Source organism: Diceros bicornis, chromosome 6 (genome assembly GCF_020826845.1).
Source record: "Diceros bicornis minor isolate mBicDic1 chromosome 6, mDicBic1.mat.cur, whole genome shotgun sequence".
Classification (NCBI taxonomy): domain Eukaryota; kingdom Metazoa; phylum Chordata; class Mammalia; order Perissodactyla; family Rhinocerotidae; genus Diceros; species Diceros bicornis.
The window spans coordinates 81604286-81748464 of record NC_080745.1 but is presented as its reverse complement, the minus strand read 5'-3'; the positions used below and the strand labels follow the sequence as shown (position 1 = coordinate 81748464).

Here is a 144179-nt window from a genome sequence, read left to right as displayed (position 1 = left end):
CTTGCTATTCACATAAATTGCCCCCAGGAGGAAGGTGGCACCCGAAGGTCCAAAGAGCTGGGAGAGGCTTAACAGAGTTCTAGACTAGCCTTCTCTTCCCCAGCAAGCATGCTCTTTCTATAAAGAGAGAGCTCCAGGCGCAAGTAGAATTTTTCTCCTAACCAGGAGACTCTGCAACCCCTCTCTAGGCATGGGGTTCCTAGACTCCTCTAACCAATACCCACATCTGCACAATATTTATGAACCGTACCAAAGCCAGGTGCCAAGGAAGAATGAGCCTGCACAGATGTGAAGTCAGAGAGACGTGGCTTCAGATCTGGAATGGCACCGTGTATTAGCTGTGCAGCTTTTGGCAAGTTTGGAAGCTTTGAGCCTCAAATTCTTCATCTAGACAATGGGGTGATGATAAGAGCCACCTGAAAGAGTGTCAGTAAAGTGAGTTAATGTATGGACCAAGTGTGACGGATAATTTTCTGTGTCAACTTGAGTGAGTCACAGGGTGCCCAGATATTGGGCTAAACATTATTTCTGGGTGTGTCTGTGAGGGTGTTTCTGGATGACATTAGCATTTAAACTGGTGGACTCGGAAAGCAGATTGCTCTCCCCAGTGTGGGTGGGCCTCATGCAATCCGTTGAGGGCCTGAATAGAACAAAAGGCAGAAGAAGAGAGAACTCGCTCTTTCTTCTGCCTGACTGTTGGGCTGGGACACGAGTCTTCTCTGGCCTTGGGACTGGAATTTACACCATCAGCTCCCCGAGCTCTCAGGCCTTCAGTCTCAGACTGAATGACACCATTGACTTTCCCGGGTCTACAGCTTGCAGATGGCAGATCACGGGACTTCTCAGTTTCCATAATCACGTGAGCCAATTCCTGATAATTCCTCCATATGTGTATATGATACATATATATCCTATTGGTTCTGTTTGTCTGGAGAACCCTGATTAATATACTAGGTATACAACGAATACCCAATAAATGGCAATGTTTATTATTGCAGGATTAGAGAAAGATGAAGGACACAGCCATGACAGACAAAGTTAGGCATCTTTCCCACTGTCCTCTTACCATTATTATTAGTTCAATGGCTCTCTCACTTGACACTGCAGCAGTGTCACCTGGAGGGCTTGTTAAAACACACATTCCTGGGCTCCACCCGCAGAGTTTCTGATTCAGTGGGTCTGGGAGGGGCCTGGAGAGTTCTAGCAAGTTCCCAGGTGATGGTGGTCTGGCGACTTCACGTTGAGAACCACTGGCTTAGTCTAACCTTGTTTCTCCCCAGGAATGAAGAGAAGGCAAGCTGGCTGTACATTGGAATCACGTGGGGACCTCTTCAAGCCACGTGGTTGCCTGGGCCTCACCCCAGACCCATTAGCTCAGGATCTTTGCAGAGCGCAGCTCAGGCAGTGGTTCCAAAGCTCCCCAGGGGATTGTAATGTGCATCCAGCATGGAGAACCAACTGGAATGCTTGAGTCAAAGTTCCTGCTCCACTGGATGCTTGACCCTGGCTTGTTGTTTGGACCTTTAGGACACCATGCCTTTGTACATGACTTCCTCTGACTTTTTATTAAAAACAAACACAAACCTTCAGGTGAAGGCCCAATTCAGTGAGTACATCCTCCATAAGGCTAGCCACATCGCCTCTCCTCCTTGCAGAATTACTTCTTCCTCTGTGTACGCATCCTGTACCGAGTCTCCCTCTCTCAGCTCTTATTTCATTCTACTTTTTCTTAAGACTTAGTTGTTTGTGTATCTGTGTCCCCCTTCCCACCAGGCTGTGAGCTACGTGAGAGCAGGAACTGGCTCTTAATACAACTTTATGATTTCCCTGCAGAGCCAGCTCAGTTCCCGGCTCAGGATAGCCTCATCATCGCTTTTGTTGAAAAGAAATAAAATTCAGTGGAATGGTGGTCCTTTCGAATCTTCACTCATAGATGTACACTGACATAAAGCAGAGAATTGTGGACAAATAGCTGAATAATCCAGGCTAGGGCGCTACCTAATTGAAATATGAATACATGTCTAATTTATCTGGAGTTTTGCTTCAAACCCCTGCTTTTGTTGTCTAGATGAACCTCACTGTAGACTCAGCCCTGCATCTTATTACAGTAACTGAAGCCACTTAGAAATAACTCCACTGTGATGTTTAGCAAATTATTTTTAATCTGACGGGTAAACTCGCATTAGTGCAGCTGTTCATGTCGTAGAGAAAGGAAGAGAGTGAGGGGTGCTTCAGGTGCCCGCTGGGCTTGCTTCATAAAAGACGCTTGTTATCTTGCATTCTGTTTCCGGTCGCGCTATTTCTGCTGGGGTAAGCTGTCACTGACTGGTCGCTGGTGGCAACAATAAAACTTGAAGAATGGGGAAGTATCCTAATTCAGTTAGAAGGCTCTGGCTAAACAAGTGAGGCGGTTTTCCGGATGAAGAAGGATCCTGGCCCCAATCTCATTTTCCCAAGCCGTGTGCTAGGCAGGCTGCCCGCACACCCACCTCGATTGGATTTTCTTTTTCTTCTGCAGAACCCACCCCCAAGGCAGAGAGCATCAGCCGCCTTGTCCACCGGCCAGTTTGGTTCACCTGCCCATGGGACTTAGATCTGCCAGCAGAGGTCCTTCTGGAATCATAGCCTTCAAAATTGCTGTTCCCTTAGCTGGAGACAGGCTTCCCCCAGGCGTTTGCATGGCTGTCTCCTCACCATTCAGGCCCCAGCTAAAATGTCACCTCCTCTGAGGAGCCCTCCCTGACCACCTTTCTAAAGCAGCCCCTACCCTCGCCAGCAGCCCCATCCACAGTCAGCTATGTGAGTGAGCCATTTCGGACACGAGCCAAGCCTTCAGATGACCACCGCTCTAGCTGATATCTGAGTGTAGGGACATGAGACCCCAAGTGACAACCTCCCAGCTGAGCCTAGTCAACTCACTGAGCCATGAGAGATGTTGTAAGCTGTTGTTGCAAGCCTGGAGTGTTAGCTAATTTCATCCTCACAAAACCCTATGAGGATAGACATTCTTATTCCCTTTAGAAAGGAGGAAATAGAGCCACAGAGAGGCAATTTAATCTCCACAACTGTGCTACAAGGCATTAATATCCTCATTTTACAGCAGGTAAAATGAGGTTCTGAGGGATTAGAAAATCTGCCTGGGAGTCCCCGCTGGTGGCTGTGGGTTGGTAAGAGGCCTGAGCTCCCAGGCTCCGCCCCAGCTGCTGCTCTGCCCTCCCTGTCGAGTGTGGCTACTTTCTAGCTGTGCTTCTGCATTTCTTGCCCAACAGGCCCTTTCCAGGGAGCTCTTCCTCCCCAGGCAAGCATGGGGGGTAACATTTTGTAAGCTGTGCTAAGAGCAGTGCTGGGCAAAAATAAATTCCAGATGGAGCAAAGAGCTAAACAAACAAAAAACGAGAATAGAATATTTGCAGAAAATATAGGAGAATATTTTTTTAATTTTGGAGAGTGTCAGCCATCCTGCCCAAGTCGTAAAACCCAGATGCTCCCAAGGAAAAGACTGACAACGAAAAGAGTCAGGTTGACAAAAAGCGTAATAAGTAGAGTGAAACACAAGCACAGACCAGAGGAAACCTTTCCTTCACATCTGGCAAAGAATTAACCTTCCAAATATTCAATGAGAAAAGTCAAAGTACCCATTTTAAAAAATGGGCAAAGGATCTGGCTAAGACAATTCACAGAAGAGAAACCTACGGAAAGGTACTCGGCTGTTTCCCTCGTGGTCCAGGAAGGACAAACTAAGACTAAGACACTTTGTTAAAAACTCAGATGGACAGTTTTTAAAAAATTGATGGTATTAAGTGGTGTTGAGGGTGCAGGAGGAAAGGCATTCTCAGACCTGTCTGGTGTTTGTAATTGCATGTCTATGTCCACAAAGTGCTTAGGATTTTTAAGGACGTGAAGCTTTCCCACTAACCTTCTAGACCCTGCTATTCCATATGGTAACCACTCATCACGTGTGGCTATTGAGCCCTTGAAACGTGGCTAGTCTGAACTGAGGTGTGCTGTAAGGCTAAGCACACACCAGACTTTAAAGACAATATGAAAAAGATAATGTAACATATCTCATTAGTAATTTTTAATATTGATAGGTCTAAGTGAGAATATTTTGGATATATTGAATCAAATAAATATATTAAAATTAATTTCACCCGTTTCCTTTTACTTTTTTAATGTGCCTACTAGAAAATTTAAAATTATGTACGTGAAGTGTTTATTTCTAGCGGATAGTGCTGTTGTAGAATATGGCTGGGTTAACACTTTTTGTAGGTTGTACAGAGGTGTGGTTCGGCTTAGCCTGGGCTTAATTCTCTCCAATCCTTAACTAACGGGCCACGTGACTGAAGTTCCCATCTCCCCAGCCTGGGATGAGAGGATTAGGAGGGATGGAGGAGCTGGAGGCGGCCTCTGTCTCTGTAAGTCTGGATATTGGGCACATCCCTGCCACTCCTGGCCTCAGTTTTCCTCTTGTACATGACATGGAGGAGTGAGGTCGCCTCCAAGGCCTCTCCTTTCCCGAGAGAGGGAGACTAGATGCTTTGCCAGGCCTCCATTACTGTGGTGGATACAGGGTGCTCCTGACAGCAGCTGTTCCTGGCCTGACTCTCTAAGAGGCAGACAGACTTCTGAGACTTAGAAGGAGGCCGCCTCACTGCTCAGTGGTTTCAGAGAGAGAGCTGCCAAGCAGAGCTGGATGAGGACGAGGTACAGGAAGCGAGGGCCCTGGGAGTCCAGCTCCCACCCAAGCCCCCACGGCTCCGGGGGTCCCGTTTACCTGAGCACGTAGGTAAAATGGGCTTGAACTTCAGAGGGGCAAGAATGTTCGGAGCCAGTGAGAAGAGGGAAAACAGGGTCAGTGTGTTGGCGGGGAGTCGCCATGGCCAGATTTCTGCTCCCCGCTTTCACGGAGGGGGGTCCCCCTCATAAATAGCTGTTTCTTCTTCCAGCCTGATAAACTTTGAGGGAATCCAATCTTCTGGGCTACCCACTGCCAATACCAAGACAGCCATATTCCTCATTGCATGAGTTTGTAGTATTCAAAGCGGAGCAAAGAGGCAGCCTTCCCACCCCCTGATAAAAACTGTGGCGCAAACACATCACATCAGGTGTTTTGCTTTTCCTCTCATGCAGAAACCCTGGGGTAGGCGGTCCACGGCTGGTGTGGGGCTCCTCAGTGATCAGGGACCCAGGCTCCTTCCGTCTTTCTGTTCCACCATTGTTAGTGAGTGGCTTTCATCCTCAAGTTTGCCTCTGCTCCAAAATAAGTGTTGAAGCTCCAGCCATCTCAGCTGCATTCCAGGCAGGGAAAAGAGGAAGAAGGAGGAGCAAAAACATGCTCTCCAGCTTTTTCTTCTCAGAAATCATACCCAGCAATCTCTGCTCACAATTCATTGGCCAGAATTGAGTCACTCAAGTGCAAGGGAGGCTGGAAAATGTAGTTTTCTAGTTGGGCGCATTGCCACTTTGAATTACACAAAAGTTCTGTCTCTAAGGAAAAACAGGAGAATGAATGTTGGTAGGCGACTAGCAACTTCTGCCTCACTTAGCACGGCAGTCAACGCCTTTAATGAACTTTCATCCCAGTGAGCTCATTCTGTTCCTTCTTCCTGCACTGCAGACATGGCTCCAGGAGGGGAGGACACGGCAAGTCGGTCGTTCAGCTGTGAGGATCGTGTGTCTTGACTTTGATAACCAATCCCTGACCAAGCCTGAGCATTCTGCCTTCCAGCTCGGAAACCCACGTAAAGGGCAGAGCTGCTAACGGCTCCTGTTCTGTTCCCCGGCCAGCAGGCAGTCAACTGGAGTCACCCACCGAGAAGGCACGGCTGACTTAGGGCCACGGGCTGGAGCCTACAGTCTGCTTGCACTTGCTCACCGCCCCCCCACATCCCCCGACTATCTCACACGCACACCTACATATATCGCCCCACTATCTCTCTAACGCACGCACCTACATCCCCCCAACAATTCTTCTCTTTCCCTCTCCCTTTTTCTTCTCTCTCTCTCTCTCACACACACACACACACACACACACACACGCACACGCAAATCACCTCCCCCCCGCCCCCGCCCCCGCCCCCGCCAAGAAACCTCCTCTAGTGTTAATATCTTTTCACTTGGAGCAGGTTCCCCGGGTAAGCAGGCTCCCACAATATGGGCAGATCTTGGTAAGACCGAGCACAGTGGAGGGGTGTGGGTGACGGCAGCCTGTGAGCCAAAGTCCCTCGGGCCCGACGGGACGCTGTGGGCGCCTTTGTTATTCATCCTTTCAAAGCCGAGCAACCTCAGAAATCAACCATCAGGTCTAATTTTTAAAGCTGTTTTCACGACAGTGGTTTTTCACTTAATCCCCCAGAGCTAACAATATGTAATCAGTTTTCCTTAACAAGTGACCTCCTTTAACTTCATTAGTTCGTAATTAATTTGCTACCATGTAACCAAGACAATTAACCGTCCTGATGAGAGATAGGCAAGAGAAGGAAGCTCTTTTTTCATGGCCAAGGCAAATATTGATTAAAATTTGAACTGTTTCATAATTTTCCTTACAATTTAATTCATGAAATGTGGTGATTGGTGATTTGTGTTTTTGTTTAAAAAATTAAAATGGAGGTGAGACAAATGGGTCTTGCTACAGAGCACTTTATGACTGACTCATATTTGGGGTAATTTTGCTTTCTTTTCCTCAAATACAAAGCAAGAGAATCAGGCGGCAACCGAATATGTTTAATGGAGACTTTAAATACCTGGAGAGACTTCCAGCTTGTTAGGAGGGGGTGGGGAGAGTGGAGAAAGATGCACAGGACTGAAAATAATGATCCTAATCGTGAGCATCATCTTTTGAGCGGTCCTGTCCACTGTCATTTACAAAGCTCTTTCACTCCAGTGTCTCATTTGGTCCCCACACAGCTCTGTGATGAGCATCGGGGTGGGGGGGGAAGGACCGACCCACTGAGTGTGCCTCAGCACTTCAGACGGGAAGTGAGAATGAGCTGAGGTAGCGGAAGTTGAGGACGTGGAGCCAAAGCCAGGAAGTGTGCCCTCTGCAGACTGCACCTTGCATCTGTCTTTCGTGAATGCTGATGCAAATACTCGGTGATTTAGGGCTTTTTTATATCTCGGCTTCACCTGCACGTATTATCAGTGAGGTAAGCAAGGTGCTCAGGCCACAGATTTGAAGGAGCCCTCACTCTCGGGCCCCTGCATTTTGTGCCCTCGCTACCTCGCTTGTTCACTGCCCTGCACCAGCGCTCACTCACCTCTGTTTCGAGCTTACTCCCTGCCAGGCCCTGTGCCACTCATTTTTTATGCATCCTCATTTAATCCTCACAACCACCCCTGGTGACCAGAGTATTATTGTGTCTCCATTTTTACTGACGAGGACGACGGGGCTCGGAGAGGGAGTAACTTGTCCAAAGTCACAGGCTGGAAAGGCAGAGGTTGGTTGGAGTCCTGGCCGTCTGGCTCCAGGGCTCTGCTTTTCCAGGTTTCCCAGGTAAAGAAACACTTGGACCTGGGTGTCACCTACCCACGCATTGCTTGCTCAGCCTGCCCCAACTTGGAGGTTCCTTGGAGGAGGCTGAGGAAGGGAAAGAAAGCCCAGTGCCACGTGTGGCCTGGGAACGTGGGCAGGATGTGTGTGAATGATGGTGAGGAGGGCAGCGGCCACAGGAAGGAAGGGATCTCACTGGGTCCCCTCAGGCTGGCAGACCCTGCTGAGGAAAACAGGGCTGCATTCACCTGGGCCTCTTGCCGTCTCCCAGTCTTAAACACAGAATTTCCCCGGGACATTCTGTTCCTCTCCTGGGTCTCCTGAGATAAAGTCTCTCCTGGGGATGGATGATGGATCTGGCATGCCCAGTGGGGCTGGGTTTTGGGGCTCAGGTGATGGCCAGCTCCAAGCCTTGGAGGCCGATGGGAGGGCAGCTTTCTGGGAGTCCCCTCACCCCTGGCCCAAGGAGCATTTGTCTTTGGGGGAAGGGAAGCTGGGGGCCAGAGGTAGGCACTGCAGGGGTAGCAGAGAGCCCCTGGGCCGTGGGGGGGCGCTTCAAGAGAGCGGACCCAGATCCCTGCCCACAGGGAGGTGAGGACCAGAATAGCAGCTGATCTGATAGGCCGTGATCTATAATTTACACTCAGCTCCTTCCAGAAAGGACTGGCGGCTGACTGCCAGGAGATGTGTAGCTGTGAGTTTTGCTTTGATGAAACTAAGGGGATTTCAGGTGGTCCCTCCGGTTAGGTGTTCCTGAATTGACACCATCTGTGAAGCTGTTTCCCACCTGTGAACTTCTTGATCCTCACAGCACTGCTGCAGAGCTGGAATGATGATCTTTACATGACAGATGGGGAAACTGAGGCTCTGAGGGTGAAGTGACTTGCCCAAGGTCCCACACCTTGGAAGGCAAGATTTAAATCCGGCTCTGTTTGATCTGGGCAGCATTCAAGACTGTTCCCTGGGAAGCAGATGGTGATACCATTTAAAACCTCTGATTGAAATCTCTGGTGCCTACAGCCGTTTTAGGCATGACCCAGCTCTGCAAGTTACCCAGATGGTTCTAGACACCCACTGAACTCTGGCTCACATTTCCCTGGGACCATTTCCACCCAAAACATGGGTCTTGGCTATTCCTGAATGGACTGTCTTTTGCTATGTAGAGTAAGGAGGGAGGAGGTGGGATCTGACAATCCGTACACTCTGTACACACAGACCCAGCCATGAGGATATCTACTACCTGCCTTTCCAATTAAAGGATTGAATTGTTGGTGATGAGGTCTTTAAGAAAGTGGCTCTGAAGTCAGATTGCCTGGTTCCAATGTTGGCTCTGCCATTGGGTGATGTGTTTGTCCTTGGGCTGCTGTAACAAAATACCACAAACTGGGTGACTTAAACACCAGAAACTTATTCTCTCACAGTTCTGGAGCCTGGAAGTCCAAGATCAAGGTGTGTGCAGGTTTGGTTTCTCCTGAGACCTCTCTCTTTGCCTTGTGGATGGCCATCTTCTCACTGTGTCCTCACATGGCCTTTCCTCTTTGTGTGCGCATCCCTGGTGTCTCATCCTCTTCTTCTAAGGACACCAGTCAAATTGAATTAGGACCTCACCATTATGACCCTGTTTAACTTTAGTTACCTCTTTAAAGGTCTTATCTCCAAATGCATTCACATTGGGGGTTAGGGATTCAACAGATGAATTTTGGAGAAATACAATCAGTCCATGAAAGGTGAACATAGGCAGGAGCCTCCCTAAGCCTCAGTTTCCTCATCTGTTACATAGGGATAATAAAAGTAACCATTCCATAGAATTTTTGAGGGAATTAAGTGAGATAATACACGCAGAACAGTGCATGGCATTTAGCAAGTGCTCAGTGTGCTGGGTACCATCACCATCATCATTGCAGCGTCTCCATCAGTCTAGAGGGAATTACCAGGACCCAGGGCACTACTGGTTTCAGGCTTCTGGGTCCTGCTTGTCACTTGTGGTTCAAAGTTGCAGTCACAGAGGATCAGAGCAGCAGGGATCTCGACCCTTGATACCAAATGCTGATTTTACAAATGAGGAAACTGAGGTCAAGCTAGTGGCACATCTAGGGTCAGAATGCCAGTAACTTGTCCCCTGGTCTGTGTTCTTAAGGCTTTTTGAACCATTTCAGTGACAAGCAGGGGCCAGGAGATGGCTTCTCTCTCTGTTGGGGCTGCCCATGTAGTATTTGCACAATTCAATTCATTTTTTACCTTAATGTTTTATGGACTGTTTCTCTCATGTATTAGCAGAGTGCCTGTCACATAATGAATGAATAAAAGCCATTAATTACCAAATTCCTACACATGGGGCCCCAGCCCAGCCCCTCTCCATAAACCCAGCGTCCCAGCTCCTGGTGTGATGACATCAAACCCTTCCAAGGACAGCCTAACATTTCCTTGCCTTATCCCATCCATGCATCTGCGTCTCCATGGGAATTTGGATGGAAGTCCTAATAATCCACCAGGCTTCACTCAGAAGGGCACGGTGACTCACTTGTTTTGAGAGTATAATATCTCTAGTTAAAAATAATGCAGAAGCTAAAAACCAAAAATCCCAACAAGGCCTGGCAGCTCAGCTGGTTTCCAACTGAACGTCCACTCCCACCATCTTCCTTCCAACAGAACCCCAACTGTGCTCAGGTATGGGGTGCAGTGTCCTCAGTAGGGGTCAGCCTCGTGCTCTCTCCTCTTTGCCAATGATTGTTTTAGGACTGGGCATGTGACCCAGTTCTTGCCACTGGGACTTGAGGGAAGTCTCTAGGGGACTTGATTTAGATGAGAAGCCCCTCTCCCAACTTTGGGTCTTGGGATGCAGTTGTTTGGGGAAGTGATGCCTGCAGCAGCCATCTTACAACCAGGAAGGCAAGGCCAACACAATGGGCTCTTGGAGGAGTGACCTGGAGGCTTGTGAACCCACCCTGGAACCCCCGACCTCTGGAACCCCCGACCTCCAGACTTCTCATTAGCCTCTATGGTTTAAGCCAGGTATACTCAGGCGTTACCTGCAGCCAAAGCCGTCCCAACTGAAGCTAGGTTGGTGGTGAAGCCCTCAGCCAGATGCAGCTCAGGGAAAGTATCTGTTCCCACTCAGGGATGGAGAAGGTTGTAAGGATGCTGGGTACAGTTCTCAGTCTTGATGTCTCACTTTGTGATTGGTGGTCAGATGGTCCTCCTCCCCACTTCGTGTGATGGACCAGTGGCACTGCCCTGAGAAACAGGATGAAGTGCCCAGATCCCACCCTCATTTGTGCTCCCGCCCCATCAGCTTCAGATCGGTTGCTCTCTGCCTTCTCGTGGCTGTTCCTTCACCACTATCTCCACAGCTCATCCTGTTTCTGGAATTCAGTTTCACGTTCTGATCCAATAAGCAGCTACCGAGGACCACACATGTGCCAGGCCATATATGTCCCACGCTGGACTGTTTTATATACTGTGTCTGATTTACAGGCTCCCGAGCTGGGCGCGGTGATCACTGCATTGCGCAGATGGGAAGGTGGGACTGAGCGTGGCTGAGTGACTGGCTTCAAGGTCGGGTGTCTAACCTGCAGTCAGGTGTCACACCCAGGCCTCCTTCTGCTGGTTTTTCCCTATAAGATGAGGTCGGGTTGGTAATATAACATAGTAGGTGAGGGTCCCTACAGCATGAGTCTAAGAGGATTCAGATGTGGCTGCGCTTGGGCACCTGGCCCACCAGCAGTAGATTTGCCTGATGGACTGAGGAGTTTGCTGCAAGAGAAGTCACCTAAGCTAGAGGGAGTCAGGAGGAAAACTCAACCCAGCACTGACCATGGCCCAGTGGAGGGGGCCACAGTGAGCCTGAGCACAGCTTGGGCTCCCAGATATCTATTGGGGGAGCAGCACTTCGAGTGAGGCTAGGAGATGTCAGGATGGCCATACTGCAGCTTGGGGGCCCGTGGGACCAAGTGAGGTCCCGAGAGAGGCGAGAGACCTCAACACGGCACGGGGTGGCAGGCCGGTGCTGGGGAGAGACCGACACACGTGGGCAGGTCCAGTCCTCAAGGTGAGGTGTCCTGACAGAGGTGGGTGTGCACAGGGGCTGTGTGGGCTCGGTAACCCTGAGGCCTTTGTGGCACCCACATTTGAGGGCTCTGCCTTGGAGGAGAGGGCTCTGCCTTGGCTCCTCCTGCTGGCTTCCTTGTCCAGGGGATTGTGGTCCAGGGGTCGGCCAATCTGGCCCACCACCTGGTTTTGTATGGCCTGTGACCTGTGAATGGTTTTTACATATTTAAATGGTTAAATTTTAAATATTTATGCAAGTACTTATACAATAGCCTCAATTTTGCCTCTTGGCCTGCAAAACCTAAACAATTTACTATCCACGCCTTTACAAAGCTTGTGGGCCCTGATGTGATCTGTTTTCAGAGTCCAGCCGTGGGGGCAGCTGGCTGCCAATGGAGAGACTTGGCCTTGCCCCTGTCTTGGCCCTGGGGAGAGCGGGATGCCCAGCTTCCTTGGCCTTGGTTCAGTGCACCAACGCCCTCCAGGTTTTCTCTGAGGCCCCCCAACCATAGATGGGGCCTCTGAGGTCTGGGAGAGGGTGCCAAGCTCCGAGAGCAAGCCCACGGCTCCAGCCTTCCCACCGAAGTCTTCCCAAGGCCATCGGCACTTCTGGCGGCGGCTCCTGCTGGGGGCAGGTGTGTTCCTGCCAACCAAGTAGCATCTTGCTGATAAAACCTAATGAGCTGCGTTTAACAACAACACGGCCCTGCCATGCGGCTTCCTCCTGGGGTTGCCCATCTGTTGGCCCTGGGAGGCCGCTCGGTGCAGCTGGACCCCTCCCCATCATCGAATCAGGAGCCAGCCGAGGTCCCCGGAGCCAGGCCCAGCACACAGGCCAGCAAATCTCTGTGCTTAGCTTGTGCCAGCTCCTGGCCACCCTCCAGGCTCTCAACGACACTGCCAGATGGTGGCTAACGGAGAGTGAAAAGCTCCTGGGAAGGTCTGGGCACAGAGCAGTGGGGGGAGGCCAGCCAAACAGAAGGCAGCATGACCGTGGCCATGGGGAGGGCTCCAGGTGTGGCCTGCCTCTGCTTGGGCCAACCAGCTTTCATTCCTGGCCCCTTGTCAGCCGCCCTTCCTTTCCTCTCCTTGTCACTGCCCCCAGGGACCTGCCAGCTGGACGCTTATCCATTGCAAAGGACGAGCAAAGGCAAGGTGTTGGTAGATGGGCGCAGTCCACAGGCCCCAGCCAGGGCGTCCTGGGAGGACAGCTGCTCTGTGGCCCTCTTACCTGCACATGTCCCAGCAGACCTAGCCCTTCCTTTTTCCTGGAGTGAAGGACTGGGGACATCCCACATCTGGAAACCCTGTGGTTCATCCTGTGCCCCCTGAACCACAGGCTGGGCTGTTCAGGTGAAACAGTTTGACCTAAATGGTTTGTCAGGGCTGTGATTGATGTTTGCTTAAATGGTTTGTCAGGGCTGTGATTGATGTTTGCTTTGTCCCCTGATGGTTTCAAGCATCCTGCTAGAGAGGCCAGTTCACAAACAAGTCCAGTCACCACCTGGGCCAACGTCTTCTCCATCCAGACCCACCCCCAGCCCGCTTTGTCCAGAGCAGGTGGGCGAGGCCAGATGAGAGAACTGGGCTGGTCAGGGTAGATCCAGCTCCACATAATGGAAAATATATCTTTATAAAAAAATCCAAGCCGACTCTATGGTGCCTGCTGTCTTAGGGGGAACATGTGGTATCTTTCCCATCAGGGAGAGGAAGTAAATGCGTGTTTGTAGCACTGTGGGGCAGAAGAGAGGAAGAGACCACAGGAGACCGTGTGCTGTTAGGAGAACAAAGCGGTTCTGGGCTGGTTGGTTGTCGCAGCTGGAGAAAGCTGAGGTCTTCTGCATAACAAAGTGGAGGGATCTTTTTGAAGTTGCAGGGGAGCCAGTAACGAAAGAGAAGCCTGTGCAGCCTGGGAGGTGCTGGCACCCAGGCTAGTGAAATGGCTGAGGTTCTTGTTGAGAGCAGATACATCCAAGATTTAATTTTAATCTTGTTTTGTGGGTCCATCTGCCCTTCGTGTTTCCCAATCACCAGTGCAAACAGCTGCCCTCTCAAGACCTGACGTGGGGGTGGGGTCTGTGCCCCGGCGTGGGGCGGGGCCAAGTGAGCACAAAGAACCAGCCACAAAACGTAGAGAAGAAAATAGGAATTCAGGAGAGGCAGGGATCAGATCCAGACGACCACACGAATGTAATGCTTTGGGGAGGCCTGGGGCTCGGATGTGGGAGGGGGTCTAGTCTAGATCTTAAGGGGTGGAGAGACCCTAGGTGACAGCTGGGTTATGGTCACTCTGGAAAAGTGACTTGAGCCCCTTGAGCTCACAGTGGGTGGGCAACAGCTTTGCTCTGCTGGATGCTTCCTGGCAGGTTTCCAGCTAATCCCCTGTCTACACCTCCCTGGCTTTTAAAGTGAAGAGTCTGCAGCCTGGGTCTCTGTCCGGTGAGGCAGAGCTTTCAGTGGGCACCAGCCATCCCTTCTGGGTGTGGAGAAGGAATGGGGGCATTTGAATGCTTCTTTTATTCTGCTTATTCTATCTCAACTGATGGCAAGCATTAAAACCCAAAGAATCTTATGGCTTTAAGACAACTGGGACACGAATCCAGCTCCCGTGGGCTCCAGCCCCTCCTTGACCCAGGACCCCTGCAGAGGTGGAAATGGTTCTGGAGGCGGCCTTCCCCAGGGGGCCTGGAGGCTCTGCCAGCCTAGCCCTGTGGAGGCTCCAGTGGAGGTGGGGTGGGGGCAAGGGAGGCTGGCCTCAGGGGTTCTGAGCTGCCGCAGGCTTAGTGCTTTCTCACTGGTGAAGGTCCTGCTTGACCAGGGCCTCAAGAGCTAAAGAAGGGAGGGCATAAAACCCGGATGTGCCCCTTCCATTTCAGCAGGGGAGGGAGCCAGTCCTCCGGGGAGCCCAGGCTGCAGCAGCGTGAGTTGCTCGGCTCCCACCTGGGCCTCCTGGGAGGCAGGGTTTGTGTGAACCACACCGAACAGGGCTTGGGGCAGATTGTGTCTTCCAAAGATGGCCACACCAACATACACCCCACCCCACGTTCTCCTCACAGTGACGCTGACACTCCTCCATCATGCAGTGCGGTCTGTGTTCCCTTCCCCTGAACCTGGGTGGACACTGGTAACTGCCTCTGCTTATCAGGTAATGAAGTGACTTCTGAGGTGAGGTCATGAAGGGTGACCCAGCTTCTGCCTGGTTCTCTCTCTTGGGACATGCACCTGTGGAGCCCTGAGCCTCCAGGTGAGAGATTTGAGTTACACTTGATAAATAAAGGGCAAGGGGCCAGCCCGGTGGTGTAGTGGTTAAGTTTGCGTGCTCTGCTGCGGTGGCCTGGGGTTTGCGGGTTCCGATCTCGGGCGCAGACTCACACACTGCTTGTCAAGCCATGCTGTGGCAGTGTCCCATATAAAGTAGAGGAAGATGGGCAAGGATATTAGCCCAGAGCCAATCTTCCTCAGCAAAAAGAGGAGGATTGGCAACAGATGTTAGCTCAGGGCTGATCTTCCTCACAAAAAAATAAATAAACAAACAAATAAATAAATAAACGGCAAGCACTAGGATATATTGGAGCATATGAGGAAGCCATTTGGTGTAAAACTAATTCTGCCCGACCTTGTTTTTCCAAAAAGGCCTGTGGCCTTTGCACATGCATTTTATATCTGCTTTAAGCAATTAACATGTCCCAAAGACAAGAACAAATGCCCTTAAGATAAGGATGCAACTTCCCCCACATTGGCATTTCCTTAAGGATAAGCATTTCTCCCTGGGCTAGGATTTGATTGCTGCGCTCATCCTGTGACCACCCAACTTGAGACAACAGACCTGCTACCTGCCACTCCCATCAAGACAGCAGACCTGATACCTGCTGTGTCCATCAATTGCTGTGCCGACAGGGCAATCTTGTGACTATTGTAAAAGGGACATTGTAATCATACATTATGCATGCTCTTTGATGGTATATAACCACTCTGTACACCCCACTTCTTTGGAGTGCTCTATTCCTTCATGAAAGGACTCTCCTGGGTTATATGGTCCTCAAATTTGGCTCATAGTAAGCTCACTCCAATTTTTTTTTTTTTGTGAGGAAGATCAGCCCTGAGCTAACATCCATGCTAATCCTCCTCTTTTTGCTGAGGAAGACCACTCTGAGCTAACATCTATTGCCAATCCTCCTTGTTTTTTTTTCCCCAAAGCCCCAGTAGATAGTTGTATGTCATAGTTGCACATCCTTCTAGTTGCTGCATGTGGGACGTGGCCTCAGCATGGCCGGACAAGCGGTGCGTTGGTGCACGCCCAGGATCCGAACCCGGGCTGCCAGTAACGGAGCGTGCGCACTTAACCACTAAGCCATGGGGCCGGCCCACCCCAATTTTGATTTATAGATTGGTTACGGATTATTTGCGTGGACACCCTGAAGCTGCCATGTGGAGAGACCACAGAGAGAGAGAGAAGCCCGAGGAGCCTGAGCTGCTGCAGCAGTCCTAGCCTGGTGCCTGAGGTGAGAGAGTCTTCAGACGACTCCAGCCCCCAGCATTTATGTTGCCCCCACTGATGCCGAATGAGCAGAATGAGGTGTCCCTCCTGAGCCCTGCCGAGACTGCAGCTTTATGTGCAAAAGAAATGCATCGCTGTTTTAAGCTGTGATGTTTTGGGGTCTTTGTTATGCAGCCATAACCGACTGATACAGGGGTGAGGGGAGGATATTACCACTTATTAAACAGCCATTTTGCCAGATATTTCACAGACGTGAACTCATTCAATTCTTGCAACAGAAAGGTAGGCACCACTGCTGGCCCTGCTTTAGAGGTGTACACACTAGGAGACATAGGAACTAAGTAACTTGACTAAGGACACACACCTGTGGGTGACAGCATCCAGACTGGAAGCCAGGGCTGACCCAGAGCCTAAGCTTTTTCCCATGGTGGTGCCTCCCTGTTCTGGAATTCTCACCCCAACTCTGTGGTGAGCTGACTGACCAGCCTGGGCCAAGCGCTGCCTGCTCATCTGTGGAACAACAGACTCCCAGCCCTGACTTGTATCTGCGGCCTTGCCCAAGCCCCGTTTTTTGGCCACGTGAAGCTGGCCTCTACGGACCTACAAATTTAGGCCTTTTGAGGCCGTTGGAGCTGGATACATGAGCATGCATGCGGGGTGGCTCCCCCAGCAACAGCGGCAACGGGGGGAATGTCTGTGCTCTGGAGCACAGAGCTTTTGGGGGGTAGCTAAGAAATAATAATATCTTTTTCTATTTTTAGCATTTATCACGTGCCAAGCACTGCTCCAAGGGCTTTATAAGCATTAACTCATTTAATTGTCATATCAGCCCTATGAAGTAGATACTATCATCACCCCATTGTACAGATGGGCAAACTGAGGCTCTGCGAGGTTACTGAATTTGCCCAAAGTTACATGGCTAGTGAAGCTGGAACTGGTGTTTGAACCCCATTGGTTTGGTGGAAGAATCCCACATGGAGGGACGTTAAAACCACTCCACTAGCCCTGATGCTGCCGTCTGTCCTGTGGGGTGATTGCTCCACACCTGCAGGAGGCGGGAGGGGAAGGAAGCAGGATGGGGCGGCGGGAGGAGCTGAGCTGTGGTGCAGTCTCAGGGGAAACATCGGCGGATCCTGCAGGGAGTGGTGAGAAGTGATGACCCTTGAGGGCTGTTCCAGTTGGGGGTGAGAGGGTCAGGCCTTCATGCCCCCCCATTCTCTGTCATTGGATGCGAGCTGTCCAGGGAGGAGTATGACTGGGTGACACGCTCGCTTCAGCGGAGCCCTCCCAGGAGCTGAGGGCTGTCCTTCATTCTGGTAGGAGGGGCAGCACAGCCGCTACCACAGGGGGTGGGGCAGACCTCTCCGAGGGGGGACGTTTGAGGAGGGACAAGGTCAGCATGACTAGAGCAGGTGGGTGAGGGGCCGGTGGTGGCGGAGTCTGAGACGTAGCAGGGACCAGATCACGCAGGGCCTTGAAAGGCAAGGATGTGGCTTTCCCTGCGAGTGACAGGGAGGCTCTGGTGAGTCTGGAGGAGGACACAATTTAATTTCAAATGAAGGGCGTGCTCTCGCTGCTCCAGGGAGAGCCAGCAGTGAGGGGGAACAGGGAGACCAGCCAAGAGGCTGCGATAGCAGCAGAGACGGTAAGAAGAGGTAGGATGTGAATATGTTTTGAAGGTTGGAGTACAGAGGGATCACTGACAGGTCAGATACGATGTGTAAGAGAAAGAGAGGCATCTAGGTCCAAGGCTTGGCCTGAAGTATTGGCAGAATGGACATGGCAATTATGAGATGGGGAGAACCATCGAGGAGTGAGTTTGGGGTGCTGATGGAATCTTTGGTAGATTCCATCCCCTTAACCGCCCAGGCCTCCATCTCTCCCTGTGGGTGCTCTTTGGGGCCTTACTCAGCCGAGCTCCCACCGCCCTGGTTTCCCCCTGGCTCTGGTTGCGCCTGGTGGGTGGGACTTTTATCTTTGTGGTAACAGCTGGTGGGAATGGGTTGGGGAAAGACCCTTTGTGGCAGGCAGATTGTCAGGCTATGCTGCATTTTCTTTCCTCTTCGCATCCATTGACTCTGGATCTGAATCTCCTGGAAAAAGAAAACAGGGAGATGTGGGATCCCCCTCAGAAGGAGAATTGGGGAGCTCTGGCTTCTCTGCTCCCAGAGGCCTTCTGTGAGTAGCCTACTCCCGCACGAGGGGAAAGAGGTCTGAAATGTCCCCGGAAAGCAGATTCCCATCTGATCAGGCTCAATCTCTGCAGTGCCCGTTGCCATGGCAAACAGCCATTTACGGAGAGCCAAGCAGATCATTCCAGAACCCCACCCCACTGGTTACCCCGTAACCCAGCACAGTGAGTGGGTTATGTTTTGAAAATGGAAATGCTGAGTCTCTCACCCAAATCTGAGCTCAATGTTTGGCCTCACCCTTGGCAGGCACTGGTCTGTGCTCCTGCCTCACTCCTGGAAACAGCTTTCCCTTCCCATCTCTGTTCCGGAGGAAGAAAGTGCAATGTTCAGATGCTCCCAACCTCTTGGCCTTAGAAAAGAGCAGTTACTCTCTGTGCTGATGAACCTGAATGCTTGTGTTTGAGCCACAAGGCTCAACACAAGGATTGAATGCCAATCCTGAGCTAGTTTTCCTTCTGAGACTTGCGTGTCCCTACCTTTAGCACTCAGGAGCAACTCACGGGCCAGTGACTGAGGTTGGGGTATTGTTTTATTGGGTCAACCAGAATGTCTCCCTTTTTTGGGCTGCTGGGTTGACAGAATGAGGTAGAGTATATCAAGGGCTTAGCACAGAGCCTGACCCCAGGGAGGGGCAAAATGCACGCTTGTTCCTGTTCCTTATCTTTATTACCCACCCTGGTACCTGCTCCTCTGTCCTCTCTTTCCCCAAAAAGTACTCCAGAAACTTGAAAGAATGCCTAGAGGGCTTCCTGGAGATGGTGTTCCTATACCCAAAGCAGGTTGTATATATTTTCCAATAAAATAATGGCCCCTATTTCTAGAGTATCTACAGTGTGCCATGCATTGTTTCACTTGATTCCTATTGCCACCCTTCAAGGTTTCATAATCCCTGATTTTCAGATGAGGAAATTCAGATGAGACTCAGCGAAGTTGAGTAACTTAGCCAAGATCACACAGGTTGTTTGAACCTTGGAAGTCTGACTCCAGAGCTTGGGTGTTTAACTCACATGCAACACTTGTTTGTATTGTATTTGTGTTTGTATTTGCATTGGGCCTCTTCCCGGCTCCCCTCCATACCCCCCTACCCGCTCTGGCTCCCCTGAGCAGCAGTGCCTGCCTCCCTGAGGGACGCGGGGCACTTCTTGCCTCTGTTCCTTTTTGGCTCCTCTCTGCCCAATAAGGCAGTGGCCACTTGTCCAGCCACTGGACCAGACTGTCCAGCCCACTGAATGCATATGGAAAGAGAAGGGAAAGAAAAGAGACAAGCTCGAGGGTGAGACCGGCTAGGGCTGTAGCCATACTGGTTGACAAGCTCATGGGGAGGGAGAAGACCCCAGGACCAAGGGGAGTAGGGGAGGCGTGGTCCTGGCAAGGCCAACTGGACAGTCACTGTCCAGGTTCCAATGGCAAGCTTCAGCCTCTAGGGAAGGGGCTAGTAAAACTCAGAGTGTTGAGTGCCCCACTAAGCAGAAAGGGGAATCATGGCTGGGCTCGAGGTCCATGGGGCAACGGAGTGCTGGGCAGGCAAACTGAGGCAGGAACCTTGTCCTCCATAATGGGCCAACCCAGGGGTCCACATGTAGGCGTCTGACTCCCAAGGTGACCTAGCCACACAGCCTGAGGCCTGTGGACAATAGGACTTCATCCCAGCCCCAGGGGCTGGCATTACTATGGCTGTTGAGACTCTTGCTACCTATTAGGATGGTCTCAGACCTGGGTAGTGCTGGGTCTGCGGGTGGGCATGGCATTCCAGCTTGGGGAGCAGAGAGGGAAGATCAGGTGAGAAGAGGTAATGATGGCACCTCTCAGCACCACGTCTTTCCCACCACAGGATCCTGGCTGCACAGAGCTCACCCTCCCCAACCCACCAGCCAGAGTCCCCAGACCCCCAAGGCCTGCTCCCCAAGGACGCTTAGGGTTGGTATCACTTAGACCTCAGGAGGGAAGGACCTGATAACCTGATTGCAGGACTTTATACTAAAGTGTCAGTGACTACTTGCTTTTAAAAAAAGGGGCTGAGGACCTCAAAGAAGCCCCTCCTTGGTGTGATGTGGGGATGGTGGTGTTGACTAAGCTGGGGGATGCCATACACACCAACCCTAATTCAAGCCAACCTGCCTTCCTCCACAGACCCCTCCTCTGCCCCTCACAGATCTCCTGGGTCCTTGACTCTCCCCTTCTCACTCCTATTTTGACCCCCCACATTCACATTCTTCCCTGTCCCTCACTTGATCACAGTGAGAACCAGTCCCTCATCTTGTCTCTGGCACCCTTCCTGGGACATGATGTCTGGCATTTGCTCCCCATCCAAACCCCCCATTGGGAGCACCAGTAAGAGAGGGCCCGTCTCGGGCCCACGGCACCAACCAGCTGCACCCAACATGTCCAGCCTCCCCCGCTGGACCATTGCAGGGTAGGAGGGACGGAGGAGGAAGTGACGAAGGCTGTGAGGCCCTTTGGGAGCCAGGAAGGCTCCCTTTCCTCGCTCCTGACCCCTCCTTCTGAGGGAGGCCAAGGCCCCAGCTGGTAGTACAAAGAGACCCACAGAGGCAGCCACCCTCCTCCGTGGAGTTGGAAACCCTGATGGTCTTGTGGGTGTTTGTCCTGTAGTTCTGGCCCGTCATGAATTCACACAGTCATCTGGCTCTCCCAGAGGGATAGGCTGGCCACAGAAAAAGCCACGGGGAGAGACGAGGGAGGCTGCTCCTCAGTGGCTCTTTGCCACGTGGCTCCTGTGGCGCTGTTCGTTATTCCCAAACCCACAGCGCTGGGCGTCAGCGCGCTGGCCACACTGGCCTCTGCCCGCAGCTGTGGCCGCCTATCCCCGTTCCGCCAGCTTCATTCCACCAAATGACCAGTGGCTGACTGCACGGGGAGGGAGATGACTGCTGTCACCCAGGCAGGCGTGCGTCACGGAGGCACAGACTGCGGGCGACAAGGGCACAGGTGGCAGCTGCAGATAGGCGGGGAGCTGGTTTGGGGTCTCTGTTTGGGAGGATGGATGCCCCAGCCCAGGCCCTCTCGTGGGATGCAGTTGCCTCTCCAGCCTCCTTGCCTCTTCCTCTTCACCACATTCCTGGAGGCCAGCCAGCTCTCCCCCCTCAGGCCCACTGGGCTGGTGGTGCATGGGCACCGTGGACTGTCCTGCAGCTCCTCTGCTCCCCCAACCCCTGCCCCCCATGGATGCGAGGGGAGGCTCCCCAGTCTGGCCTTCTGTCTGTAGCCTGATGCTATCGTTACTGTTTCCTCCCTGGCTGTTACTAGGGGAGGAGGGAGCAGAGGAGGAAGAGGGGGAAAAGGAAGGGGGGGGTAGAAGGGAGGGAGGGGGAGGAGGAAGAGGTGAAGGAGAGGGAAGGGGAGGAGGGGAAGGGGAGGAGAAGGGGGAGGGAGAGGGGGGAGAGGGAGGAGTCACTGACTCCTGTGGAACACTGTGGTGGGAAAACTCCTCACTCACTGAGCTGTGACACTAGAGTGACTGTTTCAGTTTGCCTGGGACCAAGGGGATTCCAACAGGCAAGACCGTGAGTTCTAAAGCTGAGAAAGTCCCTGGCAGGCTGGGGTTAGTGGGTCAACCTACGTGGCAAGCTGGGTTCAATGGGGCTGCAGACAGCACCTTCCTGTCCTGGAAGAACAGTGCTTGCCTCCCTGCTCCCCTGAGCTTCCCCGGAAGGCAGCTTTGCGGTCACCTGGCTGTGTGAGCCTGGGTGTGGCCCTTGGGGGATGAGCTCTCCTCTTCATTTGCCTCCACTCAGAGTCCCTCTGGTGAATTTCAAGTTCCAAGAACTGGCGCACTTGGAACCTTGGCAGTGCCCTGAGAACGAGATGGCCCCACTGCACTGGCACCTGCCCATCCCCGGGCTGGGGGCCCAGATCCTGTCCCTGAGAGCTGATGGCCTAAACTGGAGAAGCAGACGCACCGTCAAATCCAAGGGTGGGGGTGGGAAGGGAGGGCGTCAAGGACGTCTGGAGCGTGAGACAAAGCCAGGTCAGGAGGTGAGAAAATCCAGAAGCAAAACGGGTGAGTGGACCCTGTGGGCCATGAGAGGAGCAAGAGTGGACAGGCAGACGGCCCTGGCCAGACTTCACAAGTCACACTTTCATATATGGCTGGACTCGAGAGGACGCACGCAGGCTAGCAGACGGTGGTGAAGATCAGCTGTGTGCCAGCGCTGTGCTAGACAATGTGTAGGATGCAGAGGAGGACTCCACGGATGCAGGCTTCACGAAGCAGAGAATCTGCCCATCTTTTTCATTCCTGTTTTCCTAGCACCAAATAATACTAGCTAACACTTACTGAGGGCTTAATATGTGCCAGGCATTATTCGAAGCCATTTTAAAAACAGCTTTATTGAGATATAATTGACATACCATACAATTCACTGATTTAAAGCATACAATTCAACGGCTTTTAGTATATTCACAGAGTTGTGCAATCAACATCTCAATAAATTTTAGAACATTTTCATTACTTCAGAAGAAAACCTTGTACCCATTAGCAGTCACTCCCATTTCCCCCTCCCCCAGCTCCAGGCAACTACTAATCTTTCTGTCTTTATAGATTTCCCTGCTCTGGACATTTCATATCAATGGAATCACACAATATGTGGTCCTTCATGACTGGCTTAGCATAATGTTCTCAAGGCGCATCCTTATTGTAGCGTGTGTCGGTACTTCATTCCTTTTCGTTGCTGAATAGTCTTCTATTGTATGGATGTACCACATTTTATTTTTCCATCAGTTGATGGACATTTGGATTGTTTCTACTTTTTTGCTGTTATGAACCTTTCTGTACAAGTTTTGTGTGGATACATGTTCTCATAAATTTATATATATCATTTAATCCTCAAAACCCGATGAAGTAGGTAATATTATTATCCCCAAGGCTCAGAGATGCTAATTAACTTGCCCAAGGTCACACAACATGTAAGTGGCGGGCTGGGCGGAGAGAGGAATCCAGGCCGTCTTGCTCCAGAGCCGGTGCCCGTAACACCCCGCTACATTACCTAGAAGAATGCCTGGCATATTAAAAAGTATTTGTGGAGTGAGTGGCTGAATTAGATGGGCCCTGCTCTCAGGAGACTTATAATGTGGTTGCCTTCTTGCAGACAGCTTCTCGCTAATTAATCTCTGCAGTACTCTTGGGGCTGGAAACAGGGAGAGAAGGTTGGCTGGAATCAGCTATTAAAAACTTGGATGTGGTGGGTGCTGATTGCTTAAAGGGACACTTTCAGCCGGGGGTGAGGCTGCAGGTTCCTAAGGGAGAGAAGAGCCAGCACTGGGGCCTGAAAGATTCGAGAAGTTACAGAAAACTTCCTCTTCAGAGAGGCAAACAGGAAATCTGCTTTTTTGGTTTTTTTTCAAGTGAGTAACGTTGAAGCTCTTTTGCGTGCCTGGTAACATCTCCGCCTGAGGTCCTGGACTGCCTTTTCCATGTTACCTGTCACAGGATGAGCAGAGGGCTGATTCCGGGGTGGGGTCTGGGGGCAGCTGAGCTGAGTCATCTAGGACAGCTACCCGTGGGCAAGTGCGGTGGTTCACGGCCAGAGAGATGGAAATCCTCCTCCTGGCTCCAGGTGAGGGGGGAGCTGATTCTGAGAGGCAAAGGCCACGTCAGACCCCAGCAGACCACGTTCCCCGAGTCCAGCCCTGCCGCCCTGCTGCACCCTCTGCACTCCCACTGTCGACTTGGCTCCCCAGGCTCATCCCAGCACCTCCTCCACGGGCACTTCGATGTTTTTGGGAGGTGACGTTCACTTTTACAAACCAGACTGTCATCAACATGAGTCTCAAACACGGCTCTGACCCTTTTCTCCCAGACTCAAAAACTTTCAGGTTCGCAGAATTAAGTGCAAACCTCTCTGCCTGGCTCTCAGCACTCTCAGGCCCAGCTCGTCTCCGCTGTCAGCTCTAACCTCTCAGCTCTCTTGCCCACCTCTCCCTCCACCCACCCACCCCTTCACCTAGCCTTCTGGGTCTCAGACTCTCCACCCTCCTTGCACAAGCCTGTTTTTCTTCTGCTCCCCAATCTTTGCTCAAGCTGTTCTCCCGGTCTGGAAGAGCCCCTCTGGACTGCCCCAGATCATTCCCACCTCCTCCAGGAAGCCTTCCGTCCCTCTGGCCATAGAGAATCTCTCCCTTCCTCCCTAACCATGTTACTCCCACCTTTCTTAGCACTTCCCTCTCGCCTGCAGTTGTGAGAGTTATTTATGTGTGTCCTGTTCCAGGGAGGCAGGGACAAAAGTGCATTTGTATCTGCTCTTTCCCCAGGCCTGTCACATGTAGGTCTTCTTAGGAAGTGTTCCGTCGATGGGTTGTTGGACTGAATTGACGATCTCTAGTGTCGTGTAATCTTTGAAGTCTTTTACTCTTAGTCTGTATAGATCTACCTCCTTGTTTTTAATCACTGCAGAGTGGTCTATTGTATGGAGGGACCAAAATCCACTTGCCAGACTCCGCTGACTGAAAGTCATTTAGGTTGTTTCCAACTTTTGGGGGTTATAAAGGCCTGTGCTGTCTCAATGTACCTTGGTGAGTATACCCATAGCAGGGCGGCTAGCGGAACTCCTAAGTCAAAGGGATGTGCATAAAAGATGTCCACAGAGATCACTAGAAAGGTGGCACCTGTAACTCTCCCCCCAGCAGAGTAGGAAGGCATGGCTGGTTTCCCAGCACAGGTGGGACTTGAAACACCGTAGCCCTTTTTCCTGGGCTGTCGGGGAGCTGTTCGCCTCAGCCCCCACTCATTCCTCCTGCCCTGCCTCGGGCTCCATCTCTGGTCAGGTCTCAGGGCTGCCAAGCCACCAAATGACAGGCGGCATATTCAGGCGAGCTCATTGTGTGGCATCAAAGATGCTCAAAATCTAATCAATTAAAAAGTTGCCTGAATTCATGTGTTCCTTTTAAGCTGATCTAATCAAGTCGATCTGGTGGGATTTATTCAAATTTCAATACCTTCTTAATCTCTGTGTAGAAAGGAGGAAGAGATATTCATTTGGAGAAATTTCTAGACTTTTAGGGGAAGATGTGACTCAGGGCCACTTATGCAAACATGGCAAGACTGCAATATGTAACTGAAGGTGGATGGGGCCAGGGTCAGAGGGCCATGAGAACACAGGGGCTTCTGTGGCCCTGCAGGGATAAGGCGACACCATGACACAAGGCTGTCCTGTGTGAGTGGCCCCTGTCCCCCTCGCCCACCACTGCCTCTCTTGGGCTCTCCCCCTCCCCTACATGCCCCAGACGAGGACATTCTCCCAGTCTTTGGTTAGACCTCCACCCACGCTGTGTCTCTCTCTGGACCTCTCTTGTCTGCTCTCCACTTGGCTGACTCCTTCTCACCCTTCGGGGCTGGGCCTAGGGGTCATCTGCCCAGAGAGGCTGTCCCTGACTCTATGTAAGTATGCCCCTGCCCCCATCTTCTGAAGAACTCTCTGTTTAATCTCTTCACACCACCAGTTGGTCATTATTCGTATATGTTTGTTTGTTGTCTACCTCCCCCACCTCTAGGGTGTCAGCTCCACGAATGTCAGTGCATTGCCCAGTGCCGAGCATGGGGTCCCAGTTGCTCAGCAAATGGTCGTGGAATAAGTGGATGCATCTACGAATGAATGACCAAATTAGGAAAAGTGGGAGGGAACAGGTTGTGGAGACCTGCAGGGAAAGTAAATGAGTCCCTTCACCAGGCAGCAACAGAGGGGGCTCTGCTCCTGCTGGGAACAGGCGACGTCAGCAACCGCCACTCCTAACCTAGGAGTTCCTCGTCCCTCTGGGAGGCGGAGCTGGCAGGAAGGCAGCTCCCATGGAGTCGGAGCTGAGAGGTGATTCCTGGCTGCTTCTAGATGATGCCAAGCAGGCATAGAGAAGTAGTAAGCATAGGAGATGGACACAGGAGTTCACAGGCGCCCAAGGCCTCCAGAACGGCCAGAGAAGTGAGCAAAGCATTACAGGTTGTGCCTGGGAGGAGGTTGCCAGGAATTCTCAGCATCAAGCAGGAGTCTACCCACCTAATGTTTGGTACAAGTGTTAGAGGGTGTCCTCAGCCAGACGACCAGAGAAGCGTTGTGTACACTGACACCCTAATCTGCCTTTCCTGGAACAAATTTAGACTGTCATGCACCAGCTACTGAAAAAACAATGTGAGCTCCCCCGAGATGGTGCTGCCCGCCAGGCAAGAGTTCACTGTTAACGGTCACCATTTTTGTTCAACAGTACAGGTGCGACTCTTTCAAAATTTCATTGCATTTTGGCTGTGTTGTTTTAAAAGACAAGTGAAAGTAGAAAAAAGGAGAAAGTGCTAATATCAGAGATAGGCACCTATCGCTTGATTCGAAGATGGAAATCATCGCCCAAAGTGGCCAGTCTATGGCTGCATTTACATGCTCATCCAATTTAAGTGGATCTACTATAGACTCAATAGTAAAGGAAAAGAACAACATGAAAGAAAATGCTATCAACATTTGATTGGAATTTTAAAACGGTTTTTAACCTCTCAGGATCAGGGCCACTACTAGCCGATATGGTGTCTTGTGCAAATCAGAAAAAGAGACTCCTTTTTTCCCTGGATAAATACAGCTCTGCACCAGGGTACACAGCTGGATTTCAGTCCCCACTTACCCCCTAGGCGAGGTGCCCTTGTACAGTGCATAATCTGCCCAACTGTACAGTGCTGTTTGGGATGGATCAACCACTTGTAATGTGTAAGTCTTTTGCTTCACTTCTATACAGTTACTTTTATATACATTTTCACATTTGTAAAAGCAGAGGACTGCCTATATATAGTATTTCCTGTTCATTTACTCTTTAAGTTACGCAACTTATTTCATATTCTAGACTTTCCCTAGGAAAGTCGAGAATGCAGGACCATGAAACTAACTATGAAAACTGCCTGAAGGGGGCTGCTCTACTGGGGTTCACGCTCCCCTCCTTTAGCAATACTACTGCCCTTTTTAATGCAGGAGCCACTCTTCACCTTGTTTCTTAGTTATTTGTATCATTTTTTCTTCCTTCTACGGATTGTCAACTCTCTGAGGACAAGAGCTATTTGTCTTGTCTCTTTATGTTCAGCAAACAGCACAGAGACCTGTGAGAGTTTGCTGGTTGTGCCTTGACGGAAAATAAAAAGAATTGCTGGAATAATTATTGTTGTCATGCGGAAGAACTGGTATATTTTCTCTAGGTACTTGCACCTCTGGGCTCTTGGAGCCTTTTGGGAACACGTGACACTCGACAGATTGATTTGCTTCCATTTCTTCTTCCTTCCAGTGGCTGATGGGAAAACCTCTGCTGACACCAACAGGGCTTGTGGATCATGAAGATTGTTAAGTATCAGATCTTATTTAGGATTGAGTCATGCCTTCTCTAAAGGATTGCCTTCAGGGGCTGGTTGATTCTAGCACTTTCCTTGAAGAGGGGCACTGTATATTTTCTTTAGTTGGTTCCTTTCTAGTTGCACCAACGAGTGTGGGCTGAGCTTTGGGATGAGCCGAATGAGGGAAAAGGTCAGGTGTGGGGAAAAAGTAGAAGCCACAGTGGCAGTAAATGTGATAGGCATGTGGGCAGCGCCACAGACAGTGGGATGCAATGGACGCGCCCAATTAATTAAGGAATAACTCTGCGATACACTTGAGAAAGCTGCAGGACCCTCTCAGTTTGCCACACAGTGGAGCCGTACCAGCCCGGATGCCGCCCCAAAGAGGAGTGAGTTGTGTTGATTTCCTTCATGTTGGAAAAACAATGACTATTTCTGCACACTCTCCCAATTTCCTGAAAACTTTGATTTTTTTAGGATATTATGAGAAGTGTAAAAACCCATGGCTGCTCCTTCCAAGCCTGTTTTATGCCACAGGCCCTGAGGTAATGTTTCCATTTCTCCCCCATAGAACACCACTCATTTTAGTTTAATGCCTTTGTTGTTGACATTGTCCATCTCTTCCTCCTGTCTCAGAGTCGGGGAAAAAAACTTACCTCATTCAGGAAATGGGGCGCTGGCTCTTGGGGTGGGGGAAACAAATTTGCAATGCATCGGTAAACTTCACGTGGTTGTTTCGGATGAGGATTTCTTTGAAAAGTGAATCTCTCATTGAACTCCACCGGGAGGACTGTGTTCTGTGTCGCCTTTCTCAGCAGCTGTCTGGATCTCTGTGGGCTAGGAGCAGCCCCTCCAGGACTCATCTTCCTCTTCTGTAAAGCAGGCAGGAGCTCCAAGTCTCCTATAGCCTTGCTATTCAGAGTGCGGTTCTGGGACCAGCTGCATCTGTAACACCATGGAACTTGTGAGAAACGCACAAAAATCTCAGGCTCCTTCCCAGAACTACTGAATCAGAGCCTGCATTTTGACACGATCCCAGGTGATCCATTTGTACAGTGAAGGTTGAGAAGATCTACTCTGAAGCCCTGTCTGGCTATAAAGCTTTATGTCTCCAGTAACAACAGCCCAAATATATTGAGCCTTTACTTGGTGCCAGGGCCTCTCACACGATCTCGCCTCATTCTCGGCACAAGCCCGAGGCAAGGGCGATCATGAGGAGGATTTTACAGGAGAGGAGGCTGAGACTTGGCTCAGAAAAGCTGGGTACCTCAGCTGAGCTCACCTGGCTGACTAGGGACAGAGCTGGATCCCAAATCAGGTGGGCCTGGCTTCAACTACCCCTCGTGCAGTGTGGCCTTGCGGTCCAGGCAAGGCCTCAGAGAGGAATTGACATTGGAATTTTGCATTGCCAGAAGATGAGGAGTCTGCCAGGCAGTAAGTGGGAGAGAGAGATTCCAGGGGAAAAAAAAGAACAAGGGCAGTGGCCCAGGGATGGGAGAAAGTTCGGCAAGTCCAGAGAGTGGCCTGAAGTTTTGTTTTAACCAAACGAACGATAATTTGGCGTGAGCTGGTTTCTGCTGAGTACAGTGTGGGAAGAGGAGGAGATAGTCAAGGTACCTAAGTTATCAGCAAGTTTAGATAAACCTAATGACATTTTAATGTGTTTCTGAAGGTACTGTCTACTGAGGTGAAATGTATCACACTAAGCAAATGTATTATACGCTCGTTGTGCCGGAGAAGGATCATTCTTGTGGATTGAATTTGCTTTGTATAATTTAGCTGCCACTACTTAAAAAGGGTCAATTTCACCCTGGCCACATAAGGGTGATAGACCCTGGGAGTCCCTCTTTGGAAGGAGGGACTGTCACCAAGGAAACATGCTTGTTGAAATTCTTCCTACATTTACCTATCAGCCTAAGGTTCTGAAGTTGTCCTCCAAGGGGTCCTCACATCACTGGGCAAAGCATCAGAGAGTCGCATGGTGAGGTCAGAGTCATTTCATGACATACTGTAGCCACGGTGAAAACCCTCCAAATCAAACTTCGGAAGCATCCACTGGAGCATTTTTTAAGCCCATCTTTAAAGATTTTGTTTGAGGCCTTGCCCCAATGATGAATCACTTGATAAAAACATAAGAAAGAAAAGAAAATCAACACACCCTTCTCTTTAACTTGGATTTTCCTCTTCTGAGGAAGGATCTGAATCAGTCAGGAAGAACTGCGCTGCAAGGAACAGAACCTGTGAGGAGACACGGCCTAAACAACAAGGACACGCCACAAGAAGCCCCGAGTTAGGGCAGCTCCAAGGCTCGCCGTGGGCCGGCTCCTCAGTGACATCTGGGACGCAGGCTCTTCCCAGGCTCTGTCCTCCTCAGAATGTTGAATTTGTCCTGTTGTCAGCTCCCTTCGTGGTCCTGAAATGGCGGCAGCACTTCTAAAATCCTAGCGGCATGAAAAAAGGAGGCACCATCTCGTGAGTTTCTTTTCAGGAGGAGAGAAGCCTTTCCAGAAAGTGCGTAGCAGACTTCTCACATTTCCTTGGCCATAACTGTTATATGCTCTCTCCTAAAGCAATCACCAGCAAACTGCAGTTGGCTTAGGTGAATCAAGACTTGCTCCCTGTGGCTGAAGAGGACACCTTCCCTGAGCACTTGTCTGGGCTGGGCAGAGGGTGAACTCCTGAGAAAGTCAGGGCTCTCCAAGCAGGAAAGAATGGCAGGAGGTGTGGATTCAGGGAGGTAACTAATAGGTTATTGCTATTAATAATCACATGTTCGTGGTAATGAAAACATTCTTGAAATGCTGAAAACAGGGGTTGTGATAGTCAAGTACTGGCACAAGAGTGCTGCTTAACAACCAACCACAACATTTCAGAGGCATCAAAAAATAACCATTTATTGAACTCATGCGTCTGTGGGTCAGCTGGTGGTTGTCTGATCTAGACTGTGTGTGGCTCAGCTCCACCTGACTCTCATCCTTCTCCCATGCCCAGCAGACTCTCTTGAGCATCTTCTTCTCGGCAGAGGTGCAGGAGCCCAAGCCCAGTGAATGAGCCTGTTTCAAGCCTCTGCTTGCATTGTATCTGTTCATCTCCCATTGGCCAAAACAGGTCACGTGGCCACATTCAACATCAAGGGGCTCCACCCATTTAGTGGGAGGTGCTGCAGAGTCCAATAGCTGAGAGCATGGGTACAGGGAAGGGTGACAAATTGGAGTCAATAATGCAATCTACCACAAGGGGAAACAAAATAATAAGTCAAAAAGAAAATTAAGGTAACTTTAAAAGTACTCCTGTTTTTAAACAGCACTTTAAATATTCAAAGCCTATCTTTAGAGAATAAAAGAATTTGGGGATGGTCAGGTGAATATAAACATTAAAAAATTGTGTGTGTGTGTGCATGAATTGCAAAGGGCCTCAAAAAGCGGGTTTTTCTAGCTCTGAATGCCACCACCATCTGTGGTTGTGTTAACACCATGTATCAAGATATCAGTATCCACAGAGCGAACTACTCACATTGCCCCCTCTCCCTCTCTTAAAAAGCAATACTATAGTCTGTACTAAGGCCATAAATGAAGCCCACTTCATTTATGAGAACACCAGCTATTTATTTAGAGCAGAAATTCAAAGGCAGGCAGGGGAGTGGGAAAGCTTTACAGTGAAGAAAAAGGCAGACTGAAGTCTGTGCCCTGCCTGGAGGCTGTTGGCCTGGGGCAGCTAGAGGCGAGTAACTGGAAATGGGGAATTTTATGTGCTTGGTCCTGATTTGGAAGCAGGGTGAAAAATAGAGAAGCTACAGGCATTGACGGAGTCCTGACCTCTCTGGGCAGGCTGCTTCAGAGGCTGTGGTCAGAGTTCTACCGTCATCTCTGGCCTGGCCATTGTCCATTTGTATATTCAGTCTCTCAAGACCCATCGGAGAAAACCCCAACTTGACTCCAAACAACCTTTCTGCCCCCCCGGACATCAGCGCCACCAGCACCCCCCACAGACACACACAGCTCCTCCCTCACCAACCCAGCCACAGCGGGACCCCCACGGTCCCAGGACAGAGAGTGTCTTCCTCATGCCATGCCTCCCATTGCTTCACACCTGTCCATCGGGGTCAGGCTCATGTGCCCCCTCCCCAAGCCTTTTCCCAAGCTCTTTTCCTCTTTTCCACCTCATCTGGCTCTGCCCCATGTGGAATTAATTGTTCCTTCCTCTCCATCCCCCAAACGATTCATCTGAGCATTTGTTAGGATGGGGATGGATCACGCTGCATGAAAGGTGTTGGTTACCAGTTTGTCTCCTGCCCTGTGCTGTGAATACCTTGAAGGAAAGCATTATGCTTGATTTGTTCCTAGTAAAGTACTCTGCAGAGAGTGGGCTCAAAACAAAGGCTTTTTGGAAGGAAGGAAGTAAATGAGGGAGGGAGGAAGGATGGAAGGAGAGGAAGAGAGGTAGGGAAGGTCATAGGTAGGGTTGACAGATAAAATGCAACACATTCAGTTAAATTTGAATTTCAGATAAATGAATAATTTTTAAAATATAAGTATGTTCCAAATATGGCATTTTAAGTAGATTTTAAAATATCGCATGGGACATACTTATACTAAAAAACTACTCATTGTCTATCTGAAATCCAAATTCAACTGGGCTTCCTGAATTCTTATTTGCTAAATACAGCAACCCTGAGCATAGGGCCAACACCTGGTTAAACTTGAATGTGGTTTGACTCTGGGGCCAAGAGGAAATCTCCCCAGTCCACTCTTCCCTTCCCTGTCAGCCCGGATCTCTGCCCCTGGGGCTGGCCAGGCTTTGCTGCTGTTGTGCCCACTAATAAAACCCCAGATGTGTGGCTCCTTCCCTGGAGAGCAGAAACCAGGCTGCTAGTGTCCTAGAGAATGCTTTGAAGAGTCCTAGAGGAGAAGAAATACATGGAAATAGCAGTGGAAAGACTGGAGGAAGGAGCCTTGATGGTCCTTAAAGGGCAAGAAATTGCTTTTCTAAATTGCAGTCATTTCCTTCACTTTGGAAAACATGAGTGAATTGTCAACAACAACTAGGATGTGCTTCGTTGCAGGGGGAAGCCTTCTGTGATGAAGTGTGGTGTTCAGAGAAGCCCTGCCTGGCCACGAGAGAGGAAAAGACAGAAGCTGGTCCATGCTGTGCCCCGACTCTCCTGGGCCCCACCTCATCTATTAAAATCATGGGGAGGATGTGCGCAGTGGGTTGCCTGGGGACCCTCAAAACCTGCACACGTGACCTTATTTGGAGATAGAGTCTTTTCAGATGTAACTAAGTTAAGGGTTTTGAGATGAGGAGATCATCCTGCACTATCTGGGTAGGCTCTAAATCCAATGACAAATGTCCAGGTAAAGGACACACAGAGGAGAGGACAGGCACATGGAGGAAATGGCAATGTGAAGACAGAGCAGAATGACACAAGCCGAGGATGCTGACAACACCAGAAGCTGGAAGAGTTGAGGAAGGATTCTCCCCCGGGGCATCCAGAGGGCCACACACTGATGCAAATACGAAGTAGCCTTTCTGTGGTTTTAAGCTGCCGAGTTTGTGGCGATTCGTTATGACAGCTGCAGGAAACCAATATCACACAGGACTGGAGTCCTAAAGCCCAGGGCATGGTCTCCGGGAGGGAGTTGAGAATGTCCCCCTGGAGGGCCAGACACTGATGCAAATATGAAATAGCCTTTCCAGTTTTTTGTGAACAAATGGCCCACAATCCCATAGACTTTCAATTTTATGTGAGACCAAGCCCTACTCGCCAGATACTTTAAATTAGCTATTCAGTTGTTACTAACATTGGGCATAAGGCATTATTTTAAATTTGAATATCACATGCAAAACCTCATATTTGTCTTTGACAAAGCAAATCAGTGGTCTCTAAATAAGAGCGCTCAACACAATCCACTGGGTTTTGGGAAAAATAGTGGAACTTTGGGGGAAAAAATAAGAATGTAATTATACTTTCCTGATCTTTTAAGATTGGCACCAGTAGCTTCCTTCAGGGGTATGTCAGAGGGTCCTATGTCACCCACAGCACAGGTGGGCCCTTGAGGGCTCCACAATGTGGGGGCCACTGGTGGTTACCTCACCTATGCATGAACTCTCAGGGGAATTTGAGGTATTATGGTTTACATGCGCTTGGGTAGGTGGATTTATAAACTACACGATCTAGTTTTACCTAAACTAATCCCCACAAAATGGAAAAATGGTTTTAATAGATTATTGTAGACAGACTGAGGATTAAAGACAATGCTAATAGTAGAAGTCCAGGTGATAAACAAGAAATTAGCAGAACTGATGTAGCTGGTATGAACTCTGTATTAGCACATTATGAGGTAAAAATGAGATCTGTCAAGAAGTCAGTCCCCTTGCCCCCCAAAAGTAAAATTATCAAGAAGGTTTCTTGAAAGATGGATTTACATTCACCGTCATTAATGATAAAACTCACCCTTACTGTATGTTGTATCTTGGAATATTAGTTATTAATAGTAAAGAGTCATCAAAATTAACACAAAGTATTACTTTTCACATTTAATTTATCTACTTAAATTTTCTATTTAATGGAATGTATAGGTAATGTATACATAAATATGCATATATTGCAGATTCAAAAGAAAAAAAAATTAGGGATTGCTATGGACTGAATTATGTCCCCCCCACCATGTGTTGAAGCTCTAATGCCCAGTGTGACTGTATCTGGGGTTAGGGCTTTTAGGAAGTGATTAAGCTTAAATGAGGTCATGAGGATGGGGTCCTAATCCAACTCCATTGGTGGCATTATAAGCAGAGGAAGAGAGAGAGAGAGAGCTCTCCATGCCCACACACCGAGGAAAGGCCATGTGAGCCCACATCAAGAAGGCAGCCGTCTGCAAGCCAGTAAGAGAGCTCTCACCAGAACCCGATCATGCCGGCAGCCTGATCTTGGACTTCCAGCCTCCAGCACTATGAGAATAAATTCCTGTTGTTTAAGCCCCCCGGTCTGTGGTGTTCTGTTATGGCAGCCTGAGTCAACTAATACAGGGATATGTGATCAAAAACATTTGGGGACCACTGAAGTACATACTATGTACTTATTGTCAAATTCTTTTTCGTCTGGAAAGTGGGAATAGCTCAGCGTGGTTGACTGTGGCAGTGATGGCCCCATTTGTTTTTGCTTGTTCCATGCCCTTGGGTCCCCTCCCGTGCAGACTTTGGGCTTGGCCTTGTGACTGGCTTTGGCCAATGGAACCATAGCAAATGTGTCACAGGCAGAGGCTTGGAAAGTGCTTGTGAGTTGGAGGTTGCCTTCTCTCTTACCCTGGGACCTTCTGGCACCTAGTGAATAAGCCCGCCATGGCCTCCTGGAGACTGAGAGGCCACAGGGAGAGTGGCTGCAGACATCCCAGCTGAGGCCTGGGACCTGTGCGTGGGGCTGTCCTGGACCACCCAGGCTGGCCCAGACCAGAAGTGCCCAGATAACCCACAGGTCATGAGAAAGTAGAAACGTTCATCGCTGGAAGTTTTGGGGTGGTTTGTTACACGGCAAAAGCAAAGTGATACATTAAATCATGGGGTCCTTCACCCAGTTTAGAAGCACTGCACTCTAGAAACTGGATGGTCACCAGATGAGATGACTTTCAACAATCCTTCCACCTTCGTTATTTGTTTTTGCATTTCCAGATCCTAGAACAGGGCCTCCCTCATATTAGATGCTCCAAAACATTGGTTGAGTGAAGAAGATGGGTCATAGTGAACACACATGAACATTTCCTACATGTGTTTACACAGATGATTTTACTTATTCCTTCCCCCAGATATGAGGTAGGTACAATGATTGCCATGCCCATTTCAGGTGAAGCAACCAAGGCTTAGGGAGGTGACATAACTTACCCAAGACCAGACAATTGGAAACAGCTGATCTCTCCCATGACTGCCTTCAGAGTAGCTGCTTAAGTACCATGCAACACCACCGATTCTAGACTGCCTGCCTTTCTATACTGAATGAAATTCTAAGGATGAAAGCTAGGAATTTTCCGAGTCCCTCTGTTGCTTACATTGCCCTCAGTGCTTACATCCAGCCCCTTCAGGCACAATGGTGGATGGGGTTTGATCTCTTAGCTCTGAGCACCAGGTTTCTCATGATGGTGGCAGCTGTGGGCCTGGGGGGCCCTGCCTGATTGGGAAGAGGTCACCAATGGAGATCGTTAGGAGTAAAAGACACACAGCCCAGGAGCTGGCGGCTTCCAATGCCATTACCTGGGAGGGAGCCAGGTGCCACTCCAGCTTGGGCTCAGTGAGAACTAATTGATGCCAGTTGCCTTCCCTGGGACCCAGGTGGTGCCCATTATGCAAAGGGACAAAGCCAGCTCCATGGAGGTTCTGTGCCAGGCAAGGTCTGCAGCCAATAGCTCTCCCTGCTGGCAGTCTGTATGAGGCCTGCTGTCTGTCCATCTCCCCTCCCTCCGTCCTCAGATGGATAGAAAAAGCACAGATTGAATTACCCTGGTAGACGCTATGCACAAGTGGCATAGCTAGGGGAGGGGGGACACCTGGGCTTTGTTAATGGCAGGCTTCCCTTTGAGGAGAGCATGTCTGGCAGCTTCCAGGCGAGGACTATGATGGTAACCGGTGAATGTGCTCAGAGCTTTATATCAGGTTATTCTTTTAGTCGTTAGAGGGCTGATTTCCTAGTTCCCAGTGCTCCCACACTCTGTTATTCTCTGTTACAGTAAACTGTTTACTGTGATTATCTTGTTTGCTCATTTGTTTGCTTTCTTTATCATCTCTCCATCACTGGACTTCAAGCCCCCCGAAGGTCGAGGTCTTGTGTGTCTTTTTCTCCATGTTTTCTCTAGCATAGTGTCATGCAGATAGGTATACAATAAAAATTTGTTAGGTGAACTCTTCAAGACAGACATTATTTTTCTTATTTATAAAACAGGAAATGAAAGTTCAGAAATGTTGGGTAATTTGCTCAAGGTTACACAGCTAGTGAATTTTAGAAACCAAATTCTAATCTAGGTTCAACTGATTTTTGAAACTTGTGAGGTTTCTGTAAAGCATGAGGCAGGTACCACCTGTGGTAGGAGAGAGAATTTAAGTAGTGCACAAACACATTTAAATAATATTGAATCATAATGTATAATTGGCTGTGAGAGGCAGAAAGCTTGAAAATATTGGTTGAATGAGATAAGGTATCTTCCTTTCTCATGTAAATGAACCAGAGACAGACCAGCCAGGGTTAGAAAGGCAGTTCCATGATTGTCAGGAACCCAGGCTCCCACTCTGTTGCTCTGGCACCTTTATCATGTAAAGTCTACTTTATAGCCCAAGATAGTTGCTGCAGCTCCAGCCATCATATCCACCTTCTAGCCATCAGGAAGAAGGGAAGATCCTGTCCCTTTCTTTAAGGGCAACTTCCTGGAAGTCATGCACAGCAATTCAGTTTATATTCCCTCGGCCACTGGAGAACTGAAGAAGAAAGGAGGGGAGAAAGGAACCAATAATTTTATTCCTATTGTTCTGTTGGGAGCCTGACTTTCAAAATGTCCCTGAGCTCATTGCACTTGGCAGAGCCTCCAAGCCTGGAAGCTTTGATCAGAAGATCAAGCAGTGCTTGGTTGTTGGACAGGCTGTGGAGTGGGCCTTGCCCTATGGCTCTGGGCCCCAGGCTGACGAGGACGGGGAGTCACTCTGGTACTAGGCTGTGTGATGAGGGCCACTAGGGCAACTTCCTTTCCTCCTCAAGGTGTGTGGGGGGAGAGGGAGGGGGCTGCTCCTTTGTGCTGCTTCCCTCATTGTGCCACCAAGCCCAGTGAAGGGGAAAGTTTGCAAAAGAATACCTTGTAGGGATTGGGGTGCCCACAGGAGGGGAAGCCTGTTACTCGGTCCCATCAGATAGAGCTCAGGCCCTGGACGTGCTGATCTCCAGACGAGCCTCACTGAGTGGGAGAGGAGAGGGCTGGAGAGAAAAGGCAGGGCGAGGGCAGGCACCTGTCTATCCACATGTGCCCTGAACAACCACCTGTGTGAGTTTCTCAGGTGTCCAGGGGATGTGGTGGGAGGTGGCTGCCTCTGGGCAAAAGGACCTCAGCAGCAAGAGGCTGTGGGTGTAGCTGCCAGTGGGGGCAGCTTAGGTGTGTGGTTGAGGGATCGCTCAGTCAGGGAACTGGCACGTGGAGGCCCCCTTGGATCCAGGGGACCTCATGCCTGCCCCCACAAGGCACCAGCATACAAGCCCCCCATCTCTTCCCCTCAGTGAGGATTAGCCAGGCAAATAGCACCTATGAACTGAGAGAGAACTGCAATGCCCCAGCCACACCAGGAGACCTCTGTCCTCTCCCGGAATTGCTGACGGCTGGCCCCCATCCCCTGAGAAGCTGGAGAAGGCAGGGTTTTCTCAAAGACAGACCAAGCTCCCCTTCACTGCCAGGTGCAGGTGTGCGGAGGAGGGGGAAAGCAGACTGCCTATCCCCACTCAAGTCCCCAGAGCCCCAAGCCCAGTCATAGTGGGGAAGGAGTGACCTTGGAATCAGATAAGACATTAGCATTCTAAACCAGACTGGGCTGAGTTTTAGTAAGGAAAGGGATCCGAAAGCTCTGAAATATGCCCAAGATCTTGTTAAGGGATGGGAAAGGGAGATTTGGCAGAGGCTGGTTCATTCTTGTATTCACCGTATGGACCTTCCACCTACTGTGTGCTGCCGCTGCCGGTGCATAGGTCCCTGTGCTCATCAGGGAGTGCGGGAGACAGATGATGGAAAATAAACACACCCTCCCAGGTTGGGAGTGAAAAGTGAAAAGGGTTGTGAAGGACTAGGAAGGAGACGGAGGGAGCAGCACCTGTGAGGAGGGGCTCATGAGCAAGGGCTTGAAGGAGCGAGGGTGGAGCTCTTGTGACTGCAGGGGATGACAGCTTTAGGCCAAGATCGGCATTTTCTCCCTATTTTCTATTGGAGGTGGCCTAGCCAGCCTGGTGGGGTCTCCCCAAAGGTGTCAAAGCTGGCCGATTACTAGAATCTGATTCCCAAGCCCAACCCTGGGATTCTGATCAGTTGCATGGGGGAGGGGCCAGGGACCTTTCTGAAAGCTCCTCATCTGATTCTGAGCATCTGAAGGTCTGAGAACAGACTGACTCAACGATCTCATCTGCTACTCACCAAGCACCTGCTGGGCCGAGGAGGGGGTTAGAACCACAAGAAGTGAGAGCTTGCACTGTGTATCAGGAAACCTACTAAGCACTTAGCTTGCATTGTCTTTTTAAAAAATGTATAATATTTGCAAGAACTCTGAGGTAGGTACTATTATTCTACCTATTTTGTAGATGAGAAGACTGAGGCTCAGAGATATTAAATCGCCTGCTTGAGATCACAAGATGACACGTGGGAGTGCTGGATTCTGACCCAGGTGTGAAACTGTGGCCCTGCCTTCTGCCTGCAGGGATAAGATAACAGTCACTGAAAAGGGAACCGGCCACACAGGCAATAATTCCAGGTGACAGATGGACGTGGACCATGCGCAATTTAAGATTTCAGAGGTAACAAAGAAGCCAGTGAGGTCGGGATATTCTGGAATAAGGGCTGGACCACCTCCAGTGGGGAGTCAAGCCTGGGTGAAAAGAAGCAAGCAGAGGACGACAGTCTGCAGGACGGAGCATGGCACAGTCACACGGAGAGAAGCAGAGACCAGAGACCACATGGGCCCTGGATGAGGAAGTGGAGACAGCACTTGCCTTGGCTCCTTATGGCAATCTGGACCCTCATCCTAGCAGAGGGAGATAAATGGAGCCTGCGGGCCAGAGTTTGTCTGGAAACAAATGTCAAACACAGCGAAACTAGAGGTTTCATGTTCAACATACCTAAAAATAGTAACTCAGTGCAAAACTGAAATAGGAAAGGTCCTCTACCTGCATCTTTGTGACACCCCCATTGACTGGCACTCGGGGACCTGTGTCCCCTCTGCCCTTCCCTCTTGCTATGTCTCTGATCATTTGCATGAGGCTTGGCTGTACTTTGTTTTCTGTCTCCAAAGTTCATGAGATCTCAGTAGCCTTGTAATAAATCCTTCTTTTGCTTCAGCTAGTTTGAGTGGTCTCTGACCCTTGTAATCAACGTATCCCTGTCTAGACAGAAATGATGAATCTGGTTTCTAATACAGGCCAGTTGAGAGGGGGGGTGGATCATACAGGTTAAACTCTAACAGGAAGCTGGAAATTGAAAGATGGAACTTGAGTGATGTATTAGTTAAGATAATGCCAGCTGCTATGACAGATAAACCCTGAAACCTGAGTGGCTTAACACAATAGAAGTTTATTTCTTGTTTATACCATGGTGTGTTGGGGTTCCTGTTCAAGCAGCCTCCATCCAGGGACCCAGATCCCTCCACCTCGTGGCTCCTCCCTCCCGTACAACCTTGGAGTCCCCTGTGCTCAGCCACAAGTGGTCCAAGACCGTGGGGAAGCACTCCCGAACAGATATGACAAAGATCCTTCCACTCACTTGTCATTGGTGAGAATGAGTCATCAGTCACATGATCCCAACAAAATGCAAGGGGGATGACGCTATGGAAAATAGTATGGCGGTTCCTCGAAAGTTAAACATAGAATTACCATATGACCCAGCAATTCCACTGTTAGGTATATATCCAAGAGAAATGAAAACAAATGTTCAAACAAATACGTGTACAGGAATGTTCATAGCGGCATTATTCACAATAGCCAAAAGGTGGAAACCGCCCAAATGTCCACCACAGGTGAATGGATAAATGAATTGTGGTATATCCATACAATAGAATATTATTCAGCTCTAAAAAGGAATGAAGTACTGCTAGATGCTACAACATGGATGAACCTGAAAACATTATGCTAGGTGAGAGAAGCCAAACACAAAACATTACATATTAAATTATTTCTTTTATAAGAAATACCCAGAATACTAAATCTATAGAGATAGAAAGCAGATTGGTGGTGGGCAGGGGAGAGGGAGGAATGAGGAGTAATTGCTTAATAGGTACAGAGTTTTCTCTTGGGTGATAAAAATGTTTTGGAACTTGATATAGGGAGTGGCTGCACAACATTGTGAATGTATTAAGTGCCACTGAATGGTACACTTTAAAATGATAATTTTGTGTTATGTGAATTTCACCTCAATTCAAAAAATACAAGAGGGCTGGGAAACTCATCCCTGGCAGGGCAGCTGCTGCTCCCTAGTGACAGCTCCACACTCCAGAAGGAGTCACGTATCCTTGGTGACCAGCTAAATATCTGTGTGCACCTTTCTTTCTCCTTCCCCAGAACGCACTCAGCTCCTCCCCCGGGAGGTAATCCCAAGACCTCTCGGATCATTGTCTCCAGCTCAAAGCCAAGATGTACAGTCCTCTCTTGAGTGTAGATGTGACTCTCTTGCTTTGGTGACATGTAAACTAAAACGACAAGTAATCTGAATCACCCCACCTCCACACCTAGCACATAGAGTGGAGCAGAAACAGCATGACAGCAATACAAACTTGTATTCAGAAAGGGGAAGACTGGCAGATAGAGTGACCACTGGCCCCTGGCAGTTGTGAGCTCCTGCAGGGCAGGCACTGAGGAGCTGGGACCATGAGTGGAGAAGTTCCTTTGCTAGATCCCATTCTGATTTCTGGGAGGAACTCCCTGGTGCATTATTCTTTATGGCCCTGAATCCACCCTCTGGGAGATTTCTCCTTGAACATTATCTCCTGGGCCACACCTAAAGCGAATGTTGGGGAGTTTGCCCTAGTTAGAGGTTGCCCAGCTTGTACAAGCCGACTTCCTGCCTGTGCAATCTCAGGGCCCCAAGGGTTGTTTAATGCTTGAAAGGTCAAAATCTTTGCCAGTCTGGGCTGGTCATTTCTTTGGCAATAAAATGGCCTAAAAATTGTAGTAGCCTTCTTACTAGACACAAAAAAAGTGCATTGTGTATGATTTTAGTTATACGATGTTCAAGAACGGGCAAAATGAATCAATGATGACACTTGGTGTTTGATTGGAATCCTACAGACAAGAAGACTCAGAGGGGCTAAGTGCCTCACCTAAAGTCACACAGCCACTTTGAGCAGAGGCAGTACTAGAACCCAGGTCTCCAAATGTAAGGCCCAGGGGGCTCCCTTTCACATTTGGCTCTCATAAATAGTGAACAGACACAGCAGTTTCCAAATGCAGCTTTTTCTCTTGGTGCTTTTAATTAGCATATATGAAATACACTGCCAATCTAATTTAATTATAATTAGGTAACCAGAAGTCTGATTACGTTGTAAATTTAGATTAAAGAGCTGTTGTTTTCAATTAGGTTTGATTGTAAAGTGCTTTGACACTTTACCCGGCCTCAAGGAGAGTTCATGATATAACTTCCCACTTACTCACTTGCATTTTGCCCACAGGTCTTGGGGGGGTAATAACTGGACTAAAGTTCCCAGGGCACCCCCAGTCTGGTGCAGGTTTGACCTGATTCCTATCCCATTGGTGGCAACGGCCACCAGATGCTACTGGTCTGTCGTATCAGGGTGCTTTCAGCTGGGTGTAATAGAGGATCTGACTGAAAAAGGCTCAAACCTCAAGGGTCTTAAAGCCTCACACAACAAGAAGTACGGAGGTACGGCAGCTCCAGGGTTGGTCAATTTGCTTTCAAAACATCCTTGAGGATCCAGGCTCATTCCATCTTCCTGCTCCACCAACTTCAGCATGTTGGCTTCTGTCCTCAGACTTGTTGCTCAGTGGTTGTGTGATGGTTCCTGCAGCTCCAAGCTTTCCCATGTCCCCAGAAGAAGACATTCCTTGAGCCTCCAGTAGATTTCTCATAACTCCTTGGCCAATTCCTAAGTCAACCACTGGAATCATCTAAGGAATCACCATGATTGGCTTGGGCAAATCACGATTCCTCCTGTAGAGTCTTTCCCAGAGCCTGTGGTTGCCTGATGCCCGCCAGCACATTAGTAGAGGCTAAAGGGACAGGGAGTGGCTGTTGCCTAGGCTACCAATGGTCCATATCTGGAGCCAGTGTGCCCACACCCTAGGCAGATCTGGCTGAACCCAGTTTGGGTCTGCAATATCATGACCCGAGGAATCCAGCTGCAAATAATTGCATTTTGACTCTCCATCAGATAGCTGCCATCCCTATGTTCCTGTCGTAAGCACAGAAAAAGGATGGAAAAGAGAGGACCTTTTAGAAGATGATGAAGGAGGCAAGCTGACTGGAAGATGAGAGAGAAGGGCATGTGGCTGTGGGAGTGGCCAAGCCCGCCCAATTGTCCCTGGGGAATATTGAGACATATGCCTTGGAAAGAGGGTGTCAGAGAGAATGGGCCTGGCCCTCTGCACCTCAGGTAATGCTCTCAGCAGTCTTCTGAGGTGGGTATTACTTGACTCAAACTCTACTGTTCTGTTGTACTAGGCTGCCTCCAGAAGTGACCATCTGCTTGCTGGCCAGCCACCTGAAGCTCCTGCTTCCCTCTGCTGCCTTGTGTGGCACTTCTGGACAATGGAGTTGGTGGATGGGTCCTGGAGTCAGACTTCCTGTGCTCACATTCCAGCTCCTCTCACCCCTGACCTTGGGAATTTCTTTACACTCTCTTAGCCTCAGTTTCCTCATCAGAAAAACTCTACCTCATAGGGTTCTTGTGAGGATTAAATGAGATAATCCATAGAAAATGCTTAGCACAGTATCTAGCAATTAGTTAACAGCCAATGAGTATTCACTATTATTATCACTTAATAATATTAATATTATTATTATTGATGGTATTCACGGGCCACATGGAAAAGCTGGCTAATGCTCTGGCCGTCACGACCCCCAGATTCCTTTTCAGCATTGGTTTTAAGGGTAGTTCTGAGGCCAGAGGAAAGGCAGCACGTGCAGGATGGAAGAAGCCCCTAGCATGGGCCTGGCACACAGGAGGTGCACAATGACTCTTAGTTGCCTCTCTGCCTTAGAATTATACTACCAGCTCAATGCCCTCCCGTTTTTCCTCCTGTCAAGCCTCCAGAGTGATGCTTAAACTGTCACCTTGGAGATACTGTGCTCCAGAGAGAGGTTTCCATTTTGGATCTCTGATGACTGCACAGGCAGCCTCCGCTTCCTTACAAAACGTGTTCATCAAAATGTTGGGAAAACTGAATGCATGAAAGTTGAACAACAGATCTATGTAGTTATAAGAGGCTGTTCCATTCTCAGAAAGCTAAAAATATTATAAAATCCTCTATCATTGGGCCGGCCCTGTGGCTTAGCGGTTAAGTGCACGCGCTCCGCTGCTGGCAGCCCGGGTTCGGATTCTGGGCGCGCACCAACGCACCGCTTCTCCCGCCATGCTGAGGCCGTATCCCACATACAGCAACTAGAAGGATGTGCAGCTATGACATACAACTATCTACTGGAGCTTTGGGGGAAAAAAAACGAGGAGGATTGGCAATAGATGTTAGCTCAGAGCCAGTCTTCCTCAGCAAAAAGAGGAGGATCAGCATGGATGTTAGCTCAGGGCTGATCTTCCTCACCAAAAAAAAAAAAATCCTCTATCACAATTGTTCTTTTCGACCGTCCTTGACAGTATTTTGTTGCCTATTGAACTCAATTTTGTTCATTTATTTTGCAATTAAATACATGAGTACCTGGCTGAAGTCCAGTGAACGGCCGACAGAGAGTAGACTGTTTGCAGCATGCCTAATGGTTTCCATCTGCGTCTAAATGGGATTAACTTGACAGCTTTTTTTAAAATCACTGGTATCAGTTCACCCGATTTTCCATTTTCTACTCATTTTTACAAAAAAAGTAGGCAAAAACACGCAATTTTCATATAACAGATACTGTTGACCAGATGATGACAAGAAGCTGCCAAAACTGACCAATTGGCTGGCAGGAGGCACCGCTGTGCCAAGGCTGGAAGTGTTTGGGTGTAGCATATGACAGGCAATCTAGGGTTTAATGTATGAAAGTGCTGATTGTGTGTGAAGCAATGGGAGTTGTGACCCATTTGTATCTGCCCCTTTTTAAATATGATAAGATAGATACCAACTCCTACTAGATGATCAGTATGGCCTTTAAAAGGCTCTGGCCTCTGCCCAGGGCTAATCCACTGAGAGTGTTGCCCCAAGATCATGAAGCATCTTGGTCCAACCACCTGGAATGCCAATGAGAATTGCCTGGATTGACTGGCCATGAAAAACCAGGTGTTCTGTGCTCACTGCTGCCAACCACGGATATGCCCACGGCACCTGCCAATGCTGGCTGATGGCAGAAGGCCAGTCCTGAATTTCAACCCCAGGAAGGGCCTCACTTCCAGGCCACAGCTGAACTGTGTTAGGCCCAGGTGTTCCCTCCTCTAAGACTCCATTGGGATTGGTTGCTCTGGATCTTTCAATGCTGTTTGATCACTCAAAGTACAAATAATGACTTTTAATAAACTTCTGAATTCTCATCTCCAAACTTCTCTGTAACATTCTCCTCCGACACAATCCTTTACCCCTTTCCTCCTTCACAATCCCTTTCACCGCTCCGTGATTGGCACATTCTTTTATGCATGTTTTCTTCAAATATTCCCTGCAAGTCTTTGCCTTCACACAAATGTAGCTGTCCCCTGAGCACAGCTTCCTGTGACCTCTCAAGGGGACGTTATTTCTTATACTCTGTATTCCTCCGATAGGGAGGAGGTGGTCCTTGTTCCATTCCATTCCTTCCCTTCTCCCTTGTGAGCTCCATTGAGGCTCACACCGTCAGAGGTGTCCACCTCACCTCCTCATAGTGACCATCTCCTTGTCATTACTACCCCCTCGCTTTCATCTCTGGATTACCTTTATCTCCACATCAACTGCTGCCATCATTCGCACGAGGGAAACTTCAACATCCACGTGGATGGCCCTTCCAGTCCTCTGAACTCTTGTGTCTCTGGCCTCCTCACCAGGTCCAATTCTAACATTTGCAGCAAGAGTGCAAATGGAGGCTAATTGTATGTCCAAATATCTAAATGTTATACGTCTAGCTAACAAACTGTTAATAACACATATCCTCTCCCCCTTTCTTGATAAACATACCTCCATATGATGACAAAAGAAATATATGTAAAGTTATGGTAAAATATCAGAGATGACTGAATTTAACTATTTTTGTGTATATCTGGGTGCTCTTTCCATGAACTTATTTTAGATATGTAATAAAATAAAGCCATACATAATTCATAAATTATATTTATTCCATAAAAGTTAATTTTCTTGCCTTCACTTAAGTCAATTACTAATTTTGTTGTTATAATCAAGACTTTCACATAATTTGTGTGCTATTGAGAGTAATGACTAACTAGACAACCTTCTGGGGACCTTGTGGTTCTTAGGGTGTTTTTCATTAATCTCAAAATGGAGAAACTATGTTTGGCTGAAGTGGAGCAACTAGGACTGTCAATTACATTCCTAAAGCAATACTTAGATTGGAAATGAACCAGGAGTTTAATATATCATGTTCATACGATCATGACATATCATGAGTTTAATATATCGTCTTTATTATGTAGCATTTTGATGGGGTTAGGTTGTATATGATCAATTATTGTCACAGAAAATAGTACAAAATATTTTAATTTCATTACATAAATTGCTTTCACCAATATCATGAGTTTTACCTTAAAAGCAATTTCCTTTCCATTTCTTCAATGCTGAGATGTAATAAGAAAATTAACAACAGCAGCATGTTATCTAATTTCTTAAAATCTTCCTCCAGATTATATTTTGATCTATAATGGCCAAAAATAGTCTCTATAGAAATTAGTTTTGGGAAACTTTGTATGAGTCTTCTTCATAGTTATGCAAACATTTTTGTTTCCTCTAAAATTTTCTTTAAAAATTAAAAAATTAATGCTTTAAGAAGTGAAATAGACAAACAACTCTGTATGGTTTTCTTTTGTAAGCAACAGTTCATACCAAATACCTATGGATAGTGCAAATACGGAAGTAATTTCATTTTCCAGTAAAGACTACAATTCACTCATATTTGAAGATCTTTTATTGTTTTACTTAACTCTTCAAGTGCATCTCATCTATCTTGTCTAAATTAAGTCAAATTGCTTTAACACAGCAAGTAGATCCAAGACCACAAATTAGAACATGAAAATGGACACTTGGCACAACTGGACAATGATACTTGGTTATGCAAGACTCTATTGCATTCATGCCAAGTGGAAAGGATTTTAGAAGTTAATTAATTTGTCTTCTCTTTCAGTTAAGTGCTTCTGTTGCTCAAATCCTTCCCGTACTCTGATATATTGCTGTCTCGTATGTCAGTGGTGGACACCACCCAGAAACCTTCATGGCATCCAGAAGCAGTCACTTGTTGTTTTGAGGAAGTGCGGTGTAGAGAAGCAATATTGAACTGCTAATTCCAACATTCTACCTTTTAGTTATCACCTATCCTGCTGGTTTCTTGATTAAGGACAGACATCTTTGCAATAGCTCTTCAACCTTATGAAGACCTCTCATCCGTAAACAACTTTACCTTCTCTCTAGCTGTCTGCCCCGTCTGTCTTTATTTTCTTGTCCAGCTTGGAGGTCCATGGCTGATCCATCATTTCCACCGCTCACCCAACTCTCCTCCCATTGCATGCATCTGATAAAACGCCAGCTTTGGATGAATATGATCATCTATCCAGGTCTATATCAGAGCAGCTAAGTCATCCTTGAAAGCTTTCTTTCCCTCACCTTCAATATTGAATGCATCGTCTTGTCTATCCCAACTCCAAAATAAATCTGTCGTCTACCACTTCTTTCTACGCCCACTACCATCCCCCTAGTCCAAGCCACCATCATCTCCTGCTTGAAGTGTTGCCAGAACTCTCTATTGGTCTGTCTCCTTTCCTTTCCTACAGGCCACTCTCCTCAGGGCAGTTAGACGCCCTTATACAATGTAAGTCACATCTGACAGCACTTCCTTACCTCTTTTCCATTCAAACAGAAACACAAAATCCTCAAAGGACTTGCAAGGACCTGCATAACCTGGCTATTTCCTACCTTTCCTCCATATGCCATATCCCTTTCCCTCTCCTTCACTCCATTTGAGTCTCATTACTTTTTTCAGTTCCTAGATGATGTCAAATGCCTTCTGTCTGCTTCTTCTGCCTGGAATGTTCTTTCTCTAACTTGTTGACTGACTACCTTCTACCCATCCTTTCATCTTAGCAGAAATATGCTTTTTCAGAAAGATTCTCCTTGATCACTCAAAGTAAAATTATTTTCTCTGTTATGTCTTCTCATGGTATCTAGTATTTTCCTTCATACTGCTTGTCATGCTTGGCTCATGCGGTTAAGTGTTTAATACTTGGCACCTCAGGGGAATGGAAACTTCATGAGAGGCAGAAACTCTTTTTGTCTGTTTACTCCTGTAGCCCCAGCACAGTGCCTGAACACAGAAATATCAGTGAATGACTGAGTGACAGGGACAGGCCTGCAACAGGGTGCTGGTAGGAAAACCTTTTTTTCTACAGCCTCCTTCAATCTAAAGTCATTTCATTCAGCTCCTAAATTCACCAGGTTTACAGAGAGAATCTGCATCATTATCTCTGTTCCCTTCATAAGATGGAATTTAGGATTCAGATGCTAAGATGTGAAAGGAAAGAACAAAATCCAACATGGAAAGAAATACCGAATAGAGAACACTCCCCCGAGTGGCTACACATCTTCACTGTAAGCAGTAATCTCAATGTGCAAGTATTGAGGCTTGAGTTATTTACATGTCTCTAACCCTCTTACCTTCTAATCAAGATCATTCTAAGAGCTTTGCATTTAGACTTCCAATTGCGTTAAGCAGCCACAAGTCATTCCTTTGTCAACTGCTGTATTGGTACCATTATAATCTCCTAGGGATTAAAAATGCATTCATTCTTTTTTGTCCTAATGTAGTTTATCTCTATCAAAGTTGTGTTTTTGTTTTCCATGCTAATGTCTTCACAAAATTAATAGTAAATTCACAATAAAATAGAAATTAAAATAAATCATCTACGTCTCTATGTTGTCTACCACAGTCTGCTTTTATTCAATTAGTTTTTGATTGACTACTTAGAGGAGGCATGTACAGTTTGTGGATTTTTTTTCATATAATTTTTCTTCTCTTCTTGCTCACCTCTGAGCAATTTTATCCTTTATTAACAATGCAAGAATTAGGAGGGTGGGATAGATGAAAAGATATAAAAATGGCAAGAATAAACTTTGCTTTCTCTTAGGGAAAAATGTATCTCACTGTACAGGTTATGTTTTAAGAGTTGACTAAAGAAACAAGGACTGTTGATGTGAAATAAAATTTCAAGTAGATTTAAGCTAGTCATGCATTTGTTCATTCAAAAATATTGAATAATTGCAATGAAGTATTCTGTGGGAAAGGTGACATTAAGGCATTTAAAGCCATTCAAAGAGTAATTCTTAGTGACAAAGTCTCTGTGCCCCCACCCTCTCCAAGTTTTAACTATTTTAGACAATTAGCTACATATTTATTTTGTAATCAAATAAACACAAGTTATGTCTTTCTTGATTCTAATCAGTATATACACAATTTTGCATAAATACACTGATCAGGGAGGTATTTATGAAGTGGGGGAGTGGAGAGGTTGGGATGAGGTTATTTAAGGGATGGGTTTCAGAAGATTAGGTACTTGGGCCTATAATCGCCATTGTTGCCTATCCAGTACCCATTTAAACCTCCCAACTTGACCCCAATTTTGTTTTTGTATCCACCCTTCACTTCTCAGCCAGTGTACTTATGGAGAAACTGATCCCACTCTGAGTTCCAGGGGTGGGCCTTATTTTCCAGGAATAAATCTATACCTTTTCCAGTAAATGGCTCTGGAATGCATGCACATCAGTTCAGGAATGGGCCAATGAGACACTGAGAGGAAGTTTGCTGAGGGCTTCTGGGAAAGAACTTGCTTGCTCATAATAGCTACCTGAAGTCCTGGGCCTCTTCTTCTTGGCGTTGTCTGTGTATATGAGGCATGGGGCTGGGGCAGCCATTTTGCTAGCAGCCTGAGGATGAAGCTTGCAAAAAGGATCAGGTCAAAGAACATGGCAGAGAACAGAGCTGGAGCCCTGACTGAAGCACGCCTCACCTTTGCCCTTCCTAGACCCTATCAGTCTGTTAGTCAATGAATAGCCTTGATTTTTCAGCAATTTTTACTTGAGATTTCTGTTTCTGGAAGCCAAAACAAACATTTTAAAGTGTAGAATCCCAATTTGTACTTCCTTTATCTTGTTTTTGTTTATTTTTTTAACCTTTAAGGTTTGGGTTTTTTTGGATTATGAAAATAATACATGCTCATTGTAGAGAATATAAAAAACATTGAAAGATACAAAGAAGATTAAAACCATCCACAAGCCCATTCTCCTTAGATAACTGCTACTAATGTTTTGAATTAGTCTTCACTTTACATATACAAACTTACATATATATATTTATCCTGCTTTAATGAAACTCATAGGCTGGTGGGAAATAGAAACAAAAAACCAGAGCCAGCCCTGATGGTCTAGTGGTTAAAGTTCAGCGTGCACTGAACGTACTTTGGCGGCCCGGGTTTGGTTCCCGGCCACAGACCCACACCACTCATCTGTCAGTAGCCACGCTGTGGTGGCGGCTCACATATAATAACTAGAAGGACTTACAGCTACAATATACAACTATGTACTGGGGCTTTGGGGAGGAAAAAAAAAAAAAAGAGGAAGATTGGCGACAGATGTTATCTCAGAGCAAATCTTTCCTAGCAAAAAAAAAAAAAAAGGGAAAAAAAAAGAAACAAACCAAAAAGTCAAACAAACAGATTAGCATCTGAGACTACTGAAAGTTGTAGTAAATATTAACTTACACTATAACCGGCCAGTGTTGGGTCAATGGTTGCTAGTAATGTTATTCCCCATTTCCATATCCCAGAACAAATCATTAAAGATTTTAAGTTAATAACTATTACAATACGCTTTTAAGTGTAATATAATAATGTCTCATAATGTCCATAAAATCAACCAGTTATCAACATGTTCATTTGGTTTCCCTTCAGTGGGTGGTGTTTCTTCTTATTTATGGCAAGTTGCACGCTGTCAGTGACTGCTTTGGCCCAATCATCATTAGGTTTTTCCATAACGGTGTGTCTAACCAATTACAGCTAAAATGAATGTCTTATATTGATCATTTTGTCAGTACACATGTGAAGGGTTGTGTTCACCAGGGTGTTGGGTAAAACTCCCTGGAGTAGGCCCTTACTAGGATGGATGTTATATTGCTATGATAGTACCAATCCCTTCAGTTCTAAATGTTTTCTAATTTCCTTTATGATTTTCTGACCCATGAGTTGATTGGAAGAGTAGAAATGTGGGGTTTACTAGACTTCTGTTGGTTATTGATTTCTAACTTAACTACATAATGGTCAGAGAATGTGGTTGCTATGATACCAATCTTTAGACATGTAGACAGACCTGCTTTATGACCTAGTATGTTCAATTTTTGTAAACGTTTCACATATTCTTGAAAGGGATGTATATCCTGCAATTGTTGAGTGCAATGTTCTACATGTATTCATTAAATCAAGTTTAGTAATTGTGTTATTCTAATCTCCTAGTCCCTTAAAGATTTTTTGGTCCCTTTGATCTATGTATTACCTTCCTGTGGCTGCTGTAACAACATATCACAAACTTGGTGGCTTTAAACAACAGAAATGTATTCTCTCACAGTTCTGGAAGCTAGAAGTTTGAATGAAATCAAGGCATTGGCGGGATTGCATTCTCTCTGGAGGCTCTAGAGGAGAATCTATTCTTTGTCTCGACCAATTTTGGGTTGCTGGTGGCACTGGGGTAGGCGTGTGGCTGCATCACTCCAATCTCCGCTTCTGTGGTCACATTGCCTCCTTCTCTTCTCTGCGTCTCCTCTTTTGTCTGTTTTCTCTTCTGTCTCAGCTCTTTCTCTGCCTTTCTTTTATGAGGACACTTGTCACCAATTTTATGGCCCACCTGGATAATCCAGGAAGATCTCATCTCAAGATCTTTAGCTTAATTACATCTGCAAAGACCCTGTTTCCAAATATAGTAACATTCACAGGTTCCAGGGATTGGGCATGGACATATCTTTTTGGGCGCTACCCTTCAACCCACTGCAATCTATTAGAGAGAGGTGTGAAAATTACCAACTCTGATGGTAGATTTCTCTTCTTGTACTTCTGTCAACTTTCGCTTCATTTATTTTGTGACCATGTTATTAAAAACACATTTATGACTCTTGTATCTTCCCTGTGTATTGAATCTTTTATGTAGAGATCTCTCTTTATGCCCAGTCACACTCACTCACCCACCTACCTAAAAAGTCTATTGATGACAAACTACCAGTTGTTGTTTGTATAAAAAAGACTATAATTTGTCTTCCTTCTTCCATCCTTTCTTTTGCTGGGCATAGAATTCTAAGGTTACATTTTTTCCCCTTAGCATTTCACTCAATTGTCTTTTACTTAAAAAATTTTTCTTTTTTTATATTTCCAAAACATCCCAGGCCCAGAGAATTAAAAACGGGTGCTGAGTCAAAACATATATGCCATTAATTAACATGAGGGAGCATTTTCCAAAATGAAATCATTGTAAGTGACTGATAAAAACGTTTCATTAAGTACAGTGCAGAATATTTTGGGAAAACACACGTAGAGAAGCTGAAACAAATGTGGACGCTGAAGTACATCAGAGAACAATTTCTCAGAAGCTGAAGTGATTCTCCACTCCACACTAATTACATATCTGTGGAAATAAAGATTCATTATCTGCTAGCTTAAATGTAATAAAGGGTTTTTCTACAAAGCTTTATCACTAGTAGCCAGAATGAGCTCCACAATAAACAATTATAACATATATTCTCATATAAAATACCACTGATACAATTTGAGAATGCAGAGGAATAAAACAAATTATAATAGGCTTATATAGTCTTTCTTCTTTGCCCCTCAAGACTCTCACACATCATCTCCAGTTTGTAGTCAGTTTTGTGAAACAGTGCACAAAGCTTGGTATTTTTAAGTTTAAAATTTCTGCCCTCAGTGTATGGAGGAGCTAAGAAACTTAAAAAATCTATGAATAGCTCAAATGCATTTATTTTTTTAGCCACCGTGCTATATTTCGGTTTTCATACTCGGTTTTCAGGGTTTGGGTCCTGTGGGCTGAGGCCCGCGAGCAGTCCCATCAAGGGCCGCCCAGAGCGGTCCCATCCGTTCACAACGTGCGACCCGGGCCTTTTGTGGTTCCCTAGTTCCATCCTCAAGCAGATGCCAGGGATGCGAGGCGCTCTGTGGTGCGAAAGCCCGGCAAACCCCGCGAGCGCAAGAAGACCACCACCAAAACGGGTGGCTTGCGACACAGCCACCGCCAGCCCAGCTTTCAGCGCATCTTCAAGAGCCTGCCCCGTTCCCCGTCGCCCTGGTAACCTGACTGAAAACGCGCCTGCGCAGGTAACTCCCTTATCACGTGAGGCCGCCAGGGGGCGGGGCCGATGAATGCTAGTCCGGACCTGTCGCCCCTCCCCTCTCAGCGCGAGGCCAGCCGAGGCGGGGCGCACCTGCCCAATTGCGCAAGGGTGACTCAAGCTCCCGCCCCTTTTCGCTTTGCTTTCTCGCGGCTGGTTCCTCGCACCACGTGCCCTCCTGGCCGCTCCCCCTGCTGCCCTTTCCAACTGCCTGTTGGAAGCTGCTGTAAAATGTCGTGAGGGGAGCTTCCGCTTTACGGCTGCCTCTCCCAGACTTGAGCCCGGGAGCGCCCACCGCCGTCAGCCCTGTCTCTGAGAGTCGGCCCCACGGAGAGTGACAGACCCGGCGCGCTGCTGCCTTCCCCGCCGCGTCCGAGCTGGCCTCCGGCAATGTGAGCTCGAGGAGACTGCGGTGCCCCCTGGCCCGGGGTTGAGACGGGCGGCAGGTGCCTGTGAGGCGGGCGGGTCCTGGGGGCCTGCAGGATGGAGGAAAGCATGGAAGAGGAGGAGGGGGGCAGCTACGAGGCGATGATGGACGACCAGAACCACAACAACTGGGAGGCCGCGGTGGACGGCTTCCGGCAGCCCCCGCCACCCCCGCCGCCCCCCTCGTCGATCCCAGCCCCGGCCCGAGAGCCTCCGGGGGGGCAGCTGCTGGCGGTGCCCGCGGTCTCTGTGGACAGGAAAGGCCCCAAGGAGGGGCTCCCGATGGGGCCGCCGCCACCGCCCGAGGCCAATGGGGTGATCATGATGTTGAAGAGCTGCGACGCGGCCGCCGCCGTTGCCAAGGCGGCCCCCGCCCCCACCCCCAGCTCCACCATCAACATCAACACTTCCACCTCCAAGTTCTGTGAGTCCAGCCTTTCCCCAGCAGCCTGGGCTTTTCTTCTCCCCACCCGGACGCCGAATCCACCCGCTCGGCCAGCCCCGCTTCCTTTGTTTCAGGCCTGGGTCTCTCCTCCCCTCCCCGTCTCCCTCCTCCCTCGTTTGGCGTCTGCGGCCAGCTCCGGGGCGGCCCTGGCTTCTAGTGTTACCTGGCCTAGAGAAGCAGCCAGGGACGCACACAGCCCCAAGTTCTGCAAACGCGATTGTTATCACAACTGTCTCTCTCTCAACAGTAGGAAGCTCTTTTCTTCTCCGTTCCCGGTTAAAGTTTCACCCTCGAACGTGAGGGGAAAAGAAAGCTGCCTGAGTTTCGTTAGGGAGAGGCCTTCAGTCTTTGTTTTGCAGCCAGAGAGAAAATAAATCTGCCAACTTGTGTTCTTGTGCTTTTAGCCAGGCTGCGTTAAACAAGTCAGGAATTAGAAAGTTGACCTGTGTCTACACCTCGGTTTTTCCCTTCTCCACTGTACATCTTCTGCGTCCTGATAGCGGAGTGTATGAGTGGCTTCTTGAGTAACACCAATGCAGTGGGAGCTGCGACATCCGTTTTGAAGCTAATAATGTATAAAATTGCTTTTCAAAGCCTACACTCATAAGAGTAAGCCATTCAGCATGTGTCCAAATCCAAGATTCTGTTGAATGTTGAACTTTATGTTAGTGATCATCCTTAACGCTCAATTGCAGGCAGAAAGATTTAAGACCATAGCCTGTTTTGGAATCTGAAACTGTTCCCAACCAGGATGTATGCTTCCATAGCTAGGAAGAAAAGTGCTTTTGCTCTGAGTGGGTTTTTTGGGAAGTGGTGGTGGTGAAAATTGACCATCACAGCCAGATTTTTCTCCCCTATTAATAACTGGCAAGTTTTGAATGGCATGTGCTAAACCAACTGCAGATGTCATTTGTAGTTACTAATTTTATCAAGCTGTACCAGTAATTGTCCAATTAGCTGTGCAGAGAAAATATCTTCCTTGATTCAGATATATAGTCACAGCCTTACACTTCTTTTTGTGTGGGAACAAGCACATAACCTTATTTGCCTTTGAGATAACTGCTTTAGTCAAAGACATTCATATGTAGGTATGGTTGGTAAGATTTGTATATGATTTTTTCCATATTATGCATACATGAGAATAATGTTTATATTGTATAGTTTGTGTGTTGAAGTCTATGTAGTGAAACCAGACTTTGGACAGAGTGGCAGGGTGACTTACCTAATGCTGAAGGAAACTTGCTTTAGTGCTTAGACAAAATTCATTTGAAGAGTTCAGAAAAGATTGTAAATTTAAGAGCAGAAATCAGTGAAATTAGGAACAAAAGGAAGATTTGCCCAACCAAAAGATTATTCTTTGAAGATTAGTAAGCTAGACGGACCTCTAAGATTGATCAAGAAAAAAAGATGCAAATAAGTGAGAATGGGAAATAACTGCAAACATGAGATTTTTAAAAAAGAATTTTGTGAATTGCTATAGGTTAATAAATTTGAAAGCCTAGATGAAATGTATGATTTCTTAGAAGACTACAAACTGAAAGTTGGTATCAGAAGAAATAGATAACTTGAATTGACTAATAAATATTTAATAAACTAAAATGGTAAAGACCTCCCATTGCAAAAACTGGACTGAGATAATCTAATAAGTGAGCTGCATCGAACTTTTAAATAACACTTAATTCCTTTTTACAAGTTGTTCTGGGAAATAGGGGAGAAAAAAAAGATGCCAAGCTCATTTTATGAGGTTAGTTAAATCTTGATTCTAAAACTAGATAAGGACAATATGAGAAAATTATAGATCTGTTTCAGTTACTAATATAGATATGAAAATCCTACACAAAATACTCATCAAATCCAACAAAGTGTTAAAAGAATCGTGATCCAGAGAGTTTGTTTTAGGAATGTAAGTATGGTTGAACATCTATTTATCTATTAATGTAATTTATCTCATTAATAGACTAAAGGAGAAAAATCATGATTATCTCGATACCGTAAAATCGCTCAATAAGATCCCGCACCTATATATGGTAGACTCTTAGCAAACTTGGAATACAAGATAACTAGATAAAGGTCATTACCAAAAACCTATAGCAAATAATAATACTTAATGGAGAAATTTTAGATACATTTGCTTTAAGATTGGTAAACAAGATAAGGATGCCCTCTATCACTATTACTGTTTAACATGATAAGAAAAGTCCTGTTAACACTACAAAGGGAAAAAATAAGAAGTATTAGAATACGAAGGGAAGCAATAAAACTCATTATTTGCAGATAATACCCCTTACCTAGAAGAACTATTAGAATCTAAAGAGAAGCTATTAGAACTAGTCAGAGTTTAGCAAGGTTACTGGATTTAAGATCAACCTACAAAAATTAATAGCATTTACTACACTAGCAATAACCAAGTAGTAAAGGTAATCAAAAGGAAATACTATGTACAATGATAGTAACAAAACTATAAAAACTCTAGGAATTAACACAAGAATACACAAGACCTTTAAGGAGAAAACTTTAATAAGGAACTAGAAGACGATCTAAATAAATGGAAAAACTTTGCACGCTCTTGGGATAAGACTACTTATAAGAATGTCAGTTTTCTCCATTTTAATCTATAAATTTGATTCAACTGCCGTTACAATTCCTGTTGGTTTGTCTGACGAACTCAATAATCTAAATCTAAAATTTATATGGCAGATAGGATAAAGTTTGTGAATAGCTAAATCAATGTTAAAGATTTGTTTTCGTGGGGGCTTGCCTTAGCAGAAGTTAAGATACTGTTTCAGGGCTGTAGTAATAAAAACTGTAGTATAAGTGCAGGAACAGAAACATAAACCGGGGGAACAAATTAGAGAGCAGAGACTTACCTGTATATGTTCAGGAACTTAAGATAAAGGTGGCATCATAAGTCAGTGGAGAAAGGAGGCATGTTTTTAGGAAGAGTGGCTCACTATATGGAGAAAAAACAAACCTAACAGGGTGGACAATCGATAAAGACCTAAATGTGAAAGGGAAAATGATAAAAATTAATGGAAGATAACGTTGAAGAAGCTTTTTCCCTAGGGGCAGAGAAGGACTTCTTGAAGCTTCAAAAACTTATAACGGTGAAAAAGTAATGACTTTGATTATATAAAAATTAAAGATTTTCATTCAGTGAAAGAATGAGAGAAAATATTTGCAGTGCCTAAAATTGACCAGGGCTTAATATCTAGAGTAGAGAAGGAACTACACATCAATAAAAAGAAGGCAGCAACCCCTGTAGAAAAATAGGCAAAGAATATTAATAAGTAATTTACACAGTAGAAAATCCTAACAAGCCTAGAAAGAGATGTTTGAAATTACTAAATAATCAGAGACATGCAAATTAAGAGAGTAATGCAATGTGTTTTTCCACCTATTAGGTTGGCAAAAAGTAGAAAGCTGGATGGTACCAAGTGTGGGTGGGGATATGGGGATACAGGATTCGCTGGTAGGACTCACAGTGTAGTGGACCTGTGAGGTGTTGAGATGCCAGTCTCTCTGGACCAGATAATGAAAGATAGCTGTAGTGTTGATGAAGCCCTGAGCTGTGACGGGGGAGGTGTACTTCTGGACTGTTAAGATGAAAACAGCTTTTGGTGGTCTGTTTTTGGAAGAGATTAAAAAAAAAACATTTGTTATCTTAAGGGATGCATACTAGGTGCCAGGGACTGTTAATTTGTCCCAGTGAAGAGACCGTATCTGGAACAGCAGCTACAGTTGTAGTCGCCACTTGATTTGATTTACTATGTACTCTACGCTTCTTCTCCAAGACCCATCTCCTCTGCACTGGCCACAGAGGCTAGTGAGATGGGAATGTCCTAACAGTCACTGTCCCTGTATCTTTTAAGTCTTTGCAGTTGGTGCCATCCCCGGCTGTTTCCACAGGGCTGTGCTATTGTTTTGGGTTTATTGTTTTGGTAGGAAGGGGCACATCTAGGGGATCTTACTTGACCCTTCCTACACTGATAACCCTTACTGAGTAGTTTAGGGAGGCTTTAACTGCATTCAGCAACTAGGGAAGTTACAGGATGGGTCCATGGATCCACTGGGCCCACTATGAGACGGATTGAGGCCGAAACACGATTGATCAATGTGACATCTATAGCTCCTGATCTGACTAGTTTATCACAGTGACATTCTGGTCCCTAAGAGTTAGTATTGGCTTAGAGTCAGTGTTGATTAACCCCTAAAAAGCCTGAGTGATTCTCTTTCTCAAATGCACCGTCTCCTTGTTTAATAGCTGCACGCTCTATTGGAAAAGGCTAGGAGGAAGCTTTAAGTATGCTCTTGATGCAATTTTATAGGATCCTTCCTCAGTGGAACCCATTTTCTCCTTTATTCCAGGAATTTTGTATCTGTGAACAGGCTCAGTCTGGGTATTAGGTGAGGTGCCATAACTCTCCATTGTGGCCACTTAAGTCAGGCCTCTGTTTGATATACCTAGAGTTTTTTGTTTTTTTTCTTTTTTCTTCTCATTATACAGATCAAGTAATACCTTAGTATACTGCCCATCTGTTTTTCCTAAAGACACCGTGGTGAGCCACCACCAGAGATCCAAGTCATTCTGATAACTGGTTTGGCCCTGCTGCCTATTATAATAACCATTCCCACTTTATATCTGAGGAGTTAGTGTTTCTGCTTACCCTTTGCCACTCTGTGAATCCCATTATCCCATTGAAATCAGGGAGCCCCTTTTAATGGCAGTATTGCCTGTCTTTAACCCAGAACTACAAAGGACAGCCATCACAGCATTTTGTTTTTATTTTATTTTTTTGGTGAGGAAGATTCGCCATGAGCTAACATCAGTTGCCAGCCTTCCTTTTTTTTTTTTTTTTTTTTTTGCTTGAGGAAGATTAGCCCTGAGCTAACATCTGTGCTAGTCTTCCTCTATTTTGTATGTGAGTCATCACCTCAGCATGGCTGAGGAGTGGTGTAGGTCTGTGCCTGGGATCTGAACCTGCAAACCCGGGGGCACCAAACTTAACAACCACTATACCATGGGGTCAGTGCCAGCCACAGCATTTTATAAGGATATTAATGCATCCTTCACCAATATATTTCTCAATTCCTTGGTGAAGGGTCTTCTCAGAGGGCAGTTTTAAGAGTGTGTGTGTGTGAGTGGGCTGGATATGATAAAAATACTCTAATATTTGTGTATTCATAAGTCTGGATTCATTCCTCTGCATATTAAGGAATTTCTGCTGTCTTGACCTCCTCCTCCCTCCTTCCTCTTCTTCCTTACTCTCCTTCCCTTCCTCCTCTTTTTCCTCCTTGTCCGTTTCCTTCTTTCTTTTACATTTTTTCTCTTCTCCTTCCTCCTCCATTTATAGTCAATGAAGTTTACCCATTTTAGGTATGTAGTTTGATGGGTTTTGACCCATGTAACGGTTTGATCTGGGATTTGAGCAAGCTAAAAGCTAGCCAATTACTGTTATTACTGGATGCTGGCAGAAGCCAGGAGACTTCTGGGTCAGAGAAAGAAATATGTTGTTCATGGCACAGCAAATAGCATGAGAATCAGCAAATTTGCATAGGTTCCCTCTCCCCTTAAGTCCTCCAGGGGCGACATAGTATGGCCAAGATGGATGCTCCCTCAGTGGGTTTGTGTTGCAGCTGAAGAATATTGAACTTGGGGAATCCACTGTTGTTATAGAAAGCAGTAAGCAAGCCTGCTGCTCTTTGTCCAGGGGAAGATACCACCTCATCTTTCAAGGTTACCAGCTGTAGAATGGCCCAGGTTCAAGGGTGATTGGTCTGGCCTTGCAGTCTTTGCTCACTCAGCAAGACATGTAGGAGTGTAAGAGGCCCAAGGAGAAGGACTGTTTCTCTAACAGTAACCACTACAACAATCAAGTGATAGAGCATTTCTGTTACTGAAATACTTATGCTTCTTTGCAGTCAGTATCGCTGCCACTAGCCCCAGGCATCCAATGATCTGCTTTTTGTCGCTAGGTTTTCATATAAATGGTATCATACAATCTGTATTATTTCATGCTTGGCTTTTTACCTTCACCCTGTTTTTCAGATTTATCCATATTCTTGCATGTATCAGTTGTTACTTTTTATGGCTGAGTACTATTCTCTTTTGGGATATATCACAAATTGTATATCTGTTCATCTGTTCATGATCATTTGGGATGTCTCCAGTTTGAGTTATTATGAATAAAGCTGCTATGAACAATCATGTGGAAGGTTATCCTTTCCTCACTGAGTTACTCTGGCAACTTTGTTGAAAATACTGACCATATATATATATGGGTCTAAGTTCTGTTTCATTAATCTGTTGTTTGGTGTATCATATTTAGGATTGGTATATCTTCTTCTTTTTTTTTTTTGTGAGGAAGATCAGCCCTGGGCTAACAACTATGCCAATCCTCCTCTTTTTGCTGAGGAAGACTGGCTCTGGGCTAACATCTGTGCCTGTTTTCCTCCACTTTATTTGGGACGCCGCCACAGCATGGCCTGACAAGTGGTGCATTGTTGCGCACCTGGGATCCGAACCTGGGCCGCCAGTAGTGGAGCGCGAACTGCTACGCCACGGGGCTGGCCCCATATCTTCTTGATGAATGGGCTGTTTTATCATTATGGAATGTCTATCTTTATCCTTGGTAATATTCCTTACTCTGAAGACTGCCTTTTCTGATGGCCGTTCCAGTTTTTTCAGAGTTATTGTTGCACAGGATATCTTTTCCTGTCATTTTATTTTTTACCTATTTGTAGTGCATTTTATTTTTAACCTGTTTTAAAGTGCATTTCTTGTATACAGCATATGGTTATGTCTTGCTTTTTTTAATCTAGTCTGACAACCTCTCCCTTTTAATTGGTGTATTTAGACTATTTACATTTAATGTAATTAGTAATATGGTAGGGTTTCAGGCTATCGTTTTCCTATTTGTTTTCTCTTTGTCCCCTGTTCTTTTTTAATTTCCTCTTTTCCTGTCTTCTTTTTGATTGTTTTTTATGATTCAGTTTTGTATCCAGTTTGGCTTATTAGCTTGCTTTTTTTTTTTTTTTTAGCACTTACTCTAGGGTTTACAATGTGAAAATTTAACTTATCACAATCTGTCTTCAAATAATAGACCACATATAGTGTAACAATCAGTATACTTCCATTTCTTCCCTCCTATCCTGTATGCTATTGTTGCCATACATTGTCATAATTTTACTTCAATGTGTCATAACCCCCCAAATATACAGTTGTTAATTTTGCTTAAGATAGTCATTTATCTTTTAAAAAAAAATTTGAGGTGAAAATTCATGTAACATCAAATTCACCATTTTAAAGTGAATCCTTCAGTGGCATTTAATACATTCAGTATTGTGCAACCACCTCTCTATCTAGTTCCAAAACATTTTTTATCACCCCAAGATAACATCTGTTACCCATTAAGCAGTTACTCCCCATTCCTCCCTCCCCCAGTCTCTGGCATCCACCAATCTGTTTTCTGTCTCTGTGGGTCTTCTTATTATGGATATTTCATGTCTGGCTTTGAATTATTTTTATATGGTAATTCTATAAGTTGCAGGATCATTCTCTTTCAGATTTTGGGCTATATCAACCCTGTACCTGTAAAAATTAAGAGATTCTTTTATGGCAGTCATGGATGCTCTTTGGCCCTCTGTTCATTGAGTTAATAATTTTTTAAAGCTTTTAGCTGTTATCAGAATCAGACAGCCTGCTCAGTCTTTGTATTTCTCGTTTCATCATAACTGCCAAAGCAGTCTGCCATGTTGTTTTCTCCAAAAAGAGCTTTATTCCAGGTTTCTACAAGTGATATTTTAAGTGACTTTGTGCTGCTACATGCCATGCATTATTAGTATTATACTATCTAATGGTGGTAATGTCATCATTGCCTTTAAATCCAACGAGATTGTAAGACCGAAGCCAGCTTCCTAGCTTTTGAGAGTCTGTATCCTATAACTACTGTGGTACCAAATACTTTATCAGTCACAGTTCAGTGCAAGAAACCACTCTAAGTATCCAAAGGGAGAAGAGATTTAATACTGGAAATTAGGTCCTTTTTAAATTGTTGGAAAGGTTGGAAGTAGTGGGAGTCAGTGAGGCTGCTCCACTACAGCTGCATTCCTGAGGGCAGGCAGCTGCTGCTGCTGCTGCTGTCACTGCCATTCTTACATCATCACAGCTGCCTCCCTCATCCCTGAAGTTGGTGACCAGACACTGGAACTTGGAGTTTGGTTGCCACAAACTCAACGTCTCTAACCTTACTTGCCAGAACCACCAGCGGCAATAATATGTCCTTTGCCTCACCTTGGCCTTCCAAATCGCAGTCATATGTATCTCATTGGTAGAATCTAATTTGGAAAATGTGGTTATTTAGTTCAACTTTCCATTCTACATTAGTCAACTTTCTATGATAATAATCCCCAAATCTCAGGAGCTTAAGGCACAACAAAGGTTTATATCTTGCTCGTGTTATCTTAGTGGCTGACAGTTGGCTGTGGCTCTTAAAATGTCATCTCATTCTGAAGACAGAGGATGAGACAGAAGCTCTTTTCTGGGTCCTGTCACTCTTGGCAGAGGCAAAGAGAAGAGAGTGGACAGAAACAGAAAATGGCTTTTAAAGCTTCTGCTCAGATGTGGCATATGTCACATCTGCTCATATTGCAAATTTATTAAAATAGAGTGGTTGCCTGTCTGAATGTGTTGGGGATGGGGACAGGTGGGACTGGGGTATGAGGATAAAAGGCAATGATAGATGGGTGGAGAGAGGGAGGGATCTTGCATTGACTGATAATACTGTGCCATGATCGCAGGAGAATTATTAACCCAGTGCACCAAAAGGTTCTCTCCTCCAGATGAACAAAAGCTTCACAATATTTTATTTTATTTTATTTTTTTAATTTTTTGTTTATTGCAGTAACATTGGTTTATAACATTGTATAAATTTCAGGTGTACATCATTAGACTTCTATTTCTGCATAGATTACAATCATGGTCACCACCCAAATACTAATTACAACCCATCACCACACACATGTGCCGAATTATCCTTTTCGCCCTCCTCCCTCCCCCCTTCCCCTCTGGTAACCACCAATCCAATCTCTGTCTCTATGTGTTTTGTTTATTATTATTATTATCTACTACTTAATGAAGGAAATCATACGGTATGTGACCTTCTCCCTCTGACTTATTTCACTTTGCATAATACTCTCAATGTCCGTCCATGTTGTCACAAATGGCTGGATTTCATCGTTTTTTATGGCTGAGTAGTATTCCATTGTGTATGTATACCACATCATCTTTATCCATTCATCCCTTGATGGGCACTTAGGTTGCTTCCAAGTCTTGGCTATTGTGAATAACGCTGCAATGAACACAGGGGTACATGTATCTTTACGCATTGGTGTTTTCAAGTTCTTTGGATAAATACCCAGCAGTGGAATAGCTGGATCATATGGTAGTTCTATCCTTGATTTTTTGAGGAATCTCCATACTGTTTTCCATAGTGGCTGCACCAGTTTGCACTCCCACCAGCAGTGTAGGAGAGTTCCCATCTCTCCACATCCTCTCCAACACGTTTCATCTTGTTAATTATAGCCATTCTGAGGGGTGTGAAGTGATATCTCATTGTAGTTTTGATTTGCATTTCCCTGATAGTTAATGATTTTGAACATCTTTTCATGTGTCTGTTGGTTATCTGTACATCTTCTTTGGAGAAATGTCTGTTCAGGTCTTTTGCCCATTTTTAATTGGGTTGGTGGTTTTTTTGTTTTTGAGATGCATGAGTTCTTTATATATTTTGGAGATTAAGCCCTTATCAGATGTATGGTTTGCAAATATCTTCTCCCAATTGTTAGGTTGTCTTTTCATTTTGTTGATGGTTTCCTTGGCTGTGCAGAAGCTTTTTATTGATGTAGTCCCATTTGTTTATTTTTTCTATTGTTTCTCTTGCCCGGTCAGACATGGTGCTTGAAAATATGTTGCTAAGACCGATGTCAAAGAGCGTACTGCCTATGTTTTCTTCTAGAAGTTTCATAGTTTCAGGTCTTACATTCAAGTCTTTAATCCATTTGGAGTTAATTTTTGTGTATGGTGTAAGGTAAGGGTCTACTTTCATTTTTTTGCATGTGGCTATCCAGTTTTCCCAACACCATTTGTTGAAGAGACTTTCTTTTCTCCATTGTATGTTCTGGCTCCTTTGTCACAGATTAGCTGTCCATAGATGTGTGGGTTTATTTCTGGACTTTCGATTCTATTCCGTTGATCTGTGTGTCTGTTTTTGTGCCAGTACCATGCTGTTTTGGTTACTATAGCTTTGTAGTATATTTTGAAATCAGGGAGTGTGATACCTCCAGCTTTGTTCTTTTTTCTCAGGATTCCTTTACCTATTCAGGGTCTTTTATTGTTCCATATAAATTTTAGGATTCTTTGTTCTATTTCTGTGAAAAATGTTGTTGGAACTTTGACAGGGATTGCATTGAATCTATAGATGGCTTTAGGAAGTATGAACATCTTAACTATGTTAATTCTTCCAATCCAAGAGCACGGAATATCTTTCCACTTCTTTGTGTCTTCTTCAATTTCTTTCAGCAATGTTTTATAGTTTTCCGTGTACAGCTCTTTCACCTCTTTGGTTAAGTTTATTCCTAGGTATTTTATTCTTTTTGTTGCAATTGTAAATGGGATGGTATTCTTAATTTCTCTTTCTGCTACTTCGTTGTTAGTGTATAGAAATGCAACTGATTTTTGTATGTTGATTTTGTATCCTGCAACTTTACCATATTCGTTTATTACTTCTAAAAGTTTTCTGGTGGATTCTTTAGGGTTTTCTATATATAAAATCATGTCATCTGCAAATAGTGACAGTTTCACTTCTTCCTTTCCAATTTGGATCCCTTTTATTTCTTTCTCCTGCCTGATTGCTCTGGCTAGGACTTTCAGTACTATGTTAAATAGGAGTGGTGACAGTGGGCATCCTTGTCTGGTTCCTGTTCTTAGAGGGATAGCTTTCAGTTTTTCACCATTGAGGATGATATTAGCTGTGAGTTTCTCATATATGGTCTTTATTATGTTGAGGTACTTTCCTTCTATACCCATTTTATTCAGAGATTTTTTTATCATAAATGGATGCTGTATCTTGTCACATGTTGTCTCTGCATCTATTGAGATAATCATGTGATTTTTATTCTTCATTTTATTAATGTGGTGTATCACGTTAATTGATTTGCGAATGTTAAACCATCCCTGCATACCTGAAATAAATCCCACTTGATCATGGTGTATAATCTTTTTAACGTATTGTTGTATGCGATTTGCTAGTATTTTGTTGAGGATTTTTGCATTGATGTTCATCAGTGATATTGGCCTGTAATTTTCTTTTTTTTGTGTTGTCCTTGTCTGGTTTTGGTATCAGGGTAGTGTCGGCTTTGTAGAATGAGTTAGGGAGCTTCCCCCCCCTCCTCAATTTTTTCGAAGAGTTTGAGAAGGATAGGTATTAAGTCTTCTTTGAATGTTTGGTAGAATTCTCCAGGGAAGCCGTCTGGTCCTGGACTTTTATTTTTGGGGAGGTTTTTGATTACTGTTTAGATCTCCTTACTGGTGATTGGTCTATTCAAATTCTCTACTTCTTCTTGATCCAGTTTTGGAAGGTTGTATGATTCTAAGAATTTATCCATTTCTTCCAGATTGTCGAATTGGTTGGCATATAGCTTTTCATAGTATTCTCTTATAATCTTTTGTATTTCTGAGGTGTCTGTTGTAACCTCTCCTCTTTCATTTCTGATTTTACTTATTTGTGCCTTCTCTCTTTTTTTCTTGGTGAGTCTAGCTAAAGGTTTGTCAATTTTGTTTATCTTTTCAAAGACCAGCTCTTGGTTTTATTAATTTTTTCTATTGTTTTTTTGGTCTCTATCTCATTTATTTCTGCTCTGATTTTTATTATTTCCCGTCTTCTACTGATTTCGGGCTTTGTTCTTCTTTTTCCAGTTCCTTTAGGTGCATTGTTAGATTGTTTATTTGAGATTTTTCTTGTTTGTTGAGATAGGCCTGTATTGCTATAAACTTCCCTCTTAGAACCACTTTTGCTGTATCCCATAAATTTTGGCATGTCGTATTTTCATTTTCATTTGTCTCCAGGTATTTTTTGATTTCTTCTTTGATTTCTTCGTTGACCCAGTCGTTGTTCAGTAGCATTTTGTTTAATCTCCACGTATTTGTGGCTTTTCTGATTTTCTTCCTATAGTTGATTTCTAGTTTCATACCATTGTGGTCAGAAAAGATGCTTGGTATTATTTCAATCTTCTTAAATTTATGGAGACTTGTTTTGTGTCCTAATATGTGATCAATCCTGGAGAATGTTCCATGTGCATTTGAAAAGAATGTGTATTCTTCGGTTTTTGGATGGAATGCTATGTATATATCTACTAGGTCCATCTGTTCTAGTGTATCATTTAAGGCCAATGTTTCCTTATTGATCTTCTGTTTGGATGATTTATCCATTGGTGTAAGTGGAGTGTTAAAGTCCCCTACTATTATTGTGTCACTGTCTATTTCTGTTTTTATGTCTGTTATAATTGCTTTATATATTTAGGTGCACCTACATTGGGTGCGTAGATATTTATAAGTGTTATATCCTCTTGTTGGATTGTTCCCTTGACATTATGTAATGTCCTTCTTTGTCTCTTTTTACAGTTTTTGTTTTAAAGTCTATTTTGTCTGATATGAGTACTGCTACCCCAGCTTTCTTTTCATTGCCATTTGCATGGAGTATCTTTTTCCATCCCTTCACTTGGAGTTTGTGAGTGTCTTTAGGTCTGAAGTGTGTCTCTTGTATGCAGCATATATATGGGTCTTGTTTTTTTGTCCAATCAGCCACCCTATGCCTTTTACTTGGAGCATTTAGTCCATTGACGTTTAAAGTAGCTATTGATAAGTATGTACTTACTGCCATTTTTTAACTTTTTTTTTCTGTGTTTTAGTAGTCCTTCTCTGTTCCTTTCTTCTTCTATACAGAATTGATGGTCTCTTTAGTTTGACCTCTGTCTGAAAGCTCTACTCTTTAACTCCCCTCCTCCTTCCTTTATGTTTTTGATATCATATCTAACCTTTTTTTTTCTGCATTTGTATCCATTACCCTCTTATCATGGAAACAGATAATTTTTCCTATTTGTGGTCTTCTCTTTTCCCCTTAAATCAGTCCCTTTAACATTTCTTGTAGCACTGGTTTCTTGGTGACAAACTCCTTTAATTTTTGCTTGTCTGGGAAATTTTTGATTTCTCCTTCCATTTTGAATGATAACCTTGCTGGGTAGAGTATTCTTGGCTGTAAGTTTTTCCCTTTTAGCACTTTAAATATATCATGCCATAGCCTGTAAGGTTTCTGCTGAAAAGTCAGCTGATAGCCTTATGGGGTTTCCTTTGTATGTAACTTGACTTTCTCTTGTGGCTTTTAGGATTCTGTCTTTATCTTTAATTCTGGACATTTTGATTATGATGTGTCTTGGTGTGGGCCTCTTTGGGTTTATCTTGTTTGGGGCTCTCTGTGCTTCCTGTACCTGGATGTCTGTTTCCTTCCTTAGGTTAGGGAAGTTTTCATCTATTATTTCTTGAAATAGATTCTCTGCCCCTTTGTCTCGCTCTTCTCCTTCCAGGACACCTATAACACGGATGTTAGTGTGCTTGATGTTGTCCCAGAGGTCCCTTAGACTGTCCTCACTCTTTTTAATTCTTGTCTCTTTTAGCTGTTCAGCTTGGGTAATTTCTTCTAGTCTTTGGTCCAGCTGACAGATCCGTTCTTCTGTATCCTCTCCTCTGCTTTTGAGTCCCTCTAGTGAATTTTTCATTTCCAGTATTGTATTCTTCATTTCTGATTGGTTCTTTTTTATATCTTCCATTTCTTTTTTGACATTCTCACTGTGTTCATCTATTCTTCTCCCCAGATCAGTGAGCATCCTTAACACTCTTTGTTTGAACTCTCTGTCAGGTAGGTTGCTCATTTCTGTTTCACTTAGTTCCTTTTCTGGGGTTTTGTCCTGTTCCCTTACTTGGAATGTATTCCTTTGCCTCCTCATTTTGCCTCTTTCTCTGTGCTTGTGTCTATGTATTAGGTAGGTCAGCTACGTCTCCTGCTCTTGGATAGGTGGCCTTATGTAACTGATGGCTTAGGAGGCTTCCAGTGTGCTTCCCTCAGTTCTCAGGGGTGACCCCTATGTGCGCTACTTGGGTCCTTCTGTTGTGGCCTATTTGCTCTCCCTGTAGGCGCCCAGGGAGGCCGAATTATGCTCCCAGCCAGCTGTTGTAATGCTCAGCTGCTTGTAGTTGTTGTGGCCCTTCAGTCTCTTTATCAGGTGTGGGGAGCCCCAGCACAGTTGGCTGCAAGTTCTAATACCACATTTGTGTTGCAATATTTCTTTTAAGTGAGTAGGCCCCCAGCGTGGCAGGTTGTTAGGCTCAGGGCCTTACAATTGCTATAAGCCTCCAGCCTTTAGGTCTCTTGTCAGCTCTCTCAGGATTGCAGCTGGGTGGGGCTGGCCTCAGGCACAGGAGCACCCAATTGTTTCAGGCTTTGGAAGGTGGGGGAAACTCCCTATGTGGGTCTTTGAGAAGCACAAGTCTTCTGCAGCTGACAAGCCCTGCCGCCCAGAGGTCCACACACACAGTCAACACAGTCCTGCCCTGTGTGCGCGCCCCGACCTCCCGAAGCAGACCCAGTCTTCTCCATGGCGGGAGCCCCACACTCTCCACCTGCTCCTTGTGTACGCCCTGCCCCACTGAAGTCGGCTCAGTTGCCAGGCTGCAGAGAATCCAGTCACCAATCTATGCAGGCCCACAAGTTGCCTGAGGGCTTGTTGTTGGGTGGGGCCAGTCTCTAGGGTGGTCTGCCTGTCCTGGCTGAGCTGGATTAAATCGGTGCTCTAGCGGGTGGGGCAGACCCTGGGCTAGCAGGCCTCAGGGGGAACTCCAATGGCATCTGTGTCAGCACCCCCACACCAGGCCACAACAATGGCCGCCGCCAATGTCCCAGTCCCTGGAGAGGTCTTACCTCTCACCGAGATGCACACAGGGCCTATTAGGTGAGTCTCTTTTCACCAAAGCACTGTGCACCTTTCTCTCGGGTGATTTTAGGATGCTTTCTGAAACAGGTGAGTTTGTGCGTGGGCCCTTTAAGAGCCGGTTTTAATTTCTTTGTGAACCAGGTTTTCTCGGGGTACTCCCCACTGTTTTAGTAGCAGGCAAAGTCAGATATGCTCGATTGCGCTGGGTCCACAAACTGCCCACAGCAGGGGCGCTCCCGGCTCAGGGCCCCGCTCCTCCAGGGAGGCTGCGTACCTTTGGGCTGCTCCTGGGCGGCCGTGAGGCGCTGCGGCTTGTGAAGGCGGTGCTTTTCCTCTCCAGAAGGAAGTTTCTGCCTCTTCTACCTCAGTTAGGATTGTCCCTTGTTGCAGGAGTTCCTCTTATCCAGTTTTCAGTTCTGTCTCAGGGGTAATTTTTCCATGAGTAGTTGTAAATTGGCTGTGTCCACGGGAAGAGGTGAGTTCAGAGTCTGCCTACGCCACCATCTTGACTTCCTCTCGCTTCACAGTATTTTAAATTGAACTCAGTGAAATTATTCTGTTTTTTAAATTAATGATTCAAAAGTGTGTTAAAATTGACTTGAAGTGAATGAGAGTGTTAACTGTTTTTAGTAAATCTTAATAAAGTTGCCCTTTACTTGATCAGATCCTATCTGCCAGTTTCCAGATTGATTGATTGTTTTACAAGTGGATCAGTTAATGTATTCAGGTCTTAAAATATGCACTTTTTGCAGAATCTGTGGTGGTGATTTGGTATCTTTTTGCCTTCCAGCTTAGTGGAGTCGTGTTGCAGCCAGCATCACTGTGATATTGATTGGCCAAATTCTCTCACTGGGGATCTTATCTTGCTGTCTTTTGACATGTATTGCTCAAAGTGACATTGACGAAACTGTAAGAGACAACCATTGTAACGTTTATGTAAGGCTCAGTCCCAAATTCCTAAAGAAGATGAATGCTGTTTACTTCCTCTTTAAACTGTAACTCTATAAGCTGTAGACCATATGTAATCACTTTGTAAACTGTTAAATAGTATATAAGAAATTAATGATATCCTTTTGTAATGTCTTGGCAGCACAAACTGGGCTTCCATTTTTCTTCCTACTTTTTTAGTCATTTGGCTCTTAGCTGCTGTAGATAGAGTTATAGATCTGTAATTTGTAGTTGCAGGTGTGCTGACTAGACATCGGAATGGCATTTTATTCAACAAATATTTATTGAGTGTCTTCTGTTTACCAAGGTAATATTTTAGCCTCTGGTAGTGAGTGAGACAGAGTTTAGTGTGGGAGATGATGGACAGATCATTATGATACATTATGATTAAATGCTGTAATAAAGTTATGTGTATACATGGTAGCATAGAGGAAAAAGAGAATCTTTATGAAAATGAATAAAACTTTGTCCGGAGGATTGAGGAGGCAGGGTTGGGCTCAAAGAGACCTCGTTTACAGAGGGGGCAGCCTGTTCTAAAGACCCAGAGTTGAAATTATTATTGGAACACAGGGTGTGAGGAGGGTGTGGCACACATTAAACCTAGATAGATAGAAAGGTCTAGATATGAGGGGCATGCCATGTTAGAGGTAGGATTTTCTTCTGTAGCAGTAGGAGCCGCTGAAGTGTGTTAAGGGTCTCAACTTAGTAAAATTGGTCTTAGTGTGTTCAGATTAGAAGAGAGAGAGAATGGAGGCTTAGAGACTAGTTAGGGGGTTGTAATTATTGTAGTCTAGACAAGAGATGATGACCTGAACAAATAAAGCATTGAAAGAGAGGTTCAGGTTTTGGAAATATTTGGGGAATAGATACAAAATTTGGGAGTGAAGGAGGAAGGATATGGATATGGGAGGAGTATAGGTGTGTGTGTATGCACATGTGGTGTCTGTCTTTTTTGAGGTGTCTGTGGAACATTGAGGTAGAGAGGTTCAATAGGCGTTGGTAAACTCTGAGCTTTCTTATTCCCTGTGCTTTAGAGTATTGGAAATACTGAAACAAAAATTGAATTTCACTAGATTTGTTTTTCCCTTTCTGAGGATTTGAGATTCACCAAACTCTTTGGCCTTAAAACAAAACAACACAAAACTTTACTCTTATTAAAATACAGGTTTATAATTTAAAAACTCAAAGTATGAAAAGACACATAATGAAAATCAGTGATCCCCTCCCTTGCCCCTTCTCATTCCTAGACATGTGACCCAGAGTCAGTCACTTTTAATTTACTTAGCTGTTTCTGCTGGTATTACCTGCACATTTTAATGTTAACATTGTTATTCCTTAATTTATCACTTTTATATTGTCTGTTGACTTCCTGTTATTAACATAAGGTTTTAGTTCTCTTATACTTCTAAACACCTTACCTCTTCAATTCTTGTAATACTATAATTTTTGGTTCAATTAATAAGCCATATTTACCTTATGTTACTATGTAATATTCACTGAAGGACCAGGAGTGTCTCAGATTACATTTTCTTTCACATAGAACTTTGTTATTAGTTGCCCTGTTTATACTTGTATAATTTTTGTTAAAGTTATTTTTAAAACTTTTCAACAGCTTCATCATATCCACCATATACCTGTCACTGGTATATTTGAAATGCTCAGTTAATTAGTATTTTCTTTTTGTCTGCTTGTAAAGCTGTTAGACTTCTTGTTCCTATTTATTCTTTAGGGCCACTGCATAGTTGCCACTCAGGGACTTCCCAGATTGTTGGAATGATTGTTACTTGATGTCTTCCTTTTTATTGGTGTAGTCCCATGCGCACGTGCGTGCGTGTGTGTGTAGAACATATCTTCTTGTAGCCTCCTGAGAAAATGTGTGTGGATAGTACTGTCAGCTGTTGCATATTTAAGAATGGTGCTTTCACACTTGATTGACAGTTTGACTGGATATAGAATTCTTAACGGAAAATTTTTCTTCCTTGAAATTTTTCAAGTATTGCTTCATTGACTTTAAGCTTGCAGTGGAGAATTCAGCTGGATTTTAATTCTTGTTCTTTTGTGTGTGGCCTTTTTTCCCCTGGAGAAAATTTCTGGGATATTTTCTTATATTATTGTGTCAATATTTTTCTCCCTTTACATTTTCTCTATTCTCCCTTTTCTCTGGAATTATTGGTAATCAAATGTTGAATTTCCTCTTTTGATCTAAGTCTGCTAACTATTTTTTGCTATTTTCTTTTTCTCTTGATGTTCTGGGAAAGTTCCTTGATGTTTTCTTCTTTCTTCTATTGGATTTTAAACAATGGCTCTATTTTTAATTTTAAGAGCATTTGGATTGCTTTTTCTTCATGACTGTTTTTAATTTTTATCTTATGTCTCTGAGGATGGTAATTATAGGGTTTTTTGTTTTGTTTTCTTCTTTTAATTATCTTTGTTTTTATCTTTTCAATTTTTGTTTTGATCTCATGTCTGAGACTTTGCAAATCTTGGTGATTCTTAGCTGTCTATTCATATTTAAAAGTGAAAAAGGCTAATGTTAGCTCTATGTTTACAAGGGGCCTTGCCAAGCGTAAGTGTTGGGTTTCACTTCAGGCTAATTGGATGCAGAGCTGCTATTTTGTTGGGGAACTGCCAAATATTAGTATGTGGATGGCTTTTCTCTGGGACTTTTCAGTTTCTCTGGGGAAGGATCTTCCATTCTAGGTGGAGCAGGAAGTAAAGTGCATTTCTGCTGGCTGATGGCATTCCGGAATTCAAGAGAAGGAACCAGGTTAGATGTTTGAGCATTCCTTATGTTGATTTTTGACTGTTACTTAATCCACCAGCACTGTGCTTCGCACACACGCACACCATGTGTCTGTGTGTCAAGAGTCCCAAGCTTTTATTTTTCAGTTTCTGTGCAAAATAACCCTTTTTTACTGTTTACTCTACAGTCTTGCATCCACCCCCTACCCCCACCTCCCACCTCCCCACCCACTGACACTGCTTCTAATCCACACTGGTTGTATCCTGTCCTCAAGTCCTGAAGGTCTCAGGGTCCTGCAGGGCACAAGATGAGCTCACTTGTTGGTCTTTCCCCTTCAGGACACGTTGCCTTGTGCTACCACCTCAGAGTTACTTTCCTGGTCTTAATGCCATGGAGAGATCGACCTGTTTAAATCTTGCAGAAAGTCACAGAATTTTAAAACTATGGCAGATCTGCCATTAGCATGGTTTACACCTATGTAATCTCAATTGAGCAGACACTTTATATTTGAATATTGTGCGATTTTGGATTGGTTGGAGCCACAATGGATGTTTTGATAGCTCTTGACCTTTTCATGTACGTGCTGTCATGACATGTTCATTTAGGAACTGTGTCACAGGCTCAAGTGTGATGTTGTAATTGTCGAATAATGTTGTGCAGTAACTTCTACAGGAGTATAGATTTCAGTCTTGCTGGTAGGCCACTGCAGCTAATTTTCATTTTTTTAGGGTAGCAGATGAAGGAAGTTTCTACTATTCTATTACATTTCCTCAAGCTGAGAAATGTGTGGATTTCTAAGCAGTCAAACACCAATGGAATGTATTTTCTATACAAGTTTTACAGTGTTTTGGGGAAAGAATGTTATTTGAAGCAAGGCAAAGCAGGTTATATAGTTTCATGTAGTTAATATGTTACAAGCCTTTTCTGGACCAAAATGTTTTCTTTTTGTAGGGGAGAGGATAAGGTGGGGTGGGAAGCACAGAACCGTTAAAGAATGTGTTAATGAGAACTTATATAAAACAAAAATAAGACATCGGTGTTATCTGGTTAGTTGAGTGTAACTTCATGTTTACATGGATGCGACATTATATTCACAGTAGACATTTTATATTGTACATAGTGTTTAAATTGAATTATGCGAACCACAAACCCTGAAACTTAGAAACTCCCCAGACACCTAAAGCCTGCAGCTTTAAAAAGTTTTAGCCTACTTGAGAAGCAATTGCTTCATTAGGCCTTAACAGTAGCTACCCTCTTCTATTGGCAAATCAAAATATATCTGAGGAGGTGCTGCAGGTTTTGTTTTTTTCTACTTATAAGAAAAAGGATATTTAAAGTATTTGGTAACTCACTTTACTATTTTTTTTTTAACTGGGCAGTTTTCTTAGGAGCAGCTAAGTATCACAGTCTCTTTTGCTGGTATCAAGTTATTTTCCTTTTGAGAGAAATGAATAACTGGGATTTTTTTAAAAATAAAGATTAAAACCCCGTTTATTTACACTACCTTGTTCTGATTCTCCTCTTCACTCTGACTATTCCTTGTCTTTATTCCCAAAGGCTTCCCACCTTCTACAGGCTTTGATCTTGGTCTTCAGCTTATCTTTGTCTATTACTTGAAAGATTTCAGTCATCCCCTTATGCTGGGGGAAGCAGAAAGTTCTACCATGTGGTAGTTTGGAACCACACAGATTTGCTAGATTGTTGTTGATAGATGGGCACACTGTGGCAACAAGAAGTCATAATTTTTCTCTTAGATCACATACACTAGCCAAAGTTAAATAGAAAATCCAGAGCTTTTTTCTCCTAGTCCATTTTAGCAGATTATCTAGTTGTAGTTAATGATAGTTCATCTGAAAAGTCATTATTTTGAGACATACTTGAGCCTGTTAAATTTGGCTTAATCATTTATTTCATAATTGCTATCACTGTATTCTTAAGGAATCAATTCTAAGTGAAGGTGGCTTTTTTGGTGGGGAGAAGGCATATGAAAGAGTGGAACCTTAATGAGTCTTATATGAGAACAGTTCCTAGCTGCCCTTTAAAAATTTTTCTTTGCTACATTTACTCCTGTATTTGACTCCAATTCAAGTTGTTTAGAACAGGAAAACCATGTGCTGGCAATCGAGAACAGAGGAACACCTGTGACCCCTGAAGTAGTAGCATTAGGCAATGGTTCTCAAACTTTAGCAGGCATAAGGATCACCTGGAGGGCTTGGTAAACAGATTCCTGTATCATGTGGTGGGCAGACCTCCCCCCCGCCCCAGCCTTATAGGCATTTGAGTTTGTAATGCCTTCTTTAAACAGTTTAAAAAGTAGTGCATTATTTTCAAGCTGGAAAATCTAACCTAGATAAAATTTAGTAATTTAATGGTAATTTCATTTTTGTTTCGGTTCCATACTTTGTATTTCTTTTGGTCAGTCAGAACTGTTTTGTGGGCAAAGTTGAAAGCAGTAGATTGCATTTCTTTAATGAGAGGATCTAGTTTTAAAATTCAGGACTACATACATACACTGACTTTGAGGCTATGTATGTCAAATGTTAAATAAAACAAACAGCTAATTTGTTTGTTTTGTTTTTAAATCAGGAATTAGGTTGAAATTAGCGAGGAAGTAACAAATATTGTAGAGGTTCTTGGATTATCATTTTAAGAGTTGACCACAGGGGCTGGCCTGGTGGCGGAGCGGTTAAGTTGGCGCGTTCCGCTTTGGTGGCCCGGGGTTCGTGGGTTCAGATCCTGGGCACGGACCTATGCACTGCTCTCAAGCCATGTTGAAGTGGAGTCCCGCGTAGAAGAACTAGAAGGATGTACAGCTACGACGTACATCTATCCACTGGGGCTTTGGGGAGGAGAAAAACAGGAAAAGAGGAAGATTGGCAACAGATGTTAGTGCAGGGCCACTCTTACTCAAAAAAAAAGAAAAAAAATGCATTGGGGGGGGAAAAAAAGAGTTGACCACAGATTGGTATGAAAAACCTTCCTGATCTTTGGCTCAGAGTGTATACCAACTAGTGCTCATTCTTCAGACTACCTCCAGCTCTGCAGATGCTTGTCGCTGTTCTGCTATTTTGCTACTATGGCAAAGATTGGCTGGTCTCCTGAGAAGAAAATTATGTTAGCTAGTGTCTTAGTCTGTTCAGGCTGCTATAACAGAACACCATAGACTGGGTGGCTTTTTTATGTCTCACAATTCTGGAGGCTGGGAAGATCAAGATTCGGAGTCTGGTGAGAGCCTGCCTCCTGGTTCATAGAAGGCCGTCTTCTCACTGTGTCCTCACATGGTGGAAGGGGTGCGGGAGCTCTCTGGAGGCACTGATCCCCCTCATGAGGACTCCACCCCGTGACCTAATCACCTCCCAAAGGCTCTACCTCATAATACCACCATACTGGGGGTTAAGATTTCAACATATGAATCTTGGACACAAACATTCAGTCCATAACAGCTATAATGTACAGTCACCTGAATTAGCAAAATATATGTGGAAATAGATGTATATTATATACGTGTGGAAACAGATAAAGCTTTTTTTTGGATGTAGAAATAGGCTTTGAGATTCTCTACTGTGACTCATGCCTTTTTCATTTTGGTTTTAAAGTCTCTTTTCAAAGATATTTAAAAGCAGAGCATAAAAAAAAATACCACGTGAAAGACACCTGAGAGGCACTAGAAATCACTGCTTCTGTAGTGGGACTTCGTTCTGTACTTCCAGCCGCAGGACTTCACATTTTAGGTTCTTTTCCCCCTTCGTGTCTTTGACTTGGTGATGTGCTAACGTGTGAAGCCTGTGCTTGAGAAATAGTCATGCTCCCCCACTGCAGCCACAGGGTGTAATTCATTGAACAGAGTGAGCATCGAGGAGCCCATGGGATTGGTGTGTTAATTCTTGGCTTTCCTGTAGTTGGAGTTTTCTTTCTGAGCATATCACTTACCTTCTTTAAGAGTCAACTTCTGGTGTAGAGCAGGTGTATGAGGTGGTTTAGGTGATACATCTATAGGGAGGTTTAATAACCTAGAATCACATAGTGAAAAAGTTATTTCTTTTTCAGTTATTTTCAATTTTTTTTCCAGTTTTTTTAATCCTTCTGAAAGCAGAATGGTAGTATTTTGGAGCTAATGTGTAACACTGCTCAACATCTGCCCATCTCCCTTTTTCTCAAGGAAAGAAAGCAAGCTTCAGGCTCAGGACCTTTAAAGGCGGTAGGACTTAGCTAGAATTTAATAACATTGTCTTTATATCTGTATTGCTTTCTGTTTAATGGCCGATGACACTGCTTTTCTATTTTTGATCAATTCCTTTTTTTTTAAAGCCCAAGTAGTTTTAATTAAGCACAAGGGGTGATTCTAGGAAGCACCTGCAGGGAAGAGGAGACGTGAGACAGAGGCAATAAGGAAGCTAGTGAAGAAGTCACCCCTGTAGTCACCTGGAGCATGATTCCAGTGGGGAACTGTGGGAGACAGTGTAGCACACGTGCCTCAGCCTTATCTCACCCGAGAGTAAAGGGAGATGCCGGGGTATTGACACCAAATTCTCATTAGTCATTATGTGGAGGTGGCTTCCTGGGGGTGTTAATTGTCCAGAACTTCCAACTTGCCAGTCCTTTAGGCAGAGCAGCTCTGACAGCCAGAGGGAACACTGAGGCCAATAATGGTAGATGTTGACAGTGGCCTTTTTGGACAGAGTAAGTGGATGGGGTACCAACAGTTTCTGCTACACTTCCAAACATGCTAAGCTTCTCCTACATCTTCCTCATCTTATTAAACAGCAACCCCAACTTTGGTGCTCAGGCCAGAAACTTTGGAGTCCTCCTTGACCCTTCTCTCACATCTCACCTCCAAACCATTAGCAAATCTTGTTGGCTCTGCCTTAAAGTATATTCAGAATCTGACCTCTCCTCTCGCCCTCAGTGCCACCACCTGGTTCAACCCCCTGGCATCTCACGGCCTCCTAACTTAGATAATGCCTAAAGCAGCCTCTAGAATGATCCGTAGAAAACTTAAATCAGATCATGTCATTTCTCTGCTCAAAACCCTCCAGAAGCCCTGCTCTTACTCAGAGTAAAAGCTCAAGTCTTTACAATGGCCCATAAGGCCCTCCTCGACCTGGCCTCCTCCTGCCTTTTGGGTGTGTATGCGTGCACGTGCGTGTACACTTCTTTTTGTTTTTAGCCGTATATGTGGTCAAATGTTCCTTTCTTCCCCATTCCCTTTAGTGCAGGTTATGTGATTCATTTGCAAATTAGATTCATTTGTCTCAGTTTGCATTCCGTCTTTACCGCTACATTCTGGTTGATTTTTTTTTTTAAATTTTCATACAGTAAATTTACTTTTTTGGTGTATAGTTCTGTTGGTTTTGACAAATGCATGGCATGGTGTATCTACTCCCACAGCTCTGTACAAAACTGTTCATTGTCCTAAAAATTCCCCCGTGCTATACGTTTGTAGACTGTCCTCCCCACCTTCCAACCCCTGGCAACCACTGATCTGTGTTCCTCCCCATAGTTTTGCCTTTATTGGTGTCATATAAGTGAGAATCTTACAATGTGTAGCCTTTTTGGTCTGATTCTTCCACTTAGCAAAATGCATTTAAGATTATTCCATGTTGTGTAAACAATGGTTCATTCCTCCAGTGTCCTTTAAAATAAATTTATTTAAATTGTTCAGTATTTTCTTTAAAAGTGATTTGATTTAAAGAAAATACTGAACAAAAATGATAGAGGTGATACATAGATATGAGAAACATCTTGAACCCAAATTACTAAGATTTGGAAATCAGTAATGTGATAGAAAGATGCTAGGTAAAGGCTTTGCTTTACTTGGTACCTCTGCTGGTAATTAGCCATGTACTCTTGGGGAAGTCAACCCTTTGTTCCCCAGTTTCTGGTAAAATAAACAGTAAAATACCTGATCTAGTAGTTGTTAGGCCCATCATGGTTCATAAGACATAACGGTATCTTAGGTGCTTCAGGTAGCTCTTTTTAACATTAGCATTTCATTCTTGTGAAGCACCTGTCACCCCTGGATTTCCGAGTTGTTAGGACCAGCTGTTATAAATACTTTATTAAACCTATAGTGAAGGAATAGGAGCCAGCCATGAGGAATGATGTAAGCCTTCAATGTAAGGCTCCAGTTCATCGACATTTTTTCTGTTGGGCTTATCTAAAGTGTAAGACAGTGAGAGCCTTAGAGCTGTAGTAATGTCCAGGAGGTACTGGTGCTGCCATAAATCTCTGCAAGTTTCTAGCAACCTCTTTTGTTACTGTAGCATTTGAACTTTAATCCCCATAGTTTTATCCTTAGGTAGATTTTCCCAGGGGTATCTATAAAGATTGATTGTTGGAAGTCATAGTTTCCCAGAACTTTATTGTGGTTCACGGATAGGCCATCTTGTCACATCATTGACAACGTGTATTTGAGGGTCAGTGCATGTTTGAGAACGCTCCACTGAAAGCTTACAGAATCCAGGAAAGGAAACCGGTGTATTTGCTTGTTTTGTTTTATTTTTATTTTTAAAGATGGACAGATTCATAGTAATTCCTTTTTAAATCTTAATTAATGGCTGCTTAAAATTCCTGACCAGGTTGCTTTTTTAAAAATTGGAAATGGGATAGTGATTGAGTTGTATTTAGGTGATAGAGTCTCAATGTGAAATCGGAGAGTAAGTGAGAGGAGTTTGAGTGCGACATTGCTGTGTTGTGTTTGTTTTACATGTGGCACATAGTAATATTAATTTTACTTTTTACTTTTAGTAATGAATGTTATAACTATTGAAGATTATAAGAGCACATACTGGCCAAAATTGGATGGTGCCATAGATCAGCTTTTAACTCAGAGTCCTGGTGACTATATCCCCATATCCTATGAACAGATATACAGGTAAGTCAAGATTTAATTTGCCTGGGTTTGAGAAGGTAAATTGAGGTTCACAGCAACTTGAATTATGATAGTATGTATGTATATGATATATAATACATAAGATGAGGCTCTGTAAGTTATTTGTATGTTACACACTTGTGGATTGGAGATTGCCTTTATACTTTTTGCTTCAGAATTGGTTTTCAAATCAAGATAGTGTTAACCCCACTCGATTAGACTTCTCTCTCCTCAGCCTGCCACCCCCACCATACATAATGCAGAAATTATGGAGGTCAGTGAAAAAGGCGAGAAAATATGTATTTTTAGTCTCACAGGAAGGCTCTAGCTTAATCTGTTGATGTTTATTGACATAGTTCTATCTTTGGTTATTTTGTTTCCCAGCTCCTGGTAAATGGAAGCAGCGAATTAGTGAGGAACTGGGTTGGGATATGAGATCAGCCTGGTCACAAGAGGAGGAAGTGACAGCTGTGTTGTTCCTTCCACACAAGTGATGCATAAAGGGATTACATTGCAAATGTTTTTGTGAGAAACTTTCTGCTAATTTTCACTCTCTCTTCCTTATTTTGACATTCATTAAAATGAGAGTGAGAGAGAAGCTCGTTTATAAGTGGTTATCATAGTCAGACTCTCAGATTATTACCCAATATTAGATTATCTAGTACTGATAAAATGTGTAATAGAGTACTCAAAAAGCTTATTTGTAACTGGTAGTAATGTCTCTTCCATCTGAACACTGATTGGGGCCGGATACATTTTTTATTTAAAAGTTCTGATTGGTCACTTTTTTTAGGCCTGAATGAATTATTTGGCCAGTGGCTGTATGCTTTAACCTTAAGTTGAATTAAGTGCTTCATTGTTAACTTGTTTTTTCTGTTTTTTTTCCCCCCCACAGTTGTGTGTATAAATGTGTGTGCCAGCAGCACTCGGAACAGATGTATAGTGATCTGATTAAAAAGATAACTAATCACCTAGAGAGAGTCTCAAAGGAGCTGCAGGTAAGGAACTGATTGTACTGATTTTTGCTTCTTTGGGATTTTCTAACTGATTAGAATTAGCCTGTATGATATACATTTGGAGGGTTGTTAATTTGCTTGTGATATAAATTTATAAATATTTTCTAGATGAATATTGACCAAATCATCTAATCTTTGGAATAGATTGTTAATTTGAAAACTTGGCGTAAATTGTAGAAATGTTTTTTTTTTTTTTTCTGAGGAAGATTTGCCCTAGGCTAACATCTGCTGTCTATCTTCCTCTTGTTTTGCTTGAGGAAGGTTAGCCTTGAGCTAACATCTGTGACAGTCTTCCTCTGTTCTGTATGCGTGATGCCGCCACAGCATGGCTGATGAGTGATGTAGCGCTGCGCCCGGGATCCGAACCTGCGAACCGCGGGCCGCTGAAGCGGAGCGCGTGGAACTTGAACCACTTGGCTATGGGGCTGATGATCCCTGGAAATTTTTAGATTGAATTTATTTTAGACTTTTAACTGATTCCATTTATTACCATGTCAACATTTCTTTTATTTCAAACTTTTTTTTTCTGTTAAGCTTCAATATTTGGTGACTTTTATTATATAAACGTGTATATTTTAATTTTTTTCTGGAACTTTTTTAAAAATTATCTTTGAATTGTGGTTTGCCTACCAGTTTCTAATAGTTGCTAATATAAGCGTCTGAAGTCAGCATTTTGTTGATAAGCCCTCTGTAGATGAACATCATCCCAACTGTAGAATCTGGGGCCTAAGTTTTGGGAAATGTTCTATGTGAGGAAGCACTTGGTTGGCCTCTTGCTCCCCACCCCGCCCCTCCCACCTCAGCAGAGTTTCCAGTGCTTGAAGGTCAGGTGCTATCTTTATGCCAGGGCCAGATCGAATTTTAGTTCTGGTGTAGAAGTTACACGATGTGTAGAAAGGGCACTCAGCAATAGATCACCAGGGTCCACCCACAATCGCGAAGTGCTCCAGCAGTTCTGAAATATCCACAGTTTCTAGCAAGTGCTGGGGTGTGTTTTGGATATTGTTCCTCACTAACTTTGTGGTCCGAAGTATCTTAGTCTTGTTTACCCCAAACAGTTGTGGCACTAAGTAGCTTTTTTTTCTTTTTTTTAATTATAGCCAGAGCTATGTTTATCATAGCTAAATATGTACTTTTCCTGTTGTTAGCGTAAATTGTTTTCTTCATCTTTTTGCCACTAAATACAAAATCTTGATTCATTTAACGAGTATGTTTAGTGCCTAGGCATTGTGTATAAATTGTAGATGAAACTTATGATCTGTGCATTATAGCTTTGAATGATTTGCTTACTAATTCTTGATTCTACCCTCTCCCTGAATTTCCACATCCAATTTATTACCAAATCCTATTTACTTCCTCTTTCTCTCTTGGCTTTTATCCTCTTCTGTTTAGTAGCCACTGCTCAGTCCAGGCCACCATGGTCTGCAGTGTTTTAATGAAATGCTCATCTTGGCTTGTTGTTCTGCCTGTAGTCTTAACACCTCTAACTTATTCTTGCATTTCAGTCAGAGTGACTGTTTCTGAAGCACAAATCTGATTATCATATTCCTGTTAGAATAAAGTCTAAACTTCTTAATGTGGTTTAGGAACCCTTTTGTTATCTGACTCCTGCTTATTTCTATGTCCTGATATCTTACCTCTCTGCTCCTGCATACTGAACTTATTTTAGTTCCTTGGACATTTTGTGTACTGTCTCAGCTCTTGACTTTTGCTGTGATAACTTGACTGCCTGGAACATGCTTCCTTTTCCTCTGCCCTCTTATATTTTTGGTCAATGTGAACTTAACATTTAGGCTGCGGCTTAGGCATCATTTGTTTTGGGAAGCATTCTCTGATACCTTGTTCCCCCAAGTCTGGGTTTGGGGGCCCTTCATCTGTGCTTCTGTAACACCCAGTACATTATCGTAGTTCATTATGTATTATAATTTCTTGTTTAGCTGTTCCCCTTCCCCACAACCCCTGCCCCACACTGTGTTCTGAGAGGGCAGAGGGTCTTTGGGGTGCAGGGAGTACCAGAGATTTCATTAGATCAACAAAGAACTCAGTGACCTCAAAAAGGATTGTTTTGCTATTATTGAAATAATGCTCAATGTTCTTCTAAAACAGAAAGCAAACCATTTCAGTTCAAATTGTAAATACAAAATATATTTCTTGTCTTGCTTATAAAAATGATCTAGGAGCCAGCCCCGTGGTGTAGCGGTTAAGTGCGTGCGCTCCGCTGCTGGCAGCCTAGGTTTGGATCCCGGGTGTGCATCGATGCACCGCTTGTCAGGCCATGCTGTGGCGGTGTCCCATGTAAAGTGGAGGAAGATGGGCACGGATGTTAGCCCAGGGCCAGTCTGCCTCAGCTAAAAAAGAGGAGGATTGGCATGGATGTTAGCTCAGGGCTGATCTTCCTCACACACACAAAAAAATTATCTACGAAATGTGAATTAGAAATGTTATAATATGTATTACACTTGTGCTCTGCCTTCACATGTAGATCATTAATTTGACTGATAGAATTGTGATTTGCTAAATTCATTGTCATATTGCAATTTCTGCTTGTGTAGATTTTTCTTGTATTTAGTTTTGTAAGCACTGTAAGAGCTCTTTTCATTCTTACAGTTAGGATATTATCATAAAATATTTTTAAAGTTAGAGGGCACTATAGTACTGTATTATCAAGCTCAGTCTAATTGGTAGTTTTGGAAGGCCACTTGGCTGCATTTTCTGGCATGAGTTTGCTTGACCAGTTATCAGTAATGTGAGGGTACCTGTTACTTGCCCAGGCTGGGCTGCACAGGGTACTAATACTTGGAGTCACTGAGGTTCAGAGAGTAAGTTTGAGGTTTTGGAGAGTCGTCTCTGTCAGTGTATAGAGCTCCTTTATTCGTTATCATGAATGCATAATAGTTCATTGTACCTTACTTCATTGATGTACCTTAATTTATTTAACCATTTTTTGACTGGTGAATATTTAGGTTGCGTCCAATCTTTGGCTGTTACTAACAGTGCTACAGTGAATAATCAGTCTTGTGAGTAATGTCATTTACTACGTCCATGTTGTGGTTCACAAAAGTTGTACCACCTTACATTCCCACCAGTTCTGTATGTATCTGAGTGCTTGTTTCCTCTCACCCTTACTAATATAGTATATTAGAAGACTAAAGAATTTTTGCGAGGCTGGCCTGGTGGCGTAGCAGTTACGTTTGTGCGTTCAGCTTTGGTGGCCTGGGCTTCACGTGTTCAGATTCTGGGCGTGGATCTGCTCACCGCTCATCAAGCCGTGCTGAGGTGGCATCCCACATAGAGGAACTAGAAGGACCTACAACTAGGATATACAACTATGTACTAGGGCTTTGGTGATTAAAAAAAAAGGAAAAAGAGGAGGAGTGGCAACAGATGTTAGCTCAGGGCCAATCTTCCTCAAAAAAGAAGAAAAAAAACTTGCAATCAATATTCAAAGTTGGATTTGGAAAAAAAAAGAATTTTTGCTTTATCTTAGTATAGGGATAATTCTTTTAAAAATTAAAACATAAATAAGGATGATATCTCTTTTGATGTTAGTATTTAAAAAAACCATATCGATAGACGTAAAGGTAATATATAAAAGCAGGGAGTTTAGTTTATTTTTAGAATCAATACATGTCCTACTTTGAGTTCAGCAGTATGGGCGTATAAAAAAAAATCTCACTCTGAAATGATCTCTCTTGTAGGATGGTAAAGTCTAACCATTGTTAAATCGCAGGGTGGAGTTGGTAAAAATAAGGGAACCTGGACCTGGTCTCAGCTCTGCCGCACCAGCTTCTTGATGAAACATGCTACTATCATCTTGTAAATTTTCTCCATATTAAAATGAAGTGGCTTTACTAAAATATCTCGTTCCTTTAAGTTAAATTCTAAGATATTTTTTCTTCTGCTTCCAGCGTGGCAAATGCTTCTTCATTCTTTTCTCAGGCTTAAACTCATTTGCGGCCACCTGTGTAAAATCTTCCTGGCATCCTCGAACTCCCCTCAAAACAAAACAGACCACTGGAATTCCTTCTGTATACTCATTGCATCTTGGCAATAACAACTCTGTTAGAGCAGTGAGTGTGTTATATTGTTTCTGCTTCCATGTCTGGCCACTTCGCAGGTCCTCCTTTGAGGGCAGGGACTCTGTCTTGCTTGTCTTTTTATCCTTAGTGCCTGCGACAATTACAACTCAGCAAATGCTTGTTGAGTGAATGCTCAGTAACTAAATTTGACCTATACCAGTGGGACGAGTAGCATAATTAGCCTCGTATGACCACTAATCTTTGTTATCTAGACGCTTAGGCATTTTATTAATTTATTCAGTGTTCAATTAATTCAGTTTATACAAGTGTGTGGCATAATCCTGGTGTGATGTCTACTTTATAGAGACTTTAAAGGCAGTTTTCTTGAGGGACAGAATGAGAGTATATGCCAGGCCCCATGAGCCAGAAAAGTTTTATTTGGGTCTGTTTTGTTGGCAGCTCTGATTTTAGTAATGAAATATTGTTATTATGAGCTAAAGCAAGAATGTGGGATGAGTTGCATTTTGTATATAATCAGAAATTTAGTGTTGGGGTTGATAAATCAATGAGTTGGACCTTCAGGGCATCAGCCTTTATCTTTCAAGGGCATCGTGAAATAGCTGCTGGTTTGTGTAGTTTACATATCAGAGTGACTTATTTAGCTCTATTAAAAGGCATATCCTGGTGAGGAGACTGAAGAGTATATGAAATAATGTTCCATATTCCCCAGTTATTCACTTAAAAGCTAGAGAATACTGTTTTCAGAGATTTTAAAAGCTTATTTTAAATTTTTGAACCTAAATGTTTTTATATAACAACATAATCTAACTTGCTGCCCCTTTAAAATAAAACATTATTTCTTTTATTTTGGAAACAGTGACTTTTCCACTACAGTAACTTTAAAAAGTTTTTTTGTTGTTAAATTAATAAAACCACTTAATAGCTAAACTCAGTATTCTTCTTACTGTTGTATTTTATTGCATGTACATCTATACTTTTTTTACTTACTACTAGATTGTTTGAACTGTGACAGCATATTTTGCCTTAGGTTTTTTAAACCACTCTCTCCCCTTGTCCTTAACTCTTCTCTTCTTTAAATGTGATAATGAAAGTCTCTATTTTATTTTCCTTTTTCCATGTCTCCAAAGCCTCAAAATGTGAATTTCCAATTCTGACTTTTTGATATGCCAATGAATGGATATAGATGACTATAGAGATAAAATTGGTTTACTAGTTTAGTAAATGATACTCTAGTTAGTTCTGGAAAATTCTGTTGAAACTTTTAGCAGTCACCATACTTTTGGTGAGGGCTCAGACCAGGTGCTCAAAATGCTTATTGAACATTTCAACTTGGATTTCTTCTTATAGATACCTCATATTCTTGTCTAAATCTAAATTCCTCTTCACCCAAATCATTTTTACTCTCAGACTTGTGATTTCATATCCATCTTTGACTCCTTTTTTCTCTCTTTCCTCTTGTTTCCAGGTGATAGTCAGAGTTGATGGAATACTATAATTTCACTTGCTTCTATCCCCTTTCATTCCCATTTTTTTTGTCCTCTTCCGTGTCCTTATTGGCTCATGCCTGTACTAGTGCAGTATTCTCCTAACTGGTTTGCCTTTCTATAGTCTATTCTTTTGGCTGAATAATCTTCTAAAAATGCTGATTTGATGGGCATACTTTCTTTTTCAAAAACCTTAAAGACTCCCTGTTGCTTGTCTCAATTGATCATAGTTGATTTCTTGGTCAGTATAAAAAACTGAGCTGGTTGCTTGGTTGCAGGGCTAGTGGGAAACCTGATATAGCAAGCACTTTCCTATGCAAGTATACAAGGTACTTTATTAGGTATAGTAGTAGACATATGATTGATAAGACTAGATAATTTTGGATCAACCTTTCTACTGAAAACAGTTTAAAAAATGGACCAGGGAGCTAATAAAAAGTGAAGAATTATAAGACCAAGATATGGGAGAAAAAGGAAATCCAGAGAGGAGCGCTAGCATTTGAGCCATTTCTCTACTAGGGGCACCTATTTATTCTGGAAGAGGAGGCTAATAGGCTGCGAGGCTAATAGGTGGGGATAGGGTGATAAAAATTGAAGTTTAGGTCTCACCAAACCTGAAGGATCACCTCCCAGGAGTAGTAAGAGTAACAAGTTACAGATTAGCCTGTTGTAGCTGGCACCTGAGTCCTGACTGGATTCAGATGGTCTGGGTTTGCTAGCACCTCGAGTTGCTTACCAGGAGCAAAAGTAAATTCTCTCTGGAGAAAGATAACACTATCCTAGGAATCAGATTACTTCCATAATTTTTCATAAACGGTATCTGGCACTCAATCAGAAATAACTAGTCATATTAGGAGATGAGGTGATCATAAAACCAAGAAAAATGGAGAAATACTTTTTAGACAGCAATTGAGAGAATTTATCAGCAGAAGTAAAAAATGAAGAATGTTCTTTGGATAGAAAGAAAATGTTCCTAGATGAAAATTTGGAGAATCAGGTAGGAATGAAGGACAACAGAGAAGACAAATATGTGAGTGTAGAATAATAATGATGATAATGTCTTATAGGGTATAAAAATATATATAATCAAAACCATAACAATTGCATATAAGGTGGAAAGGAGTAAATGGATTTAAAATGTCCTAATGCCTTTCCATTGTCTAGGAAGAGGTAAAAGTACTAATTTATTTTAGACTATGATAAGACAAGGATGCAGTCTGTAATCTTAGGGTAACCACTAAAAGAATAGTAAAAGAAAGTGTAATTAACAGGATAATAGAGAAAATGGAATAATTTTAACATAATCAAAGAAGTCAAGAAAGGATAGAAAAAGATACAAAGAACAGATGGGCCAAATAGAAAACAAATAGTAAGATAATAAATTTAAACTTCCGTGTATTGGTTGTTACATGAAATGTAAAAGACTAAATACTGCATTAAAAAAGTAAACAATTATAAGACTGAATGAAATTCTGCAACCTTACTAAATGCTGCCAACATGAGATACATCTAAAATATAAAGAGACAGATTGCAAGCAAATGATGGAAAAAGATATACCATACAAACATTAGCCAAAAAGAAAGATGATATAGCTACATTCATGTCATAAAAAGTAGATTCAGAGCAAGAGGTGGTATTGAGTATAAAGAGAACTTATTATTATGACAGAAAGTTCTTACTTAGTAGGAAGATTACAATTCTAAATTTGTATGCATCCAATAACACAGCCACAAAAATTAACAGACCCAAAAGGAGAAACAGAGAAATCCACGATCATAGTGAGAAATTAACACATCAGTGGCTTTAACATTTATCTCAAGAAGTTAGAAAAATAATAACAAATGAAACCCAAAGAAAAAAGTCACAATCTCTGCTAGTAGACCTTTGGAACAATAAATACTGAGAGAGCTAAGGTACGAAGCAGAATGAGGAAAGTGCCATCTCACACTGAAGGTGAAGTGATCACAGTCAGATGGAGGAATGAAGAGGAAGGTGTCATTAAAAATATGTCAGCAAGAATGGGTAGATGTGTGGGGAGGGGGTGTTTCGGGCTGAGAGAATTTCATAAGCAAAGGCAGTTCTTTGGAGAGGTTTGGTTAACAAGGAGTGGTCCTAGGAGGATACAGTGTAAAGTAGATGAGAGACATTGGGAGGAGATAAGGCTGAAAAAGGCAGATTGGAGCCAAATTTTAGAAGCCCTTCAATGCCAGGAGTTGCATCTGAGAAAGATCGATGTGGATTAGAGTAGGAAAGAATGAGATGTGATTGCAGTAGACTAGGTCAGTTACAGGTCCACAGTCCTTTATCTGCAATTCCAAAATCCAAAAAATCCTTTGAAAATGGAATTTTTTTCCCGCTTGATTTGGTGTCAAAACTCATTTGTTAGTAAAACTTGATCTTAACTCATTGAGGAACGTAGTGGGAACATTCATACATTTTCTCCCAGAAATAACAATGTGTTGATATTCCCAGTCTCTACTGGGTATTTTACATAATATATGGTATGTGCGATAATACCTTTCAAATCTGAAAAGTTATGAATTATGGCATACATCTGGCCCCAAGACGCTTGGATAGGAAATTGTGGACCTGTTGGTAATGAAAAAGGAGAAAGAAATACCTGGGGCCCAATGCAGAGATCAAAGGAACAGTATAGATAAGACAATAACTAGTTGGAAGAGAGAGGTAGGGTGAGAGGATTCGAAGGTCATTTTGGTTTCCGTAGAGATGTTAGAGGGGACTTGAGAGAGGGAAGGAGAATAATAGGGTTTTAGAATGTTCAGTTCAACACACATTTAGTGTCCATGTGCCAGGCAATGTGCTAGATGCTGAGGGTACAGAGGTAAACAAGGTATGGGTTTATTCTTTATACTGTTTAGGGGAAAGGTGTAGTGATCATTTTAATATGCTGGGATGTGATGAGTAATAGCATAGAGACATGAAATGAGTCACGGGTCTTGTTAATTTTCTCCTTTAAAATGTCTCAAATTTATCCCCTGCCACCTCCCTACTTTAGATCCTCATTGGTACTTGCCTGAACCATAGAAAAAGATTTCTAGTTTGTATCTGGGCCCTGCACCTTCCCGCAATCTATTTTGTTTATTTTTCAGACTTATCATGTCATCTATTTACTTAACCTTTTGACTCTCTATTTACCTAAGGAGCAAAGACCATACTCCTTAACAAGAGTTTCAAGGCCCTTCACACTCTGAACGCAGCAAGATAGTGTAATAATATTTTGCTTATAAAATTTAACCGGGCTGTGTCCTTTCATCGTTGTGTATTTTCTCATTTGGTTTCTTTTGCGGCTGCTTCTTTCCTCCCTTCCCTTTCTGCAAAGGGGGCATTCTACTTGTCTATTCGAGTTTGCTCAGCTTTTAACTTCACTATTCTAGGCAGCCTTAATTAATCACTTTCTCTTTTTGGCTGTAGCACTTTCTTTGTATTGATTCTATGGTCCTTAGTTTAGTTTGGCATATATTTAGTTACCAAACAGGTTGTCACCTTTGCAACATTGTGAGCTTCTTTAGGGCAAGAATCCTGATTTACTGGTACTGGTTTCTCTTGGCCTGTTATAGTCTTGAACTAAGTTAAGTACTGATTAGATAAATGTGCTACTGGTAATGCTGTTGACCAGATGTTTCCAATTCTCTTCCTTCTGGATACCTGGTAGGAGGGCGCTTCTCTAGCCCACTCCAGTTAGACTTGACCAGGTGCTTTGGCCTGTGAATTGTGATGAAAATGAGGTGTATTTGGTGAGATGTGTACCCAAAGATATGAAGCCTTTAAGATCAGCTGTGCAATTTTCCATATTTCCCTTTTCCTGCTAAGTGTTCCAGATGGTAGAGGCTCCCTTGACCTGGGTCTCTGAGTAAGTATGATGTGGAGCAGACCCTCAAGATAGGCATGTAACATGAGTGAGAAAGAAAGCGTTGCTATATATATATTTTTTCCTATTTTTAACCCATTTTTAAAAATCTGTTTTTTTATTGCAGTACAATTCATATAGCCTAACATTCACTTATTTATTTATTTATTTTATTTTATTTTTTTGTGGGGAAGATCGGCCCTGTGCTAACATCTGCCAATCTTCCTCTTTTTTCTGAGGAAGACTGGCCTTGGGCTAACATCCGTGCCCATCTTCCTCCACTTTATATGGGACTCTGCCACAGCGTGGCCCGACAAGCAGTGCGTCGGTGCGCGCCAGGGATCTGAACCGGTGAACCCTGGGCCGCCGAAGTGGAGCGTGCGCACTTAAGCGCTGCAGCACCGGGCAGCCCTACATTCACCTTTTTAAAGTGTACAACTCAGTGGTTTTTTAGTGGAGTCACAAAGTTGTGTACCCATCAACACTAATTTCACAACATTTTAGTCACCCCAGAAAGAAACCCAGGACTCATTAGCACTCACTCCCTATTCTCCCCTCATCTCAGGTGCTGGCAACAACTAATCTACTTTCTGTCTCTGTGGATTTGCCTATTCTGGCCATTTCTTTTTCTTTTTTTTTTTATTTATTTATTTATTTTTTTTTTAAATTTTTTGTTTATTGCAGTAACATTGGTTTATAACATTGTAAAAATTTCAGGTGTACATCATTGTACTTCTATTTCTGCATGGACTACATCATGTTCACCACCAAAATACTAATTACAACCCATCACCACACACACGTCTGGCCATTTCTTAGAAATGGAATTAGACAATATGTGGCACTTTGTGTCTGGCTTAATTAACTTAGCATAATGTTTTCAAGGTTCATTCATATTTATAGCATGATTAATACTTCATTCCTTTTTGTGGCTGAATAACATTCCATCATATGGTTTTACCACATTTTGTTTATCCAAGCTCTGTTAAGTCGCTGAGATTTGGGGTGTTATTTTTTGACTGAGACAATACGTATTTGAATTGACAATGTTTGAAATATCTTGGTTTGCCCCACTACCATTTTGCTAATTGAATTTAATGGATATGACATCCTTTACTCTTAAAACTAACTTAAATGACACTTGCACATTTTGATTATTTTTGTGTATGTCTGAATCCAGAATCCACTAGAGCAGTTGTAAGGCATTTTCTCCCCATATAAAGGTGATAAATTTATTGTATGCTAACATGCTGTATCGAATTGAGAGTATATTTCACTTTCACCCAATAAAAATATTCTGATGTTTTGATCTAGTAGTTTTATAGTCTGTAACCCACTAGCAAGTGTGTTCCAACAGTGTTTTTGTCAGTGGTTTGGAACTTACACTGTACCTAACCCACAGTAAGCAGTGTTTAAACAGAGATCTGGTTCCCAGGCGGGGACAGTAAAAGTGTTAGGAATAGCACCAGTAATACTAAGCTGAGTTCAGGGTCCTGAAGAGGAGAGACTACAAAGACAGAGGCGGAGAAGGAAAATGTTAGAATTTTTATTCTCAAATAGGGCTGAATTTAAAATAGTTTAAATGAATATTTGTCAACTATTTTAATTAAAAGGAAGTTAACTAATTATATTTAAACCATTCATTTTAATAAAATTAGTTTTGATGTCTTTTAAGCTAAATATATCCTGATTGAGTTAAATATAATTTGACTCTCAAACCAATTAATAAGAGAAACTAAACCATAATCAGTCCATATTACTTAACTGATTCACTCTTCACAGACACCAGATTACATATAAAAGCTTTGTTGCCAAACTGCCAACAAACTGAGGCAGATTCTCTTGATGTTTAAAGTGAGAACAAGGGTTGTTTTGCTTTTTGTGTTCTGTCCGGTGGGGGGCAGCATAGCTCAACTAGTTGTATGTGGTCATTTGAAATTCTATATATTTTTTAAAGGCTATAATTTCTATATCTCTTGAACTGTAAAGTGTGTTTAAGAAAAAAAAAAAAAACCTTTCATTCCCCCAAATATGCTGTTTACTCCTTGCCAGAGTGAGGAAGATTTTAGATAATAAAAAAATTGCCTCTCCGTTCTACATAGATTTCAAGTAAAAAATAAATATCATGGCCAACTGGTAATGGCTCCTCACATGTGTATTCTACTGAAAGTTTTTCTGAATAAGTTATTCTGAGATCTATTTTTTAATCCAAACTAGCCCTTAAAGCAGTTGTTAATAGCAAAGTTGTTCTTGTCTCAGAGAATTTGCCAAAGAGACACCCTAACCCTCAATCAGTCTTTAGGCTTCCATTCAGACCATAATTCTAATAAGTTTACTATCATTCTTTGAAGGCAGGGACTGTGTTTTCTTTTCATGTATCCTTATATGGCTTAACATAATGCCAGGCCCCAAAGAGAGATCCAGTAAAAATATTTACTAGTTGATAAAAAACATGCTTGCTTTACAGCTGAGATTACTAGAACCATCTACTAGTCCCAGTTAAAACAGCATCCTGAACTTGGAAGATGGAATTTGTGATGAGCAGGAGAGTAAAATCACTTAAGTAATGAACAGTTATTTGCAGTTGTTTATTATCACAGTGTACAGAGTACAATTATGAGTTGTACTCTTTTTAAAATAAACTTTTTGTTTTGAGACATTTATGTGCTTAAACTGGAAAAAATAAGGAAAAAGGTTTCCTTTAAAAAATAAGCAAATAAGAATAAATGGTAATTTTTGCTAAGTGTTAAAAGAGATGAAGTGTATAGGAAAGTGAGAAGTCATCCTAATCCATCTGACTTCTTTAGATGTTTTCTCTATTAAGTAATCTTGAACCTTTTGTAACTAATCGGTTTAAAAGCTAGGATTAGAACCTGGATTTATCTCATTGTTATGTGGACAAGCTAAAGGAATCCAGGATCACAGAGGCTGTTCATGCCCAAATAGTATTTGGAAAATGAAGAAAGTCTTATTTTAGAAATAAATCAAGAAGAAATTTCCATATAATAGTAGTAGTAATAATAGTAGCAGTTAACTTGGAGAGTTGAGAGACCTAAGAGAGAAATATCTTCTACTGTCTTATGTTAGACTCACTTTGACTTCTTTATTGTGCTTTTAATTAGAAAATCATTCTTACAATTTATGTTAGGAGCATCTAATATGTATAGTATGGCTCTTAATAGCTCCTAAGGTTCATTTACCTTCTATGTAACTTACCTTTTTTGGATATTCCACTATGGAAACAATATCTGCACAGTAGGAATGAGAATGGAATGTCAGATGTATTTGTCTATTTGGGAAGAAATTCCATTTTTATGTAGCATCTTTGTCAGCCTCAGGTGTAATTGGTGTTGCTTCTGGAGCCTTAACAAATCTGTCAGTTGGCAGTATGGTGTTGATCTGGAAAGTCTTGGAATAAGGTAGTTAGACTAAAAGCATATAACACACTATTAGTTTTTGCTAAAGTTAGTCATGTAGAGGCAGAGTTTTTAAAAAAGGTATTTCTGGTTTGAGTCAGAAAATAATATTAAGGATCCTTGAGAGAGCATTAGGTTTATTTGTATGGTATCTAAAGTCATACTTGGTAATATAGAAATAAATGTTAAAAGATTATGAAGGAACTGTTTGAGAATTTTTAGCATTTCCATTTGACTTAAAAAAAATGTATTCCATTTGTCTGCTGAGATTCCATTTGTCTGCTGAGATTCCCCATCTTTTTATGTGTATTTATGTGTATTATGTCCACTGTTTCTATTAGGTCATTACATATATTAATCATAGTTATTTTAAAGTCTGTATGATCATTTCAGCTTGTGAGCATCTCTGCATCTAGGCCTGTTGACTGTTTAACTCTTCAAAAGGGTTGTGTTTTCTTGCTTTTTTGGTGTTTCTTCGTTTTTAATTGAATGCTGGACATTGCTATTAAAAACAACAGTAAAGACTGACATAAATAATATTTATGCCTAGAAATGGACATGCCTCTCTTCTGTCAGGCTGTTAGTATGAGGAGTTGAGTCAGTCCTATCAGTAGTTGAGTTGGGTTTGAGTTTTATTGTTACTCCAGGCTTCAGATTGTCTACTAATGGACTATGGCTACCCTGTCCCTAGTGCGAATCAGGAGTATTTTTTTAGTCCCCTGCTCTACCCTCAGCTCTTAGCAGGCCGTTCCTCACTGAGGTGGCTTTTCTTTGCACTATTGCTCCTCTCCCAGCAGTGAGTGGATGGCTGTTTATTGCTTGGCAGTGGGGGATAGGTTTTCTGTTTGTTTTTTCTGATTCTCTTGCTCCTGCCTTAGTCATAGGTAGTCCCTGTGCACCTGAGCCCTCGGAGGTGGGGCTTTCTCAGTGTTCTCATCTCCCTCTTCCTCACCCCAGTTGCAGATAGCCTTTTCCTCCTCAGCTCAAGGTCTAGAGCAGAGGTCAGTAAACTTTTTCTGCCGATGGCCAGGTAGTAAATATCTTCACGGGCCTTATGGTCTCTGTTGCGCGTCTTCAGCTCTGCTGTTGCAGCATGAAAGCAGCCATAGACAATTCATAAATGAGTCGGCATGACTGTTCCAATAAAACTTTCTTTATAAAAACAGGTGGTGGACCAAATTTGGCCTGCAGGCTCTAGTTGACCTCTGGTCTAGCTTTGGAGAGTTTCTTGCTCTTCTCCTACCCCTGTACCTCTTGTCTCCTGCACCCTGTGGCAGCCAAATTTTGCCTTGCGTCCCCAGGGGTCTGGGGAATGAGCAAGTTTCCTGCGCTTCCCTCAGCAGCAGTATACTTTTCCTTTGTAATAGTGCAGAAACCTGGGCATGAGTGGAGTTTCTACCCCCTCCCCAGTGGTAGCTGACCTTTAGCTGTGACAGGAGGGCTGGATTACCTGCCCATCCCCCAGTGATAGACAGTTTTTGCCTCAGGTCGGAGGGTCAGCAGGGTGTGCAGGTAGGTCTCTTACGTCTTCCCTTCAGCAAGTGGCTTTTGCTGTGTATCTGAGTCGGGTCCAGCACACAGACAGTTTTTGTTCATGTCTTCCATTGGCAGCTAATCACCACCTTTTTGCTCATAGAGGGCCTGGAGTGTGCACGGACTTCTTCAGGTACTCCTGTCCCATCCTCAGACCTTGATAGGCCTCGCACATCTGTGCCATAAGGGTGGCTCTCAGATTTCTTTCACTGTTCTCAGTCATTCTCTCAAAGACCCACTGGAAACCCATGGAAAAAGAGAGTAGGTGTGGACTTCCATTGTGCTGAGGCTCCCAGGGATTCTCTACTGTTAGTTCACACTTGGCCTTTAATGATTCATTACATCTTCTCTTGTTTTCTTACTGGGGTTTATGGCTGCCTCACCAAAGGAGAAACAGTTCACGTGTCCTTTCTTTCCCTAGAGGAGCTTGTCACTCTTTGTAATTCATTTCACCTGGTTGGACATTGCAGATGTAAAATACAGTCACCTCAGGAATCTGATGAGCTCAAAAAATTGGTTATGTAGGTTAACCAACTTTTTCTTATCATAATGAGGGGACTGATGTTCTCTGGTGGCTTTCTAGTTTACAGCTAAATTGTCACTGGTGTCATGCAGTAGATGCCTTGTGTTGCATGGGTAATTGCTGCTCAACCTTCTCTTAATCCTCTGGACTTCCTTCCCATGGAGCTTCTCTCTTTCCTTTGAAGTGGTCCAAGGTAGAGGTTTCTAAATGCTTAACAGCTTCTGGGCCAGCTGTTTAAAGAATCCTCTGAAGTTCTCATTAAAAATATACACTTCTGGAAAGTTTGAGTTAGGACGTTGGAGTATGACAAAGGAATCTACATCATTAACAAGCCCTTCAGGTGATTTGGAGAGCACCATTCTTTGAGATTCACTGGCCTGTGGAAATGTACCATTGTTCCTGAACCTGGTTGGTCTCTAAGCAAGGAGTGGTGTCATTTTATGTTTAAATATAGGATAGCATTATTGCTGAAACCACTCAACACATTTGCACCACTGAAGTGCTAGTCTGGATTAGAAGTATCCACGTAAACCTGGATAATAGAAACAGCAAAACACAGTTTAAGTATCTAATGAAGGGGGATTGATGAAATAGACAATGGTGTGTGCAGACAGTCGTTAAAATTAGATTGTATAATGATAAAGGGAACAATCCAACAAGAGGATATAACACTTGTAAATATCTATGCACCTGACATAGGAGCACCTAAATATATAAGGCAGTTATTAGCAAACATAAAAGGAGAAAGACAGCAACACAATAAAAGTAGGGGACTTGAGCGCTCCACTTACACCAATGGATAGATCATCCAAACAGAAGATCAGTAAGGAAACATTGGCCTTAAGTGACACATTAGACCTGTTGGACTTAGTAGATATATATGGAACATTCCATCCAAAAACCACAGAATACGCATTCTTTTCACATGCACGTGGAACATTCTCCAGGATAGATCACATATTAGGCCACAAAACAAGTCTCCATAAATTTAAGAAGATTGAAATAATACCAAACATCTTTTCTGACCACGACGGTATGAAACTAGAAATCAGCTACAGGAAGAAAATTGGAAAAGCCACAAATATGTGAGATTAAACAAAATGCTACTGAACAATGATTGGGTCAATGAAGAAATCAAAGGAGAAATCAAAAAATACCTGGAGACAAATGAAAATGAAAATACAACATGCCAAAATTTATGGGATACAGCTAAAGCGGTTCTAAGAGGGAAGTTTCTAGCAGTACAGGCCTACCTCAACAAAAAGAAAAATCTCAAATAAACGATCTAACAGTGCACCTAAAGGAACGGGAAAAAGAACAAACAAAGCCCCAAATCAGTAGAAGGAAGGAAATAATAAAAATCAGAGCAGAAATAAATGAAATAGACACTAAAAAAAAAATAAATAAAAAAAGACAAAAGAAAAAAATCAATGAAACTAAGAGCTGGTTCTTTGAAAAGATAAACAAAATTGATAAGCCTTTAGCCAGACTCACCAAGAAAAAAAGAAGGCTCAAATAAAATCAGAAATGAAAGAGGAGAAATTACAATGGACACCTCAGAAATATAAAAGATTATAAGAGAATACTGTGAAAAGCCATATGCCAACAAATTGGATAATCTAGAAGAAATGGATAAATACTTAGAATTATATTACCTTCCAAAACTAAATCAAGAGAAAATAGAGAATTTGAATAGACCAGTCACCAGTAAGGATACCGAAACAGTAATCAAAAACCTCCCAAAAAACAAAAGTCCAGGACCAGGTGGTGAATTCTACCAAACATTCAAAGAAGACTTAATACCTATCCTTCCCAAACTCTTCCAAAAAAATTGAAGAGGAGGGGAAGCTTCCTAACTCATTCGCCGAAGCCAACATTACCCTGATACCAAAACCAGACGGGGACATCACAAAAAAAGAAAATTACAGGGGCTGGCCCAGTGATGTAGTGGTTAAGTTCACATGCTCTGCTTTGGCGGCCCAGGGTTTTCAGGTTCAGATCCCAGGAATGGACCTATGCACCGCTCAGCAAGCCATGCTGTGGTGGCATGCCATATACAAAACAGAGGAAGATGGGCACAGATGTAAGCTCAGGGCTAATCTTCCTCAGTAAAAAAAGGAAGATTGGCAATGGATGTTAGCTCAAGGCTGATCTTCCTCACACACACACAAAATTACAGGCCAATGTCACTGATGAATATCAATGCAAAAATCCTCAACAAAATACTAGCAAATTGAATACAACAATACATTAAAAAGATCATACACCAGGATCAAGTGGGATTTATTCCAGGGATGCAGGGATGGTTCAACATTCGCAAATCAATCAACGTGATACACCACATTAACAAAATGAAGAATAAAAATCACATGATCATCTCAATAGATGCAGAAGAAGCATTTGACAAGATACGCATCCATTTATGATAAAAACCCTGAATAAAATGGGTACAGAAGGAAAGTACCTCAACACAATAGAGGCCATATATGACAAACCCACAGCTAATATCATTCTCAATGGAGAATACCTGAAAGCTATTCCTCTAAGAACAGAAACCAGACAAGGATGCCCACTTTCACCACTCTTATTTAACATAGTATTGGAAGTCCTAGCCAGAGCAATCAGGCAAGAAAAAGAAATAAAAGGGATCCAAATTGGAAAGGAAGAAGTGAAACTGTCACTATTTGCTGGTGACATGATTTTATATATAGAAAACCCTAAAGAATCCACCCAAAAACTCTTTGGAAATAATAAAAGAATACAGTAAAGTTGCAGAATACAAAACCAACATACAAAAATCAATTGCATTTCTATATACTAACAACGAAGTAGCAGAAAGAGAAATTAAGAATACAATCTGATTTATGACTGCAACAAAAAGAATAAAATACCTAGGAATAAATTTAACCAAAGAAGTGAAAGGCCTGTACACTGAAAACTGTAAAACATTGTTAAAAGAAATAGAAGATGACACAAAGAAATGGAAAGATTTTATGGAAAGATATTCTGTGCTCTTTGACTGGAAGAATTGACATAGCTAAAATGTCCATACTTCTGAAAGCAATCTACAGATTCAATGTGATCCCTTTCAAAGTTCCACCAACATTTTCCACAGAAATATAAGAGAGAATCCTAAAATTTATATGGAACATCAGAAGACCCTGAATAGCCAAAGGAATCCTGAGAAAAAAGAACAAAGCTGGAGGTATCATACTTCCTGACTTCAAAATATACTATAAAGCTGTAGTAATCAAAACAGCATGGTACTGGCACAAAAACAGACACACAGATCAATGGAACAGAATTGAGAGCCCAGAAATAAACCCACATGTCTATGGACAGCTAATTTTCAACAAGGGAGCCAAGAACATACAATGGAGAAAGGAAAGTCTCTTCAATAAATAGTATTGGGGGGCCGGCCCCGTGGCTTAGCGGTTAAGTGCGTGCACTCTGCTACTGGCGGCCCGGGTTCGGAACCCGGGCCCGCACTGATGCACCGCTTCTCCGGCCATGCTGAGGCGGCGTCCCATGTACAGCAACTAGGAGGATGTGCAACTAAGATGTACAACTATCTACTGGGGCTTTGGGGGAAAAAAAGAGGAGGATTGGCAATAGATGTTAGCTCAGAGCTGGTCTTTGTCAGCAAAAAGAGGAGGATTAGCATGGATGTTAGCTCAGGGCTGATCTTGCTCACAAAAAAAAAAAAAAAAGAATAAAGGTGGAATCAACACATGGGATTTAAAAAAATAAATAAATAAATAGTGTTGGGAAAACTGGTAAGCCACATGCGTAAGAATGAAAGTGGACCATTATCTTACACCATACACAAAAACTAACTGAACATGGATTAAAGACTTGAATGTAAGACCTGAAGCCATGAAAGTTAGGCTCTTCGACATTGGTCTTAGCAGCATATTTTCAAGTACTGTGCCTGACCGGGCAAGGGAAACAAAAGAAAAAATAAAGAAATGGGAGTACATCAAACTAAAAAGCTTCTGCACAGCAAAGGAAACCATCAACAAAACGAAAAGACAACCTAACAATTGGGAGAAGATGTTTGCAAACCATATATCTGATAAGGGGTTAACCTCCAAAATATGTAAAGAACTCATCTCAACAAGAAAAAATCGAACAACCCAGTTAAAACATGGGCAAAAGATCTGAACAGACATTTCTCCAAAGAAGATATACAAATAGCCAACAGGCATGTGAAAAGATGTTCAACATCACTAATTATCAGGGAAATGAAAATCAAAACTACAATGAGATATGACCTCATGCCTGTCAGAATGGCTATAATTAACAAGACAGGAAATAAGTGTTGGAGAGGATGTGGGGAAAAGGAAACTCTCGTACACTGCTGGTGGAAGTGCAAACTGGTGCAGTCACTATGGAAAACAGTATGGAGATTCCTTAAAAAATTAAGAATAGAACTACCATAAGATCCAGCTATTCCACTGCTGGGTGTTAATCCAAAGAACATGAAAACATGAATGCGTAAAGATACATGCACCCCTACATTCATTGCAGCGTTATTCATAATAGCCAAGACTTGGAAGCAACCTAGGTGCCCATCAAGGGATGAATTGATAAAGAAGATGTGGTATGTACACACAATAGAATACTACTCAGCCGTAAAAAACGATGCAATCTGGCCATTTGTGACAACATGGATGGACCTTGAGGGTATTATGCTAAGTGAAATAAGTAAGAGAGAGAAAGTCAAATACCGTATTATCTTACTCATAAATAGAAGATAAAAACAACAACAAACAAACACACAGAGACAGAAATTGGATTGATGGTTACCATAGGGGAAAGGAGGAGGGAGGAGAGTGAAAGGGGTGATTAGGCACATGTGTGTCGTGATGGATTGTAATTAGTCTTTGGGCCATGAACATGATGAAATCTACACAGAAATCGAAATATAATGATGTACACCTGAAATTTATATAATGTTATAAACCAGTGTTACCACAATAAAAAAATAATAAAATCAAATAAAATTAGGTGGTAGAAATATATTTGACCTGGGAAATGTTGATGATTATAGCTGAACAATAAAACCAGATTACAAAATGTAATTCCATATTTGTTAAAACATACACACACACACACACACACACACACACACACACACACACACACAAAGAGAAGAAAATGTTAACGGTAGTTATTTACCAATGTTGGTAGTGGTTTTTTTTCTATAGTTGCATTTTAAATTTTTTAAAATGTCAGTGAACATGTGTTACTTCTGTAAAGATATGTTAGTGGGCTTGTTATGTTTATTAGATCCTTCCCTCCCTTCCTTTCTTCTTCTCTATTTCATTTTAACATGCAAAAGTCATTTCTTTGTTTGAAGACAACCAAAATGCCTTTGTGAACATAAAAGCACGTATTCTTAAATACTGTTCAGATTTTGTTTTGGTGGGTTGGGGATGGGGCATAGGTAGAAGAGAAGGGATATAAATATGAAATTGTGGAACTTGTTTGTATTTTACATCTGCAGTGTCTGATTTGGCTGCCACTAGCCACATGTAACTATTAAAATTAAAATGAAATAAATACTCAATTCCTTATTTTCTTTCTTTTTAAAAAAAAAATATTGTGGTACCTTAATTAATTAATTAATTAATTAATTTTGCTGGGAAAGATTTGCCCTGAGCTAACATCTGTTGCCAGTCTTCCTCTGTCTCTCTCTTTTTTTCTTTTCCTCCCCAAAGCCCCAGTACATAGTTGTATATTCTAGTTGTAAGTCCTTCTAGTTCTTCTATGTGAGCTGCCGCCACAGCACAGCTACTGACAGACAGGTGGTGTGGTTGTGCGCCCAGGGACTGAACCCCGGCCGCCGAAGCAGAGTGTGCCGAACTTTAACCACTAGGCCATCAGGGCTGGCTCCCTTATTTTCATTAAATACATTTCAAGTGTCCAGTAGCCCCACATGGCTAGTGGCCAATTGAACAGTGCAGATATAGCACATTTCCATCATTGTAGGAAGTTCTGTTGGGTAATACTGACCTAGATCATAGTATATTTAAGTTTCTTGGCTAGTAAAATTATTTAAACAAATCATGCTCTTCTAAAATTAATATACATCTAATTGGAGTAACTGACCAAGCTTCTTTATCTGGCTTTCAAAATTAAAGATAACAAGCTTCTGTTCTCCTTCCTTCCTGTGAAGGTTTGGTATGTATATCAAATCTGACCCTTCTTTTGTTGCTGTAAGGCATTTCTCACAATTTACTAACTAAGAAATATATTACACTTACTAAGGAATATACTCAGTAAGTAGATAAATATATATATATTATATATATTTAGATAAATATATAATTTATAAATTTATATAAATATATATTTATAAAATATATCTAAATATATATTTATTTAGTGATAGTTAGCTGGTTGGGTCTATAAAACTAGGTGCAAAAATTATTTTGTTTTTAAATAATGATACATAAGAATATTGTCTAGTTCTACCTTGTTTTAACTTTAGAATTTTTCTTTAAAACTACCATCTACAAAATAACATCTGTATGAAGTTATTCATTGCGACATTGTTTGTGGTAACAAAAGATTAGCAACAAGCTATTAATATGGGGACTAATTAAATAACTAATACATTCGAACACTGTACTTAAAGAAAAGATTTCTAAAAGAGTGGTTTGAGGAGCTCTGAGAGTCCCTGAAATTCTTTCAGGGGGTCTGCAAAATCAACACTGTTTTTCTAATACTATTAAGATGTTATTTGCCCTTTTCAACTATGTTGGTATTTATTCTGATGGTGCAAAAGCAATGGTGGGTAAAACTAGTGGTGCCTTAGCACGAATCTTCACTTCCACACACTTGCGATAGAAAACAAAAGCATTTCACTCAAGAATCTCCTAGATGAAGCAGTGAAAATTATTAATTTTATTAAATTCTGACTTTGAGTTGGCCCCAGTTGTGTGGTTTTGACTAAACTAGCTGGGTTCCACCCCGCCCCGCCCCATAGAACACTATTTTTATTTGACAGAATGAATGACTGACAAACTATGGTTATTTGGACTTTGTTGTTTGACCCATATTTTCTCAAAAATGAATGAAGTGTGTCACTTCAAGGAAAACAACTAACTGTATTTATTGCCAATGATAAAATTCAAGCTTTGAAGTGAAAATTAGAATTTTGGAAAACCTGTATCTACCACGATGACCTTGATAGCTTCCCGATACTTAAAAAGACTCTTCTGATGAGATGGGTGGTGGTATTAACAAATGTAATTTTTTTTAGTGGTGTGTAGTGAATTGTGTCAACATTTGGAACTTCTGTGTAACTCAGTGAGTCAGTATGTTCCAAATGACCAATTCGTGATGTTATAAAACGTCTGTATAAAAGATCAATTCAAAGTAGAAGATAGAACAATGGGTTTTAACGTAGTAGACTACAAAGAATTCATTGATAGTTTCAGATTTCATATTGCAACTAACCTTTAAGAAATGACCAGTTACCAAGTTTCAGAGAAAAATATCCACAATTATCTGAAAAGGCTATTAAAATACACTTTCCTTTTCTGTCTACATATCTGTGTGAGGGAAGATTTTCTTCATTTACTTCAACCAAAACAACACATCACAGCTGATTCAATACAGAAGCAGATATGAGAATCCAACTGTCTTCTATTAAGCCAGACTCTAAAGAGACTTGCAGAAATGTAAAAACAATACCACTTTTCTTACCATTTTTTTTTGAAAATTATTTACATATGACTGTAGTTTATAATATAAAATATGTAACTGGATTTTAACATTAAAATATGTTAAAATGCAATGAGTTTATTGTCATTTTAGAATGAATTAATACATATTTTTAAAACCCAGTTTTAATTTCTAATATGGTAATTATTGATAGATATAACCCACATTATAAGCAAAAGCTTTTTGGAATCTTCAATTATTTTTAAGAATTTAAAGAGTTCCTGAGACCAAAATACTTGAGAATCACTGTAATAAAACAGTCTCCAAGATACATTGTTAGGGAAAGTGCAGATCAGTGTGGTTGTATGTTAGCATTTGTGTGCAAAGGGATATAAATGGGATACTTATTTTCTTGTCTATACATAAAATTCTTCTGGAAGGATATAGAGAAATTAAGTGTTGGTTGGTTCAAGGAGGAAAGAATAAAGGGTAAACTCTACTCTAAACCCTTTTGAACTCATTTGAATTTTAAACCAGATGAATGCATTACTCATTAAAAAAAGAAGAAATGAAAACATTCCTACCAGCTATATTACAAATTGCAGGGAATCTAGGTCTGTTATGAAAAGTTGGAGCAAGTTTGGAGTTATGGTTATTTTTCTGGCAGCTTGCTTTTTCTTATTTTGTTTGAGAAGAAAATGAAGCTTGCTTATTTTAAGGGTAAAAAAATTTCATTTACTGTCCAAGCCAAATACATTCATTTTGAAAGAATGTAAATCAAATAGGTTGCAATTTCCCCAATGGCCCAAAGTATACTGGACTTAAGTTTTAAAGAGGAACAATTTGATTAGTTTTTTTTTTTTTTTAACAGCAGTTATTTCTAAGTTCCTAGTAAAGAGATTGGATTTAGTTTAGAAGGCTGTTATAATTTATAGTCCTGTCATTTAAAAGGTTTTGAATAAGTGGTGCATGAGATGTGGAAGTAAAAAGCTAAGTAAATGTTCTGACATTTGATTCTTTACAAAAAGTGCTTTTTAATACTCATAACCTTTGAGGCTTTGGGAATTCTTGAATTCAGAATAAAGAATTCAATTTTATTTATTCTGTCTGCTATTAAGTGTGCCTTTTGATCAATGTTTGTACTTTTAACTTTTGGATAGATAGTGTCCTTTTTATGAAAAGGGAAAATTATTTTAGTGCAAAAACTCTTCAGATTTTCTTTTTTTTCATATAATACTTCTAAAATTTATTTTTTTGAATACTGAAATATCATTTCCAGAGTTCTTTGAAGCAGTTTAGAGAAAGATATTACAAGTGATTCTGTTCATTAGTTATAATTAAAATTTTGCTCATAATGTGGAACCATTTTCTCCAATTTCTTTAGTTAACAAAGAATGCCTTTGGTAATGTTAATGGATTTTTCTGAAGTATTAGACAAGTGGGAAGCTAATTCAGAAAGAAGGTTACTTACTCTTACTAGTTGCATATACATGTATAATATTTGACATTTTCAAAACACACATTGTTTTCTTTGATTCTCAGCACATCTTGGAAGTAGCACAGTTAGTTGTTTTTCCTATTTTATATATATGGAAATTGAAATTCAGAGGGCTAGATGAATTGCCTAATGTCATACAGCCTTGTGAAATAGTAAATTAGCAATTTAGATTTAAACAAGGCTAGATTAGATTTAGATTTAAGCAAGTTTAGAGTTAAGCAAGACTGTCCTTGCAAAAAATGCATTTATCTATACCTACTATGTTCCAGGTTCTGTGATCAGCACTGGTGATGTAAAGACAAGACACAGATCTTGCCCTCCAGGGGCTTAGAGTTTAGTGGCAGAGACTACCCAGTAGGAGACGTGAATAAGTGCGATGGTGTCCCATTGAAGGGCCATATATCTCAGGTAGTTTTGAGGAACTGACACAAATCTTGAAGGATGAATAGAAGAAGTTAGCCAGGGTGAGTCGGGTTAGGGAGTGGTGATAAAGGCGTTCAGGTAGAAAATTAGTCAAAGAGGCCTGAAACAGCATACTAATGTTGTTTGGGAACTGTTACTAGTTCCATATGATCACTGTGCTGGATTACATGTAAGAAGGAGCAGGATGTGAAAGCAGAGAGGTAGACAGTGTGCCCTAAATTGGAAGTTTGAACTTTTTTCTCAAGGTTTCAGGGTGCTTAAAAAGGAATGTAACTAGATGGAAGGACTGAGATGGGCCAAGGTTTGAGTCTTGGTTCTTGGGCTCAATAGCTGTGGGACTGCAGTCAAGTGACTAAATATTTCTGAGCCCCAGTTGACTCATATGTAAAATGGAAATAACATTCAATTTGCAGGCAGTTAGGAGGACTAAGAAAAATAAATGTAAAAATAGCACCTAGATGCACCAAACCTGTAGATAAATACTCAAGAATGGAAGATGAATTAGAAGTAAGGACAGTTCACAACACATATTCTAAGCTTCTAAGTAGAGTTGAAAAAAATATGAATTAAATCTTATTTTAAAATAGTATTGGAACATTTAGACATTTCTAAAATAGCTTAGCTGAAATGGTTTTATAATTTTAATGTTTAAGTTTAATATTTAGGAATGTTTCAGTGTGGGATTTCTTTGTATCCTTGTTTGAAAGCAAGACTTTCTGTATATGATGTGGTTGTCAGGTTAGGAGACTGCCACGAGTAAGGCCTTGTGTAGAATCTGTTTGGTTTGCATGATGTTTTGTGCCATGCCCACCCCCCCAACTCCCTGGCTCAGGAATAAATTCTTAGCTGGAAGACCTGGATCTGTCACCTTCTTACACTCTAATTTTAGGCAAATTACTTGCCTATTTGTATGTTTCTTCAATATTAAAATGGTACCTAATTAATTTAGCTCTAGAGAATAAAATGAAATAGCCCATGGATACGTGTTTTGTAAAACACAGTATGTTAGTCTGCTTGGGCTGCCATAACAAAATATCACAGACTGGGTGGTTTACACAACAGAAATTTATTTCTCACCATTCTGGAGTCTGGATGTCCAAGATTAAGGTGCCAGCTGATTTGGTGCCTGATGAGAGCTCTCTTCCTGGCTTGTAGACGGCCACCCTCTTGCTGTGTGCTCACATGGTGGTTCCTCTGAGTGTGCAGAGAGAGACCAAGTTAATAGAACCGAGTTAGTATAGAACTCAGAATGTTACTGTGCCTGAGGTAATTATTAAGTCTGTGCCACTTGCTTGAGTTTCTCCCCGCACCCCCCCGCCCCATTCCAGGCCCAAATATAGTTTGGTTCCTATAGAAAATGTCCATATAGTTCAGTGATAATTTTTAAAATCATATTGTTTACCTTACTTGTGAATGCACCTTTTTACTCAGTAATAGAGCAAGCATTTTAACTAACGTGGTAAGGTTACACAGTTTTTAAAGACAGCTAAACGAAACCTCAGTTTTGCATAGTAGATTTTGGAGCAGAGATAGAAGTCTTAACTAAACTTCAGGATATAAGCCTCCTCCTTTTCTTTATTGTAATTTCAATATGAATTTTAGACTTCTGTTTGCATTTTACATTGTGGGGGAAGGTCTTTATACTTGGTTTCCCAGAGTGATAACGTTTATGTTCTTTCTTACAGGCCAGCCCTCCAGATCTCTATATTGAAAGGTTTAATATAGCTCTTGGACAATATATGGGAGCATTGCAGAGCATTGTGCCTCTTTTCATATATATGGTAAGTTAGAGCTGTTTCCTCCTTCCAAATACTTTACTTTATTGGTCTGAGCACAGATAGATGCAGAGTTAAGCAGGTTCTATTTTTATTTTACTATATGTTATGTTAGAAATGGAAATTAATCTATTTCAGTAATGTTTGATAGTGTTGACTTCGAAGAATTATTTACCCTTTTACTGTTTTAAAATTTCACGAATAACATTGCTGAATAGACAATTAGGCATAAATAATCAGCAGTTACCCAGTTAGCATTTATGTTATTTCTGCCATATGGAAGATACTGTGCTTAGAAAATAAAGATATATAAGAAAGAGTCCTTGTCTTCAGAAAGTAGAGAGTTAAGACACGTATGTAAAAACATGATGTATGATAAATACCACATAAGTCATTCCATAAAAAAGTAGAACAGTGAAATGTGCTTCCATTCTGATTTCTCTTTCATTTGGAGAATTATGCCGTGAGTGTAATTTGTAGTCTGTTGACTTTGTTGATTGGCCCCCTCCTCCTTTTAAATATATAAACTCATAGAATCTTAATGTTAGTGTTCCTGTTGAACAGAGGGACCGTTAGAAACCATTATCTCAATTCCTCTTTGTTTATTAGACTAGGGAATGGGATGTTTACGTTGATCCTAGCTTGTGTAGCATAGAGATTGCTAATGTGGAATACCAATTTTCAAAATGATTTATTCTCCATAAGATATACTTTATTGAAAAAAACAAAACAGAACATTAGGAGAAATCTGTATTATCAGCAGAGGACTGTTATTTAAATAATTTATGGAAGATACTTCAGTAGAAAAATACTCAGTTAAAAATAATGACATGTCTGTAGGTTATTTTAGAGAAAAATCTTCCCAAGTTACAACATAAGGTGAAAAAGCAAGGAGCAAAGCAGTGTGTAATATTTTTTCATTAGCAAGTGTTTTTTTCTTTGTTGGGGGGGGGAAAAAAAGCATATCCATGTATATGCAAGCAACGTTTTAGAAAGAATATTCAGAAATTTTCCCAGTGTAGAATGGGACCTTTGGGAATGGGACAGAGGGTGTGCTCTGGAAGGCTTCTTGTTATTGCATACCCTTTTGCATGATTTTCTTTTGTAACCATGTGCATGTTATTTTTATAATTTTTTAAAGAGAAAAATAAACTTGTGTTTAAGAATTGGGGGAATCGAGGGGCCGGCCCTGTGGCTTAGCGGTTGGGTGCGTGTGCTCTGCTACTGGCGGCCCGGGTTCAGATCCCAGGTGCACACCAACGCACCGCTTGTCTGGCCATGCTGAGGTGGCGTCCCGCATACAGCAATTAGAAGGATGTGCAACTATGACATACAACTATCTACTGGGGCTTTGGAGAGAAAAAGGGAAAAAAAAGGAGGAGGATTGGCAATAGATGTTAGCTCAGGGCCAGTCTTCCTCAGCAAAAAGAGGAGAATTGGCATGGATGTTAGCTCAGGGCTGATCTTCCTCACAAAAAAAAAAAAGAATTGAGAGAATCAGTGAGCAACTTGTTAACATTCCTCTTTGTATTTTCCACCCCTGTACATTGAGTTATTAACATTTAAACATGAACAAATACAATCTTTTTTGGCTTGCTAGTCGTTCTAATCAGGATGCTTTTGGCTGCAAGAAACAGAAAACCTGATTCAAAGTGATTTAAGTAAATAAGGAAAAGTATTATCTCTTGTAATAAAACTCCAGAAGTAAGGCAGTCTCCCGGGTTGGCTGAGTCTGTGGTTCAACAGTGTTACCAAGGATTCAGGTTCTTTTTTGTCTCTTTGCTGTATACAACGTCTGTTTCATCTTGTTCTCCTCATGATTGTAAGATACTTTTCACTCAACCTAGGTTTCTCTCAGTCTGATTGGGCTACCTTGGGTCACATGTCTACCTTTGAACCAAAGACCATGTGTAGGGAATGCCATAAGCTGAATGCCTTAGACTAATCATTGAAGTGGAGTGTATGTTGGGGAGTCAGCCAGCATATGTCCACTGTCTGCTTTCAGCCTAAATCATTGATAAATCGTGTACTTTTCATTAGTGTTTCCCGATATTGCCTTTACATGTTGATGATGTATTTTTAAAGGGCATGGTAAGTGCATGTCACACAGTGTGGTTCATATGTCTATACATCCCTGTCTAGTTAATGTTGGGTATCCTCCTGTGTTCTTTTGAAGGTGTATGGTTCATAGCATTTTATCATTATGTGCTTTTAACCTCATGCCAGAAAGACATGTAACTAATAGTGGCAGGGTTTTTGTTTTTTGATGTTGGGTTTTTATGTTTTAATTAATGCCTTCATGAATTGTTTCCTAAAATAATTTATTTTTTAGTGCTTTAGTTCATTAGACTAGTCATTTCCCTCTAATTGATGCACTGAAAAATAATTTATTTCCTTTTTCAGAATAAGTTTTACATCGAAACCAAGCTTAACAGAGACTTAAAAGATGACCTTATAAAGCTGTTTACGGAACATGTTGCAGAAAAGCACATTTACAGCCTAATGCGTAAGTAATTCAACTTACAGGGGTGAGATAACACTAGCAATGATCTTTTTTTTTTGATCAGAGAGCATTGGCATATAAACCCCAATGTTAACGTCTTCTGAATCACATAGCAGGAAGTGTTGAAGCCCAGTTCTGCTGGGAGCAGCTTTGCCAGGTCATTGGACAATGCCTTTTATCTGGCCTAATGCTGGCTGCCTTTTTTTTTTCCTGACAGGTGGGGGAAATATTATTAAGGGATTCGCCCCCTATTTTGTTACTGGTCACTCTAGAAGGAGTGCAGTGTTATATCTTTGAAATGGTAGTGCAGAATCCTCTCTGATTTTTACTCTTTAGTGTAGAAACTCTTCTCTAGTCTGGCTCTATATTATTGACTGTGTCTTTGGTAAGCTTCTTAGCCTCTGATACTGCGTTTTCTCTTCTGTGAATTGGGATTTGTAAAATGTTTAACGTGGCTATGTAGATGATTAAGTAAGCCGGTCAAAGTGCCAAGTTCAGTTAGTTTTTCCTCTTCCCCTGTTCTCAGGCCCCTGCCACCTCACAGAGGTGGCATCTTATCCAACCTTTCCACAAAGAATATACCTCTCCAAGTGGAGTTTAGGATGTCGCTACAACCTACTGTCACAGCATCCTTTAAAAGCTTATGTTTTATGCAGTTATATCATCAAGTCATTTTTTAGAATGTGGCACATATTTGGATGTACAGTATGTATTTTTTACTTTCCTAATAGTCATAATTAATTCCTACCACAATGAACTTTTCCGCAATTGACAAAAGGATTGTTCTAAGCCTTACCACAAACTCTTTTTCGTTTTTGATTTTTAAATTAAGAGAAGGAATTGTTAAAATTGGGCCAGTTTATTTTAGAAAGGCAAGGTTTTCAAATAATATTGTAGATGAAAATAATATGGTCATTATTGTGTCCCGAGGAAATTCCAGAATCAGAATAGAGGCCTAGCATCTTGGGAGTGTGACTTTTTTTTTAAAGCCTGACCAAATATTTACAAATATCTTTTAAACATTATCTCATGAGATATTTCAGCTATTAATTATAACCATTTGAGTATTATCTCTGATGTTAATATTGTCTTTCGCTTTTATTGTAAAATAGAGACCAGCATTTTAGAGTCTTTCCTAGTAAAATTCTGTAGAGAAATGCTGCTATTTGGTGGAGAAGCTTGTTTACTCTGTAAATATGTTTTTATATTTGTCATAAATTTGGAAATCACTTTTATTGGGCATATACAAAGAGAATATTCGAAGGGAATATAGTAGTCCAAATCTGGTGAGAGAAAACAAACACAGAAACATACTTCTTCCTTTCGTTTTTTTATATGGTCTGATTTTCAATAAAAATTACACTTAAAGGTGGATGTGCCTGTTCTTTTCCAAGTAAACCGAAAAGGCCGTTAAGCTTTTGTAAATGAGAGAAAACTGAGTTATCAGGTATTTATTGAGCAATTACCAGGCATTGTGCTTAGAGTAAGGGACACAAAAAGTGACCACTGGCATCTCTACCAGGAAGGAGTTGGTTTGGGCTCTGTAACAGCAAGGGACTCTGTAAGTGTTTAATAATGTTATGTGGATGATCATCAAAAGGATTTTTTTTAAACGCACACACACACAGTGCTTACTCTGTGGTGTAGGACCTGTTCTAGGTAGTTTACAAATATTAACTTATGTCTTTATTATAACTCTATAAGGTAGGTACAGTCATTACCTCCATTTTATAGGTGGGGAAACTAAGGCATGGGGAGGTTAAAATTAATTTAAACCAGAAAAGCACAACAGTTAAGGATCGATGTCTTGTCTCTAGTTACATATTTTCCGGTACTCACCCCCACACTCCAACAAAACAAATAACTACTCTCAATTTCTATGATTTTTAAAAATCTGATCAGTAATTTCCTTCTTGTGGCTTCAGATACATTTGGAAATGCTAGTGTTTCATTTACTATTACCATGTAACAAATCACTCCAAAACCTAGTGGCTTAGAATAACAGCTGTCTTTTATTTTGCTCACAAATCTACAGTTTGGGCAGGGGTTGGTGGGGTAGTTTATCTCTGCTCTACTCTGCATTGGCTGATGCAACTTAACCAGGAGTTGGGGACTTTCAAGATGGCACACTCAAATGGCTGGCAAGTTGTGCTGGATTTTGTTTCCTCTCTTGTGTCCTCCAAGAGTGAGCGTCCCAAGATAGAGGAAATGGAAACTACCCGTTTCCTAAGTCTTGGGCTGGAAACTGGCACTGTGTCACTTGCTGTATTCTGTTAGGCAGGCAGTTATAGAGCCCAGATTCTAGGGGAGCGGATCTGGACACACCTCTCATTGCCAAAAGAATTTGCGGGCCATGTTTTAAAACCAGTACAGCAGGGCAAAATGAACACCCTCTCTGCTGATAAATAATTGGTACTTGAAAGCGCCGTACTAGCAACTGTTTCATGAATGAAGACAGTGACTTCCCACTGCAGATAAAGCTAGTTTTCTGTCATCTCTCCATGGTATAATCATTTTTTCATACATTTAAGCTTATAAAATGGCGTCTACTTTTTGCTGGTAGTAAACTTGTTTTCCTTTGAAATGAATTTTTACTTTGCATTAAACTTTGAAAACAGCAGAAATACTAAAATCTACATTAATCCAGGTTTCTACATTATGTGGTATTGTTGTGTTGATGATTCTGAGCAAATATGACAAAATGGGTTAGTTAATGGTAGAACTTTCCTGAGAAAATGTACTATGTTGAGTTGCAGTAGAAGATTTATAGTTCAGTTTGCACGGAGGGTTTTAAATAATTACATTTCAGTTATTATCCTTAGGAGTTATCTTTTGTGTTTTAGTTCAGACCCTTGTAGTTTGAGATTTTTTGAAGTCAAGACTATTTTTAGTTTTAGTTTTGATTTTAAGAATTGCTTCTCAAATTAATAAAGGAGAGAAGGCCCTGGGCAAGCTTGTAGCTCTGAGGAATAATTGAAAGAGCAGAGGAGCTTGGTTCTGGTCCCAGTTCAGCTATTAAAAGCCGTGTGACTTTCAAGAGGGCACTTAACCTCTGTAGACTTTAATGTCATAATCTGTAAAGGAAGAGATTAGCACTAGAAGTTCTCTAAGGTCCTATTCTAGTTTTAAAACTGTTGACTTACTGACAGTTGACCCTCAGTGGATTATTGGAAGGTCCTTGTTTCTTTTAAATTATATAATTTTTGGAAGAAAACTGTTACTACGGGTAAAACTTGATTAGTACCAGTTTGCATATAAGATCAGCATTTCAGTGATGGCGTGGTGAAGTAGAAAGAATACAGAATTTAGAATGAAACACAAGTTCTTGGGCCTCTTCTGCCACCTGTTAGTTCTGTGACTTTAGATGAATTATTCAGTGTTTTTTGTTTTGTTTTTAGCCTCAGTTTCCTTATCTGTAAAAAAAAAAAAAAAAAAAGGGTAGATGATGATAAAGCTTGTGAGAAAGTAAATTCTAAATTAAATAAAGTTTCTGAGAGTTAAACATAAGGTAAAGTACTTAGGACCTGTTAAATACTCAATAAATATTTTTTTTCCTCTCTCATGCTACTGTTTCCCCCAGAGTCCCACTTCTTTTTCCTTAAAAGGGGAGATCAATTAGAAAATCTTTTAAACACTGTTTTCCTCAAAAGAGTTTAGGTAGACAGGATTTTAGTGAAATGTTATCCTTCTCAACTTTAATAATCTTTTGTTATTGGATATAATTATTTCCAATTAATTCATCCCAAATTAATTTATATACATTTTATGTATAATTTAACCTGTGAATTTATGATTTCTTCATAGCTGTCAAATTTGACGTAGGTGATTATAGTTATATAGGGGTTGTTGGCAAATGTATATATTTGACCACATGATGAATGTGTGGTTGAACGTGAAGAGTTGGTGAGAACAAGACTTACTGAAGGCCGGAACGACTGTCAAAAAGTATGACAGTGGATTAATAGAGCCTGGGTTTTGGGTACATGTTGAAATTAGAGAGAACCTCGAGTAGAAGAGAGTCTCTGAACCTCAAATTTAGAATTTCAGTTTTTAAACATTGCATTTTAAAACAAGATTTTCTGCAGTGCTTAACATTTGTTATTCTTAAAATTTATCTATGCCATTCAAAATTATAACTATCTACTGATGATAAAATCAGAAGGATAAACTTGAACAGAGCACCTCTGGCCTTCATCATACAAAGTCAAATGTAGCTCACGTTGTATGTTTGAAACCGTAAAATCATTATAGGCCAAGTGAGAGGGCGTTCTCATTTTTAAAAAGGCATGGACAGACAAAAAACAGGTTACACGATTTTACAAGCCTAGCTTAGAGTAAAATTATGCCAAGTTTTATGGGTTTTTGGTTAGTAAATTACAGGTCTTTGAGAGAGAAATTAAAAATGAACTCTTTTGAGTCAGTAATATCTGTTATGTCCACTGAATAATGGAATTTATTTGTATCTGTTAATGATGTTGTCTAGAGGAATTATTCCTATCCATTTAAAAATGTTGTAGTAAAATTTTTTTGTGGCAGTAGATAACCTAAAAGAAAACTGACTCTCTTGTCACGTTCTGTCTGGGCCACGTGGTTGCCAGAGTCAGGAAGGTGAGAAGGATGAGCTGGTGTGATGTGTTGCCTTTACCTTTAGTGAGAAAAGAAAAGGATGTGCAGCTGTAGCATTTGGGAAAGTGAGTTTCTGACTCTGATCACAGTTACTGAAACTACTAATAACGTGTGTTTCAGAAAACTTCCAAGAGCCTCAAATATGGTGATTGGGGGAAAGAGAAATGATTGAGTGAGTTAGAGAACATTTTATTCCCCAAATGTGTAAATCTTTTGAGTCATGAACTTAGTGGGAAGCACTTTCAGTGCACTCGCTGAGTACCAGGAGTACTCGTGCTTTTAGAGAGCTTTACTTACTTACTTATTTTCAGAACCTCCATGAATTGAGTCATTTCCATTAGTGTGTCAACAGCCGTGCTCGTATTTACTTGTTAGATCGAGCTACTGCATCGGATTTTTAAGTACAATGATGTACACCTGAAATTTTTGCAATGTTATAAACCAATGTTACTGCAATAAACAAAAAATTAAAAAAAAAATAAATAAAGAGGTTTTCTATCTGTCTAAAAAAAGTCTTTAGTGTATGATCTCTGGTTTGTTCTCTCGGGCTGTTCTTTTCTTGTACTTGTTGACCCTTCAGTCTTTGGGAGAAATAGTAATAGGAAGGCAAACCTTGACAATCAGAGTTACATCATTTTTATAACCCACTTTCTCATCTTATTTCAGCTTTACTTTTAGAAGCCCAGTCAACACCATTTCAGGTCACACCTTCAACTATGGCAAATATTGTGAAAGGCCTGTACACTCTCAGACCAGGTAAACATTCATCATTTATTTTTGGGTGGGACTTGTTTGTTTCTTTATGACAGTTCCAGCCTTATCCAAGAGAACATTGTTTCTCTGTGTGTTTTCTGATGCCTAATGGTATTTGGATTTGCTATAGCAAAAAAGTTGAGTAGAAACTCATCGTTGTGAAATGTAAACTCAGGACTCACTTGGAATCCTTTCTCTACTAGTGAAAACCGACTACTTTGGGAAATACAAGAAATAATTTATAGGAGACACTTTAGATAAAATTGAATCTCATGTCTGACCTTAATCTCTGTCTTTTTTGTTACGGGGTTTCTCTTTCACTTTTACCCCACACTGCAAATATGCACAGGCATGCACATTCACAACTCCATCTTAGGCCTGTTATGTAACTTGCAGGGAATCTAGAAGTGCTGGTAAAGTTACGGTCATTTCATAAGGATATTTCAAGGAAAGATATAGTCAGGATGGCAGAACCAAAAAATCAAAGGTCTGTGTTCAAAGGCTTGGTTTGTAAATTATCTTAATGTATCAATCTTAGACTAAAAACATTGTGAATTTAAAGGAATTCCAAGATACTTTTGTGTATATCTTCCTATTGTAAGCTAGAACCTCAAACTTGTCATACAGTTGTCAAGCCAATTAAAAAATGTTCATGGGAGAGAGATTGTACAAGTTCTCGAAATAGAACATTGTTCTAATCCGGAAACACAAGAGATGGTTTTTTGACAGTAATTACCTTTTTGTGAAATTCTTTTGTCATTTGAGAATTAAATGAAATAAAATAAAATGTGATCTAAAGAGCTTAACACAGTACCTGATAGTATAATAAGCATGCTAACATTAAGTGTTGTTATTACTGGCTGTTTGGGTCCAACGGTTATTTTATTTTAAGTAATTGATGGCTTGATCATTTGCTTAGTTAGGTATGTCAGAATTTATCTTGCTAAAATAGAAACCTAGTGAAAACGGTGGTACTTGAGATAGACTGTGATGTCAGAGATACTTTCTTTCTCATGCTACTTTAAACAATTAGTGACTTCTAGAGTATTCAGATTTAATGTTAAATTTGGATCAGGTCTTGCTCTTGTTATAACTTTTTAACAAATTATTCATATTAAGTAGTTACTTATATAAAAAATATTCTATTGCATGTGTCCAATAAACCAGTGTTTTTCTAGCGTCTCAGAATTTTGAATTTTATTTTACTAAATGTGTTGAAAATGGCTCGTAAATTTTTCTTTTAGTGCTAGGTTATGAATGATTTTTTTTTCTTTTATTAGGCATCCAAGTGCAGTATGACAAATTTCTAAATTCTGCCTTCCAAGCAGGCAACTTTGTCATAAGCTCTGGCTTTTATTATAAGTAACAAAATTGCAGAATAAAACTAATCACTGAGGGTGGAAAAACCTATAGATACATGTTTATCTAAATGCTGTTTATCCAGGTTTGAGCTCTTTTGTAATAAGATTCATACTACCTGTGAGGAGAATTCTGTATTTGAGGATTGTCCTTTTAAAAGGTGAATTTTTGTCACAGGCTAACCTTTTGCTACCTGAGGCGTTTTCTGAGATACTATTGAACGGATTTTTACATTTACATGTCTTGCCAGTACCCATTATATTCCTGGTTTATTAAAGCAGTTTTATTCATCTGATAAATTTAGGTTAAGGTATTTTAAAAGTAAAAGTTTCTTTCATTGCAGTGGTTCTCAAGTGCTGATTTTTGTATAATGAATGCATCTGAATCACCCAAGAAAGTTTTTTAAACTCTAGATTCCTGAGCCCTAATCCTTGGAGATTCTGATGGCTATTACCATTTTTGGTGTGTTTCCTTCCAGTCTTGAGAAGCTCATTTTAGAAATAGTTCCAGTCATCCCATCCTGCCCTTCTTCGTTTAATACTCATGCTTTTCTTTGTTTCTTCTTCTTTATTTAATGACTGCCTGGGGTTCCATAAAATGGCAGATCGCTTTGACTCCTGCCAGCTCTGATTGGTTAGTGGTTAGTGGTTCCCCGGAGCGCTGTATTGAGACTCTTTCTAAAGCCATATTTGAGCTGAGCTGGAAGGAGGGACACTGTTGAGAACATGTTGCCATGAGTTTGTACAAGGGGTGAGTGGATGGCCTTGTGTCGTTTTCCGTGCTTGTTTTTTTGCCATCTCTAACTTGGCTATTCTCCTGTTGGACATTTTTTTACCTACCAATGACCCAGCATTGCACCACAGCATTTAACATGTTTTTTTCAGATTTAGAATTATTTACTCATATTACAGTTTTTAAAGTGAACTCACTGGATTAGATAGAGCATTGACATTTTATGGTTTTTGATATATACAGTCAAGATATTTTCCAAAAGGGAAAATTTAAGAGGGCTAGGTTAAAAGAATCCAGAAGGGATAACAGTGCTGCATTAGGCCAACCAACAGGGAGGGCGATGCTGGTTTCCTCACACCCCTGCCACAAGTGAGCAGTGTGTATGTTCAATGTCCAATGAGGAGGGGGAAGGGAGTGCGTTTATTTTAGCCTGAGTTTTTCTGAATATTAACAAGGCTGTTATGTATTTTTTCTTGTGAATTATTTAGTCCTATCTTTTACTTATTTATTTGGTCTTACTGATTTGTAAAAATGCTTTATAATAAAAATACTAATTAATCTCTGTCATGTCTGCTACAAATATTTTCCTTAGACTTCTCTTTGCCTTTTTATTTATGAATGTTTATTTTTCTTTAGATTATTCTCTTGATCTTTTATATTTTTCTTAATAACCATTTAATTCTCTTTTCTTTTACTGTTATATATAATTTGCTGTGTGATTTAACATGGGTCAAAATAGGTTTTTATTTCGAAAGTACTTTCCAGTTATCTGCAGCATTATTAAATGGTCAAACCCCCATTTTTGTGGTACTTCTTTTTTTATATCTCTACTTGTTACTACCTGTACTATTCTATTCTTGGGCCAGGATATTGTTTTAATTAATGCTTAATAGGGCTAGTATTTCCACCAGGCGCCTTCCCTCCAAGTCCCCTCCCACTCCGAATTCTTTGGTTATCTCATTCATGTTTTTCTCTGTATTTAGAATTTTTGATAAGGTCCATTCAAAAATTCTCTGGGGATTTTCATTAAATTTTGTTAAATCAGTAAAATGTAAAAATATCTGCTTTCTTTATACTGTAAATTCTTTTTAGAAAGGAAATCTAATCTCTTTGTATGTTCTTTATCAGAATGGGATTGCACTAATTTTTTCCCCATTTTGTTTGGTTTAATATATTATTATTATTCTTTGAACAAAAGAAAACTTTGCCTTTTCCATTTAATTAACTTTGTCTATATGATTTCCTTAATGAATCTTTTCCTTCCCTCACAGAGTGGGTTCAAATGGCTCCAACTCTATTTTCTAAATTTATTCCAAACATTCTCCCTCCGGCGGTAGAATCTGAACTTTCTGAATATGCTGCTCAAGATCAGAAACTTCAAAGAGAACTTATACAGAACGGTTTTACCAGGCAAGTTTTTTTTCCTTTTGTGACCATATATGTCCATTTCCTTGGGCTAGTTGGGCTTGGCGGGGGAGGGAATCCCAGGGTTCTCAGACCAGGAAATAACCAGGCCCCAGAATCAGGGGCCACTGCTGGGAGAGGTAGTTAGGTCGCTGTCTCGGGAAACGTTGAAGCTGGGTTTTGATTTTATGGAAGCTGCTCTTCACTAAATGGACTTGAAGAAGGGACTTTTTTCAGTTGGGTGGGCGGTTAGGCTGGGCAACCTCCAATAGCTCTTGCAACTTACTAGTTCTGAACATTTGGAAAAACAATGTAGAAATTTTATGATTAGTTATAATGTACTTTTATGACTAAACTAGTGAAGAGGCTTTAGATTCTGTTTTTCATAATTTCACTTTTGCCCTAAATTCTAGTTGTTTCTTCTTAAAAAGTAAGATTTCTCTTTATATGTGTCCAGAAAATTTGCCTCACTTGACTTCGCTAATTTTTCTAAAATTTGCAATTCAATATCATGGCTGTATCCTGGAAAATTTTGTGAAGTGCATATTTTCAGCTAAAATTATATAAAAATTTTGTGATTCCCTGTGGGAAAACAGCTGTGTCACCAGATCATTGAAGGGTACAGTAATACCTTATATTTTCATGATCCATACTCTTTACTTAGCACTTTTACATATCTTTTCTTATTGGAATCCCTGGCATTAAAAGAAGACAGACACCTGGCCTCCTCACTTAGGCATGGTTGTGACCACTGGAGATGGATATTCTCTTTCATAGGTTCTGAGGCCAAAGTCCCAGAATATGAGTCATAACCAAGATCACTGTTACTAAGTCTTTAGTTTCAGCACAGGTTAGGAAAGAAAGCAGATAATTTCTTCTTTGTTGGCCGATGGGTTGGCATTTATTCCAGTCTTGTCCCTGCGGCGTCTGTTTTCGTGTGCTGGTGGCGGTAGTGAGTAATCCACTGGTCATTTGCCCCACTGACTGGCAGCTCGCACTGGAAAGGCTCAGTGAAGCCGTGTAGATAGGCCTGGTAAACCCGACTTTATTGTGTCAGGTTAGGGGAAGGAAAGGCCAGTGGGAAACGATAGAATGTAAACAGCTGGTTTTTCTCCCTGATGTCCAGTGGTCAGGTGTTTCCTGACGTTAACTGAAGTATTTCTAATAGTGGTATTATTTTCATACATAGAATGAGGCCATTTAATGCCATAGTCGTCTTACTTATTCATTTTTGAAGAGCTAATGTATTTATATGGTTCAAAAATCAAAATGATACAAAAAGTATACATTGAGAAGTTTTGTTTCCATCTGTCTCTTCATCTTACTCCCACCCTATTAGGTAACCATTTTTATTAGTTTCTTATGATTCCCTTCACTGCTTTTTTTATATACAGATAAAAGCAAATACAATATATGTTCTTATTTTTAATCCTTTCTTACGCATTTCATCGTGTATATATACTACAAGTTACTTTACTATTCCCCTGTAGATGGCAACGTGAATTATTTCCATCTTTTGCTATTACAGAGAGTGCCACAATGAATAACCTTGTACATGTGTAATTTTGTACCTGTTGCTGGTATATCTGGAGAGTAAATTCCCACAAGTGGGATTGCTGGGTCAAGAGGAAATACAGTTAGAATTTTGATTAATATTGCCAAATTGCCCTCCACAGGGATTGTGCCATTTTGCATATCCACCAACAGAGTTTGACAGTGCCTGTTCTTCATGGCCTTGCCTGTGGGGTGTGGTGCTACCCTTTTGGATTTTTGCCAATCTGGCAGGTGAAAAATAATTACTCAGAGTTGGTTTAATTTGCATTTCTCTTATTGCGAGTGAGGCTGAGCGTGTTTTCATGTGTTTACTTTTTCTGTAAATGGCCTGTTTATGTCCTTTGTTCACTCTTCTCTTTGATTGTTGGTCTCTTTCTCTTAGTTTCTAGGAGCTCTTTCTGTAGTGAAGAGATTGATTCTTTGCCCAAGATGAAACAGTTATTTTTTTGTTTGTCTTTTGACTTTGCTTATGGTGGTGTGTTTTTATTTTTATTTTTTAGTTTAAGTCATGCAGAAGTTTTTTTATTTTCGTGTAACTAACTTTATCAAGTTTTTTCTTTATGGCTTATGTATTTTGAATTATAGTTAAAAGTTTTTCCTTAAATGTTTTTATTCATGTTTTATTTGAATGTTTGCTTTTAATTTTAGAGATGAGCTTATTGATGCCTTTAAAAAATAAAGTCTTCTGAAAACTTTTATTTCTGTGAAACAGTTTAGGAAGATAGCTTTTGTGGATTTTTCTGAATGCCTTGAATTCACCTTCCAGAACAGTTTGTGGGACTTTTTAAACACATCCAGAGACATTTTCCTGATGCTAATTTTGGAACTAGAATAAGAGAACAGGGTGCAGGAGTGCTTGGTGTGTAGTAGCTGTTATGTCAGATTTGCTTGGGATGAGATGAGTAACCGACTCCATAAATAGCTGCTTGTAACATTGCCTTTGTACGTGAAGGACTGACAGCCAAGGCCAGGTTGGTCACATTCAGGGCAGTGCCTTGGATTTTTGATGTAAATTGGAATTTTTGTTTCTCTTAGTGGAATTCTTTCATACAACTTTTGCCTGAAATTTAAATGTTAGAATTCCAAGTGGTGATAAAATTAAAATGTTTTAGTTTATAAACATTCATGAATTGGGCCATTTCTAGAATTAAGTTAACAATTCATTAGATATTTACTATGAGGACTAAAGTCTGCCTCATAAATTATCCTGATGGCGCTTTGCACAAAGTAGGCCCTGCCTAAGCTGACGTTCTCAGACTCACTCTGCCCACTGCCCAGCTGCCCAGACCACTCAGAGAGGGTGTGCACACACCGTCTTCCAGCAGCTGAGAGAAAATCTGCCTGTATTTCCAGCTCTTGTGCTTGCAGCTCTTGTTTCACATTCTGCCCTGCCTGGCTTGATACCTTCTTTGATCATTATTTGGCTAGGATTGTTTTGGAAGAAATGCTGTCCACTGATGCAAAAAAATTTGAGAATATAGTACAGCTATCTAATAAGAATTCTGTTACTGGCTGTTCTGATATGAAGAGTCTTTTTATGGTTTATGCCTAACCAACCACGTGATTCCTGTTTGGCTGTGCAAACTATTTTTTCATTTAAGATTATGTTCCGCTTAGATGATGTGGGGAGTCCTGAATAGGCAGTACACAGCTTTAATATGGATGGCACAGCGTAAGTCTTTGAAATGTTTTGAAATAATGTGTAAGTGTTGTCAAATATATACTCTTGCAGTTAATGGACAGATTCTCATTTGAGCTGGAGTTTATGTGAAAGATTTTTAGGTGCCTGGAAATATAGTATGGATGTATTTCAAAGCTAGAATTAACATATAAGCTAAAAGCAACATTTTCTTTTTATCTGTTACCTGCATAATTGAATTGATTATTGTGGGGTTGAGCAGGTTAGTGTCTGTTGTTGTCAAAGATTACATTATGAAAGATAAGCTCATTTGGAAACTTCGAACATGCACGTCCTCACATGGAGCATCCTCATTCACACCAGCCTGCAGTCCTCCACCAAGCGTCTACCAAACAGCTTTTAAAGGCAAATAAAATGTTGTTTCTGAGTAATTGTTACTTGAATTTCTGAAACGAAATAAAACTTTGTAGAAGTATTGTTGGTCTTCTAGCTGAGAGGGTCACTCTAGAATTGGGGCTTTTCCATTTAGTAGCAGGGATCTTGTTTCGAGGGCAGCTTGTAGCCTTCCGGACGTTGGCAGCCTCTTGCATACATCACATTTACACTCTCTCTTCCCTCCTCCTGTTGTTCTCACATCTGTATTTTTCTCCTGTTATTTTTGCACGTTCAGTTTTTATTTAAGCTTTGAGGGGTGGGACTGAAGGTTGTCTGTAGAAATTGAGGTTCCAGATATAAGATCTTGTATCTTTCTTTTGATCAGCACTAACTTAATTATTTCAGAATATTTGATCAATGCTACTGTGATGATACTAGTGTAAATAATAATGTAAGACACTCAGCTGGCTTTGGGTAGGTGTAGTGTTAACAATAGAGCTGTTGAGAAGGGACATTAGAATGTCTGTCCCGAGCTCTTTAAGCTGCCTGAGGCTGGTTCATGCTACATGTTGTGGATGTTTTTTTCTCTAAATGCTCAGCCTAGAGGAAAACCCTTCAAAGGCCATTAAGTTTGTTCTCTTTCTGCCAGTCATTAAGACTCCTCCCAACCCAAGCAAGAGGTTTCTGTCCCGGTCTTGATCATGACCAGAGAAAGAAAGTGGGAAACTTTGGCAATCTGGAAGATTAGCAGGAAGTAATTATTTGGACTAGCATTTTAATAATCCATCTATAGAGCCATTTATGAATTATTCACTAATTCGTTAATTCAGCAAATGTTTATTTTTTACAGTGGACACCGTTCTAGGTACTGGGTGAACAAGACAGGCAGCGTTCCTGTTTTTATGGTGCTTATGCTCCAATGTCAGGAGATAGATAATAAACATGTAAACAAATTATTTCAAATAATAGTAAGTGCTGTGAAGAAAATGAAACAGAGTGTGGGATAGAGAGTGAGTGAGCAGGGTGTGTGTGTGGGGCTTTTCCATCTCACTTGATAACGTGATGCCTTCTGAGGAGGGGACGTTGCAGCTCTGGCGCAGGTGATGATAAGGAGATAGCCAGGTGGCTTACTAGGGGGAAGAGTGTTGTAAGTACAATAGTGCTGACATGTCCAAGGGACAGAAGAAGCCAGAGTGGCTGCATTGTAGTGAACAGAGGTAGAAAATGAGGGTGGCAAGGTAGGCAGGAGCCATATCTCACAGGGCTGGGCAAATGAATTTGAATTGATTTTTACTCTAATGGAAAGCCACTGAAGGGCTTTAATCAGAGGCGTGAAGTAATCTTCTTTATGCTTTTACATGAGATCACTTTGGCTCTTGTCTGCACTAATAATAGGACTCTTGCAGTTGTGTAGGGGAGAGATGACGGTGTCTTGGGCTGGGATTGTAGCCCTGGGGTTGATGAGGAGTGGCTAATTTTGGATTATGTTTTGGGATAGAATGCTATAGAGTGAGGGAAAGAGAGAAATCAAGAATGAGCTAGGATTTTGGCCTGAGGGATCGGGTGGAGAGTAGTGCAGTTTACTGAGGAAGACTGAGGAAGGAGTGGGTATGGAGTGGAGTCAGCAGTGCTTTCTGGCCGTGGAAGATTTGCGATATATATAAATCATCCAGGTGGCGATGGTGATGAGGCAGTTGGACCTACCCGGCTGAAGTGTAGGGAAGAAATCAGAGCTGGAGATAGAATAGTCTTTGACCCACTGGCATGTGGATAGTATTTCAAGTCACAGGACTGGTATGATCAACATCCTAGATGAAGGCGAATATACATGGAGAAGAAAAAGCGGCCAGGACAGTGTTGGGCAGGGCCAAAAGTGTTCCAGGAAGGAGGAGAAAAGCTGTGTAAGTGCTGCTAAAGGACCGAGGAAGAAGAGCTAGTGGACTGGTCGTCATTACTCATTACTTGAGCATTTTAGTCATTTGTCTGGATTATTATCTGAAAAACTGGAGAGACAAAGATGGAATTTACAGGTAGCATAGGACCTAATCAGAACCTCTATTTTCTTCTCTCTAAAGTGGAACTAGCACCTCCGCTGTAGGTGTTTGAGATGAGCTGGTTACTGTGTGTGAAGGTTCATGTCCTTCCACCCGCAAGAAGAGTATTCAGGTACATTAAGATTCTGAGAGTTTTCAAAAACTAAGCAGTTCTTGGTCTCATAATAGGGCTTTTAGGGAAGATTTTGAATTATTCTCTCTATCGCATATTTGAAATTTGCCCTAGTGTATGGAGGTCACCAGGGATGTTGATAACAGAACCCAGGTTAGTCTTCAAAGACCATGCTAGTCTGAACCTATGTGGAACCCAGTGTAAATCATCTTTGTAGATAATCCTTCATTTAATAGCTTTCTGTATTTAAAAGCACCCTTTAGCTACGAATATTCGGGTTATAAATGACTCAACTACTGTTTAAGTTTAATGTCTATTTTAAAATAGGTGGATGGGTTAGAATTGAACTGTCTGCTATACTCCATTATCAGTTATGTCAGTTCATTTCTCCTGTTTTGGTATTTGAAGATGTCAGTCAGTTCTGTTGACTCTCTCTTCTTTTCTTATCCCCAGAGGTGACCAGTCCCGGAAGAGAGCTGGGGATGAGTTGGCTTATAGTAAGTAACAATATTCCTTACCATCTTTGGTGGGTTCGTGATGTAAGGCAGCCACTGGTGGGGACCATACAGTGAGTATGAGGATGTCCCTAGTTCTTGAGGGTGATCTCATAAGGCAGTGTGTGTGATCAGGTCAGACTGTTCTGCAAGCTGTGGCAGCTCTGGGGTCCAGTTGGTGGTGGTGGTTCTCAGGCACTTGTCAAGGGGCTACCAGATTCTTTAGTCTCTGTGGGAATGGGATAATGACCCAGTCTCAGTCCTGATGATCTAGCCCCCTTTCACTTTACTCAGAACCACATGGTTTTGAGTTTTTGGTTTTTTAAATCTCCTTTTGGGGGATTGGGAGAGGGGTGAGAAATATATGTTAAATACACAGATTCCTACCATTATCTAATGCTGTCTGCTGTTCATACTTTTTCCTGTTCTGATGTTTTCTTTCAGACAGCTCATCAGCATGCGCAAGTTCCAGAGGGTACAGATAGTGAATGCATTGAATGTACTTTCCTTCCTGAAAAGAGGACACTGGAGCTGCAGAGACTATTGAGAGCACAGCGGGGGTCCTGCGACACGCAGGAGCTCTGTCACAAAGCCCTTCTTGGAAGAAGATGTTGGACTTCTTACTTTGGTCTGTAATTTTAAAAAACAAAAAACTAACAAAAACAAAAAAACAGTCAGTTGCTGCTAGCTTGGGGATGATTTTGAAATGGGACAATCCTTTAATGAATTTATCTACAGATTCCGTGAGGAACAAGCGTCTTGAAAAGTGCCCATTGCTGAGTGAAATCGGGCAGCCCAAATCAGCAGCTTCCTCCAAAAATATAAGAGCAGAAGAATCGTTTTTTTTCCTAAAGCACTTGACTCGTTCATTTGTGGACTTGGCACTTCGGCATATTGGTTTTACACATCAAGATATCTTTTGCTTTAAAATCAAGCGGATCATTACAGTATTTTTCACCCAAAACCAAAACAAGCCCCTTTAAAAGAGTTGGTCTTTATTTAGCATTAGAAAGCCTCATTAAGGGAAAATGCTAACTCTGCTTTCGCTATAACTCTCCCCCCATCAGTTCACAACTTTCTTCTACTCTGTGCCTTGAGCTTTGTGCACTTTGCAACTCTGTGACCATGTTGTCAGACTCACAAATGCTTCCTGAAAAAGTTTATGGTATTACAGACTAACCCACCAAGATGTCAGGTGTGACTTGGTAACAGGATGCGAAGTAAGTGGGAAAATAGAAACACGTGGGCACATTGGTCAGATTTCCCCCTTCTTCACCTTGGCATCTTCATGTTAACGTTGGGGACCAACTCTCATAGAACATTTCCATTCCCTCTATCACTTACCATGATTTCACCAGCTGCTGTCATTGGCATTATGCTAGTTTGGGGGAGGCGGGACCTTAGTACTAGAGCTCCCTTTTTAATATTGTTGAGAATTATCCAACAGTGAGAGCTGGTTCCTGTGACGCTGCAGGAAGCAGGTATGGTTATTAGATCCAAGTATAATCAATGGTGTGGGATTCCTGATCCATTTCATTTTAAATGGGTGAAATAAGTACTTAAAAAAACAGTCTGCAGTCTGCATCTTTTAAACCTTCTATTCGAGTATAATAGAGAAGCAGCCATGCTGTTTTAAGGCTCCCTTTCATCTGTGGCAAAGCTATATGTTCTGTTTTTCTATACCCACAGTGCTATTTAGTTCCTTATGAAAGACTCTGAAGCTTATTCTAGTTGTTTTTGAAAGGCAAAGAAAAATAGAAAGATGTGGCAAGGGAAAAATATTTTTCTTCTCAATTTTGCTTGAATCTAAATTGAGCATATGCTTGACTCTATTTGGCTATGTCAGACTAATATTTACCTCTTTAGAAAACTTAGGGCAGAAAAAGAAGACGTATCAGGGATGCTGTCACACTTGTGGTTTGCAGATTTTTCATAGGGTTGCCTCTGCCACTTCAGTTGATCCTTTTTTTTGGTGAGTGGCATGGGTGGGAGAGTTAGAAGTGTGATATTCAGAGCCAGTAAGTCATCTAATAGAAGTCCTCTATTTGTAAAATTATTATTCAAAGAAGTAGAAGTAAAGGTGGTCAGATTTATTTTTTTAAGTACTTATCAACCAGAGTTGGTGGATTTTGTGGAGGACTTCGAATTGGACACATTTAACTCGGTGAGCATCTTGGATTGTATTGATAAACACTGAATTACTGTAAGAATATATACAGGCTCTCGCTATACCCTGTACAGTTTGATTTGCTGCACCAGTAACATTCTAATATCATGGAAGAATTCCGTTTTATCACGTAGTGTCCAAATTTTCCTTTTCTCAGTGGAATGCTTGCTGCAGGCTTATAAAGAACACTTGTACCTGGAGGGTCTCCTGAGTGGTTTTAATAATATTTCTGAAAGGAACAAAATTAGAGTGTTTCTTTAAATGTGGATGAATTCTTCAGTGTCCTAATAATATACCCAAACGCTTTTTATGGGAAAGAGTGTTCTTCTTTGGCCAACAATGGAACTTTCCCTATAAAAGCATCATATTGTGATATGAATTGGCATTAAAACCTTTGGATGCTTTTGCATTATTAAGTTAATGGAGAAATATTTTATATTGTCTTCTTTTTATTATTATGTTTGTGTTAAAAAAAAAGTGGGCAGCATAAAGTTTGCAAAATTTAGTTTCTCTGAATTTTTGCACCGGGACTGTAGTCAGCTGTGGGTCAGGGCTTGGTTACTGCAAAGCCGTGATTGGAATGTGCTGTAGAGAGAATACACGTGTTGTCCCAGTGCATGTGACCTGGTGGTTACTCTTCTTGGCCCCTTGAGGTACATTGCAGTATGAAAAACCTATTTCTTTATTTCAAGTCGAAATTGACCTTGCTTATTTAATTGGGGTTCATAACAAAATTCTTAGTTTGCAACATGAGAGGAAATCAGATTTGCCCTCCATTTTGTATTGACTAAGCACTGTTTGCCAGAAAGTATTTTCTTCTTGTGTTTACTTGTGTTCTTCTTGCCAGTACAGCATATAGTTTTTCCACTCCAGTTAAGTACTGGCTTTTGTGGGGCCTGGATCATTGAAGACAGAAGATGGCACATGCAGCCTTGGTTGTTTCATTAGTCAACGCATGCAGTTGATGTGGCTAAACTGACTAGCGTGTGTGTGCAGCCTGAAACTAGAGCCTCCAGAAGCAAGCCGGTTCGGTCACCTGGAAATCATGACATGTAAAAGTAAATAGATGATCATTGTTTTCAGAGATAGTACTTATTTTAAAGATTGGCCTTAAGCTTCAATGACAGTGTCATCTCGTGTCCTCTGTTGTCACTGCTGCACCCTCACCTGACAGGAACTACTACTTTGTTTTCTCTGGGTCAGAAAGCAAAACCTGGTCTAGTGACTCTTAACCTAGTAGTTCTTAGGTGGAGGTAGTGAGAAGAGACACAAACCTGGGTGCATGAGTTGTGCATTATTAAATTTTGCAGAAAAGTTACTTGTTTTTCCTGTCCCTTGTACAAGTTTGAGGCAGTTCCTCTCCCTTTCTTTGAGATACAGGATGAAAACTGATTTTTGAGTAAGCGAAACTGCAGAAGAATGGATGCCCGCGGCCATTAACGCCGCACATGCATCTGCAGCGCTGCAGCCCCGTGAAGCCGCCACTCCCCTTGATATATGCCATGCTTTCTGTTGGGTTGCAAATTTGCACACGTAAAGAATTCCTCAGGAAGAGTTTGCACATGCATCACCTCACAATATTCTGTACTGACCGAACAAGGGATTTGAAAGTTTCTCAGCACAAAAGGAGAACTTCAGAGTGGTGATCTGTGCAAATGTACTAGCAAAGGTAATGGTAATCCAGCAAACACGGTTGGTTTCTGCAGTTACAAAGTGAGCAGGAGCACTTGTATCATAGTATTTAAATAAGCCTGTTTAATCTCCCAGAGTAACCCTTCCAGACTTTGTCTTCTTACTGAGGCTGGCTGTATTTTCTTCTGTTTTTTGTGTTTTGTTGAAGTTAATTATTTCCATGATTATTATGCAAGAGGCGTTGCCCTTGAGCTAAAATTCAGTTGTTTAATAAGCACCTATTATTAAAAAAACTGAATATTTTATGAATATACACTAATCTGAGATATTAAAAAACTTTACAACTAAAAAGCAAAACAAAAAACCTACATTAGCTATCCAGTCATTTGGATGTTTTGAGTTGATTTTTGTATGGTGTCTCATTGAGCTTCTTAGCTCAGAGTATTATGTTTACTTTAGTCCAGGTCTAGGCCTCTCAAGGGGACTTTAAATTTTAAAATCAGGTTGTGAATCCCTTGACTGACACCTATAAGAGGTTTATAAGACCTTTTTGGTTGTGATTACTATTTTCAATAAGATTACATGAGATGAAGTTCATGTTTATCAGAAGTTAAAATACAGGTCGTAGGAGTTCACGGAGAAATGACTCTCCTGTTACTTTTATTACCTTGTTGAAATTTGCCCCCGTTTCTGGCCACCAGAATATGTGAAAGGACCCCTTTTCTTTTCCAAGGGAAATGATTCCTCTTCTGTCCCCACTGTTTATTAACTAAGTCATTGACACTTTCCCTCCTCTACTGGCCAAGACCTATTTTGAACCTCTTTTCAGAGCTGAGTGGCACAAGTACATACACTATTTCTGCTTATGTTGATGGAGTGCTATGGGAAAATGCTAATCAGAGGTACATTCTTATAGGACCCTAGCATATATTACACCCCTGCTGATTGGAAATTATCTTCATTTCTGGTTGGACTGCATTGTTTAGAAGAATGTTAATGGCTTACAATTTTGGGAATTTATAGTGTGGCTCTGGGGTGAATTCTGTGGTTTGAAAAGAATAAATATTTTGTATTGATTCTCACATGTCATTTCAATGTTGTGACTATGTACTAAATGCAATAAGACTGTGGATATTCTTTTAGAAGGGTGTGTTTTGTTAAACAGATGGCAATTTAATTGCTGTCATTAGTCCTGTTTGTCAATATTACAGCCATGCTGTTCAGGAGAAATTATTCAAATGTGAAGTTGTGGGAAGCTATGGCTGGAAACAGAAATGCTTATGAGTAAATGGGAGGTCAAATGCAGACAAGAGGCTTTTGCCACCCACCAGCACAGCCAGAGCAAGGATGAAGCAGTGAAGTCTAGTCTGTTGGTGCTTGTTTGTTGGAAAGCGTGGTGGAGCTTAGAAGGGTGTTCTGTACATCAACTCTTTTATTAATCCAAGAAAAACAAAATGGTGGGTGAAACTCTTATTGACCGGGGATTCAAAGCCGACTTTGGCTGAGACCTTTAACTTTTGGTGGATTTTGAATCGCTCTTTCTGTATTAGGGAGTATACCGTCACTCTCAAACACTGTGGTTAATGAAATAAATCTTGTACAGATGTCCTTGGCCTTGTTGTGTTGACACCTGGTTCGCTGGAACTTTGTTATAATACAGAACCTGTGATTTTGCTCACAGTGCATTCAAATGCCTCTTAAATGATAACCACACTCGGGCACATGTCTGTTCTGCCATGGTTACTTAGCCCGCAGGGTAGTGTCCATCTTGACCTCTGTACCAGTGATAACAAAACTGTGTGTGTATGTGAGTAAGTGTATACGTATATTTACATGTTTTATATACATATATAATATATATGCATATGAACATATATATGTAGTTTTTTTTCTTTAAACACTTGACATGTTATGGACCTTTAATCAAAACTTCCTGACTTGGGGGTCTTTTGGTTATACTGTGCTTTTTTAAAATAACCCCTTGTGTTTTCTTGTGATGAAATTAGTAATATTCCTTAGGTTTTTTTAGTCATACTTTACAGTTTTAGTTTCCCTCTCTCTTTGTCCTCAGAATGCCTGTTGTCATCCTCTTTTTTATGACCTAAGCTTTGCTGTGATGGTATCTACTTTTTGATGACCACACACAGTAGGATTCAGTGACTATCTTTTCTTTTTCTCTGCGTTTAAATCACTTGACAGTTCCCTTCTTCAGCCTTTTTTCTCCCAGCCAAGTAGGGAGCTGTTTAAATCTTTTCCCTTCTCAGCAATTTTTTTTTTACTGAGTATAAAACATTTCTCCTGTAGCCGGTTTTTTATATGTGTTTAATTTATTTCCTTTATTGGTCTATTTCTCAATAATCCAAAATTCTAAAACATTCTCAATTTCCAAAAATTTGACATAGTAGAAAGAATATCATACATAGAATCTGAGAGCGAAAGTTTAAATATCAGCTTAACTAGTTGTGTGTTCTTGGGTAGGTTATTTTTCTGAACCTCAGTTTCTCTGTATTAATATTAAGCCCTTTTCCTTCCCCAAATTACTATTGATAGCCTCTACGTATGGCAGTGGGCTTAATTTGCCAGAAGGATATAACAATTCTAAGCTAAATTATGCACCTAAGTGACTAATAATATGCCTCAAAATATATAAAGAAAAAACCTGGCCACAACTATAAGGAGAAATAGATTAATCTGCCAATATAATAGGCATTTTCAACGTACCTCCCACATTAATTAATAGATCATGCAGAAGACAAAATCATGATCATTAGGGGCATAGAAGATTTAAATCGCACAGCTAATAAATTTGATCTGATGGAGAGTAAGAAAATAAGCACTTTTTGCAAACCAAATCTAATGTATTTAAAGTATAACGTGATGACCAAATTGGATTTATCTCAGGAATGCAAATTGGTTAATTTTCGGAAATTGATTGTGACTCATCCATTAATGGATTAACATTGTATGATCAGATTATCTATGAAAATCCAAAGAATCTACAAGGCAAATTAGAGGTTTAAGAGTTTATCAAGGTTGCTGGAACTAAATCAATATGCAAACGTCAATTACATTTCCCTGCATCAGCTACAAGCAGTAGTGGCTTTAAAATTTTTTGAATGTAATTAAATAAAATTTACAGTAGGAGCAAAAAAATATAAAGTACTTAAGAATAAATCTTAATGAAAGGTATATAAGGCTTTTAATGAGAAAATGGTAATAAAAAGCCTCCACCTTTATTGACCTAGATAAATGGAGAGACTGTGATGGATAAGATCATCTAAGTCTCAACCATTTCTCTGAATTGGTTAACAGATTAATGCAATTCCCACAAACAATTCTAATGGTTTTCACTGTGGTACTTCTTGGCAAGCTGATCCTAGAATATAAACGGAAGAGCAGAGGGCCAAGGATATCCAAGATGCTCCTGAAAAAGAGTGAGGTGTGAGGGGAACTAGTGCTACCAGATTATAAAACTTACTCTCAAATACAGTGATTAAAACAATGTGAAATTGGTACAGAGATTACAAGTAGATGAACAGACAAGAATAAAGAGCTCAGAAACTGACCCCCTCATGTACAGGAACCTAAGTTTTAAAAGGACAGTCATTGCATATCAGTGGGCAGAAAGATGGATTACTTAATAAATGGGGCTTCAGTAATTCTTCACAAAGGAAAAAAAATGAATTGGACCTCTGCCTTGCACCCGGCACAAAAGTTAGTATCAGGTGGATTAAAGATTTACAGAGGAAAGTTAAAACTATAAAATTTTTAGAAGACAATATATAAGAATATTTTTATGACTTTGGGGAAGGGAAGGATTTTGTAAACAAGATAGAAAGTGCAAACCATTAAAGGATTTGGCTACCTTGATGGTAAGTGCTTTTGTTTACTAAACATGCCATAGAGTGAAAATAAGCCCAAGAATAAAATACAGATAATCACAATAAATACATAACTGTTAAATAAGATACAGATAATCACAATGAATATATAACTGTTAAAGCACCTGAATGCAAATCAATAACAAAACAACTTGGGAGGGAAATGAGCAAAACACACAAGCAGGCATCTCACAGGAGAAGAAACAGAAATGGCCCATAAACACGAAAAGATGCCCAACCTTATTAGTAATCAGGACATGCAACTGAAACCATAAATAAATACTATTTCCTAGCCACCAAATTGGCAGCAACTAAAAAGTCAGAAAATACCAATAATTGGAGAGATTATGACAACAGGAACTTTCATCTGCTACTGTTGGTGTGTACTGCCGCTTTGGAAAACAGTATTATTTAGTGAAGTTGAACACAGGTATATCTTATACCTTATACTAGGATTTATGCTCTTAGAGAAATTCATGTGTGGGTGTATACACCCAGGAAACATGTACAGGAATGGTCACAGCATCATTATTTGTAATAACCAAAAAGAAGGAGGGAAGGAGACAGCCAAATGCCCAGCTACAGTATAATGAGTAAATGAAGTACGTGAGTGCAGTGGAATTCTGTAGAGCAGTAAGTGCTGTGTAGAGCTTTGCACATCAACATGGGTGAATCTCAGAAATGATGCTGAGTTAGAAGAAGCAAGTCAAAAGAATACAGTTAGCCTGGGTACCTTTATATAAAGTTCAAAAACAGGAAAAACTATAGGATTCATAAGCAGTAAAACTGTAAAGAAAAGAGAATTATTAATAACATTCAAGATCGTGGTTTCCTTGGTGGGGGTGGAGGAGCGGTGGAGGGGAATGAGAGGAGAGGAGCATGGGGGCTTATAAGCACTTATAATAGGAATATTTTGATTACTGTAAACATGTTGGTTCTTGAGTTAATATGTAAATTCAGTGCAAAGCCAATCCAAATGCCAGAGTATTTATTTTTAATATATATTAAAAATTCATATGGAAGTATAAACATGAAAATAGGAAAATCTTCATTGAAAGGGGGGGAAAAGGAGGAACTTGCTGTGCCAAAAAAAGGTTTTTTTAAAAAGTACAATTAAATTTTCACACTATAACTTGTTTAGACAAGTTAGTGGAAAATAGTTTAGAAAATAGACTCAAATACTTTAAAGAATTTAGAGTACGTTAAAGGTGACATTTTGGAATAACTCCCACCAGGATGGATTATTCAATAAAAGATGCTACTATAACAAAATTAAGTTGATTCCCATGATACCATTCACCAAAAGAAATTCCAGAGGAACTAAAAATTTAAAAAGAATAAGTTATAAAAACTAGAGGACAATATAGTTAATATTTTCTTGGGATTGGAGAAGTTTGTTCTAAGAATATAAACAAGGGCATGCAATAGAACCCCGGTAAACCAGTCACCTGTCTGCACGCTGCAGAGCACCACCCCAGCGTGTGTATATATACATGTATATTTTTAAATTAATGTTCATGTATTATACTAATACATGTAAGACAAAAAATAGAAAAGAAAAAAGATGAGGTGAAAATGTTTTAAAATATTTTTTGTGTGTATTGTAGTAAAAATACCTTTTTGCTCTAACAAAATTTCTTTTAGTGAGAGCTATATGATTAAAAATGCTTCATTATTTTTGGAACTCCTAGTTTTAACACTTTATAGTAAAAAATACTTAATATCTGGTTCTAAGGTAAGTTTATTTTAATGCTAAGTTTTAATGGCTATCGTAGCTGAAGAAGCCACTTCATTAAGATCTGTGGATCCAAATGACTGTGCTTACTGAAAAACGATACTCATTTTTCAATTCCGTCCACTAGTCTTAAAAAGTGTTTGTTGAAATCTTTATAATAAATTTCCATCTTTCTCACTGTCGGTAACTTGTTCTTGGTCAATAATTGCACGTGTGGCATTTTTGTTACTGGTGATAAATGACTTCAAAACCTACTGAAACTCTTTTTTGTATTTCAATTCCCAAGTTTAAGTGTGCACTTAGAATTTTTATAGGTGACAGTTTTTGGCAACACATTTCATAAAGCTGTAGTCATTTTCAAAATCCTCTTAACATGAATGTCTTTTGGAAAAATAGCTACTTTCTTACTCATTGTTAGTATATCATCTTCAGCTTGAAGGGTTGGATCAAGTCTGTTGGTTTGTTTTTTGTTTTTTTAAAATACCTTCTAGATTGCATATTACTGATAAGCACTTGTCACCACAAGAAATGTTGGCAAATTGCAAACATTTGTCTTTTTATCAATAAAAATATTAACATCTTAAGTTTGACAATACTTTAAGGAATGTTACTATGAGATAAGCAGCAAATCTCTTTTGGTGTTTAAATTTCCCCATCTCATGAAATATTGTGAAGATGCTCCTATGTAAGATAAAATCCGTATGTCCACTTGCCTTGTAGGGGCACACAAATGACCACATTCTGGAAGAGAACGGCACCATTGTCAGTCCCTCTGCATGTGGAGCTCTCACTGCTCCTTTCAGGCGGCCTCTATGTGCTACCTGACCACTTACGTGTGCACTGTGTATATTCAGTTTTTGTAAAGCTTCTTGACTCTTTTTGTGTGTGTGTGAGGAAGATTAGCCCTGAGCTAATGTCCATACCAATCCTCCTCTTTTTGCTGAGGAAGACTGGCCCTGAGCTAACATCCATGCCCATCTTCCTCTACTTTATATGGGACGCGGCCTCAGCATGGCCTGACAAGCGGTGCATCGGTGCGCGCCCGGGATCCGAATCCGGGCGCCAACAGCAGAGCGTGCACACTTAACCGCTACGCCACGGGGCCGGCCCCAAAGCTTCTTTACTCTTAAAGACATGTGACTCATATTGTTTCCTTCCTGCACCTCTGTAAATCATCTTGTTTGCCTCAGAGACCACTAGCTTAAACAAGAAGGGAGATGATTATTTCACAGAAGTCCCGAGGTTGGGCAGTTCCAGGGTCGACAAACACAGCAGCTTATCGACATCATCAAGGACCCAGGTTTCTTCCAGCTTCCTGCTCTGCCAGCCTCAATATGTTGGTTTTGTTCTTGTATCGCTTCCCTCAGGGTCCCCACTTGGCTGCCTCAGTAGTCAGACATGACCCCAACCCGTTGAGAGGAAGGCCTCTTTGTTTCTCAGCATCTCTTTAAGAGCAAAGAAACTTCCCGGAAGCCCACCAGCATAGTTCCCCTCACTTTTTATTGGGGAAGTTGGGATACAAGAACATGTCCAAACTAATAACTGGGAAGGAGAATGGATCGCCATGGTAGACTTAGGCTAAATAGGCCTCACCTCTTCGGGCTGTGGCTGGGCTCCACCTCCCAATGGCCTCAGAAGGAGGAGATACTTGAATACAGCTGGGTCTCTGTGGGGAAGGTGGAAGGGAGGAATGGCTGTTGGCAACTGTCGGTGGCATGAATCTACCACACAGGACTATGACTACTGCTAATTGGGAGCTTTGGGGCAAAAACAAACTCCTCTGATTCCACATCAACTTTATTTTCCACACATACCCAAATACCAGCTCTTTCCACCTCTCCTTCAGAGTGAACTGATGTGCTTTTGGTTGAAAGTCATGGAGGTCAAAATCTAGAATCCATAAACAACAAAGAATACAGTCACACCCCTGACTGAAATATCCAGGGAGCTATAAAGAAAGAAGACCAAAAGCTGGAAAGAGCTTGAGCTCACTGAACATAGGCCAAAGAAAACAAAGTCTCTGGCTGGAAAAGAAAATTCTCTCTTGAGTGAGTTTCACACACACCAAAGCCAAGTAGGGTGATGGTATGTAACAATGTAAAGGTGAGAGGGCATTGGGGAACAAAAATAGAACCATGCCAGTTGAGTTAGTTCTTGGTGAACATATCCTCTATCAATGAAAGAAGACAGCTCAGATAGCACAAGAGAGGGCAAGGGAGCAGATGAGAGGGGAACACTATTTACTGGATACCTGCCTGTGTAGCAGATGCATTATGCAAGTCGTAAGAGCAATCTAGTGAGACATTTATTAGCCCCACTCTACAGATGTGTGGTAGGCAGCTTCTGACATGGCCCTCAATGATCCCTGCCTCCTGGTATTCACACTCTTGTGTAATCTCCTCCCCTTGAGTGTGAGCTGGACCTAGTGACTCACTTCTAATGAAAAGAATACAGCAAAAGTGATGGATGTCACTTCTGTGATTATATTAAGAAAGACTGTGGCACATCTTGCTGTTGTGCGCTCTCTGACTCGTCCCATGTACCTGCTCTAGTGGAGAGGGCCATCTGGCAAGGAACCGAGAGTAGCATCCAGCCAATGACCAGCAAGGAGCTGAGACTGTCAGTCTAACAGCCCACTAACAGTCTAACAGTTCCACAAGGAAATGAATCCTGCCAACACCCACTGAGTGAACTTGGAAGTGGATCTTGCCCCAGTCGAACCTTGAAATGATTTCTACCCTGGCCAGCATCTTGACTGTAGTCTCATGAGAGATGCTGAAACAGAGAACTTAGCTAAGCTGTGCCCAGATTCCTGACCCATGGAAACTAGGAGATAATATATGTGTGGCGTTTTAAGCCACTAAGTTTTGGAGTAATTTGTTACCCAGCAATAGGTAATTATTACGAGATAGTCACGATATCAGAGATTTAAATAATGTGCCCAAAGTCACACAGCAGTGGCAGATTTGAACCCTTGTCTGTCAGGGTGCTTTCATTTCCTGGCCCTGTCCTCTCTCCTGGCGGTGTCCAGTGTAGGTAAACACTGCCCCGTGGACCTCTGTTTTGTTAGAGGCTGTGCATTCTTAAGACCCTCTACTCTACTCATACCTCCCCAGCTGGGGCTGTTAAACCAGCCCATAATAACCTAAGGAGAGACAGCCTTCTCAACTAAGCTTCCATGAGAGAAGCCCTACAGAAAATGATGGGAATAATTTTTTTCGCTTTTCCCAAAGATGGTACATAACTTCTAGATGCACAGAGAAAAGTTCCACACCATGGATTCCTTAGGGCATAAGGGCTTAATTCTCTCCAGGAACCCTAGTTGAGAAGGGCTGGGGGCAGAAGGAAGCAGAGAAGGGGAAAATCATGAGGTGTGTTGTGAGGAGAAAAATGGTGGTTCCATGCATTGAGTATCCTCTAGAAAAGAGATTTTTGTCATGAAGCAGCCTAAAAAGCTACTGGTGGAGGCTAGGACCTCCTTGTATACCAGAGTCCTGCTAGGGCCAGCTCGAGGCCTAGCCCCTCTCTGCCCCTCCCCCAGCCCAGGGCTCTGCCCAGGTGAGAACAGGGTGAGGCCTTAGCTGGATTGGGTTCTAAGGTTTGCTGCATTTTCCAGAAGTTCCTGAGATGGGAGGAGCCATATGAAAGGCTCTTCTGCTCAAGCAGAGCAATGCTGGGGCAGAAGCACTTGCCTCAGCCACGCCAAGGGCGGTCTGCAGCCCACGCCCTCCAGGACAAGGTATGGACGCGTCTCCAGCAGGTGCAGTTACTGGATCACTGTAAAATCCCCTCCCTGCACGCGTTAGATAGAGCTGAGGTCATCCTATAAAGAGTGATGTCGTCGGGTGTGGGCTTGTCGTGCAGGGGCCGGGTGAGGACGGTCAAAGCCCGCAGCCACGGGAGGATTCAACGCCAGGCAGGGTTGGAGGCTGGGGCTCCTGCGGGCGGTCTGGAGCCTGCCTCAACCTTCCCAGCTGCCGGCCGGAGCATCGACAGTGCAGAATCCCGCCCCTGCCCGCGAGTGGACCTGCACCCACTCTACTCTCACGCCTTCACTGCTCCCTCACGTCAGAAGTCCTGGGTTTCCCAAGTCTGTGTCTCCTTCTGGGGAAGGTTCCTCTCCATGGAGTTGCCACCTCAGCTCCTGACCTCCTCAACCAGTAACTCATAGTCCTTACTGGGGCTGGTGGCTCAGCAGCGCCGGTCAAGTGGTGGGAAGTGCAAGGGAGCTCCTGGAAAGTGCGATTTCAGGGAGAGTTTTCCAGCCGTGAGGGTCTTCAGTGTGATTGTGGTGTCCATACACCTGAGAACACCTCTCGGGACATTTGTCGAGTACTTCATGCTTCCCCAGGCCCTTCGTCTGTCACCCACCCCTGCAGTTAGGCAGGCAGAAGTCATGACCTCTGGGTGTAGTGGCAAAATTTGGGCTTTGCAGGTATAACGAGCAGGGTTCAATCCCGGCTCTGCTCTTGGCTCAGAGTGATGTGCTTTGAGCCAGCCACCTGTCTGAGCCTCAATTTCCTCTATGTGACATGGGGATCATTCCACCCAGAATGCAAGGACACTCTGCGTGGAAGTCGCCACGCACAGTGCGTGCACAGAGCAGGCACCAGGTCATGGTGCCTCAGCTTGCTCCCAAGATGCCGAGACTCAGAGCTGAGCTCAAGCCCATAAGCTAGTTAGTCCAGAAAGCCACGCGGGGTCTCCAAAGTACGAGAGAGGCCTGGGTGGAGTTAGCAGAATCATTTCTCTAATCCTGGAGACCATCTGCCAAATACAATGACTCCTTTTAGGGAGTTGATTCCCAGATGTTCTTTCTGCCTGTGAACTGCCATCAAGACCAGTTAGGTTTTCAGGCGCTGCTCTGTGAAGATAAAGGCACGTCATAAGGGAAGGTGCTTAGCTTCCTATGTGCAATGGAGGTTGGATGTGTATCAAATTCATCCAACAGCTTTAACCAAAAAGAAGTTTAACAGAAGCAATTCAGGGCTGGAACTGAATTCTACTTGACGGTGTTTGAGTTTGAATTTTATTTCTCAAGAGCCTGGTGCCGCCCCTCTGATTTGGATGGTGAGAAGCACTTACGGCATGGAGAATAGACGGTCTCCTGATCAAAGACCAAAGGATGACACAGAATTCTACTGTTTTTACCAAACATCTTCTCATTAGACGGAAAACATTAAAGCAGGAATCAGAAATATTTGGGTCTAAACCTTGCTTATCCTTCACACAAGATAATAAAGAGGAGATTCAGGGGCTGGCCCCGTGGCTTAGCGGTTAAGTGCGAGCGCTCTGCTACTGGTGGCCCAGGTTCGGATCCCAGGCGCGCACCAACGCACCACTTGTCGGGCCATGCTGTGGCCGCGTCCCACATACAGCAACTAGCAGGATGTGCAACTATAACATACAACTATCTACTGGGGCTTTGGGGAAAAAAAGGGGGAAAAAAAAGGAGGAGGATTGGCATGGATGTTAGCTTAGGGCTGATCTTCCTCACAAAAAAAAAAAAATGGGAGATTCAGGCCTCCAATATTGGAGGAAAGAAATGACATGGAGATTCGAAGACATGTCAAGCAGACCCATGAAATGTTTTATTTCAGGAAAAAGGGAAGTTTTTGTCCTTGTTTTTGTGTATTAAGATGAAGCGGTTTTAACTTCCTGGGCCTGTGCTGTTAATTAGGGTAAAAGTTTGGCAAAGATTGAGTTTCCCTACCCAGGGCAGAAGCTGGGACTCAGGAAGTGAGAGGGCTTCTCCTGAGAGCCTTTTTAGTGTTAGGTGAGCAATGAAGGAATTCCTGGATCTCACTGGAAAGAAGGTTGAAGCCTAAAGCCTTCAAAATCCCATGGGCTTGGAGAATAAGGGATAAATCTTCCTAGCAGAAGAATTCCAAATAATAGGTTGAAAAGGAATGGGGGAAATAGAAAATCGTTTGAAACACCACGGTAATAATTGCTGTAGGCAAGACCTACTGATGACGCTAAATTAGTGGGCAAAATTTCAAGGAGAAACAGGATAATTGCATAGATTCAAAGTATCTATGGGAAAAATACTCCTTCCCAAAATATTTATTAGTGTGGTGGTTTTAATACGTGAATAGAAATTCTTTGATACTCCTTACCTCTAGGAGGTGAAGCTTAATTACCTCTCCATGAGTGTAGGCTGGACTTAGTTAGTGACTGACTTCTAACAAATAGAGTAAGGAAAAGAGAAAATTCTGGCTTCACTGTAGAGAAACCTGAGGGCAGCCCCATAATGAGGTGATCAGGGTTCACATCCAGTGAGAAGTCATGTTGGTATCCTGCACCCCCAGATATGATGCACCTAGAAGTATACTTCTCTATGGTATTTTCCCCAAATCCAGAACCTCAGTCTACACATGAGAAAACAGACAAATCCAAAGTGACGGATTTTCAGGACACTTGACTGCTCCTCTTCAAAGGTGTCAAGGTCAGGAAAAACAAGGAAAGACCAAAAAGCTATCACAGGTTAACATGGCTATGGGGACATGATGACCAGAGGCAAGTGGGATCCTGGGATCGAGAAATGATGTGGAGAAACTGGAGAAATCTGAATAAAATCTGTGGCTGAGTTAATAGTGTTGTGCCAATGGTGATTTCCTAGTTTTGGTAAATGTACCGTGGTTATGTAAGCTTTTCACACTCGGGGAAGCTGGGGGAAGGATTTACAGAAGTAGTGTACTAACTTCTTGACTCTTCCATAAATCCAAAACTATTTCCCTAAAAAAGTTTTAAAAAAATCCCTTGGGTTTCTCTGAGTTATAAAGGGGCACGAAATAACAGTTCTCATAGGGATCTGAGCTTCTAACTCCTCTTTCAGAGGCTGGGCAGGGAGCCACGATAATTCCAACGCGCGTGTGGCTGTTGAGTCTGATGGCTGATTTCCAAGCTCTGTCATAAAAAATATGTGTTTTGAGATAAATGTTTGTCTTCAAATTGAAGGGTCTGAACTTAACAAGCTGGCACGTGAATCACCTGACTTTTGTTCATAGCTTCCTCTCACTGGCTTTGACAGTACATTTTTGGCTTCCAGTCAGGGATTAGAGAACTGGAATGACATTGGTGTTACCAGCCCAGCTTTAGCTAAAATGTCATTGCAGCCTATCAGAGGAAGCTTTGAAAGAGGGGCAGTTGAAGTCCTTGGTGCCTGGTCTCCCAGCTGGGGGTCTTCCCTGGGCACCAAGGGGGTCCCTCTCTTCTGAGTTCCTCACACTCCCTGCTCTCAGCCTTTCCAAGGATAACCTGGCTATCCTCAGATCCTCCCACAGACCTGGAGTTCTTGGATCTACTGAAAATGATGCTGAATCAAGCTCTTCCAAGCTGGCAGTGTGAAGCGGGGACTGCTTCGGAGCTACAAGTACAGCAAGAAGACTTAAGGCACCAGACCCCCCTGCTTGTATAGGAGAGGACATCAAAGGGAAGGGAGCAGGCATGAAAGAGCTTTCTCTGTGGGGTGTGAGGGCCTTGGAAAGAAAAATGAAAAAATTCGAGTGAGAGGCAGGTGCTCTGGGGAAGGTTGGGTGTAAAAAGCATTTGTAAGAGGCAAGACTGCCGCATCAGGCCCTGGCCATGTCCAGCTGGGAAGGCCGCCCTGGGTCAGGGCTGGGGTGAGCCCTCGTGGGCAGGAGACATGGGGGACCTGGAGAATCAGCGAGGCTCAGTGAGCAAGGGGCAGGGCTGGAACATTGACCAGGACTTCTGAGAGGCAGCGAGGTGCAGTTGAAAGAATCTATGATCTGGGCTCAGAGGTGGTTTGGGGTCAGCTGGGTCCCAGTCCTACGAGGGTGTGTCCCTGTGCAGGTCACTCTAATTTCTGAGCCTCAGTGTCTTCTGCTGTAAGAGTGTATTCCTGCCTTCACTTTTTCCATGGCTTAGACGTTTCTCAGCCTTCAGGTCTCAGAATAAGAACTACTACTACCACTACCGTTACCACTTCCGCTGCTGCATTTACCGAGTGCTTGCTGGGTGCCCAATACTGTGGGGAGCACACTCTGTCCTCTGTCTCAATCAACACTCATGACAGCTCTGTTTCCAGTGAGAAAGCTGGAGCTCACAGATGTGAAGTGACCAGTCCCATGTCACCCGGCCGTGACGTACGATCGCACGCTGTCAGGGGTTGGTGTAAAAGCTTCAAGATGTAACCACAGCACAGGGCCTGGTACAGAGCAGGCGCCCAGTAAATGCTCACTTCCTCCCTTCCTTGTGGCAGCTGATCAGGCATGCTCCTCCACGGCTCAGCCGCCCAGATGGCAGAGGTGTCCAAGGGCATGAATTCAGCCTCCTCGTGAACAAACAGCGTCGTGTCATCGGTGCTGAGCCCTCAGGCTGCAGGCCGTCTCCATGTCAGCAGCATTATCTGTTGGGTAGTCCCCTCTAAGCTCTGGGTGGCCTCTGGGCCTGCAGATGGAGCCTCAGCTGAGCGCCCTTGAGTGCAGGAAGACCAGACTTTTGGGGCACATGGAGACAGAGGTGCCTGTCAGGTCTGTCAAGAGTGGGTTCTCTCAGGGGGGCCAGAGAATCCCTGAGCTAAAATGACTGCCCTGCCAGCACAACCAGAAAACACAACTGAGTGGCTAATCATTATTTGCTGTTTGGAAGGAGAGAGATGCAAGCCAAGGTCAAACATACTCAGGTAAGGCTGAACCCTGTTGCAGGGAGAGCTCATCGTAGAATCTGGAGAAGATTGGGAATTTTGGCTCCACTGTTAATTCACTAGGTAAGTCACTGAACCACTCTGACCTCCAGTTTCCTCATCTATAAAACAAAGAAATTGGCGCATGGTGGTGAACACCAGTGTTTGGGTCTGCTCAGCCTCCGTTGCCCTTCACGCAATCTACTTGGGAGACTTGCTCCTCCCCGTTCAACATAGTTGGGGGCACCACTGGTGAAGGTGTCCTGCCTCCCTCAGCCCTTGCATGGGCATGTAACCCGAGCCAATCAGGCTTTCTCCCCCCCCGAGTTGGAATTGTGTATGCAGCAACTTGAAGTCTGAAAAGGGCAGGAGCTGACACTTCCCAAAAGCGGAGACACCAGGGACTGGGCTGAGATCCCCAGAGCTGCCAGGTGCTTGTTCTCCAGAAGGCTGGCTCTTCAGCTCTGCCCTCGCTTGGTGACCACCCTCCCTTCTCCCACCACGGCCTTTCCTTCGCCTGCACTGGCAGCCAAGTGCCCTGGGACACTCAGAAGACACCCTCGGGTGCTCTTGCTTCAGTGTGATTCCTTCCCCATAAGTAGGGTCTTTGTTACCCATTTCGGAGCTTTTCAGAAATAAGGTGTTGAAAAAATTAATTAGTACATTTAAAAGATGGAAACGATTTCTTCCTCCTCAGCATTTTCTCTCTGGAAAGAAAAGGGAGACGATCCCAAACCCAAAGTTCCCAGGATGGAGTAACCAGGCAGGCAATCCCTAAGGGCCCCCCCAGTCCTTGATCACCCACTGGCAGAGAAACCCCGGTGTCCGCTCCCTCAGCCCCTGTCCTGGCCCGGCCGGGCCTCTGCTCTGCGTGACTGAATGCCTCTGCCTGGTTGTTGGCGCCTCTCTCGACGCCGTGGTCGACACTGTGTAATGAACTGCAAAACACCTCCAGCCGCCGCTCTCCTCCGGCTGACCGACCATTTGTAAATTACTTTGCCGTGGAGCCTGACAGAGTGAAAAGTGCATTTCCAATCTCCAGGCAGCAGTCGGGGTATCTCTGTCGCCGCAGCAGGAGCTCACAGGGACAACCTGACAGCCTGGGCCCCCATCCTTGGTGCTAGGTCTCCTGGGCTTCCAGAGGACTGGTGACCTTCTGGGAGGGTGGGAGCCAGGCCGCCCCGGGGAGGGAGCGGGCAGGTGATGGGCACCATTTGGGGACACTTGGCCATAGACACAGTGGGCTGTAATGGCTGGGGGTGAGCGGGGGCAAGAGCGGCCCTCTCGTTACCCGCCACGTAATATCTGGAAGGAGCCCCCACCTCCATCTGGCCTCCCTGTGTCCTGAACAGCACCCCGAATTGCAGGCCTCAGTTTCTGTTCTCTAAACAAGGCCAGTCGGGAAAACTAGCCCCATTTGGCGAGCCCTTGCTTTGTGCCACATGCTGCACCAGCACTTTTCACACTTTGTGTCACGTATCCTCATCCTCACCCCGCCCTGTGAGGCTGCACTACTGTTATTCATCCCATTTTCCATATGATGTTGGGTCCTGGGTCCCAACCAGAGCTGTCTGACTCCAGAGGGGCTTCTGTTATGCTGCGGCCCTGGGAGACCAGTGATACATCCAGGTCACCCCTCTTCCCCCGGGGCCATCACCACTCCCTGACACTGCTCCATCCTCACACCTGGGCACAGCCAGCGACCGGCATGGTAGCACCACGGGGTGCACACACTTGGGGGGGTGATGATGGAGGGCTGCTTGGGGCCTCATCATCCGTCCCCTTCCACCTGGTGAGACAGGGAAGTGTGA

The 144179-nt window shown here is 42.4% G+C and overlaps 1 protein-coding gene across 4 annotated transcripts; it reads left to right on the top strand.

Moving 5' to 3' along the window:
- Positions 1–53218: 53218 nt before the first annotated feature.
- Positions 53219–129710, top strand: CACUL1 (CDK2 associated cullin domain 1). Of its 4 annotated transcripts, none has more exons than XR_009220498.1 (9): positions 53221–53828; positions 79324–79450; positions 80343–80445; positions 106609–106704; positions 109102–109204; positions 114494–114583; positions 118009–123809; positions 124263–124306; positions 124748–129710. XR_009220498.1 is itself a non-coding variant. In XM_058544099.1 (9 exons), exons 1-9 carry the CDS (start codon positions 53462–53464, stop codon positions 124786–124788), a joined length of 1110 nt encoding a protein of 369 aa, XP_058400082.1. In that variant the 5' UTR covers positions 53230–53461; the 3' UTR covers positions 124789–129710. The 4 variants fall into 4 exon arrangements, 1 of the variants encoding a protein (XP_058400082.1); XR_009220497.1 differs by having other exon boundaries at positions 53226–53828; positions 117943–123809; XM_058544099.1 differs by having other exon boundaries at positions 53230–53828; positions 117943–118081.
- The last annotated feature ends 14469 nt before the right edge of the window (positions 129711–144179 follow it).

Bases quoted from the DNA above. Each gene is read 5' to 3' on its own strand.
- CACUL1 (XM_058544099.1), top strand. From the start codon at position 53,462: ATGGAGGAAAGCATGGAAGAGGAGGAGGGGGGCAGCTACGAGGCGATG. The intron at 106,705-109,101 runs GTAAGTTAGAGC...TTCCTTTTTCAG, and splicing joins TGCCTCTTTTCATATATATG to AATAAGTTTTACATCGAAAC. The intron at 114,584-117,942 runs GTAAACATTCAT...CTTCCCTCACAG, and splicing joins CCTGTACACTCTCAGACCAG to AGTGGGTTCAAATGGCTCCA.